Raw genomic sequence first — 144,179 nt, 5'->3', positions numbered from 1 at the left:
CCGGACGCGCTAACCATTAGGACACCGAAGAGGTCTGGCTTAAGTGAAACAACTCTAGTAAAAGAAATGTCGATAAACAAAACAAAATAAATTAGTAATTGAACAATCACCATGAGATTAAGTTGGCGAATAAAGATTTATGGTCGGTGGGGTTTCAGGTCATAATAAGTTGAGGGGAGATAAACACCCTGATCTGTGTTCAGCCTGGTTTTTCATCTCCATGTCTGGAGGGCTTACTGCTTTCATGCGTTGATTGGTTAAAATTCAGAGCTAGAGGAAGGGAGAGGATTTCTCGTTTTATGATCGGTTATGGCAAATCTAGAATCTAATCTTTCCACGAAAATACTGGCTCAGGTATTTTCAGCGCTTGCCTCGCTACGACTGTCCGGTCATTGACCAGTTCAGAAGCTTTCGCTGTGTCTGTTGTTTCTTTGAAACAAGAGGTTTGCCAGCTGTACTTGACGAAGCCATGTTTACTCTGTGCATCCCTGTCTTCTTCATGTGTTAACAAGATCACAGTCACATAAGTAAAAAATCAATCATAAGCACCAATTAATCATGTAATCAATCATCTTTTTATTTATTACCAAAGTTTTGGATACTTACCGCTGTCAGTGTTTGAATCATCTGTGGTGCGAGGTCAAACATGTACCAACCGGATTAAGAACAGCAAAAAAACTATTATGAACCGACTAGTTCATGTGACATAGTCACCATATCGAAATGTGATCATATCTGAAAGTTCATTCACGTAAGCATGCCTTCGTTCCTCATTTTGTTTTTTTTTTTTCAAAATCGAACACAGTCGAATGCATGGGTTATTGCATCGTGTTAACTGTCCTCTGCCAACGTGCCTATTAACAGAAGAGCAATTCAATGGGCAATTTACCCAAACACTATTACACTCATTATAGTATTTTAATGAACAATTTTCATAAATGACTATACCGTTTATACACTCTATACCGGAAATTTCCGGGAAAAAAATCGAACAGTGCAATTCCGACGGAATTTTTGCTATTTTATTGAAATCGAATTACCCTGTCTATAATCGGCTGTATGTTTCACAAAATTCAAACTTTAGAATCCTTTTAGCTTTATAAATTACACAGGTACAAGTCTTATATTTAGAGAAAGACAATAATTTGAGCTGTTCTTGGTAAACACGGACAATTTCATTTGATTGTAGTGAAAAAAGAAATTTTGCCAAAAAATCTTCTGCATAACCTTTTTAACAAGTCCTTTTTACACATCGAGTGAATGTGTTTGCAGCTTGTAATCAGTTTGCACTTGGAGAGTTTCGAGTTCGAAACAGTCCTCCTGTATCACGTGACTTTTGGAAAATGTTAGGCAACCTTTGGGGACATTAATTTACCTATTACCTATCTCACTGTGTCCCAGAAGCACAGATGACACCTCTTTCCTTTAGTAACTTCTCATGTTTACAGCGTTCATCTCCTCAATTTTCTCTATCGATTTGTCTACTCTCAATAACTGTTCGCGCAACTTTTTGCAACCGCACATGTTATAGAATATCCCGATCCTGCCATAGTTGCCTAACATTTTTGACAGGCCACATGATACAGTAGGACATTGTTTTACCTATAGCGATAACAGTTCAAATTCGAAACTCACCTAGTTCCGCATTGTTTTACCCCGGTTTGGCTGTTATATATTCACCTACCATATAGGAAATCAACATGACAATGACTAATACGAAATGATAAATGCGACCCTTATAATTTATCGTTTATACTATAATAGCATTTAATTTTATGCCCACTATCATTTTAATTTGCAGCAGTTTAAATGCACCGCTATACAGATCTGATCCATTCCCATTGCGGCACCTCTAGCTGGTTCCGCTATCCATAATTATCCTCTAACAACACTATATGCAGAACTATTAAAGGAGGTAATCTTCTGTCTCGTGTATTAAACGGTATATTGATGATCAGCTAGCTTTAAACAATCCATATAGAGCATTGGCTGTGAAAGATATATATTCACTTCGCTGGATTTAAAGGAAACCGTAGACTTCCCAGAGGGGACATATTATATAGGCCCTATATTTGTGCAAAGACGAAAACGGATCCCTGTGTTGCAGATTTTACAACAAGAGAAATAGTTTCAATTTAGACATTTTAAATCATCTTTACTTGGACAACAATATACGGAAGGGTCCTGCGTATGACGTGTACACATAGGCCTACCTCACCTAGGGCATTTATCAGATATTGTGTGATATATGAAGATTTCAGTCAATGTCACCCAGTTCTCACATGCAATATCTGACTTGATAAGGTCATTCTATCAACTGCCTTCACTCTAAGATTCATAAGTTTTATAATTCCAGATTCTCTGGCACTCTGCATCATAATTGTTTTCTCATTCCCCTTATCCCGGGGCCTAGCATGGCTAGGGGTTCGGTATTCATCGTGTTGAATTAGAATGCCACGTTGGATACACGCCCCCTTGCAACTGAGATACATATATTGTTTACCGATGGCTTGTATACTCAAAAAAATGGAATCTGTTAGTTTTAACAGAAAACCTGTTGTCTGAGTGATGCTGGAACGTATTGTGTTTTTATAACACAATATTCTGTCATATTCAACCTAAGTTTTGTTAATTGAACCTTTATGCGTTGAATTAATAGAATATGTGTGTTATACTTAACAGAATAATCTGCTACAATAACAGAATACATTCTAGCATCACTTAGATAACAGACTTTCTGTTAAATTTGGGGCCTCTGTGGCCGTGGGGGTTAGCACGCCTGCACAACGCAATGACTGTGAGTTGGAATCCGTGGATCAAACCCGGGCTGGGCCATACCAAAGACTTTAAAACTAATATATTTATTTGTTTTCACGTGTGTCAATTAGATAACTCTTCTGTTCTTTTTTCATTCGTCTTCAAATAATATTCCTAATTATTTATCTGTTTCTGAAAAATCTTCTGTCTTTTTATTTCCCTTCCAATTCCTAATTGCCTGTTCTGAAATTTCTACAGTTTCACGTGTGTCAGTTACATAAATCTATCTTTTTTATTTGCCTTCAAATGATATTCCTCATTATTTGTTTGTGAGGCGTCGGAGGTTTGAGGAGGGTTGGTGGTGTCGAGCGTGTTTGGGTAGGGTTGGAAGGTCTATAAAAAAGCATATGACGTATGCATATAAGGGAGAATAAAGTTTGAAGCAATATAAGAAAAGCATAAGTAAAAAAAAATTTAAAAAAAGAGAAAAGCTGATAATGCAAATAAGGAAGAATAAAGATAAAGCATGGAAGAAAAGCATAAATAAAAATAATAAAATAAATAATAAAGAAAAACATATAAGGGATAGTTTTACGGAGATGTAGTATTAGCATTTGATAGCATAGTGTGTGTAGTATTAGTATCCGTATTGTATATTGACGAGGGAGAAAGGAGGAAAACGTCGGCTTGCAAAGTTTGCGTGTTGAGCTGTGTTGCGCCAAAACGGACCATTGAGGTGACTGGATTGGGTGTGTGGTGTTTTCCCGCTCGGTAATTTCGTTGGGGTCCGCGCTGGCGTCGTCCAATGAACGAGTAGCGTGACGGACAAATGAGCGAGAAGGGAGCAAAACGTCGCCTTTTAAAGTGAGTTGAGCAGCTCGATCAGCTCCATTTGCGCCAAAAATTGACCAATAGGTGAAATGGGTGAGACAGGGGTGTTGCGCCTGAATTTCGTTGAGGTCCGCGTGATTTCCTTGAAGTCCGCGTGACTGGGATAAAAAGTGGAGGTGAAGGGTATCTCTCGTCAAACCTCATCATGTTCACGACAGAGGAAGAAGGAACGGAGCATTCGTGTTCATCTCGCCTCTTTTTAATGCCCTGCATTATATAATAATACAATATAACCATAATTATAACTATACATTGAGAGAAAAGATTGGGTCAACTGACTCAAAAATTTGAGTAATTTCAGTGGAGTTAATTCGACTCAGAAAACTGAGTCAAATCACGTGGTCAGCTGAGTGTAGAGACTCATCTGGTTATATTCTGACTCATTTCAGAAAAACTCACAGGAGTTGTCCATGGCTGAGCTAGCATGATCATATGACTCTGTTTTCTGAGTCGAATTAGCTCCCTTGAATTTCTCAGATGTTTGAGTTGGTTGACCCAAAGTTCTCTCTCAGTGTATATTTTTCGCCAGTTAGTTACCAGACAAACGAGTGGAAAACTGACAATTATTTAAACTCGTCCTCATTATCACCGAGACCTGACATTGTCTCGATCGTAAGATACTTTACAAAACAAATTCGATTTGGAATCTTTGTCGGTGAGTTTAATATTTATTACGTGTCATTAACATAATGAAATGTAAAAATGTCTTAAGACTCATTTGTAAACAGCTGAAACTATACTTAGAAGACTTTTATTTATTTGATGAGAATAGAGGATATTCCAGACGCCAGGACTTTCTTTCGTTATTAGTTCTTCGTTATGCTTATGTGTATATAGATATTATATCACGCCATCCATGTTAACATTTGTTTTATTTGTTATGACGCAGACTAACTATTGGATTCCAAAAATGGCCAATGCTCTAGAAGTTTTCACCGATGAACGTCTAAGGGTTTCTTCTCAGGAGCCAGCTGTCATGATTTCACAGTTCCGGAATCTTTATTTTTATACAGCAATTCATTTTACCGGGATTGGTTGACTTTATTGATTGATTGATTGACTGGTTAATTGTGCCGTACTTAAGACTATTTCTTTCACACGATGGTGCTCAGCCTTATGGTGGAGGAAACCGGACAGGAAACTTCATTTATAGATGACCAATTATAAATATTTCACTTACATGTCGGTGAATGTCCAATTGGCCACGATCCACAACTCACCTTTACATTATCCACGAGGACCGGGTTACAGGGTACGTTCTAGATGAACTATTTTGGGAACATTATTGTAACAATCTTGTGTATCTCAGTATATATACAATGTTCCAATATTACACTTCTACCGAAACATTAATCATTTTCAGCACTTCCTTTTTTTTGGATTTGTCATGATGAACAATATTTTCAGCACGATGATGGACTGTTTCTGTATGGACTGAAGATAATATTCATGTAGAGTTAGATCTAAAATGGAACGCTATAACTAAACCTGGAATGCCTTCAAGTAATCAAACTGACTTTTTTTGATATCTCTTAATAAAGTTGATATTTCATTATGATATAGACATTCTTTTTTATACTGTGACATACTTATATATAATTCTTTGCATGTAATACACAAAAATAAACTTCTTTGTTATGCCGACCCTCGAAATATCCCAGACGCTTGTCTGAAGTGTTTAAATTTACCTCAGTATTTAAACATGCACATGAGACATTTCCCAAGTAGATGCCTTTCTGAGGACGTAATTAAATTAATTCTATCGTATCTTCCTGGTCACACCAATCACAAGTTGGGAACTCATTAAAATGTTACTCTGAACAGATACTTATTACATGAATAAATAGAGTGGAAAGTTTTGTATTGCATTGATCTGACTTTGCTGTTTAAACCGATTTCATGAAATAAAAGCCAAATTTTGTTATCTAGAGAACGAAAGTTGTCTGGGGAACATTTAATAACTGTTTCTAAGAAATATGATCCAAAAGAAATTTATACATTAATTTAGCTGTTATTTTATCACTATCACGTCTCGGATGTACGTCATATCAGAATTTAACTTTGGCCTTTTAGTGGCAACAAAACGGTGATCTGAGACATTTTCAAAATAGCTCTTTCCAGAGTTTTCCAAATTTAATAAGTGTCGTATGTTACCGGGATACCATATTGCTGACCATATAATTGAAAAATTCTTGAATACTGCGTTAATTAATTGCACCAATTATCCAAAGGCTGCCGCAAACATGATGTTATTAAGTAAAAACATTCGGAACGTTAGAAAACACTAAAGAGTGAGGGTATTCAGCGCTTGCAACCTTTGTGTGTCTAGATACAGTCAAAAAATTGATCTGTCAATTTTAACAGAAAGTCGGTTGTCTGACTGATGTTAGAATATCTGCTTTTATAACACAATATTTTGTCATATCCAACATAATATCCTGTTAGTTTAATGGAATCCTCATGTCGAATTATTAGAGTATGTGTGTTGTATTGAACAGAATAATCTGTTGCAATAGCCGAATACATTCTAACATCACTGAGACAACATATTTTCTTTTAAAATTAACAGATTTTTTTTTTAGAGTAGAGGCATTGCCCGGCTTATGCTGTTCTGGTAACCAGTTTGGTAAAATTTTTACACACGCTTTTGGTGATAGTAACTTTCAAGCCAGTATCCTGTGCAGACAGATATCTATCGATTTGCACGTCACAAACAGTAAAGACTCGGGGGGCCTCCATGTATTGGCCGAGTGGCCAGCATGCTAATGTAGAACAATGACTCCATAGCCTCTTAATGAGGTCGCTTTAGGTTCCAGTCCAGCTTATATTGGACTCCTCTTCCGCCGTACATGGGAAGATTTGGCAGCAACCTGCGGATGGTTATGGGTTTCCCTGGTTTATTCTCTGCATAATTCTGGCCGCCGTAGAATAAGCGAAATATCCTTGAGTGCGGCGTAATACACCAGTCAAATAATTGAATATTCCATTATATAAACCACGTCGGCGTCAGTTTTATTGGATAAGTTGTCTGTACTATTGGTGCTTACTAATCACATGATTGATGGTAAGATTTAAATTTGTGGATTATTAAACACATGACTCGTGACAGGAACTCGTTTTCTGCGAAAACATGATGGACGTGTATAGTGTTACACGGAACTGACTCAAAAAATTCCATTCTATTTTATTAAATCAGACACTTGCCATACAGCTAGGCCTACATGTACGTTCACTGTGTTGATCCAACAGGCATGAAATAAACTAAGTAATAATAACTAATAAAGTGTTCTGTCATGTTTCCGTAATGATGGACAAAAATGTATTTATTTTGTTGGTGTTTTGCGCCGTACTCAAGAATATTTTCACTCTTGCCAGTATTATGGTGGGAGGAAATTGGGCAGAGCCTGAAACTCACCAACATCCGCAGGGTGCTGACAGACCTTCCCACCTACGACAAGAGATTTATTTATTTTATTTATTTGATTGGTGTTTTACGCCGTACTCAAGAATATTTCACTTATACGACGGCGGCCAGCATTATGGTGGGAGGAAACCGAGCAGAGCCGGAGGAAACCCACGACCATCCGTAGGTTGCTGTCAGACTTTCCCACGTTCGGCCGGAGAGTAAGCCAGCATGAGCTGGACTTGAACTCACAGCGACCGCATTGGTGAGAGACTCCTGGGTCATTACGCTGCGCTACGCACGACCGGAGAGGAAGCCAGCATGAGCAGGATATGAACACAGAGCGATCGCAATACTAAAAGGCCGATGGGTCATTGCGCCGCGCTGCGGTGCTCTCCACCTTATCCACGGAGACCCCGAGAACAAAGACAAAACAATTACACCATGCATAGGTTGTCGGCATTCAAGACTGATGCCAGGTAGAAATGCAACAACTTCTGACAAAATAGTTACGGCGCCCACTGAGCAGTTTTGCATTAATGGCCAGTGTGAATTATAATGGGATAAATAAAGTGTATTTATTTATTTTATTGGAGTTTTACATTGTACTCAAGAATATTTCACTTACACGACGGCAGCCAGCAAATTCACATGGCAAAAGAAAGCAGAATATAAGACTTAATACAATGTTTTTGTTGAAAATCACGATGGCTCTTGGAAGAATTGATGGATTTTTGTGGAGCATCTCACACCCTGTACATTTCACATATACGATGGCGGCCAGCATTATGGTGGGTGGAAACCAGGCAGAGCGCAGAGGAAACCCACGAGCACCTGCAGGTTGCTGGCAGACCTTCCCATGTACGGCCGGAGAGAAAAGGAGAACAAAGTGTAGCGGAAAAATTGTTAGTTTAATAAGTGTTTAGTATTTTCCTGTTCATAATGTCAACATCGTTTCTCTACACGTTCCCTTTGTCAGGTAAGCAGTTTCCTACCCAGTGTCTTAGCTCTGTAGGTCAGTGATTACGTAAACTATTCACAGCCCTGAATTTGTCCATAAACATGGCGGTTGGAGATGGAATTTATCCAATTTCCACTACAGTTTCATTGCCAGTGTGGGTTTTCGAGTGATGACACATGGGAACACCTACCTGGAATTGATAGATGTGACGACTGTGACTACGATCAAGCAAATTATTTGGTGCCCAGGAATAGTATACTGAAGCCAGCATAAATTATCGGCATGTTTGTCAAAACATCTGTCTACACATATGGAAACAAATGTAAGGGTAAACGCTACATGCGTAGAACCCACTCATCATGGGCTCTTGCACGGAAAGGGGCATAACTCTGTGGCTGTAACCTTACCACTCAAAGTATTAATTGTCATGCTAGATACGTTACATATACGTTAGGTTATAGATTATCACTAATATCGCCAAGTTTGATTACTTTATCAGAAAGACCATACTGTATGACTAATATAATACGTAATGTAGGTCTTTTTTTTTTTAAATCCCGGCTTCAGACACTCCGTCAGTGATGTATTGCACGCAGAGAATACCACCGGAACATTGCTATGGTAAAAGTGAATTAGCATCCACCACATAGCATCCACCAACTGTCAGACGTATTGGACACGTTTCAAGAATATATTTTGAGTCAATACGACTTTTTTTGCTAATTTTGTGATATTTGTTTATTAATTTGATCGCCTATTAACGTCATACTGAGGAATTTGTAACTTGTAAAATGGCGGAATGTAGAATAGTTTTATAGGAGGAAAATAGTGTCCTGGACTAGCGTGCTACACTGCCTATAGTTTAGCTAGAAAAGGCGGGAAATCCTACGAAATATAACTGCTTTCCACCAGACACACATCGTTTACATTTTATCTACATTCATGTGATTTTCTTTTATGTGAAATATAATTTTCATTGAAGGCTGTATCCTCCCACCATACAACTGGCAGCTGTCTTATAGGTGAATTATTCTTGAGTGTGGCGTAAAACACCAATCAAATGAATAAATAAACTATGAGCCAGTAAGTTTTAAGAAAATGGCATCAGACTAAATGTATGTGTGGATCGATAAAGTATTCCACATAAAGTTTAAAAAGCATAATATGTTGTCTTTGTGATGTTGCATACCCCAGATATCACAGTTATCAAAAGTTAAGCCAAATCATACGCAAAGAGAAAATCTAAGGCGCCTTAATGTTATTAATTTTGCTCAGTCGGGCGTGAGTTATCTCTATAACCCGAGCACGCAGCTGTTTCCGCTACATGTACGTCACCAGAACACTGGTTTGTCTTTTAGCTACATGTACGAGAGGTACAAGTGACGTGACGCCGTGTTTCAGCTTGCTTTAACATGGTGCATCCCTTAGCCTCCAAGAATTTCCAGATTAAAAATGGATTTATTGACTTACCAAGCATATGAGATAAAAACGCCTTTGTCACAGACGTGGGACTTGATCCTGGTTTCCTATTTATACTCGTAAAAAGGCCGAAGTTCTAGACACGGTATTTATTGAATGAATTTATTTATTTGATTGGTGTTTTACGCCGTACTCAAGAATATTTCACTTATACGACGGCGGCCAGCATTATGGTGGGTGGAAACCGGGCACAGCCCGAGGGAAACCCACGACCATCCGCAGGTTGCTGCAGACCTTCCCACTTACGGCTGGAGAGTAAGCCAGCATGAGCTGTACTTGAACTCACAGCGACCGCGTTGGTGAGAGGCTTCTGGGTCATTACGCTGCGCAAGCGCGCTAACCGACTGAGCCACGGAGGCCCCACTATTGAATGAATGAATGAATGAATGAATGAATGCTTGGGATTTAACGTCGTAGTTGACAATTTTTATTTTTACCCAACACTTTATTAGAAGTCTGCCAAAGTGCTGCCGAAGTAGTATCATGCCGAAGACACCAACCAGTCGCATTTGTCGAAAACGTGCCAACCATCTTTGCATCCTCAAGGCGGACGCTCTAACCATTAGGCCACCGAAGCGGTTCGGTATTTATTGATGTTATACTGTTATATAAGCATTCCGGCGTACCCAGCATGCATATTTTATGTTTACGTCAACTAAGTGTGTAACATGTTGGAAGAGGCCATTACCTTTTACCGTTTATATCTGACAAAGCCCCAGACATAAAGCCCAGACGAAGGATGTAGCAGACGATGCGTATGCATGGATTTAACCCATTTAACTCTTAACCTGTTTGGCTGAGGCTGTAATGTGAGTGTCACTTTAAGTGTTCTATCACCAGAGTAGACTGTGTGTGGTATATTATTGGGATACAAATGTTCCGGGCAATGTCGACTTCGGAAGCCGATAGCGACCATGCCTGTTTTCATCCTGTGTACTGATTATTTACTCCAGAAAAAAAGTGCGAAAGGACGAAACAACGAAAGTGCGGAGCCAAACAACGAAAGGACGAAACTAAAACACGAAACAAAAGTTCAAAGCAAAACAGCCACCTCGAAATTTTGTACTTTCGCCCCTTCGTGCTTTTGTACGAAAGTGCGAGGTTTGGTAGAAACTCGCCCTTTCGTTGTTTCCCTCTTCCGTATGTTTTATATGAATGGGGACTTGAAAGAAACAAAAGGGCGAAAGAAAAGCACGAAAGGGCGAGACGAAAGTACAAAATTGCGAGGGGGCGGAACCTCGTTGTTTTGCTTCGTACTTTTGTTTCGTCCTTTTGATATTTCATACTTTCGCATTAATTTCTGGTCCAAATAATCAGTAGAATGGACGAAAGCATACATGGTCGCTATCAGCTTCCATAGTCGACTCGGGTTTAAGCTGTATCAACCAGGTTTCTATTACCATTAAGGAGTTATACGTTAACATTTTTAATTGTAAAGCGTCGCGGCAAAGGCAAGGATGAACAGAAGGCTATAGTTTTAAGCCCGAATTACTTGAAGCGGAAAATGTTTCCCGTTCCTAGCATTCAAACGTCGCTATGAGAATTATTTCTGTCACATCACAACCGATTCGTCTATAAACGTGTTCTTGAGGCAGATATTTTTACAGTTCTGCTTTACTGATAAAATCCGTCGCCATTTTGCACACACTGGATGACGTCCCATCAATATAAGACTTCCAGCATACATGTAGACGTTGTAATAGCTGATAAATGGTTACAAGTATTACTGGTGAAACCCGGTCACCTGACAGTTTACCTCAGATAGGGTTTCACTTCAACCGTTCATGTATATGCCTGAAAAGTAGCAACTTACATGCCCCCTAGCATCATAACTCCAGAATCGACGCTGATTGGCTCACAGTGGAGATAGGGTTTCCTGGGTTAATTCCCACAGCCTTGGTCATGCTAAAATAAATCTGCCATATCTAAAATTCACGTTACGCTAGGCTTAGTCTGGACCTACCTATCTCACACCAGCTAATCAGAATCCACTTAAGCAGAATCAGGTAAAAAGAAATCCAGAGGTGATGAGTCCAGCCTAAAAATGCTTTGTTTTCATCACATTTAACATACAATCAAATTGAAAAATGCAAAGGGACTCAAGCGTCACTCTATAATCAGGGATGTATTATCAGGAGTGCCAACTCAGATTGAGGTGGGCATTCTCGTTCCTCAATCACAGTAGTTGATAAAAAAAAAAGAAAAAAAAAAAAAAAAACAACAAACAAACAAGAACAAGAGGATAATGTTTAACCAAATATATTTCTCGGTACAAAATTGAATTATTCAACATATACGTAAAAACTAGAACAAGCATGCATGCGTGTAGCTGTAAAACCGACAACATCAACACAGTGTTTTGGTCAGCATTGCATGGATACAATTCTCCAAAAGCACAAAAATAAGAAAAAAAAGTATAGGGTAATACACCAGAACTCTTCACCCATAAATACATGTGTGTGACACGGGTAATATAACAAAGTATCTTGTCCCAAGGCTTCTAGAGAGTAAATACCTGTACAACGAAAACAGCTCTAGGAAAATTCTGGAAGAACCTAAAACTGAAAACAAAATAACAACAAAAACAAAAAACATATTCACTCTATGCACACATGTATGTGAACGCCATGGTCATACAAGAGAAAGAGAATGGTATGGTCTATTAACACCCACCATAAATTTAACACATGCTAACAGATTATTAATAAATATATTTAAAACATACTTGACACAATTTAAAAAGGCAAGAAAGAACAGTTCAAATACTGATTTTCGTTGTTCAATAAAGTCTTGTTTTTTTTTTTTTTTTTTGAGTTTTGAGAAGTATTTTCTTTTCCATTACAACACAAGTTGCTGTATACATTGGACCCATAAGGACGGTTATAGCTTTACACAGATTCGGCAATATTGCCGATGTATCCGGGTGACTCACCCAAAGGAAAGCACCACATACAGTGAAGACTAAATATTGCAAAAGCAAGTATCTAAATTATACTCCATTGTTACAAAAATTCACATCATTCCCAATAAAATAATAACAATAAGTCCAGCCAATAACATGAGGTTGCTGAGAAAACGAAAGAAAAACATGTAATTAAATTATTTTAGCAGAAAAAATATGGTTCAAATAATTCTTTTCATGGTTCGGCAATGTTTTGTGTTTCAAGTTTGAGATGCATTATCTTGTCTTCCAAAGAATCCTGCTAACCTACGTTAAGTTGCTCATAACTTGGGAGCATATCAGAGAATGAACAAGCTTTAAGCAAACCCACGTTAAAAACTATAAATTGCAAATGAAAATTGCATTCCAAACATAATAATATAATAATTGTAATAAGTCATGTGCAGACCATAATACTATTAACATATTGTTCCAAAGAAAAAAAATCAAACAAAAAAAAAAAAACACCAATCAAGCATCAAACTAATAATGGTTGGTAAACATTATACAGAAAACAGTTGTCTGGAATAAAATAATAATAGTGAGTAAAAATGACAAAACAAAGGTACAAAACCATGCTTTAAAGTAGCATTGAAATAAGGTGGAGAAATGTAACAGGTGATATTAAATCTGCACTTAATTGGTTTTCTATGCAAATCTGTCGCTCACCTGCTGCGTAGGTGGTATGTAGATGTATACACACATGGACTAGCAACTCAGAATTTGAAAATATATGAAGCTGAATACTGTTCAGGGAATAAAGATGAATACTGTTCAGGGAATAATACAAAGAAATGGTTTACAAGAAATGTGATTCACGATTAATAATTTGTACTGAGATTTGCTGTTGTATCCAGCAGTGCATTTCCCCTTGTTTATATGTGGTAGTACATATATATGTATATCTACAGTACATAGGCATACATGTGCATATAAGCAACTATTCATTAAAAACGCAGCGTAATGACCCAGGAGCCTCTCACCAATGCGGTCGCTGTGAGTTCAAGTCCAGCTCATGCTGGCTTCCTCTCCGGCCGTAAGTGGGAAGGTCTGGCAGCAACCTGCGGATGGTCGTGGGTTTCCCCCGGGCTGTGCCCGGTTTCCACCCACCATAATGCTGGCTGCCCTCGTATAAGTGAAATATTCTTGAGTACGGCGTAAAAACACCAATCAAATAAATAAATAAATCAGTCATTAAAAACGTTCTAAATTTTATATATCCATATAAAAAAAGAATTTCTTCCTGACCTGTTCTATTTTAAGCTGATAGAATTGGGTTAAGCACAGCCATGAGCTTTTAAAGATGGCCTTACACAAAGGATGCATGGACACCAGTTGACCAATGCTCACTGTATTGAGCTTATATTTGCGTGATTAAGATAATCTGAATATTTTAATACAAAAGATGAGATTTGAAATAAATCGCTGACTGGCTATAGTGAGAGATATGCAATTCCAGGTATGTTCAGGTTAATTTGAATTTTAGGTTTGGTATAGATTAATTCAAGGATGACTAAGGCTGCTGGGTTTAACTCCCAAAAAAATCCCATTTCCATTGTAAACCATTCGGCGGCAATTCTCTACTCTTTAACTAAAAATACTGCATTTCAAGGCCAGGAAAAGAAAAACTAATCCTGTAATATCAACTGGTAGCACACTGAGAATATCACGTCATAATTCTGTGAGTGATTTGTACCAAAATACATATGGGTCCACTGACCCAAACATTACAAATTTTAATTTCAATACAAAAGGCAAGCAAATACAATTCCAATACTGCTTTTTAAGGTTCAATTAAATGGCATTGTTTTCAGTGATGTGATTCAATGTTCCTTTTCCTTCGCTAAGGTCCTTAGATACAGCTTGCAGTTTACAGTTGACCCATCAATAGGTACATAACATTGAGAAACAAGTATCTACATTTGGCGAGCTTGTATTTGCAAGGCCGTATAACCAGAATATGTGCAATATCTACATTTAAAAAATCTTACAATATACAGCATTTTTAATAAAACCAAAAGAATTTCAAACTGAGCCAATTTTATCATGTTAGCACACTTAAAGCACCATTTGACAATATAAATTTTGAATATGCTTCAATTTCTCGTCCTTATAGGGCCATCTGTGACTAGTTTGTGAACTTTAGCATTAAAAAAATTAGCATAAAAACCACTGTTTTCTGCCCTAAGTGTGCTGCCGAGTTCTGAAAGACTGTTTTCACAGGCTAAACTGCAAAATACTATTCCAACACAGAAACACCTGCTTTTGATTTGCTCTCAACAAAAAAGGAAATTATGTCATTTCTGTTTTCAAAGAGGCCATCTTCAAATTAAAACGTTAAAAAAAAAGTGGCATCTGCTTCAGATTTGAAATACATTTTCCTTTTCGTCCAAACATAAATAGCTGTATTTCATTGATCTATAAGAACGGTAATAGCTTTAGGCAACTTCGGCAATGTAGCAGCAATATCTAGGCAAAGGACCCATAGGAGTGAGTGAGTGCTTCGGGTTCAACGTAGCACTTAACAATTTTTCGGTCATAAGATGATGAAAGAATCCTTAGAGTGCATGTAATGTGCCTCCATGTTGCAGGACAGATTTTCACCGCTCTTTTATCTAGTGCAGATTCACTGAGACACCTTAAGCAAGTAAGCCGCCCCGCCCGAACCATTATATTGGTACGGGTCAACCAGTCGGTGCAGTATCCCCTTCATGCTGAACACCAAGCGAGGAAGTTAGAACTTCCTCTTTTAAAGCCTGAGGTGTGACTTGACCCGGGATTGACCCTGGACCTACCGCTCCCGAAGCAAACGCTCTACAAACTGTGCTATCGGGTTGGACCCATAGGAAGATCATAGCACTGAGAAACAAGCACAAATGTACAGACTCCAAGCACCAAACATATTAACGGATTAAAAACTAAATATTGCAAATATTTAAATTATTTAGTCAACTGCTATAAAAATTTTACACCACTGATAACATAGAGTAGCATAATGATATTCAGTGTATGTAGTAATAATAATAATTATGATAATAATAAACCATGACCAGACGAAAATATTATTTCATTGTAGCTAAATTTAAAAATATTTTTAAAACGGTTTCGGTTTTTGATTTTTTTTTTTGATTGGTGTTTTACGCCATACTCAAGAATATTTCACTTATACGCTGGCGGCCAGCATTATGGTGGGCAGAAACCGGGCACAGCCCAGGGGAATTGTTTTTTGAAAAAAAGTTTCAAATTTACACCAAATTCTGGTGGATAATGTGGGGAAAAGTAACACAAGACGTATGTCATTAATACTACATAGAGATCTATCACATTTTGGAAGAAAAATTCTGTAAAAAAAAAAAAAAAAAAAGATCAAGGGCTATATTGTACCTTGATACTTAAGTATTTATCAGTGATCTGATCATTTAACAATTTTATATCAATTCAAGTTTTGATTTTATTAGAGGAAATCCCCAGCCCCAGCCAGATGACAATGTATGATGGGCCGTTCTCTTCAAGCCATAAGCCTCAGACCTGGGAAAGCCCCAAAATATAACAAGGGAGGCAATTCTTGTCATTTGAATGCAGGGAAGTACCACCAGCATCAATCAGTAAGACAGCACAGTGCATTAAAATATATTAGGCCTCAGAAAAAAAAACGTCAATGTAAAAAAATTAGTCAAACTTTGTGGCAACAAACTGAACATATATGTAAGCGATACTAATGATTTCACGACTAAAGACAAAATCTTTAAAAACTTAACAGCATTTTAATTGGTACAGATACGAATAATATACCATGACTGAAAATGACAGTGCATGAGATCATGTAGAAGGAAAGGGATGCCAAAATTGTGACCAAAAAAAAAAAAAAACCTCCCAAAAAACAAAAACAAAAAATAGAAGGCAATACATGAAAGTAGAACAACTCCATCTCATCTACAAATTTTCAATGGAAGCTTCGCATTGAGTTTTGCCCGATTGATGGACTCAAGCCACAGGCGTTTTTTCACAGCTGCTCAAATAAAATAAAAATACTGTATATAGCAACAGTGACAATGCAGGCAAGCAAGCATATATGTACAAACTCCTAAAGATAAAATCCACGAAAAGCTTAATAAGTAAGCCACCCCAATGAAACATTTTGCTTCATGGGCAGAATGAATATTTTTTCAATGTCTGCGGAGGGTAGAAAATAACAATAAAATCTGAAAATTCATTTAATTGTTGGAGATGTGGACTGCCCCAGCAATTGTTCCCGTTAAATACACACTTACATGATCGGAAAACCTTGACAGGCAGGAAAATCATAAAAAAAAAAAAAATAAAGATTGAGAAAATGATGGATTTTCAGTTTGGTTTTTTATTTTTTGGGATTTTTAGTGTTGACTTGTCGATAAAGCACCAAGCTAAATCAGTGCTGCCTTGGATATTGAAAATTTACCGTACATCTTCTACCGTTTCAACCAGTATTTGCGCTTTTTTTCTGTGGAATTTATGCATAGAATTACTATGAAAATGACACCAAAATAGATTTGCTTGCAAGCTTCATAAAACCGTGCACATTATTTCTCTACACCCTCATAATGTTTCAAAATATTGGCAGCTGGGGTGGTTGAAGAGGTTGAAAAGTAAGGGTAGTACCAGGAGTTGATAGCTGTCACAAAACGTCACCGGACCTACCTTCCAAATAAACAGGCCTACTATAAAGTTATTATTGGTCATTTGATAGAATCTCTTTTTTTTTTTAATTTGCTCTCAGTAAATTAAAAATATTTCCCTACAAACGAAGCCTGTTTTTTTTTTCCTCAGTAGAATGTTTTGATACTTTGATACTATTTTTTTGGAAGGGTGCCCTTGTCCTGAAAGAAATACATATACCTGCAGATTGCACATCCAAAATGTCACAAATAAAAACACGGGACAAAAGCTTACAGCAGAAGCCCGCCATCTAAACACAACGAAACAAGCACTTTCTACTGCCAGACCTTTCGACTGTAACTTCATGTTGATTTTTGCCCCACCTTTTGAGTGTAACTTCACGTTGCTGTTTGCCCATCTTTCGACTCCAACTTCATAGCTTTCAGCATAAAAATCAAGTTAGACAGAGGTACTGAAATCATACCAGTTCAAAGCTTCGACTGTAGCTTCAGGTTGATCTTTGCCCCATCTTTCCCTTGTAACTTCACACTGATTTTTGTCCCATCTTTCCCCTCTAGCATCATAGCTTTCTGGACAGCTGCACAAATACGATCAAGTTCGCAGAAAGGCACGGTTTTGTTAATGGGCAGGTAAACGACATGGTCAATGAGGTACTTTGCCTCGTGAGGATAGTGGTGCATGACATTGGGCGAGGTCAGGTATTTCATGTACAAGTCATCATTGCCGTTGTCAGGCTCGATGATGTTGAGCTGCGTTGCGCCTCGGTAAGCGTCCACTCCAAGCGAGTTAAGGGTCCGCACAAAGCTGTCAGGGTTATTCTGCCAGATACAAGAACAGACATACATGTAGTGTATGATGGAAAAGCCTGTTGGAAGAATAAGCGACTGGTTTATTGATTGAAATACTATCATTATTTTTTATATTTCTATTGAATTAACAACACATTAATACAATGATTGATACATTTACCTGCTTCTTGCCTATTACACTATACTCAAAAATGTCCTTTTTTTCAATTATATGTACATGTCTGCACATATGCTGTGTGTATGCTTGGGGTTTAATGTCGTTCATAACAATTTTTCAGTCATATGATGACGAGGAGTCATCAGGTGCGAGTAAATATACTGTGTCTTCTTATGGTAGGGCGAATACATGCCGCCAAAGTGCTGTTGCCACTGTAATTTCATGCGAAAGACACCAGACATGACACCCTACCCAGTTACAATATACTGACACCAGGCCAACCAGGCCTGTTTCCTGAGCGCCAAGCAAGGCAGCAACAAGTACCATTTTTAAAGTCTTGGGTATGACCCCACCCGGGTTTGAACCCAGGTCTCCCGACTTCAAGTCGGAAACTCTAACCACTTGGCCAACGAAGCAGTCTCTTTTCAATTATATGATGGGGGCTGGTTTATGGGAGAAGAAAACCAGAATGCCTGGAGTAAACCACTGACCTATGCTAAGTTGTGAGACATGGGCTAGAATTGATGGGAATGATATGAACATTGCTTTCAATATCATGTAGGTCATATCATGATGATGCCCCAGTGGAATGCCAAGTCAGTGCATGTGTACTCATCACTGTGAACATACACGGCCATCCTTAAAAATATGAGCATCTTGTGTATTCCAACCAGAAACAACCCAACAAATCCATACCTGCTCAAAAGTTTTTACTGGCCTCAAGAAGAATGGTAGTTTTGTCTTTTTTTTTCTTCAATTTCTTGCTAAATTTTTAGAAGTTATGAAAGCCATACTGATTTATTCCTCTATTTGTCTTCTTCCTAAAATTTTTTCAGCATTAATCTTCAAGGTTATGAACATGGCAGTCACTAAAAACAAATAAAAAACTAATTTCCAAACTAGCCCAACCCATTTTTGAAAAGCAGAATCACTCAAGTTACATATATCTCAGACACACACTTCATTACGGATGTCTTGTAATGGTAATTCATTGAGGCGGCACCATGAATACTTCAACACCATCACCAACTGACTTTGAGGGTGTTTCACAAAATAAAACCCTAACAACAAGTAAACATATGTGCACATTGCACTCACCACAATAATGGGGTACAGCCAATAGTTGTTCACCTCTGCTTTGACCCCGACGATGGTGATGTTTTCTGGCAGTCTCTGACTCACGTATTCTCCTTTCATTCTGCTCAGGTTAAAATCTGCTTCAGAAAACCCTTGCACACGTTTGCACATCATGTGTAAAAGAGGAGTAGACGGACGGTACTGAATTCGGCTGATTAGATCTTCTGGAAATCCTCGCAACATTTTCACAACTAATTGCTGGTGATCCAAGCCCACTGCCCTAGTCAGATACATTCCTGGTTTAATAAAACGTGGACAGTTTAAGAGAACATAAATGAAGGAATACTTTATGACCTTTTGTAGAAAAGCTCTGTTTGATTGCACACTTTGTCGGTTTTGCTGCTGGTGCATTTTTGAGAATATATCTTCGCTGCGAATTTTCAATATGGCTCCTCCAAACGCTGTGTAAAATTTTATAACGCCAAAACTGAATAGTGATATGTCGCTCTTCGGGTGTCCCAAGTACTGCAAACCCGCAAAGCCTTCAGCACAATCTTCAATAATGCAGAGACCATGTCTCTTAGCGACACACACAAAAGGCTCCATGTCAAACAGTTTCCCATAAATGTGCGCCAAAAGAATGGCAACTGTTTTCTTTGATATTAAACTTTCCAAGAGCTCAATTTTAGGCGACGTTGTTTCCAGGTCAATATCCAGGGACAAAATGCGCAGTCCATGGTGTCGTACGATCTGAACCATGTCGGGAATGTTTATGGCTGACATAATGACCTCTGACCCAGCAGGAAACTGCTTGACCTTCAAGTAAAGGTCAAGGCCACTTCGTACTGACAGACAAGGGAGGACAAAGTTTGGGTTTTGGTCATTGGTCCACATTTTCTCTATCTCCTTTATCAAAGACTTCCTGTCACCTGACTGCACCACACATTCTCTTGCTGCATGGGCGAAATCTTTCCAGTCTGCGTCTGTGAAGTGAAAGCACGAAAATAATTATAAAAATATGGTTCAGCAGCAATACTGACTTACAGAAATGCACATAAAGACCTGAAAGCGATACTTTTGTGTGCTTACACGTAAATTTTCTAATCATTAAACTTACTCAGCTTTCACAATAAACTCTTAAGTGGCCCTTACAGGATGGAATGAATCAATCAAAATGTGTCACTTGCAGTAACTATAATGTTCCTCTCTGCACAATGTATGTATATTAACAGATTGCACATCTCTTGCAAGTTTCACAGTATACATGTATATTATGAATTATGCACGCCAGGTGATTTGGGCAATGCCCGGGGGCAAGTGAAGAAGGCATAAAGTGATCGGAAACAGGTTTGTATTGGCCACAAGCACGACAAGTAAAACACACATTAAATAATTAACTAATCGTAAATTCATGTAATCTTGGAGCCTGTAAAGGATATTTTTAACTACATTAACTCATGGCTTGCGCATGAGTCATAAAACAATTTCCAGCAAACTTCTTCTTAACATAAATAGAGTTCGCCAGCCCTCTACAAAAGGAAACAACTGTTATGACTCATAAATGAAAAACAGCAGTGCCCTCTTCCTACATGGACATGACTTCAACCTTCAACCATGTTTGCAAGGTGCTCATTCAAGTATTTTCTGAAGGCATTATTCTCTACAGACTGATATAATTATGATTCCTTTTTTGAAGCCCTGAAATTAGCCAACCCAAACCAAGGTAGCTTTGTTTCCAAAATCAAAATAAATGTGCATAAACTGCACTGAAAGTTGCTCTTTCGTATGAGGAATTTGTATGATGATTTCTTATGATGAAACGTTGAAGATGTTAGGGTATCAATGGTTTTGATAGTTAACATAACAACTTGTCATGAAAAGTTATAAATTATATTGTTATTCAAGTACATATATAGGTAGGCACTGCTGCTTTATGAGTAAAAAGGTTTGCTAACTTTGTAGATAGCCAGAGAACCCTTTTGCTTAGCAGTTCAATAACCTAGTTTAATAAATTATTGAGAACTCTTTTTTAACTGAAACAAAAACAGCTGAGTTAGTATTTTGCTAGGGTTAATCCTCTTATAAATTCTATCTGAACCTGTTTGAAATATGGCATGGGATAAGGGAAAGGGCAGGATACAGTGTGTTAATAATAGCTTCACTTGTGCGTTCAATACAGACAGGCCTACATGACCTGTCTATGATGTCTTTCGGCTGTTGTCTGACAAAGCTCCAAACAAGTAAGGTAACTCTGACTCATGTCAAGCAGACACAAGAGTTACAATGCGAAATGACGTAATGTGACATAATCCCAAAGAGGGTTATTTTGCACGATTTCTTCAAATAAAAGGGATACGTCTTCTTTCGCTACAGTCAGCAGTAGTTGTACAATGTATTTGAATGCTAACAGTTAGGAAAAATCCCACTAATAAGGTGACATTTCCAGGACACAACCTTATAATGCTATATTTGGCCTTGTTTGAAGAAATCGCATGCAAAATATCCTTCATTAGGAACAGGTCTTATTGCAATCAATACATTTTTGACACTTGGTTGTTGTAGTTGCACATTTCATGCCTTGTGATGGTCTTGAATCAGGTATGCCCTAATGATCAGATACAAAACGTGGATTATAGAAAAACCAGTTCAAGGAGAAGATACCAAGGCAGATATCAATGCTGATTGCAGGGGATCTATCTCGTAAATCAAACCAAACTCAACGGATTTGGAAAGAAGCATGTATTGACAGCAAAGAATCCACTGAGTTTGACTTAATTTAGGAGATAGCTTTCCTGCGATCAGCATTTATAACTGCCTTTGAAGCCTCTCATTCAATTTTATCTTCACTTCGCAGGGTTTTTCATCCAGTCATTAGGCCCTACCCTTGAATCAAAGAGGGTCTGCCATGAACCTGCAGATTTTCATGTGTTTCCTCCGGGCTATGACCGGTTTCCTCAATCCCACCATAATGCTGGCCACTCTCATACAAGAGAAATATTCTTGAGTATGGTGTAAAACACCAATCAAATAAATCAAGAAATTGAATTAAACATTTGCCAGTGACTTCCTACATTAATGACTGTTTTTATTGGTTGTGAACACCTAGTACATGTATATACACATACACACGAAAAATTCTCTAACTGTATGCTTCATCTGGAGGGAGGACGGTACAAATTCGCTAACTACTCAATAATTACAACCTCAAAAATATCTTGTTTCTTTTTTTTTCCTGGCTGTAGTAAGAACTGGTTTGTTGCCGTGATAGAGTGAGGTCAATTCATTCAAGAATCTCGTTTCCATAATAAACTTCTGAGAAGCGGATCAAGGACAAACAAACATGACAAATCATAAACCCTGCCCTGACGTAACAATTGTCTTTGCCTATCTCAGCTAGCTGGAGACTACCTACGATTACGTAGGTCGTTTGGAGTGTTCAGCTAGCTGAGCTACCCTTTTGCCTCCAGACAAAAAGTAATAATAAACAGCTGTTCAAAGAAGTATAAATACTGAACAATCTAAAATGTGAAAATGAAAATAGGAAATGAAAACAAGACCGACCTATGAACACACTTGTGTAAGGCACAATACTTTGGTATGTCATCTCGGCTCAGTACTGGAACAATTCTCCCTTCCGATGTCAAAAACCTCGAGTCTGACATTTTAAAGGTGATTCATTTTACGCTGTTTTCTGTGAAACTTAGGCGATTCCCGGCATAGTTTTTGTTTACATGTAACCCTATTTTCTTTTGAAAACATCTCGCAGTATTACAAAATCGTAAGGTTGACTACTAATCGCTCCTCTTTTCACAGAAGAGCTCCAAGGCTGCTAAACATGCAGGTAGACTGGATTACCTCACCCTACTTCACCCAACCTGCATCCCATCGCTCCTTCTCATTTCTATAGTAAAATTGACGACATCAACAAAACGACATAATTCCCAGCAAAAACTCATATAATACTATATAACAAAATCAAAATATAGCTTGAGCTCAAAGCTGACTGACGTTACGCAGGGCACACAGTAAAGGACATATGCAAGCTCCTATTTTATTTCCGTCGTAACGTGCATTTCAGGGTTGTGCAGTCAACCTGGAGAAAATAGCGAATGTTCTTTAAAAACTAAACAAAACTCTAGTACATTGATTTTAACTGAGTGTATAACATAACAGTTGGAAATATAACAGTTGGATATATAACATAACAGTTGGGAATATAACATAACAGTTTGTCATACAACATGACGGTTGGGTATATAACATAACAGTTGGGTATATAACATAACAGTTTGTCATACAACATGACAGTTGGGTACATAACATAACAACTGGGTATATAACATAACAATTGGGTATATACATAACAGCTGGTCATATAACATGGCATTTGGGTGTATAACATAACAGTTGGGTATATAATATAACAGTTGGTCATATAACATAACAATTGGGTATATAACATAAGGGGCCTTCGTGGCTCAGTTGGTTAGCACGATAGCGTAGTGTGATTACCCAGCAGTCTCTCACCAACGCGGTCGCTGTGAGTCCAGCTCATGCTGGCTTCCTCTCCGGCCGTGGGAAGGTCGGCCAGCAACCTGCGGATGGGTGTGGGTTTCCCCCGGGCTCTGCCAGGTTTCCATCCATCATAATGCTGGCCGCCGTCGAGGAAGTGAAATAGTCTTGAGTACAGCGTAAACACCAATCAAATCAATAAATAAAATGAATAAATATATAACATAACGGTTGGTCATATAATAAAACAGTTGGGTATATAACATGACAGTTGGGTATGTACATAACAGTTGGTCATATAACATATATATTATATAACATAATCGTTTGGGTATATAACATAACAGTTGGGTATATAACATAACAGTTGGGTATATAACATGACAGTTGGGTATATAACATGACAGTTGGTCTCATGACATAACAGTTAACAATCTGCAATAATATTTAGATTCAGTACTAGGCCTACGAAATTATAAGTACCTATCATCTTGATATGCTGCTTTATTTATTTATTTGTTTATTTATTTATTTACGTGTGATTAGAAGATGGGGGTGATCTCTCCGAAGACGGGTATGCCTAGCCTAAAGTTTTACTTCTCTAACACTTCACTAAGTGGTAAAATCTAAAATTATGCACTTTCCCACCTTTGCCATAAACTGTTACAAGTTAATATAATATTTCAGCTTAAATAGAGCGCCGATTTTTATGTTACGAGAAATACACTAGAATCACGGCCATCGTGTGTATCTATTGCGTTTATACACTGATCTATGTTAAATGTGACCGAGTGACCGTGTATCGTATACCAGAAGTCCATACTTCCGCGTAAAGTACCATTTTTGTAACACTGGAAACCCTGCATGGGTCTAATTATCGCTGCATTGTTTTTCAACTCTTGATATTGTAAGACATGTGTAATTATATCATAGTTTATATCCACAATTTGGCTGCATTAACAACCGGATCCAGGGAGTAAAACAATGGGTAAATGGTCACATGTATTGTATTCGGAAATAATTCATGTACACTGAAAAAATACTTTCGTTTATATCCGTTCTAGCCACGGTCTGCAATATATATACAGTCCGTATAGTTGTACAAAGCCACGCCTTACCAATACATAGAGTCGTACAGTCGTACAAGCCACGGCCTACCAATATATATAGTCGTATATTTGTACAAAGCCACGGCCTATCAATATATTTAGTCGTATAGTCGAACAAAGCCACGGCCTACCAATTTATATACTCGTATAGTCGTACAAATTAAAAGTCTATATATTTTTTTCTGTTTTAAGGAGCAGGGCCTTGTTTCACAAAGCGAACGTAACGTTACGTCGCCATGGCAGTTACGTGAGCGCAGCGCTACGTGCTCTTTGTGAAACGGGACCCTGATCATCATGCTTTACGTGAAGTAATTGTTTGAGCCGTGGGTTCTAGTTTTACTACCCTGCACATGATAAGGTATATGTACGGACAGCATGAACCTGTGAAACCAGGTTATAAATGTCGTAACCTTTAATCACCCGAGGGCCTGAAAAATAACGAAAAAGAAATATGGTTAGGAATGTGGTCGATTTTATATTCACCTGAAACCAATTTTCATGTAACTTAATAGTGTAACCGGAATTTTTTTTTGCAGTGTAAGTATAAAGCTTATATGTACTAGGCTATAAATATACTGCGCATAAATGCCTAGAACGTCACTGCAACAGGTTGTGGATACAAGGGCAGTTTACTGCATAAAAGTATTTGCTCTGATAGTAGTATAAGTTGTAGAATTGACTAGTATGGCGTGGATCACAGGGCTCCTGGCTTTAGTACTCTTCGCTTCGGTAGTCTCCACACAAGACCTGCGTTATGCACAGCTCGCGAACCTGTTTGAGGCAAACCTGAAAGGTAATTTTGTGGTATACTTTGACTTCAGGCGCACTTTATTTGTTGTTTTTTTGTCTGTTTTTTTTTTTGTTTAGTTTTGTTTAATTCAGCATAGTTAATTGCAAATGAAATACTTATCAGAGTGTTACCATTCGTATAAAGCATGCGCCATGCACAGATCACATTTGTCGTGAATTCAATCCCATTCCCGGGCACAAAATTTTCTAAATTTTCCTTCTTCGCTTGTTCACGGGTTTACTCTGGGTACATCTGTTCCTTCATCTACGAAGATTGCCTCGACCTGTATATATATCAGTGAAGAAGTCTTCAGAATGGCTTAAAGGAACAAAATGAAATAAATAAAATAAAATGAAAGAAAAATAGACGGGCCCTCCTGTCTGGCTCTTCAATGCGAATTGAGTATTATGTTGATAAATGAACTTTATTACAAAATAGACTACTCCGTTCTTAACTGTGCTGGATTTTAAACTTAACTATGCTGACGATATTTGCGAATACTTTCTCATACGACCTGTCATACGCATCACTTCTATGTTCCCCTCCTTTAAAAGATTTTCATATGTTGAAGACTATATAGACTTACACATGAATATGTAACTTTAAACAGTTATTATAGGAGCCGAAGGTACGCGCTTTACTTCATTCAACAACGTTATTCTCGCCTCAGCCGAGACTGTCCCCTGACCTATAAGCTCGCAGCCTGGACTGCAACTCTGGGTCATTCAGCTGCGGCCTCAAACAAATAAGTCTCACAAAAGCCTCGCGAAGAGCGACGGGAAAGCACTGCATGTGATTTCCTCATGTATGCTAACATAAGGGAACGATAAGTGAAATATCCGTGAGCACGACGTCAAAAATAAATAAATAAATAAATAAAGAAAGAAAAAATAAATAATGAGCGAATTGAAATTATAATTTTGAGCACTGCGATACTACCATATAATGCTGGTAGTCATATAAGTGAAATATTCTTGAGTTTGGCGTACAACAACTAAATAAATAAAATAAATAAATAAATAAATAAATAAATAAACAAATTAAAACTAAACATATATCAGAGGAGAAAAAAATAAAAATGATGCCAAATCAAATGAAAGAGCATCAAATTATTTACAAAATTCTGGGAAAAAGGGTATCTGGAAATATTTTTGTACGGTGGGTATTTGGGAGCATCTTTTAGTGTTTATTGTCGTTGCACATATAATGTTCTAAATATGTATGCGATGCATGTCTGATAAAAAATACATTTGAATGTTAATTTGTTGTTGTGTATATCCAAACATATATATTTAATCTGAATTGTGATAATATTTATGAATATATTTAAAATATAAATATTGTCAAAATCCAGGTTGAACACATTTATTAGCCGAAAAGACCAAATACATTTATGAGACGTGTTACATTATCATTTATGACATTATTACATTATTACCATTATTAACACGATATATACCATTAAAAAGTGATCCAAAATACCCATATGCTGGGGCTAATGTGATATATATTATATTAGTCCCAGCCACCGTACAAAAATTATTTTCAAGTGTATTTTCTCCTCAAAGAAAAATTGAAAAAAATACTGTAGACCACATTTACAGCTAACTTTTCGCAATTCTGAAATTCATGTAATTTTTACATTTTCTCCACCTTTAAAATACACGTATAGCAATGATCCTTTTTTACAGTTTGTCCAGAGATGTTTTAACCTTAAATTTCATTTGTTCTTAATTGAATGTTTTATTCAATCTACAGTTTCGTGGCACATTTGGTAACAGGGCGGGCACACGTACATATAATGGAATAGGTACAGTTATCAAAGCGTTTTCTCTTTAATTTGCAGGTATAGACGAGATTGGGGATGGGTCGTGTATGGTTCCAGCTTTGACTTCCGCGTCATGTTGTGTGACCATGTACGGACACTCAGGTACGATTGCCAAAAAAAAAACAAAAAAAAAACCCAAAACGACGGTGATCTAATGGTTAGAGCTTTCTCCTCGTATACAGGATAACTGTTATCAAATCCAGGTCGTGTCATATCAAAGACTTTAAAAGTATCACTTGTTGTTGCATCGCTGACACCAGAGGATAGAGCAAGGAAACAAGACTGGTTGACACGGTGTCAGTATAATGTGAATGGGTAGGGTGTCATGTCTGGTGTCTTCATGATACTTATGTGACGGCAGCACTTTGGCGGCCTGGACTCGTGCCATACAAAATATGTACACACAGCTAATGACTCGTAGTCATGTGACTGAAAAATTGTTAAGTACTACGTAAAACCTCGAGCATACAAAAAAAATTAACTATACAAAAAAAGTATTATCATCGTTATTATTTGTAATGTAATTTCGGTTATTTAATTGATTCTTTAAACCCGTGTTCAGGAAAATGTTACCACTCATAATAATTATTAGTATTATTACCACAAAGGCACTTCATAATGGAGCAAGTAATTGATCGAAACCCCGGTTTCGATTCGGTCATTTCCCCCTGCATGACTGTCCTCCTATACTCTACCAGTAACGGCAAAGCTAACTTCCTTGTTTGATGTTACTAGATATGAAGCTGACCCTTAATCGTTGATTGACAGGATTTATTATACCACGCGTGACTTGTATACCAGATCGGTGTGTAAACCTAGTACCTTAACTGAGCACCGATCCAACTTCCCTGATCCGTGGAATTCTCCCGGTCTTTAAGTGCTTTGTTGTCGTAGCCACTTCATTACCTCCCTTGGCGCTGACCACAGGCCACAAACCCCCATTAGTTTTCCATAAGCGACAATGTTGACATGTAGCGCTGTAGCTCAGTCCCAAACATTCCGTGGCCAATAAGCTTTGGTGCATACCTGGCCCAGCCTGTGAGAAAGAAGCCATAAAAATCTTCTATTTTTCTCTTTTTTTTTAAGTTTCAACTATGTTTTCTTTACAAACGATTAGTGATCTATGTCATGTTACATGTAGATCAACACGCGTTGTCAAATCTCTGGCGTTGAATAATTACTCATATAGATTAAACTGTGTGTTATATACGCCAACAGTGTGTGACTTTAAAACGTCACCTACACGTCCGTACATAGGCCTATGTGCATGTTGTAACATTTTTTTTTTCTCATTATATATTAATAACCTTGTTTTGAAAGATGTTATTTAGGAATGATGACCTAGATGTGCACACAGATTACATAAAAAATCACATAATCAGGAAATGTGTTCTTTTCACTGCAAAGTCCTCTCCTGAAACGGTTCCAACCAATAAACCTCCACGAACCGTACCTTTGCATATCGTTTAGCTGTGAAACAATCCGTTAATTTGTGGTATGTCTTTGCATTTGTTGTACTGTGAAGAGATGGGACAGAAGTGTAAAGTGTTGTTCCTTGTGAAAACAAAATCCTTAAAAATTTTATAACTCTGTTCTGAAATGAACATTCAATTATATTATATATATAGAGCCTATAAGTATGTTTTCTCCAAAGCTCTGTTTTCTCCAAAGCTCTGTTTTCACTAAAGCTCTGTTTTCACTAAAGCTCTATTTTCACTAAAGATCTGTTTTCAATATTATATTTATATAATATTTTAACCTGAACCATTAATGTAGGTCACGGAATGTAGTGGTTTATTTTTTGTCCTCTGACGGATTTTCAAATAACCTTTTAACATAGTGGTAATAAAAGAAGAAGAAAAAAAAGGAAAACATGAATTCATTTGCGCAGAGGGCTTTAGAGTCCAAAAATCCCGTTTTGCCCGTCCATTTCCACTAACAGACAATATGCCCTCTGAAGTAACAACGTGCATCTTTGATTGATGAGGTTTTCAGAGGATTCTGGCCGAGTGGTAAAGGTGCTTGACCTTTAAAGGATATCTAGGTCACACGAAACATGGATCCAGTAATATACTCGGACAGTGAGTTTGCAAGATTCTCCTGTCTCCAATATTTTTGGGGCCTTAAAGACATAAAGTGTTTGATTGTGCTCTCTTTGTGAGGTCTTACATTAAACACGCTGGCGACGTTTAGTCTTCCATTAGTTTCAAACGTGGGAAAATTCGCCATAAATTTGTCAAAGGTCGGTGGTTTATTCGCTGCACTCTGATTTCCTCCACCCATAAAACTGACAACCGTGGTATAGATGGAAAATCGCTATAAGCATCAAATTAAAAATAAATGTTTTTTGAGACCATTGTATAATTGCAGTCATTAGGCCCACTTATATGTATCACAAACAAAAACTAACTGAAATAAATTATGAAATGCCGGAAACTGAATCATACATGAGTCCTGCTTACTGGCCTTTCCCACTAATTTTATCGTTTAGACTTACTTCTTTATGGGGAGACGGTAGATCCAGGTTCTACCCAGCAGACAGTTTTGGAGATTTCTCTGCACAGTTCTCGGGGCCCTGGTTTTAATAATTGGTCAACGGTGCTCGTACATCAAGAGGGTTATGATTGGTCTTGCATGAAGATCTTGGGGATATACTCCACTAAATGAATATGACAAGTCTAGTGCAGACCACATGTGCATGTGGAAATCTGTGCAACGCCTTTCTGGTGGTGAATTGTCACACTCTTGCCAAAGGAGGTATTTTACTCCGAATACACCAGTGTCCAACGGTCATCCGCGGGTTGTTGGCAGACCTTCCCAAGTACAGTGGGTGAGGAAGCTAGCATGAGCTGGACATGAACTCACAGTATTGGTGAGAGGCTCCTGGGTCATTGGCGTGCTAATGACGCTCCAACAACTTTGACCCACCGACTCTAATATAATTGATTTCATGTGGTATGACAGACTTAATCTGTGTTTAACGACGCACTAAATGACATCTCAGAGTGTCGTTAAATACCGATGGAATCAATCCTCCCCACCCACTTTATTCTCACCCCCGTCGAATTATTTGGCCATCACGTGCTGGTAATCTTTAGTCCCATTCGTATTTATTTATATATTGTACTGGCGTTTTATTTATTTATTTTTTTGATTGGTGTTTTACGCCGTACTCAAGAATATTTCACTTATACGACCAGCATTATGGTGGGTGGAAACCGGGCAGAGCACTCGGGAAACCCACGAGGTTGCTGATGGACCTTCCCACGTACCAGCGGAATGGAAGCCAGCATGAGCTGGACTTGAACTCACACCCACTGCTGGGTAATCACGCTACGCTAGCGTGCTAACCAACTGAGCCATGGAGGCCCCGTCTTATTTGTACGACACGACACGACTAATCAGATGCCATTGTGATATGGAGGAAGACTATGGATACAGAGTTAGATCGACATAATAGAGATGTATCTGTTTCCAAAAACTTCATTAGATTTACATTCTATTATTGATTTTATTTATTTATTTATTTATTTATTTATTTATTTATTTAGTTAGTTAGTTAGTTAGTTAGTTAGTTAGTTAGTTAGTTAGTTAGTTGCTCATTTACTTATTTGTTATTGCTCATTACCTGCAAAAATGTCCCCTTTTGGCGGCAAATTCTATGTGTATATGTGTATATGGAAAACCGGATTGCGCGGCGTAAACCACTGACCTTTAGCAAGTTACTAATGTATTTCCTACGTAAAGATATGCACACCGTATATGTGGAAAGCAAATCGTCATCAATGAAAGTTAGACAACGCAAACGGTTATGCGGGCTTTGTCGACTTGTGATAGTCACCACTGCCATCACGAAAGTGTATGTATGCCGTACGAAACAGAATAACCTAACTGTACGAAGTAATAATAGTCGAGGTTTCAATGCCAGCATTGTGCAGGGGATTTGTAGTTTTCTGCATGAAGTCTTGCTGACCATAAGCTGTCGATTTTGGGGATCATATGTGAACAACTATACAACGGGGAAGCATAAATTACTCTCACAGGAAGAAAGTTTTCAGAGGATAGATGTTTACATACCTAATACCTTTACAAAGAAACAAATCGCATCTGGCTGTTTACGCTCAGATATACATGAATGTGTGAGTAGAACTTCTTCGATCGTTTAGTGCTCAGTATCACACTCTAAAAGCTAGCCAGTTTGGTTTAACAGAATATTTAAAGTAAGTGTATAAACCGAGAAAGATCCCTGAGACATCCTGTATGACATAGGATTGTACATATACTTTGTGTATTTGTGGCAGGGCGAGTCCATGTCGCCAAAGTGCTGGCGCCACTGAAGTATTATGCCGAAGACACCAGACATGCTCACCCCACCCAGTCACATCATTTACTGACACTGGGCTAACCAGTTATTTCCCTTGCTCTAACCTATAAAGAACTGTGCACCAAGCGATACAAAAAGAAGTACTATTTTTAAAAAAATCTTTGGTATTACCCTACCCGGATTTGACCCGAGGTCTCCTGACTTCGAGGTGGACACTGTGACCTTGCATTAGGTCACCAAAGCGGTATTTTTGGACCCATTGTTCCATTGTTTAGCAATAATCAGTTACATGTAAATAAATCAGTCAACATAACGCTACCACTACTCAATAACACCAAAGCTGTCACGAGCTTGCTGTGCGTTGTGCTTGTCAGTTTCATGGCGTGGTGCGAGAAACATTGCAGCTTACAGCTCTTTTTTGACTACATTTTTCGAACGGCTTTGTCTCCGTCCACTTTTTAGTTAATTATCACGCGTTATTAAATTTTAGTTTCAGTTGGAATGTATTGTGAGTTCATAGAGTTCGTTGTTTTAGGGTTACTGAATAAGTTCTTATGTGTTTACACAGTGTGTTGTTTTAGGGTTACTGAATAAGTTCTTATGTGTTTACACAGTGTGTTGTTATATGTGTTTAAGAGATTGCGCTGTTATGTGTTTACAGAGAGTGCTGTTATATTTGTTTAGCGGATGCCCTGTTATGTGTTTACAAATTAGATTCTTGTGTGGTCACAGTGGGCGTTGTTATGTGTTTGACGGTTGCATTAATTATTATGTATTTCACTGGTGTTACACGTATTTATTTACAGGTTACGATGCCATATATTTGTTTCACGCGTGTGTTTACAAAGTGTGTTGTAATTTGTTTACATGGTGTATTGCTATTGTACATTTGTTATGTGTTTGTTGGATGCGTTATGTATACGAGGTGTGTTATTCTGTGTTTACAGGATGCATTGTTATGTTTACAGTGTGTGTTATTATATAACATTACAATCATCAGCAGAGAATACAACGTAGAAATATGATTTCTTACACCAATACATCGAGGAAGGCGATACTACTGTCTCACTCGAGTCGGTATTTTCGTTGGTCTCGACTTATAATGCAGTGTACGAAATCATATCTACTGGACGTGTTGGTTCATGTAAACGTTTATTCATGAATATGATCATATGTAATTTTTAAAGGGTGAGTTGCTATGTGTTTGCAGGCTGTATCGTTGTGAAGTACTTGATGGCTCCGTCGAATACACTGAGTATATCCTTCACTTTGGACAGCATCACACTGAAAACGATCGACGTTCCAAGTGAGTTGTTTTTGGTAAATGCGTACATAACCGACCATATTCTAATCATGTGCACCTTATGAGGGTCTGCTGAAACCACCGTGCTCTAATTGTTCAATTTATTTATTTCTTTATTTCATTGATGTTTTACGCCGTACTCAAGAATATTTCGCTTACACGACGATGGCCAGCACTATTGTGAGAGGAAGCAGGGCAGTACCCGAGAAAAATCCACAACCCTCTGTATGCTGTTGACAGACTTTAAATTCCCACGTACGACCACGTTTCGAAGGGGTCACAATGGGATAGCAAGATTTCGTTTTAGTAAATAAATAAATTAAAATTTTAGTTATATTTCAAGTAAATTAAATTTCAAAAGTGTAAATACATGATAAAGTGTAAATACATGATATAATGTAAATACATGATATAATGTATACAAGATAAAGCGAGAAGTGATTTAGTAAATTGTTATGACCCAAACTGTCTGTATTATAAAGATATGGCTTGTTCGAAATACACGACACTTTAGCCGCACCAAAAAGTAACCAAAACCAGCAGATTTTGTTTTTCAACAATTTATTAGGTTTAACAAGAACAGATAACAAGACTTATACAAATACTAAAGTACTTAAGTTTAACAAGAAAGGATAGCAGTATCTATACAAATACTAAAGTACTTACATGTACAACGGTGTCAAGTTCAAACGGACGCATATGCTCCACAATGCTTAAAAATGCACAGAGGCAATATTCACAAGAGGGAAAACCCACAGTATAACTGAGAGTATGACGAAATGTACACAAAATTCCACAGACAGGGTCCGTGTACTAATAAGCACTGTGTACACAAGAGCACAAATTAAATATACAAGTTCAGACTGAACAAGTGCTCGGTGGAGATATGATATAACAAAGCCAGAGGCTATAAAGACACCAAAATTCAGCACAAAAGGCCTACTAAAGTAATACACAGCGAAAGCATCCAAAACTCTCAATAATTCTCCTTTCTCCTCCTTTGAGCTGCTTTCATAGATCTTATATAGACTGGTAGAATTTTCTAGAGTAAGAAAATTCTTGAACACTTGTTGTAAACAAACAAGCCCCGAACCGAGCGTATTCTGGACCATTCTAAGGCAGAGGCAGACAGCAGGCCCTGAACTCAGCATATGTAAACAGTGGCAAGCTAATTTTAGAAGCTGACGGCAGTTGTTCATAAAACAAAATAAATTAATTCAGATTTTAGTTATATTTCAAGTAAATTAAATTTCAAAAGTGTAAATACATGATAAAGTATAAATACATGATAAAGTATAAATACATGATATAATGTAAATACATGATAAAGTGTAAATACATGATAAAGTGTAAATACATGATATAATGTAAATACATGATAAAGCGAAAAGTGATTAGGCTTATATGGTAATGGTAATAATTCCTTTTCACAAGTTAGCTGAAGCCAATTGTCTTCAATGAACATTAAATATTATATTAGGCTACGAAGGCATTAATTTAAGAAAATTAAAAGAGTGAGAAAATACTGGACAATAGTTAATGAAGCACGTTTTACAGGACAAACTTAGGGCTCGTGTCTCACTGAAGTTTCCCCACTGGATAGTAAGTAAGTAAGGGGATATTTGAATTAGTGGAGAACGGAAAACAAAAACACCCGAAAACAATGAAGAAAACACATTCATGTATACACATACACACAAGATGACATGACGTTCCTTAAATAACAGACAGAATAACAGTACACTGCAAAACTTGTGCAATTTTCTTTTTTTCTTTTTACAGTCAAGAATCCCGACCCACCCTGCTTCACTTTCAAAGGAAAGCGTGTCTGCTTGGAAATGTACGATGTGCAGATCACCACTACTTCATTTAGCGCCTGTCTCAAAATCACAGTGCACGCCGGCTTCATGACAAAGTCAGTCAAGATGGGCTGCTTCAGCCTGACGTTAAACCGCTGGGAATCCGTTCTTCCTCTGCTGTTCAAATCCCTCGATGAAAACCGCGACTTTCAGCTTTTTTAAAGTCCATGCAATGTTTTGATGGTAAATGAACAGTAATTGCATGTCGTAGTCTCGCAAAATCTCGCACGGCCTCGCGTGGCCTGGTGTTCAGCGGGCAGCGAATTTTAAAAATTAAAATAGCATACACGTCTTCTTGCATAAAAAATGATGAGGGAAAAACCAGTAAGTCAGTCAGAATTGTTTGTGAAGATGGTTCTGAACCGCTAAGTGTTGTATTTGTCTATACATACTGGAATCTTTTCAACCCGTTTACTACCAGAGCGTACGCTGAACATTCAGGAGACTGAAGATTGTCAAGGTTTTACGAGACTAATTCTGTTTGGTGCAATAGCTTTACCAGGTGTTTATTCCATGATTTGGATATTTTCAATTACATATTTTACTGTTTTATCTTTGGTCAAAATGGTATATAATATAGGCTATGTGCGCAACATTACATATGATTTATCAAGACACACAAACCTCTTAATGCCCATAGAAGTCGATAGACCAAAATGTTGATGAAATGCTTGATTTGTTTATAACGTTAAATCTTCTAACTTACATGTATTATTTCTACAGCTCATAACGAGATAATCTACAAAGACCCATGTACCCTACACGAGCTTTTTATTTACAAGTATCGCAGTGTTGTCTGCTTGTTATTTTAAAATCCGTAAAGGTGTATTCGTTGTTTTTTTATAACCTGAAGAATTAATACTTAGGTATAATTAATTTGTATTTAGCTGGTCTCAATGCGAATAAGTTTTTAACAGAGTCGTTCATCTTCTCTAACTTTTCTGTGAAATTAGCCTATCAAATGTTGGTTTACAAAAACACCTCTCTCTCTCTCGAAAATGTTGGTACAAAGACAGAACTTAGTGTTTGTCCGTTGCGAATATTGATTTAACATACGAACTTTTGATTTGTTAGAAAACCATTGTTTGGTGTCATTTTCTCTGACTGATTTTATGTCCTGGCCACATTTCATGTAGAATAAAATTTGTTTTACTCACCGCCTTTGTTAATTGACGCGGTTAAAACCGTCAATATTTTCAATTCATTACCGAAATAAAGGTAACTCTGCTTTACATATCCTTGTAAAACTTAATTTTTCCCATGGACTCTAACATCGCCAAGCCAGCTTAAAGTTGCTCAGTATAGTATGAGTGAGTGAGTGAGTGAGTGGGTGTTTGGGGTTTAAGGTCGTACTTAGCAATTTTTCATTGTACATGTAATGTGCCTCCTTGTTGCAGGGCGGATTTCCAGCGCTCTTTTATCTCGTGCTGCTTCAATGAGACTCCTTAACGAAGGCAAGTCAGCGGCCCCGCCCAAGCCATTATACTGATACGGGTTTACCAGTCATTGCACTATCCCCTTCATGCTGAACGCCAAGCCAGTAAAGTATGCGGCTGTCACATACTCCGGTTCACTTGTATAGTGACAACCTTGCATCCCCCTACCATTGACGTAATTTTCAACCGCCGTGCTTTATGGATCATGTCCCTTGTTTGTTTGCTAGCTTGACTGGGGTTAAACCGCCGGGTTTTCTTATTTCCTTTCAAAACTTTTCAGTCAGGTCACTGGACTGTATCGCGATCCTTGTGGCAGATCGGACATGCCCCATGCTGACTGTCACAGTATTGAAAAAGTAGGCATACATGCAAAACGTCACCTCAAAGACATGAGATTGTTATCTTTATGATGAATCCACGGTGTAAAACTCGCTCTTACCGGCTCCAATAGCAGGACACAGACCCCCATTACAACTTCCGTTTTTCGGTAGGGACGATTGTAGTTCTGTGTATTTTAGGGTGTAAAGTCTTTTTTTGCTGCCAGCCTGCCGTTTTTGGTGTACAGGTGCATGCTTGGTATCAAAATGATGGAAATTGTCTAAGCTTTGGGCAGGTATGAGTTTTAATGGTGAAAGTTTGAAATTCTGGGCGAGAGGACACAAGGAGACAGGTGGTGATGAGGCTGCGAGTGACGTCCCCTTGGCGTTGCTAGGCACCCCTCCCAGCTACCGGCATGGAAAGGTCCAGATTTTGACGGTCAACCTATGCCAAGATTTTTACAGCTTCTTTCTCACAGGCTGGGCCAGGTATGCACCAAAGCTTATTGGCCTCGGAATGTTTGGGACTGAGCTACAGCGCTAAACGTTAACATTGTCGCTTATGGAAAACTAATGGGGGTCTGTGGCCAGCACAGTTGGCAGAGCGTCTGGTTAGGAAGCGGTAGATCTAGGGTCAGTCCTGCGTCGAGTCACATCTAATACCTTAAAAGAGGAAGTTGTAACTTCCTCGTTTGGCGTTCAGCATGAAGGGGATAATACTGGTTAGCACCTTACTTGCCCTCGGTAAGGCGTCTCATTGAAGCAGCATTAGATAGCACTAGATAAGAGCGGTGGAAATCCGTCCTGCTGCAACAAGTAGGCACATAACATGCACTCTGAGGATTCCTGATAAATTGACATGTACGAAGTTAAACCCCAAGCATTCACTCACTCAGTCAAACTCGGTCGTGGACAGAAAATTTGTAGATTCTGTCCCTGTCACAGTTCGGAAGGCTATGGTATAAGTTGTAGATCAAGTTCGTGCTGACCTTAGCGCTGTCTAACTTTGGTTGACAATCAGTTGTTTACCACCAATAAAGTGTGCATATTTGTAAGTCACAGAAAAGTGAGTAGCCTGCAAAAGGTTGGTGGTTTACTCCAGGCACTCCGGGTTCTTCTATACTCCTCGAATGTCTTTAGCCCTCCAAAAACGTTTACGAACTGTGCAGCATATTCAAAAATTATACCCTCTCGTTTTAAAAAAAATATGTTTAACGGCCATATATATGTCGTAAATCATATTTATTGTTGAGATAATTCTCAAAAGCTAAATTATATCGGCAAATGCGCATTAGTCGAACATCTGGCCGTGTGGTGTTAGCCCACATGCCTGATTACATCCAAGCTTAGAGCAGGGGACGTAACTCGTATACCGTCGCACGTGAATAGGGTATAAGAAGTTATCCGTGTGTATGGTAAAATGTTGCCGAGTTATTCTTGTTGCGTATAGGCATATCGTTTGTTAATTCTTGTTTACACTGTTAGTCATACAGAATTTCTATAAAAAAATTTATAACAGTCATCCGTAAAAAGATAATGACAAGGATTTATCTACCTGGGTCGGGACGTACCTAAGACTTTAAATGTGGTACTCTCCCGAGCTCTGCCCTGTTTGCTCCCACCATAATGCTGGCCACTGTCGTATAAATGAAATATTCTTGAGTACGGCGACAAACACAAATCAAATAAATACATACAAATGGTACTTGTTGCTGCCCCGCTTAGCTCTCAGAACTGAGAGATTAGAGCAAGGACACAGGACTGTATATATATATATATATATATATATATATATATATATATATATATATATATATATATATATATATATATATATATATATATATATATATTTTAAATAAAATTTTGTTAAAATTTAACAAGCTAGTTTTGTGAGTGTAGTAGCGAGCACCAAGCGACCGAGGAAGTTACAGGCACACAGTATATCAGAGAGGAAACAGTCCGATAAGTCCTTGTCCACGTATAAACGTATGCGTATATCTATCCCCTGTTCAATCACTTGCTTCATGTGAGAGTAATTTATGATTCGGGTACATGTACATATCCTAAGCATGCCGGTTGTATAGTTTCACACAATACCTAACGGGGCCCCTGTGGCTCAGCTGGTTAGCGCGTAATGACCCAGGAGCCTCTCGCCAATGCGGTCGCTGTGAGTTCAAGTCCAGCTCATGCTGGCTTCCTCTCCGGCCGTAAGTGGGAAGGTCTGCCAGCAATCTGCAGATGGTCGTGGGTTTCCCCCGGGCCGTGCTCGGTTTCCACCCGCCATAATGATGGCCGCCGTCGTATAAGTGAAATATTCTTGAGTACGGCGTTAAACACCAATCAAGAGAGAGAGACACAATACCTAACACCTGGCACTCATTTACAATGCTGTCATTTTATAATGCAGTGTTTCCATTGATAGGAGAGCGCGCATATAAATACACTGTTTCACGTTTCAGGCGCATAGTACTTCACGTATGTTCAGAATTCATACGTCCTGTGTTGAGGAGAGTATGCTTGCCTTCCGCCTATGTAACTATTAAAAATAAGTGTACCTGGAGTTGTTTCCAATGCAATGCTCTATACAGTTCCGTTTCTACCTCTCTGCTACCTCCCCCTTCCCCAACCCCCACCTGTCCCAAGCTTCTAGTCATATATAGCCAATGATTTATGGCCATGCACTATTATATCGTCTAACAACGCTTTATAGGCCAAGAAAAAACTTCGGCTAGCTAACGTGAAGTATATGTCAGATACAAGTTTAACCAATAAAAGCTATCCCTAAAAATAGTTCGATTTATTTTTTCACATTTTTTTTTTTGCATATGAAATGCACATGAAACACTAAAGATTACTATGGTCTTTTCTGACCATATTGGGACCAGTGACGTTATATTTGGTTTTTGTCACTTAACACACAGAGACTTCATCATTGTGCATATACATATAAAACTGTGAATGCGTTTGCTGAATGGACCTTGAAACGAACTACTCTGAGCAAAAAACATACACTTTTGGTCATAAAAAACCACAGTAGAATCTGATTTTGCTTGGATGGAAACGTTCTAAATGATATATCAAACTATTTTTTCAAGACAGTGTTTAATGGTCTTTCCTCTCAACTATACATCATTTTAGTGTTTTCATTGCCTTTATGTTGATATATTCGGACAAGTGTTGAGTGTAAGTGCTGAAATTTTTTTTAAAAATTAGGCAAAACTATATTTCATTGCTGTAGTAGAATGGTTAGGTCACCGCGCCCCATCCCCCTCTTGAGCCTCTCGTGTAGAAAAAAATTGGTGGTTTAACGCGGGATACAGTCGTTTCCTCCTGATCAATATCATAGATTTATTTATTTATTTGATTGATGTTTTACGCCGTACTCAGGAATATTTCACTTCCGAGGGAAACCCACGACTATCCGCAGGTTGCTAACAGATCTTCCCACGTACGGCCGGAGAGGAAGCCAGCATAAGCTGGACTTAAACTCAGAGCGAACCCCCACCATAGAAGTGAAATATTTCTGAGTATGCATGGGATTAAACGAGCCATAAGAGAAATACTGATAAATAAACTGACTGTCCAATATATTTAAATTAATGGTCCATGATTTAGATGAGGATTGGATGCGAACATGTATTGGTTGAAAAACGTTTGAAAGTTGTAAGAGTAATATTTGCCGTCGTAATATTGAATTGTTGCAGACTGGACCTCTCCACACAAGTAAACATTTGCCCTTTCATTACAGGCTTTCACTTGGGATTTTCCATAAAAAAAACACACCATGAACCATCTATTGATATTCAATGTCTTTAGCTAGATAAACATCAGATGAAGTTTTTAATAGTTATTTATGTAAACCGCATAAAAAGTGACGGACAAATGAGAATGAAAATTTCAAAAGTGCACCGGCCCCAAGTTGTATCATGTTTATGCACAGCATATAATATGCTTGATGGTCAGTGGTGTCTTCACACCCGTGTGTTTTGGAAAAACAACATAAACTGGAATATCACATTACAATGAGCAAGTTATATGTAGAGTGATAAAACTTAAGCAGCGTAAAAACGTTGGTCGTCGTATTCTTACTTTTGAGTTTTGTTTCATTTTTCATTTCATTTATTCACCATAAACCTTAAAATGAATACATAGGTATACATGAGGGATACGTTTGGCGGGAATAAAGCTCACAAGAGCTTGTTCTATCCCATGAAAAGTAGAATGTTATATAATAGAGCATTTTCTGTTTAATCGTTAAAGTTAAAAAGAGTCCGACTGTATCATGTAAATTAATGTCAACAAAGGTTGTCTAACCTTTTGACAAGTCGCATGATAAATGGGGACTGTTTTTACCTTTAGCTATAAAAGAGTTCGAATTCATATTCACACCCATATTCTTCTTCCGTTCAAGGCAGAACCAGAAGTACCAGTTTGTAAGCTACACGTAGCATTGACGTTTGTTCTGAACAAACGGGTACATGTGTACTTATTTTCTGCTGCATATTATTAATGCTCGTGTTTCCCACGCCTATGTATCAAGTATAAAGATCAATGGCTAATCGCTCGCGTTAACCGATTCTAAAACAGCCGTAGTGATTTTTGCTTAGCAAGACCCCCCACTCGCGAGCCTCTCGCTGGTTCTTGGCATACCGGAATACACCGCATTGACGTCGAAGCAAGAAGCAAACGGCTTTTTCTGTCCGAGTCCAGCCTTGAGGTTGAACGTGCTTTTCTCGATACCGGCTTAGAGAGTGGTTTTCTACCATACGGATAGCATTGATACTCTTACCGAAGAATTTTACCTAAGGTAAGTAGGCCCCATTGTTTATGACTCACATCTTCAGTTATTTCCCCTCGGCTTTCGCAAAATGAACATGTATTCCCGAACCGGCAGTAGGAACTGCCAACCCTTCATCAATCCTGCCTAGCGTTTCGTGCTGTTCTGTACGGTGTAGTACATGTAGCGATGTTCTTCCCTTCATTCAAGCCAGCCGCGAATGTGTGGCTCAATACGGCTATCTCCCCATTCGAACATGCCGGTATTCCCTTAACAAGCCTCACTTCACTATATCCTATATGGTCAGCATGATTCACGGTGTGCTCGCCGATACAACACCGTTAGAGTTCGTATAAAGGTGTAGTAATTTGCAACCACTTAGGCGTGTTATTGCTACTAAAGAAGAATGAATCAGGTGGTAAACTGTAGGCAGTAACTAACACTGCCAAGCTGGCGTATCATAGACTTAGATACGCTGTATATAAGTTATAGGCATATACAGATGGATAATCTTGACATTTCCAACGGGACTGTTGAGGGCTATGGTATAATTATTTCCTCCTTAACACACGTTACTACCAGTCTTTCGATGTAACCCAACAAATGAATGTATATTTGTAACGAGATTGATTGTCTATATCCTGAAGTGTTGACTAACTTACTGTGCCGTTGACGCCACACCACGGCAAACTTTATTCACGACCGGCGCGCTATATATGTATGCCTTTGCCGCTTCGCTGGCAAGTAATGCTTCTTAAGGTGTTGAAGTTATGATAATAATAATAATAACAACAACAACAACAACAATAATAATAATAATATGACTTTGTGTGATGTACGTGATGAGCCCTAGTCGACATTTGTCCATTTGACACTCGGTTTGCCAGTCTTCAATACGGCTGGATTGTGAAACCTTAAACCACCATATAATGACAGACTGTCCAAATTATATATACATATACATGCGACTGCTTCTATAGGAGTAGCGAAATCATACATTATACATGTATAATTCGGTAGCTATGTAAAGTTATGCGGTTATTAAGAGATACGCTATGTGAGATATGTGTTTAGTGTAACTGTCGGGTGGTCGTGGGTTCCCCCAGGGCTCTGCCCGGTTTTCTCCCACCATAATGCTGGCCGCCGTCGTATAAGTGAAACATTCTTGAGTACGGCGTAAAACACCATTGAAATAAATAATAAAATAAATGAATAAATTCATACATACACAGTGCCTGATATGTTAATCATTGGAAATGGTATATATCATATTGATTTAGCCCTTGTATATAACACCATAACCTGTTAATGGGCCGTCTAAAATCAAACGGTATATACAAATAGACAATGCAGGCAATAACCCCGCTCTTTGGTGTCAATAACCGGCCTCTAAATGCAGGATGAAATCGCTTATGAACAATAATTAGATTCGACGGTGCCACTGAAATCGAGGACATGAAAACAAACCAGTTAGTTTAGGTCTAATTAATAATGGGTAATTAGTGGAGGAGTATAGTTGTTGGTGAAGATATGTACTGGTCTATATATCACAAAAATTAATTCATTAACAATCAAGGGTCACACAAGATGATTAATTGATTTACGAGGGAGAAATCAATTGTTGCGACGTAAAGACAGAAATACGAAGACGCTAGTCGGTGGTATACTAGTATCTCCAAGTTGCCCAAGTTCTTCTGGATCACGTGTCCCGTTATTCCACCGTGTAGTCCTGTCAATCATGATCAATGTTGTTCATTTCGTGCATTGATCCGCTAGGCAAGGCGTCTGAGATATTAGAGGGCAAAGTGCTATAGCCTTCTTGAGGCGACCATGCAGGTTAACCTATACAACCTTGCCCGACAGGCGCACGTCTTTTTAAGGCCTCAGCCAAACACGCCATGCACATATAGTGTTACAGCCTTGCCGCGGTTGTATGCAGGGCTGGCTGGCTCATTTTGTCTGAGCGCTCTGTTTAACCTGCCTTACACTCACCTGAAGGAAGTGATGAAGTTAGCCTTGTGATATACATGCAGACCCAAACATGCTCGTAGAAATCCATATATTTGTGTTTGATGTGGTTAAAAATCATAAGGTTACTCAAATATTCTTGAGGACGGCTTAAAGCGCCCATCGAATAAATAAATCAGTAACGAGCACACATCGATATTCGTTGGCTCAGTTGTGTACAACGTTGGTCTCGTTACAGCCGATGAGCCGATATTATCGCTTACTTGCCGATTACAGCGTTAAACATCAAATAGATAAATAAATGACTACATGGACAAAGTTCTCACTCACTTTGTTATGCGATGACTATGGATAAAGGTATAAGACGTGTCATTTGCATGCGTTTGCATTTGTACTTCCACTTATTCTGCTACAATATGGCTTTAAACACCAATGGATCTAACCAGTAAGAAAATAAATAAATAAATTATAAAATAAATAAAAAATATATACAATATATATATATATATATACATATTGTTATATTACCATATATATATATATATATATATATATATATATATTGAACATAGCCAACATTGCAGGTTTTTTGCATTTATAGACTTTCAGTTAAATAGAGCTTAGTACTGGCATAGCTGTGAGTGTCATTGTAATTTACTTACATGAACTTATATCTGGAATTTCCATACATGAGCTTACATCTGGAATTTCCATACACGAGCTTACATCTGGAATTTCCATACATGAGCTTACATCTGGAATAAAGTATTATTATTATAACTACTACTGTACACGGCAAATGCTGCGACATCAATACCTACGAACCCGCTAATGTTATGTGGTGACCCAAGGGCTTTCGAACAGCTTATACGTATATAACACTGCCACGGTAAATAATTAAATGTTACTGCGTCCTTTCATAGTGATCACCAGCGGTACCCACGTGGTCGTTAACAACACACGCTGGCGTGGTGCCCCGTTAAGTGATGTGCCGTTATGTGGCGTTAATGACAATCCCCATGGTATTTAGATCAGAAGCGGCGTTTCGGTAAGAAAGATTTTTCATAGAGATATCTTTTCTAATTACTACACTTTATACGACATTTTTGATTACGTATTTAATGATGGATTTGTTTATTGTTTGTATTTGTTTATTGATTGAAGGAAGTATTGTTTGATATTGTCTATTTATATGTTTTAATATTATTTATTTTATTATTTTGCATTTAACAAGATTTCCTTATATGAAGCCGGCCAGGGTTATTGGTTTAAGAAATCGGACAGGCCCCGGAGGATGTGGGGTGGGATGGGGTCATAACCGCATTTCACTAAGTGTACAAAAATAAAACTCCGGCCTTAAACTGTGAACAAAGTAGCGCAAGCTGGATACGAACACGCGATGCCGTAGACTAAGAGATAATCATAATCAATAATTTATACGCATAATCTATAGCTTATATCGTGGTGAGAAGTTTCCTGTGTAATGTCAGTGTTGATTCGTTAGCGGAAGCAGCCGAAATGAAAAGAAAACTAAATGAAAGAAAAGATACAATGACGTCATTTTCGTGCCAACATTTGGCCATGCAGACACGAACAACCTCGCTCAGTCTGTGCTGTTCTTTGTATCATGTCAAGTAGTGGGCCTATCCAATGTTCTCATATTATCGCACAACAAATCCTCTGTCTTGACTTATTAACCATGGGACCGACATCATCACTAATTCAATCTGCGAATAGGCTAATACCGTGACTAATTCGTCTGACGAATAGGTTAAGACAATCACTAATTATAAGTGATGAATAGGTTAATAGCATTCCTAAATCTGTCTGGCGAATAGGCTGATAACACCACTAATTCCTTCTGAAAAATAGGCTGATGCCATCTCTAACCATATTTGAAAAATAGGCCAATAGCATCATTACTTATGTTTTCCGAATAGGCTATCACCATCACTAATTCCGTCTGACGAAAATGCTAAAACCATCAATAATTAAGTTTGACGAATATGTTAATAGCACCAGTTAAGTCTGACCAACAGAGCCATAACATCACGAATTATTTTGCACGAATAGGCTAATACCATTAATAATTACAAGTAAGTCCGACAAGTAGGGTAATACCATCACTAATTATGCCTAACAATTAGACTAATACTATTACTAATTATGCCTAACAATTAGACTAATACTATTACTAATTATGTCTAACAATTTGACTACTGGATGTACTATCACTAATTCCGTCCTAGGAATAGTCTAATACAATGCCAGCCGGACAAATATTGTCCTTGATTCCGTCTGGTTTTTGAAGAATTAAGATCGTCGATTTCATGTAGCCAATGGAACAATGCTATCACTGATTGCGTGTGTCCAAGGAACCAATAATATACTTCATGGCCCTGGCTAATGCAAACACCGAAATCTTCAAATAGAACAGAGCCTTGGTCATGTGTAATGCTTTAAGGATAGGCGTTATGCTTCACAACAGGATTTGAACTGAGTTTTCTTGATTAGAAATCGAGCACTCTACCAACTGATCTAAACACCTACAAACACTGGAGTGCTGTTCTCTTTTCTGCATGTGGTTTCCTGGTTTGTGCCCTAAAACGAAAACTAGGCGCAGAGAAAGAAACATCACGCCAGTGGGTTCATTCCTTGTTTTATGCTTGTACTGAATGGGTTTTAATAGGGTTTTTGCTTTGCTTTGTGTTTGACGTCGAATTAAACATCGTGTTGGTTTGATCAGAATGGTCTCTCCTTGTAGCAGGCTGTTCGTGAAACCAATTGACCGTGTGGTTAGAGTTCTCGTTCAGAACATTGACCTTAGAACCTCTAACCAATACGATCGCCGTAAGCTTGTTCTGTTCATGCTAGGTTCCTCTCCGATAGTACGTGGGGAGGTCTTTCCGCAACCTGCGGGTGGTCGTGAGTTTATCGTTGGTTCTATACCATAAAGCTCACCGCGGTTGTGTTATTGAAATATTCTTGAGTACGGCGTAAAACATCAACAATATAAATAAATACAGGTAAATAAATAAATAAGTAAATAAATAATAAACTGAACTGAAAAATTGTTAAGTACGACGTTAAAATCTAAGCACTCACTCACTCACTTACTCTAATTTCACCCTCGCGTTTTCCAGACTACCAGACATACTCTGGTTGCTGATTGCTTGAAGTGTTCATATTTTGTGAATCTCATTTCCTGTGGGACAGTTTAAATAAACATGGATGGGCTATATCGTTGGACATTGAATGTATTATTAAGATCTGGTTTGCCAGGCGTGAGCATTTGATTCATGTCGATCAAAGGTGTATAGGCCAAAGACCTGTTCGACGCCTCGAATCTATTAACGCCCATCTCTCTACGTCAGACGAACCAGTGTTGTGAATTGGGTCATTCGAATCGATACAGTCGGATTCAGTTGGAGATTTCTTCTTATGACTGGCGGCCATCGGCGCTGCACATTCACTCGGCTCGACTCGCACAATTTAGCCAGGTTCTCCCCTAAATGTCTCGCCCAAACTAATTCGTTTCAAACTGGACGGTGCGATTTCTCCAACTGATCACGGCTTACCGATGGAATCTGGCAGATACCCTGAGTTGGGCAATTGCCTTGGAGCCCTTTTCAGCACTTTGGTTGTCGGTCCGTTGCCTTGAGCCGTGAATATATTCATAAATGTATAGGTAGTACAGAGACAAGATACAGAAATATCTCCATTTGTCTATGAAATTTTTTAAAACACATCTATCGTCGAAGTAATCAATACACCACCACTCGATCAACTGATCACTGAAATTTATCGATCAGTCTGTTATTTTCATTCAACCAACTCGCAGAAATCAAACAGTCAATCAAACAATTCATTTGGTTACTTCCAACCAACTGGATGAAGCAAATCTGTCAATAAACAAATCATTCAATCTATTCAGACTACCTGTCGACCAGTCATGAAGTCAATGAATCAGACTTTCAATCAGCTAATTAATAAATTACCGCAAAATAATAAACGATTCCCAGCCACCACGAATCTTTCAACGCCGGAAGCAGCCGTTGCCATCGTTTTATATCGAAGAGCGGAGCTATTAATTAACTGAATGTGTTGACGTAGGCCATGTTTGTCGAGTCAATCAACGCCAACTTCATTTGATGTATTTGGAGAGTGGGTGTAATGTAATCGGCTTGTGTATTGATTCAGTACATTCAGAAGGCCCTTTTTTTATCGCCATGTTTACGGGAATTTCTCCGAATGGACACTCTAGGAATATGTTTGGTGTGGAGTTCAGTGCCCGTTGATTGAAGTTATGAATCGGAAATGAGAAAATGATTTGATTTCTTTGTTTCTTTGTTTCTTTGTTTGTAACATGGACTCACAGTTAGTTCCTATTTATTTAGGTGACATCAAAAGAATCTCTTCTTGGGGCCGGCTGATTTCAGTCATGACCAGCGCTGCCTCACTTAAACGCCATGCCGAAACGTAAGGCATGGCATGACAGCGTGCATACAGACAAAACGGTACTTGTCTTGCCCTTCCTTTCTGCTGGGTGCCGAATCAGAAAATACCAAATTGTGCAGATTCCTAACATATATAACCCACTATTGGTTACACGTCTTACATGTCCACGACTTACGCGTCATATTAGAGGAAGGAAAGTAAGTCTGCTCAAACAGACTTTGGATAATCTGATTGGATGGGCTGATTGTCATCAACAGTAAGATCAGGGGTGGGAGGGGAAGGGGATTCTACAAATTGCATGTACGAGGCTAATTTGACCGAGGTGGGTGGGTGGGAGAGGGAAAAGAGGGATCCATAATTTTGTATCCCAAACTTAAGTTTGACCCACACCTCGATTAAAAAACAAAAGTCTTAACTACTCATTCATGCGCGACTCCCTTCTGTTTATGATGAAATGTTCGAGACAATTTTTCGACATCGCGTTTATACCATTGTCATTGATCACAAATCACATGAAGTAGGTTCTGCGGCCTGTTGGATAGTGCGTCCGACTATAAATCGGGAGACCCGGGATCAAAACAGGCTCACGCTGCCACGAGAAGATACAATACATGTACACCTAATAACATCTCCGTGTCTTACGACAAAATAGTTACTTTTTTAGTGTTAGCGCGACGTAATACCTAAGCACATGTACAAACCCTACTAACACAAAGAGCGTTTTCTTTATTGTTCAGTATAAAAACAATCGATGCCATGTAAGGACTCTCCCCTGATTTTCTTTTTCGGTATTGGCTTACTTCATGCGTTAGACGATGGATACGCGCGACATACTGCATGTACCGCATCACAGGACTGACACGCTGTGTTCTGTGCTAGCTGAATCAATCTCCCTATCGATGCGTAATAGTCAATGACGACGTCACCAAAGCGTGAGTCACTCTAATAACACAGTCAGTAAGATGGAAATTATGAAGATCAATGGCGCAGGTAAAACGCAATGTTCGTAGGCCTATCCATGAATAAAATAAATGGAATGCTCCACTGATCATTTCTTAAATGAAAAAATATTTATTTATTTATTTATTTTTTTATTTGATGGGTGTGGTAAAGAATATTTTACTTATATTCATCGGCGACCAACACTATGGTTGGAGGAAACCGGATAGAACGCGTTTGAACCCACGACCATCCACACTTTGCTGGCATACCTTGCCTTGGTGATTGGTGGAGGGCTCGACAAACACATCACGATTACCAGTCGGGAGGGACTATCGGGGATCCCTACCTGATTTGTGATAACTCCTGTATTTTTATCGTGTGCGAAATGTATATAGTTTAGAGATGATTTGCTGGCCCATACAACAGGCCTCCGCTGGTTTAGTCGACCGAAGTGTTGGCGTCGCAGCATGTCATCGGCCAATGACCAATTAGAGCGCAGAATGCAATCCAGCCTCTTTCTGGATCGGGTGTGGCTTTAAGTCAGGAAATTTTGTGGTGAAAGTCGTTTTCTTTCACGCACAAATTTGAACGCCGTCAAATAAGTGAGACAGTCTCGAGCATGCCGTTCAGCGCCAATCAGGCATATGTAGGTAAATACAGTAGAGGTCGTTGACGGGAACGTCACCATGGTATGTTATTATGTAAAACGACAATGAGATGCATCATTGTATCAGTTAAGTTATTCCATTCCCTGGCGAATGTTTGCTGCGCATGAAAACAGAACAACAATAACACCTAATATAAAAAATGCTGTTTGTTTGTCTAGGAAACGGTGTCAGTTTTTTTCTTGTAATGCCATAAAACGTGCCGCTATTTCTTTTTCATAAGGATGCATTACAGGTAATGATCTTTTAAACATATTACGCCATTACATTTGCAGTATTAAATATTTATAAATGCACAGATATTAAACTATTTAAGCACCTGCTATAAAATAATAATAAAAATGATAAAATTGCTACTTTCATAACAAGATGTTTTCCTTCACATGTGTAATGGTTGGATAAAGGACTGTGGATACTCTTTTTTACACTCTGAATGTGCACTTATGATCGTACCCTTAATGTGTTCACCCAGGAGTCTGTCACCAGTGCGGTCGCTGTGAGTTCAAGTCTACCTCATACTGGATCATGTCGCAGTAGGGTTGTTGTCCAGGCTGCAATTTACGGTCATATTTCTGTACCCTTTACAGTGAAGGTGACATTTTCACTTTTTGTGAATTGATATCGAGGACACAGCAGAACAAAACAAACATTATTTTTAGCAAGTGGAGGTGTTATTTCAGTTGTACTGGTGCCACATATTGCTGTTCATATTTCCTAAATGATTCATGAATGAAAAAAACACCGGTAACAAATGTTCGGGAATGATTGGGAAGGTTCGTGTTTATTCCGTCCGCTAAAATGACACGTGACGTCATAGTGTACGTTGCATCAAAGAGTATAGTCCTACTTTCTGGCCGTAGCCCACTTTAAGTGTTTTGCTTTAACAATACAGACAGCGGTTTTATAGTTGGATTCATAGAGGGCAATATATTTGGAGTTTACTAATTTTTTTCGACTTGGTTTCTCTTCTTTTTACCTGGATACTTTATAATTATTTTCTTTTCGTTCTTGTGTCATATTTTGGCCTAAATATGATTGTTTTTTGATTTAATAAATAATATGTCCCGTTCTTTGAGGCTGCACTCTTTAATGCCCCAATTCCACCTACAACAAGCCGACCCGACCTACCGCGTAAGAATTTCACAGAGTTCTCTCATGCAAGAGTGAGGTTTAAACACAGGTAACTGAGGGGCTATCAGAACTGGGCATGGAACTGCATTGTCCCAATTGCGGGAAAATTTGGAGATGATTCTTATAGCTTTATATATCGTCTATATTCTTTTAGTATAGCTGGTATAAGCTCCTAAGAATCTCCTTCAACTACTAAAGCGGAAATTCATATCCCACACATACATGTTTTTTCTGCTTACTTTTAAATGTGTGGCTGTTCGTTCACTATATTAGATACTATTGAACTTAGCAGTAGAAATCAAATTGAATTCCGTTTTAACCAGTATTTAAAGACAACAAAAAAATCACACGGCAAAAAAAATAAAAATAAATAAAAATAATAATAATAATTTCCATTATCCACAATTTTAAATGTCCATTCTGTTAAACACTTCATTGACGTCACTTGTATAGGCTATACGACATAACGCGAGTGTATGATTTCAGATGACGTCACTGGAAGGGATTTTGGTGAGGTCATGCACATTGGCCGCTGCATAACGTATACGTAAATACAGGTGTAGTGGGATTTTTTGCTCGTAAGTTGAATGTACCAAATCTGAAATGGCAACGGATAACGTTACATTTTCTTCCCTTATATTAAACAATCTGTAAGACAAGATCCGCATCTGAGGGTGTTAATAGATTAGACAAGAAAAAAGAAAGCCGGATTTGTGCTGTATGACTGAGCTGAAGAACCTTCGCAAAGATGATTTAATTATTCAGTCAGCTAGATTAGATCACCTCTTACTATATAACCCTGATTTATCTGAAGTGTTTGTATCTATAAAATGCAGGTAAATTGAAACTTCTCGAAAACGTACAACTTGTGCTCATTTCTTTACTGTTGTTGATGTCATCGATGATAGATTCGTTGAATGAAAGAATAATTATCAATGGCTTAACACAAGGTCTGCCATGTTCGTTTAGCTATATTGTGGTGTCTGTTTTTGTCATATTATTTGGCTATTAACCAATAAATCTCTCACCATCTCTATGTATATGCCATTCGTTTATCTGAAATATTAGTATCTATAAAAAATACAGGTAAATTGAAGATTCTCGAAAACGTACAATTTGTTTACCGTTGTTGATTGCATCGATGGTACATCCGTTGAATGAATGAAATTTTATCATTGGCTTAACGCCAGGCCGGCTGTGTTTCTTTACTATACATATCGTGGTGATTTTGGAGGTTTTCAGTTGTTAGGCCAAAATGTCTCACCATCAAAGCTCGAATCAATCAATCAATGGATCCATAGCTTTGATTTGCAAATCGCTAATCATCACTTGTATAACCGCCATATACAGTATTATATACTGTTCCCCTTCTGCTTTTATGTGGGCAACGGTCAGCCTGACAGTCCCGGTTTTTGGCCCGAGTGTCAGTCTGTGAAATGCTTGTTTGTTTGGTGCGCCGGTTCTGTTTATTTGCGAAAGCCATATGGTGTCCACACAAAGAGGCTCTATTGTTGTCGTTGTTGTTGTTTCTACGCCATTCGTTCTCCACACCTTTATCAATTCTGTTATATATGCTGTAGTTGACGCTTGGTGAGGTATCTTTGCCGGCCGACTTGGCATCGCCAAGTTCGGAGGTTACTGCTGTTGTTCTTCACGTCAAATTATATGTTGGTCAGATTTATGGTGAGTACTAATTATATTTAATTGATATTTATTGATAATCTATTTATGTATGCTTGATTAATAATATGAATGCTGAGGGGCATTTGTGTGTAGCGGTTCGAGGTCGTAACGAAGTCATTTTCGTTCACTCGATGCCGTTCCATGATTCTCCTTCTCATAAACAAGACCCGGAAAATGGTTCGTTTATGTAATTCCGGCTAGGGGGCTTGTCAGCTTTGTTCCAGATTCAAATAATCGTGCACAGGATCGATTCTGAACAAATTAGGAAAGAATTATTAGAAGTCTGCTTGCACAAAATGTTCGTAATTAATGGAACAGTACACCACAAGCCCTGTTGGTCTCTTGGCATCTTCGATGGGAGATCAGATTTTAGAATTAGGACGAATTCCTACTGCTTTCAATGGGATAGTTGCATTTTAAAAGGCAATTACCGCAAAAAAGTATTTTCATGAACAGTCATGTACTATGCTGGATAATTTCAAATTTGAACAGCACCATCGTGCATTATGGTTGGTTATATCCTGAAAGCAATGACGACTCATCCAATGAAATGTACGCTCAATTTACTTCATTCAGCATTGATTTTTTACCCTTTGAAGTTGACGTTAAAACAAAGATCAATTTGTGATTTAACAAAAAAAAAATACCTTTATGTGTTTATTGGCTTGAAAATTTTTACCACTAGAAATGTTTGGAAAATCAATGATGACGTCAAAAAGTGCACATTTCCAGTGATCTAAAATCAAAAGCTGCGTAATGTCAAGATAGCAAACAGGTCAAATTTCACAATTTTAGTTCAGCTTGGCGCTATAAGAACTAGTACGGTAGACCAAATTTCTCCTGCACACGTTATCAGTACACTTTGGCAGGTTGGGACGCCAACCAGAGCGATTCAACTAATCCATTCCTTTTTTTTCAATATAAACTAAAACTTAAATTTTACTTTAACCCATAAATTTTGGACAATTGACGTTAAAATTTATCTAAACATAAATGTGTTGTAATTTGACCTTACGTGTCATGTTGAAGTTTTAAACTCTGTCAGAACTCGCTTATGTATAATTGGCCCCCTGATGCCTATCGCTTGGCGTTGCAGAGTGCCACCATTATAAATATGGGCGTATTGGGACCCGCTTGATGAAACGAGGCGCTCTCACGAATTGAGCGAAATAATATGGAAAGCTAAAACGTCTGAAGAGGCGATTAATAGCTGCTCGTGTGGGTTTCATATTGTATATCCGTGGTTATGTCCCTTGCTGAACAGGGGCATTTTAAATACATATGCTATGATTTGGAACCAGACGCAGTCGACACAATTTGCTCCCCCCACCCCGCCAGTCTACAGCAGGTCTGTCTGTTTGCTGTGTGTCTGTCTTTATACCCTTCACACATTCCTCAGTGCATAGCCCCATCGACACGTGGGTAACGGTTAACTGTTTTCCTTTTTAAAATGTAAGTGTGTGCCTGACAGACGTCACGTAACCGAGTTTTTGTTTACCTTTTATGGTCCTTTGTCAATACGCTGTAATCCATATTTCTCAACGTGACGAGCCTTTTAGACTCCAGTCACCAATGTTGTTCGCCAAGCCAATAACTCTGCCAGTATATCCCACCATGATTAAAAGCATTGCACAGCTAGGTGTGGATAATATCCTCCAAACTGTGTCGGTGTCTCGATATTATTGCATACTGTTTCACAGGGAATATGTTTTAGACGTTACTGGTACCATAACAGCGAGATTATTGGCATGTCCGTCATTATGCTCATAGTCTTTAATAGATTATTTCTCCATACTTCGAAATGTATACATCCATATGAAGTTGTCTTGCGCGTATCAGGTAGCCTAATTGTGTGACTGTGTACTAGAAGAAGTTCGTGTAGTTTTATAGCATTTGTCAAATTTATTAATCATGCCTAATGCATCAGATAAGCTTAAACTGACGATCATTACCTGGTCAACGGAGTGGTTTTATTGCAAATGACATAACAGATGGGCTATTTGGGTTTTACGATTTATATCACACAGCCCTAGCTACAATTTGATAATAGTGTTGTTCTCTGTATAGCCAAACGATTTTTTGCCCTTGAGACATGAAATTCGAATCCAGCTGTCACAGCTTCGGCTGCAATTTTGAAATTCAAAAGTGTGTATGGAACCTGGCAAAAGGCTGTGATATATTTTGAGGCCTCTTATTTCGTCCACCCATAGAGATGATAACTGTTATGTAAGTGAGATTTTACAAAGAAGTATGATTAAGAAACAACAATCAAATAAATATGTAAATAAATCAAGAGCTCTGTTAAATACATGTGCAATAATCTTCTAAATACATTTTGAGTTTCGACTCATAACTAATAAGTCATATGAGTCTACAAAGCATATGCAAGGAGGGTAGGAGATGAGTGTTTGGTGGGTGCGTTTTTGTGGGTTGAATTGGAGAAAACCTGAGGAAATCCGTCTTAGCTAGCCATGTGCAAGACAAACTTTTGGGTCTACATTTGTAGCCAATCCAGCGGGAAATGATTGGAGCACACGACGTCATTGACCGAGGATATGTCGTGTTTATTTAATTCTGTATTTATCTGATTGCCGTTTAATGCCATTTCTCATACGAGAGCGGACAGTTGAAAGGTTGGAATAAATCAGTACTCAGCGTAAACCTCCTACCTCTGGCAAGTTTCTGACAAACTTTCCCACGTGTGGCTGTATTTATGAAAGACAAGTGGTCTTCAACGAACATTATACACTGTACACGTGGCCACATCATCGTCCTGTCCAAAGCACCACAAACAGTGAGATTGCGTATCAACTTTTAAATGAGAACACCGAAATTGAAATCTGCTGAAAACTTGCTATAAGTAACTACAAAAACTAATTCCTTAGAGGCCAAAACTTTATATGGGAATTCTCCTTACATCACAGTGAAATATTGAAATACTCCACCCCCATTGCCGGCTTCTATTCTCTAACGCCTGCAGGCCGACATTATAGCGAAAGGATGACGCAATGCCATCACTACATGAATCTTTTCACGGGTGTCCGAATGTTGCGTAGCCACTGTTTACAAGAGAGTGTTTTTTTTTTCCAGTCTAGGTTACTAAAAAAATCTTTCCTTCTCTTCACTTCGCGATTTTGATCACTGCATGCTTAGCACTTAAGGCTATCAATCATGGTTATCAGTTGTGACGACATCACTACTCTCATTGTTTCAAGCAATTTTATTTTGTTCTGAGTTTCTTCTTTGTGTTTCGTTACCAGAGAATAGCGCTTTCCATTAACACCTTTCCTTCTAGTCGCAAGTCTTCTTTGATTTATTTATTTATATGATTGGTGTTTTACTCAAGAATATGTCGCTTATACGATGGCAGTAGCATTTTTGGTGAGTGGACATAGCCGGGGAAAAACCCACGAAAATCCCATGTAATGTGCCTCCTTGTTGCTGGACGGATTTCACTGAGGCGCCTTACCCAAGGCAAGAAAGGCACGGGTCAAACAGTGGTTGCACTGTCCCCTTCCAAGCGAGGAAGTTAAGGCCTTAGGTGTGGCTCGACCCTGGATTCGACCCCAGAAGCTAACGCTCCCGAACCGGACGCTCTACCAAGTGTGCTATCGGGGCCGGTAATCTGCTTTGAACATTTTTGCATATCAGTGAAGTCTTAAATTCAGATGCACATCGTGGTCAGGTCAAAACATTATTAACATTTACTAGTTCTATAAGTAGTCTGACCTGGAGCCATTGTTTTCTTATAGTGTACCATTCTTTCAAAAATAATTGCCGCTGAATGGTCTAATCGTTCCAAAATAGGGATGAACCCCTGCTAAACAATAAAAAAAAACAATAAAAACGATAGTAGCTGTAAGCATTTTATCGGAGATTTACACTTCTGGGTAAAGCACAGATTCCAATACTGAAAGTGTAACGCTCACATAACGATAAAGGTGATAATTAAGCCAGTTTCTAAATGGCAACCACCAATCTGGTGCTAGCAATAGTAACAAAATCTCAGAATGTACGAGCCTTGTGCGCTTTCACTCTTTGGATAGATTTGCCAGCGATTAAGCTTCATTGTAATAGATCGATAAAGCCTCGAACTCCGGAAAGAGCTCATCTAAAAGCTCTTCCATGAATGATAAAGCGTCTGATTTCCATTGACCTTTAAGCTTTTTCTGCAAGAAAGAAAACAGAGATGTAGTACGGCAGGCAATTCTGCTTCCAGAGAACGTGTATTCTGAGTGTGATGGTTGATGAAAAGCCCTTATATCGTATCCAGTGCACCCTATTTGGGAATCATGAAGGGCTTCCGGCTGTCTTCGAATTTCTCGGACACTCAAGGTTTTGGATCAGTCACAGCTGCGGACGGGGAACATTGCGTCCACTTTCTCAGGTTCTTTGTATCAATATACGATTGGAAGCCCTCTTGCGGCCGTTTAATTGGTCTTCCATGACATCTTTAAAGATCACCAATATTCAGGCCGTTTTAATGGTGATAATCTGTAGACCACAATTCCCCAGTTACTTGAGAAAGATCGGTGATTCACTTGTAACTTCTAGCTGGTGTCGTATGGTTGAAATATTCTCTAAAACGGTGTTAAACACCACTCAATCTAATCAATTCAGGTTAACCGTTTAGAGAAAAAAATGTTGTTGCTTTGACTTTTGTCTATTTTGTCTATTCCCTTACGCGTAGCGTTAAGACAGGAATTACACAAATAGACTGTTTCAAAGTCAAAGCATGTCCAAAGGAGGAATTGTACCAGGGACCACCCCCTCCCCCCCCCACCCCAACATCTCCACTTCCACTAATGGTCACTGTGGTTCCGGCCTAAAATCTATCTACTGTTTATGTGTTAGCTTAGATTATGGCAACTTTCTAGCAAAGTGCCGCTAGCAGAGTTTGGTAAAACATGTGCAACGATGTTAACAACAATTTATTAGACGTTATTAGTGTAACTTAAGACTGAACCCACTGTGCTCAGATATCTTCATTTGAGCTTCAACCTATGCTTTACTTGCGGTGCAAGTAGGCGCGCTTGACTCGGGGAACAAACTCCTTCTTGACAATAGTCTGTCTTGCCTTCTAGCCAGTGAGCCGTTTATAATCTCTGTGTATAGACGCATCATTTATATCGTCAAAGGGAAACAGGTTTATTATCTCTCGTACCTTATTTTCTCGCATAGATTCGCCTAACACCTTTATCCGATAATCAAGCAGACGCATCCAATTTGTCTACCATGCACGTATTTGTCCGTAACGATTGACGCCATGCGACGTGCAGCGCCCTCTTGCGGCCTCAACCACACCGAACAGATACCACTTTTAGCACACACACACACCCTCCCATCCCCCCACTCTCCTCACTCTACCACCCACTTACAATCGATCCAGGCTGGCCTGATCAATCATAACTCTATAATAACCTATCGACAAGCTGAGCTGAATGAACGGCGCATGGGGTGACCAATGAGAAAATGTTCTGGCACCATTCCATGAACTGTCTTAAGAGTTTGTTCCGGAGGGTCTCGCCAAATCCCAAGGTTGAATCCCTGCCAGGTTTTATCATTACCGTCAGTCTTAATTATTCCTCGATCGTCAAGGTTCCACTTGGAGATATTCCCAATGGAACCCTATCAGGTCAAATGAACTCTCGTACAATCCCATTTAGTGTCCGAGAGGACATTTAATCCAATGCTCTTTAACGCATGGGTGACTATCTTTGTTCTCTCAATAGTGTCAACACAAATCCCAAGGTATTGGGGAGTGCAATTTATGGCTTTAGGGTGGTCTATATTATAGAATAATTATATGCATGTGCACATGTACTAACCAAACCAAGGCTTATTGTGTTCATGTGTAGTCGGCAGGGAGCTTGGGGGTAGAAGAGGGATGTAAGCGAGGGTTATACAATTTCTCAAAGCGGTGATTAACATAGCGAGCAGGGTTAACCTGTGTATGGTCAACCTCTATTGTTCAAGCTGAGGCTTGTTTTCATTGAGCAAAGTAAAGTTTATTATTGGTTAAACCTTAGAATGACTGCAAGTAAAGGTCACATTGAGGTGAAGACGTTATGTGCATTATTTGTGGTGAAATCTGATTAAATAAGGTAAATCTGCCAGTGTGCATTTAATACAGTTTCTGGTTTGAAACACTATTTTGTTACACGTAACATTCTAAGTTCCAGTATATATGCAACTTATAGAAAACAATGTTTTCTAGTGATAAAACATGTCGGTCTATATGTAACTTATAGAAGACAATGTTTTCTAGTGATAAAACATGTAGGTTTAAACAGAAAATACACAAACGGAAAATACACAAACGGAAAATACACAAACGAAAAATACACAAACGAAAAATACGCATTTATGTTAACCCTGAAATCTTACCAGTAACGTAACATTAAAGGCCCCACACCTTATCCACATAGCTGTATTATTACAGGTAGCATGGGCTGAGGTTGAGCTCAACAAATTAAACCGTTCCACCACCTCTTATTTTATTTGATTATCTTTTTCTCATTTGTCCGCTCTCTTTGACCTTCAGATGGCCCGGCTGTCTAAATGCCATCCAAACCTTATTTACCGTCTTATAGCCTATCAGCCCTTCTCGGCGTGATCTCAGTATTCTTGAACCTATTATCGCCAGTAGTACTTGGCTCTACGCGGGTAATGTTAACGATACTAAATAGTTGCATGCTATTTAATCCTCTCTTTACTTGGAAAACCTCAGCACGAAGGAAGTACCGTTAGGAATTGCTGGCTGATACCGAAGCATTTTGGACAGAGATGGTTAAAGTATCGCTAGACAGATACATAAATTGTTTGGTGTGCTTAAACCCTCAACATTAAGGACGTGGGTTGTTCAACGAAGCGTGTAAGTAACGTGCTGTGCTGAACAAAACCGCAAATGTGCAAAATATTTGATATCGCCAGAACTGATATTTGTGAAACTGTTGTAAATTAATGGCATGTTGTTATTATTTTTATTCGTTGCAGTAATTGGTAACCCTAGGGTAGACTAATATAGAGCTTATCATCTTAGACATTAACGTTTGTTGGCAATTTTGATCTATTCACCTTAACCATATTACGTCAGCATATATAACAGTCGCCTATACCTCGTAAGATTGCTCGAAATTATCATTGTTCTGAAATACAAACATACTGTATGTACGGTTGTAGAAAACCCTCGATTTATTATAATCCAGAATATTTTATACTATATAGTCACAAGGAAAAAAAAGGTCCATATTATTTATCGAATTGTCCGATAACATGGAACATGTGAAGCACGCAAACCCGATGCCAAAAGACCATTTGCATGCATAACCCATGATTCTGCTGGTTGACAAAGCATCCGCGAAACCTGGTCGCATAGCATTGTTTTTATGTTATTGTTTGCTAAATTTGATGACAAAGCACTTTTAGTAATTTTCTAGACCAGTGAGGTCTAATAAATATCCATTAACATCACTACATTTAAAAATAAATTCTGCCTTAGCGGAATTGTTAGGTTAGGTATAGGCTGCTACTATTTTTGTATTTACATGAAGAAATATAGGATAAAACCCAAATTGAGGTAAAGTGGCAAGAAACCGGATGTCTCTGGGTGCGTGCGACCATCGGCAAATATCACGCTGTCTTCGCTACTCTGGATTTGATGTCCACGTTTTCATTGTACACACCGTTTATGTCGAGGACACGAGACTCATAGTTTCCCCAGCACCCTTTGTTTTAGTGAGTCTATAAATTTTATAGACCACTCCGCCCATGCCTAAAGCACGGATCGCCTAATTCTGATATTACGGGCACCCCTGGTGAATTATGAATGGGCTGTGAGTGTGGCTTTATACACCGTATTGAAATTATTGAGGCATTTCAATTTGCCATCTGTATTAGTGACAATAGCGGTTAGCGTGACACAGGCGAGCTCTTTGAGTTTGCTAAATGGTCGTGTTGATTTTATGAAAGGATCATTTACCTTCGTGTGGGTCAAATTGCTGGTGTGCAGGTGATTTGTATGAATAATATGGGCGACGTCTTCCTTAAATGTAGGTAGGATATTAACGCTCGCAACGCGATATTGTGCGTGGGGATTCCCTATTTCTATGTGAAAATAAAATTTACTGTTCTTAGGTTTTTATGTTCTTAGGAAACCGTTTTGATAGCTCAACATTTCTTTATAACACAGAATGTTTTCAACATTTTTAAAACAATTCTACCAGAATAATGAAATTTGCCAAAACGGCTTTTGTTATACTTTGTGATGTTTATAGCACCCGTGGCAATGATGACTTCTTTGTTGTGAACCTGTTTTGTTTAAAACCATTACGTAAAAAGTATACCAAATAATAAAGTTGCTAGCTACGGGATTTCATGTTCACCTTGGGAATTCCCCGGGCATCTTTCTAGATAATGACTAGCAAGTGCATGAAGAGAGAAATGCTTTACTGACAAAATATTCCGATAAAAAGTTTTAGAAATGGGCGCTTATAATGACCCATTTGCATGTTTCGATAACAGTAGCCGAATAATGGAAAATATTTTCTTTATCATGAAACATCTTGACTTTTTCTTCATTTTTTAAACTGGGAAAACACATTTTCTCTTCTTGTGGATCAATGGAGGAGGAATTGCAGTGAAGCAGTAGAGTCAGTAAGAAAAACAAACATGTTAGCTTAGTTATGTTTGGAGCCACATAGTAAACTTAGGTCAAATTTTGTATCAATTGCAAAGATTCAAAACTTAAATAAGAAAATTTTTAATTTGTTCCCCAGAGTTATTTTTAACACATTTTATTTGTGGGAGGATAAATTTCAGGTAATAAAACAGAGGAATATATCATAAATAAGAAATGTGTGGTATATATCTTCAACTGACGAGGCATGCATGCGTGATTCGTGGTATTATGGAGGCCTAGTTAAATTAATGTATATTGTAAAAATATATTTCATGTAAATGAATTTATATATAATAATCTAGATTGGTAGAAAAATCATTTCTACCTCAGATTCGAAATGATTGTGTAACTCAAGGATCTTTATTGAAGCAACGGTCATTAAACACACCTGGCCAAATAGAATCTACGAATGTAACACTAACACTGTCTCGTACCGCATCGCCCTCAGTCGGTCAGAGGTGGCAATCCGAGTTCAGATCAAACCCTGATGGAAAAAGAGTTTTGGCTTACCCTTGTCATGCTTGTCTATAATGACCTAGTGTTTAGGGCAGGTCGGTCTGACCTAAAAAATAAACAACACACTAAAAGCATACACCCCATGTCGTGCTGAGACGGCAAATTACACAATCTGGCAACGTGCCTCAATTATTCGGCCCGTGTTCTCTTCAAAAAGACGACCTGAGCTCAGAGTTAATATCACTTTTCCGAAAGTTCTCGTGGTAATTCACGCGGCTTCGTGGTCGTATTTAGTTTTGTTGGAAGTAATGTTTGACCTGCGTGATAACGCCTATTCCTGCTAAAAAGTATAGACTATGCCTAAATGGCTTTATATAACAACGTGAGTGAAAACAAAAGTCTGACTTTTGTGTATTAATTGAATGATAATTATCTTCCGAGTGCAGAACTTTTGCTTTTCAAAAGCTCTTTTCTACACGTATCTGTTTGAGCGTGTGCCCAGGCAACACTGTTGTCTTTCCTTTCAATCATTTCTAAATTGCTCTATTATGTATCAGTAAACTGTTTAACAAACAACTACATTATCGTCTCTCAAAAATTCGAATTCATTATTTTATATATATATATATATATATATATATATATATATATATATATATATATATATATATATATATATATATACAATTGTAATGTTAAATAATGCGGAGAAAAGCTTGCGCAACTCCACCCGTGTAATTCCAAGTTTATTGTTAAATTATGTTTCTTTTCTTTTCCTTACAGGATCCATTGCCGTCGTAACGTATTGACGTACATTTGTGTTGATTATCAGCTCGAATGTCTACCAAAGATCAGAAATATTGTGACAAATTTTAACCCGATGTTCCCAATGGTTTTCTGGAAGTCTATTGAGCAAAGCAGCGGGTATATTTAATTAGTCTTTTCCCCTCATACAGGACGGGAAAAGATTCGGAGGATTGGTGAAGTAGAGTTTTCATCTGTTAAAGGCACTTTAAAGAGTCGACGGTGGCGGAATTACATGAATCTACGACCCAAACCACCGTTCACAATTTGAGAAAACTTTTTCAAGAGTTTCATTTGAGCCTAATAAACTTCATGTTGAAATACTTCGTCACCAACCAAAAATCAGCATCGAACGATTATATTTATTTGACATATTTATTCTCAACATAAAACAAACACTGCCTGGCTTTAGATAAAGGATAACGATTTTGGAGCAGTCTCTGGCATCTCATCGGTGAACCGATTCGTCACCGATTCGTAAAGCGAGCAGGACGAGGATTTTCACGATCACGTGTTGGATCCAATAAGAACAACAGCAGAGAAAACGAAACTGAAAGTTGAGGACAGGAAAAGAGGTGGCAAAACTGGACAGCCTAAAGAACCAATCGCTGATGGCGGAGTCGTCAGTTCCGCTAACCAGCAATGAGGTAAGTTTTTTTTTATTTTATTGGCTTCTTAAAATATCATAAAATTTCATATAATCTAGCGTCATCGAGAGATCCCTATGCAGTGCTTGCATACTCTGTGAAATTCACTTTAAAATTTGCTGAGGGACCATTTCTGTTATTCCTGAGTTGTTCCACTATATACTCTGCAAGTTAGAGCCACGACGTCTTAGTTTACTTTTTGTGGACCACTCGACCTTGGCCAGTAAAGAATAGACAGTAAAACTGCGACATTACGGCAGGTAATTAAGTGTGATAGTTGTCCACAGATTCTAACTGTTTTTTTTTCGAATGTCTTCCTGAAAGCTGCGTCACTACAACATTTGGTAGGCAGAAAACACCAATTAATAACTGAATTAATAAATTCTGTGCTCATTCTGCACTTTAAGAAATACACGGGGGGATAAAATATATATGGAAAGACAGATTTTTCTATACTAATAAATCAACGTATGTTTTAGCAGAACTCTTTTTAAACTGAAAATCGATTATATCACGACAATTCTGAGAACTTTCCGGAGACTTCACAGGTAATACAAGATTTCGTCTTTCACTATTAATGTACTAACCGTCAGAAATCGTACTCTGAAATATTTCTTCTTTCAGTTTCTTATGTTATATACATTTTAAAGCCATTCTTGAAAGGTCGATCAATTAGATATTCCCAAGTAATCTTTAGTAGACATTGTTTTAAAAACCATTCCGGGAAAAGCACTTTCCAAAACTAACCAGTTTAACATTCAAACAGTGTTCAGTAAAAGAGTACATCTAAAATGCTCAACCGTTTTGGGAGGGAATATCTTTTGATGCCTCTCCTCTAGAGCCTCTCCTCTAGAGCGTCATTGTGCATGTGTATCTATTACGACAATCTTGTTTAGCCAATCGATAACGGGCTCTCATGGCGTACGTGATAGCTGCACGTATACCACTCCGCCCATGCCTAAAGCACGGGTCGCCTAATTCTGATATTACGGGCACCCCTGGTGAATTATGAATGGGATGTGAGTGTGGGTTTATCGGACCACTATTACACCGCATTGAAATTATTGAGGCATTTCTGTATTAGTGACAATAGCGGTTAGCGTGACACAGGCGAGCTCTTAGAGTTTGCTAAATGGTCGTGTTGATTTTATGAAAGGATCATTTACCTTCGTGTGGGTCAAATTGCTGGTGTGCAGGTGATTTGTATGAATAATATGGGCGACGTCTTCCTTAAATGTAGGTAAAACGTCGTGTTAATTTATGGAAGGATTATTTCCCCGTATCTGGGCAAATTGCTAATGAGCAGCTGATGGTGTAAATATAGATGGCGACTTCCTTTGTTGTAGGTAAAATGTCAGGTTCATTCATAAAAGGATTAATTCCTAATTGCTTCTTAATTAGCTAATTATTTGGATAAAGCTTCGGGATTCTGATTTTTCAATCTTACTTCGTATCTGTTTTAACAATGATATCTTGAGTTCGAAGAATAGTCGACAGCCTGACGCCTATGTATATGTAATATCACCGTATATGGGGGATATTAAAGATACATCAACCTCATTCAAGCCTCATTCGCTGCAAAAACTGTACTGAGAAATGTCATATATCTGTGTCAGTGACGCCTCATACCTTTCTATTAAAATGAAATAATTTGTTAGCTAATTCTGCTGAAGCCCTGGTGCTAGGGACCAGCAGGTTGCTGTTATTTAAGCATTTGCCCCAGTTAAGTAGATGTTGGCAAAGACCGCTCACGTGCTATAATTTGCTCAGGATCGCACTGACGCGTAGTGTGTATTCTAGCAGAATTAAATTCTTAGTAAGCTGTTAAGAATAAAGCTTATCAGAAAACCTTTCTTTAAACCTTTACAGATGATGTGTGGAATGTACAATCTACATTATGTTCACAGGAACATCTCACGGGACATAATGGCATAACCTTTACTAAATTAATCAATAATTCTACGCATTCTCGTAAGTTAATTTGTAACTCAACGAATGTAAGGGTCAGTAAGCAATCTATGTAAACTCCACTGAAGCAACAAAATGCCTATATTTTTTCCACCATTCATACATGCATGATTTACTGATGCTTGATGTAACATGTGGAGCTTGACTTTTATAAAAAAAAATATAATCTGCTTGACCAACCATAAAATAGTAGAGCACAGATTCAATCTAACGTGGATATCATAAGCAACGCGAGATTTCCAAGGAGAATACAAATTTCAACCTAATATTTTGTTAAGCACTCGATACACTTCGCGAACTGCTTAGATACATTGATCTATAGCTTATGGGTACTGGCGCCCTTCTTGAGAAACTAATTCCATATTTTAAAGACTTCTGGCCGCCAAGTTAACCTTCAGCAAAGGGTCACAAGACTGGAGCATTATCAAGATCAAATCAAGGTCGTATTGGACGGAATTAGACGGTTATACCATATCCCTGGGGACTGCGGTCGTTCGTGGTCAGCTCTCGTTATGAACTCCCGTATAATCTTGGCTCGTGTCCAAAAGAACTAAATCAATTCCTGACAGTCATTCTTTCCTTTTGAGATCACAAGAATTGGTTACATAGTAGTTTGCACATAAATCCGAAGAGGAGTTCGCTAACTTGCACTACGCGGTGTGGATGCAAGCGGAGCTTTGAACATATTAATCATTTAGAAGTGGATAAATGTCATGCTTTTTAGAGGCCTCTGTTTGTCTTCTCTGTTTGCAGATGTTGTAATCATACAAGTCTTTGTGCATATTGTAAAATGACATTCGACGTTGTGGGTCGTAATTTCAGTGGTGATCAGTCATCCGAGATTTTTTGTCATTCTCGAGTAGATTAAGCCAAACTTCTAAGTGATATGCGCTGTTTCGAAAGGAATTTTTGGACAATCGCCTTTTAGTATGCAGTTGTCTTGCCTTGCTATCATCGTACAGTCTGTGGGCCTACAACCAGATACGTATTTTGCCGTTAATCAGCCCTAAACAAAGAAGGACGAATTGCTGTCAAAAAGCCAGCAAGTTTTTTGTAATATGTCAGGCATATGCTTAAATTAATATAAAAGACTATAGCGTAGAGATTAAAACCAGAGTAATGACGACAGTGTGATAGTTGGCAAATGGGCACGTGCATGGTGAAGTGTGATAGTTGGCAAGTGGTCACATGTGTTACTGGTGAAATCCGACCACTTGTCAAGTTACCTGAGTAAGGATTTTATTCCAACTCTTAACATTTTCACTCAGTGAGTCACAAAACAGAGTCCCTCCGATTCCCTTTTACCCACTGTCCAACGTTGTACATTCATTTATAGCTCAACCAAAACACACGCGAATTTAGGCGTCTCGTCCTGGTGCAATGGAGTAAAGCTTTAAAACAATCAGTCACTATATTTTCTTGCGCCCAGTCGTTTTATCTACACTATACCAGAACACAAAACCAAAAAATAAATCTGCACATTGCTTTGAAAGTCCACTGGCAAATGTGGCATTATCAAGACAAAAGCATTTACCTCGAATAGTTTCTCTGTAACAGTTACCAAGTTGTTACGCGATAGGCGGATATGCTGCCTTGGTTAAAGAAGATCGATCGTAGTTTTCTGGGACAGGTCACAGCTGGGTTTGATTGATGGGATCAAAGAGCAGACGGTCCTTAAAAGTCAGTGGTATAAGTGGGCATGACTGGAAGTGAGGAGAGTGAGGGCGGGGTACGACTACGGAATGGTTGAGAGAAAGAAGTGAGATTCGGTTTGTAATTGTTCCGATGATGATTATGCCTTTTCATCACCACAAAAATTGAATTACCTGTCTAATGATGGTAAACAGAAGGGATGATTATGGTTTTATGCAGAATTGGCAGTATTTTAACAATATGGAGTGGCGAGAACGGTTTAGAATCAGAAGAGTTCTGACATTAGAATAATAATAGCATTCAAAGCCAGAAGAAACAGGAAATATGCTTTATAAAAAGAATAAAAAAAATATATATCAAAATCAGGTATATTTGGAAATCACATTATTCTTATACAATAATGTTTTAAATATTTAAATTTCTATATGTCAAATAATAGAAGTACAAAGAGAGGAAAACTTCAGAGAATCGCCTTTTTTCTAACCAACTGCGTCATTGGATTCTTTTCATGCTAACAAAGGATTGCCCGTATATTTTTTGTGGAAATATGTCCTCCGATACATTTCACGCACAATCCCTCGTCTCCCTGTATAATGGATTTCCTTCTGGCCAACGATTCGAAAGAAACATAGCTTAAATTACAGAGCATCCAACCATCAAAACCGCAAGGAGCATGTCATCAAGATATCTTAAGACTTTGATTTTAAACTGGATGACATGAACCTGTTATCAGGGGGGTAATGTTGTAGGTGTATGCATTATAATCTAGTCAGTAAAATTAACACCCTTTTTGTTTCTAACACTGTGGCTTTCTTCTCACGTACGAATGAAAGTAGTTTTAGCCATTGTCCTTTTCGGGCGCTCTACCACTCAAATCTTCTCAGATGTGTCTTTGAGATCACTAAAATAGTCCCAGGCCAAACAACTAACTGATTTGAAGCTGGAGTTAGGGCTGTGCTCATAAAAGAGAGACACATTGTATGAGGACACGTTGTATGGGGACACGTATAAAATATTTTCATGAGTAACATAAGAGTGAACCCTATTTGAATGTTTTGCCTCGCTTAAAATGGATAGGGACTATAGTATCATGGGGTTACATTTTCATTTTCTTCTGCCATTGAGGGCGTGCACGTTTAGCGTTTTGATTTGTTTTTCCCTATTCACTTATCTTTTGACGAGAAATGACTTGCTACATGTAAGAACTAAAAGCAATATTTCTTCAGTTCGTATTAGTGTTTTTGAGGTATGTCATATCGTTTCAGTAGAACAGTTTTTTGTTGTATCATCTCTAATCGTGGGCCCACTTTGTTTCATTTCATCTTGATATATTTCAAATTTCACAATTTTTTTTCATCTTCTTCCTATGTATTATTCATCTGTTTCTTGCATGTTGACATCTTTTGGAATTCGTTTTGGGGTCTTTTGCCTTCGGAAATGAGCACGATTTTTAAAAAAAAATCTGTTTGATTTGAAGATCTGTCGCCCTGAATAATGAGATTACATTTGCCAAATAAAATGGATTTTGGATGTTCAGAATCCGTCAAATGTGATTCTGAAAACTTCAGTTGACGTGTGGCCATCACCATGAATGCCCGCTCACTCTATGTCCTTGGGAACACCCACGTAAAGTCTATCTTTATATTGGATGTACACACAATAGGATGACAGCAAACTTCTTACATCAAAAATCGCCATCGGCGAATTCGCTTGTTGAAAATGTAGATCAACAGTATGTCGATTCTCACAGGACTTTCTTGTCAGTAATTGACCGACATTCTCATATTTGCCAGGAGGCATTTCGTCGAAGCCAGACATGTTATTCATACAACCACAGCGGTGTCTAAATGGTGGGTTTATAAAATCAGTTCGTGACCACGTGATAACCACTGAAAGGTTGTTGTTCCACGTGTTGTGGATAACCGCTTCATCCACGCAAGGTTACTACTTGCGAGGAAGCTATTATACCGGTTTGATCCAGCGTGTCCATTCACCAAATACGTCATAGTGACGTCAAGGTGACATCACTGATTATGCATAGGGTTCTCGGGCTAGATTTTTATAAGCAAAAGTCTCTATTTTATGTGGACAAATTATGCAATATATAAAAAAGGCGTTTCTGGTGGAATGCTCTAAAATTTAGATACAGCGTGGGGCATGTCATGTGTAATACGTGACTTCGATAATATCCTTTAAACGTTCAATGGAAATAAAAAGATAACGTGAAGCATATGTTGCATGAAAGTTTATTAAATACCGTTCAGAGAAATTATTCCTTTTATTATTTGCTCTTCAGATTTTTTTTCAACCCAGTGAGATGCCTTTAAAACTTTGAAATAACATGACACCATCTGGGTCATACAGAACCCTGTATCGATTCTACTTCATTTTAATCGGTTACGACATTTCTGAAAATATAAACTAAACTATTTTCCTGGACAGTTTTTAATGGTGTTTCATCTAATGTATTCTTCATTTTGGTGTTTTGTTTGCCGTTTAATGGCAAGTCGCTCCTAACGATAGTAAATAGACGAGTGAGTCCAATAAACAGTAACTAACTTACACATTTCTTCTTTAACCATTTTTCTGTAGGGGCTTGCCAGGTAGTTATTATTTGAGAATTTAAATGACCAGTTAGATTGAATCTTTAGGTAAAGTAAATTGACGTTTAGCCATTTTCACTCTCGTCGATGTTCTTTATCTTTTTATATTATTAGCTGGTACGTTTATCTTAAGGCTAAGTGGGCATTGTAAACCATTCAAGCAATATCGGCATTGTTGTTAAAGTAAGGGAAGGGACAAGACCGTTACTGTGACTTCTTTGCACCTTGACGATAAGGTCAAACACTGGTTTCCGAGAAGATGTTTCAGGAAGGAAGAAACAATTTATACTTATGAAGCTAATGTGAAGTTCCTGGGAAACACCGCCTGAAAATTGTCGACGTAATGTTAAAAACGACATAAAATTTTCAGCTGAGAAAAGTTTCCGGAAAAACAACAACTTTTCTTGAAGTTTTAAGGCCATTCGACCCTAATAACGAAATACCCAAATGTCCAAAGAATTTCACATAAAGGTCTAAGTCCGGTGTTAATAATGGCTGTTTTAGCACCACAGTGCTACATACAGTCTTAACTAATTTTACCCTATTTTACTGACGCTTCCTCTCTTTTGATTCACCTGGTGTGGTCATGTGTTTCTCATTAGAGTGCTGTCTGGTCTCGCCAGTAACTAGTCGACACAGGTCACTGTAGCCCCCACCTCGCACCCTCAGAGCCCTTGTAACTTCACGGCTTCGTCTTCTACTACTTTGTTCTTTAACACTTGCTAACCTTACACCAAGTGATCTCGACACTTGTATCGGCGCGATTGAGACCCGACTGCCCGAAACCCATTTCCCTTGGGTGCCTATAAAATGCTATAACTTTCTCTTCCTGTACGTGGATACGGACAGTATCGGCCAAGTATAAACACGCATTTGCCAAAAGGACACAGGAGGATTCTAAATGAGCTCCAGGTGTGTGGGGTATGTGTTATTTAATGGGTCACATACGTCAGTCGGCTGTTTGCCGTCCACGTGAGTGAATTTGTTATACCCAGGCGGATTCAGCGATTACTTAGGCGCAAGCGATGAATCCCGGGTGTCCATGCATATCCTGGGACCACTGATGAGAATGCGAGTAAAATCCCGGGTTTCCTCTTTTTTTTTCTTGTTTGTTTTTAGTGTTCTGTAATTCAGCAGATTCGCATAAAACTAGACACAATCTTTCTTTGCATTCTCTCCACACCACAGGCTTTATAATTCAGTTCAAAACCGGAATAAAGGGCGTTGACTTTGCAAGTAGAAACGGGAACTAAGGTGTTGTCTGATGGACAACTTAGATGTAACATCAGCAAAACGATTCCTGTCTGTCATTTACCTTTTTTGTGTAATGTAGCAATGTGATACACGAAAGTGTTTCTTACGTTCCACAGAAGCTATGTACTCAATATTAAATTAGGGGGCCTCCGTGGCTCAGTTTGTTAGCGCGCTAGCGCAGCGGAATGACCCAGGAGCCTCTCATCAATGCGGTCGCTGTGAGTTCAAGTCCAGCTCATGCTGGCTTCCTCTCCGGTCGTAAGTGGGAAGGTCTATATTGTAACTATAACCCAGTGTGCAGTTGTTTCCGAGCTTTGTTGATAAATAACTTTTATTGTCGCGATTTCCCATGCTCTGTAAATGAGCAGGTATTCTACTTGATCATTTTTCAGTCATAAGACGATGAGGGGTCATTCATTGTGTGTACACATACTGTGTCTTCTTGTGGCAGGGCAAGTCCATGCCGCCAAAAATGCCGCCACCACTGTGTCAGTTGTCATGCCGAAGATGTGGTCACATTGCATTGATACTGGATCAACCTGTTCTGCTTTCTTGTTCTTGCATGTACCTTTCAGTCTCAAAGCAGCAGTAAATTTTGGTCTAATCATTAGACCCCAATGTCCTTTTTCACCCTATCTACCCCGCAAGCGGGTGACTTGTATACGTACATACCACATGTCGGATAAAGCTTATCTTCCCAAATCTCAAATCCCATAAGGCAATTTATATTATACCATCCAGAGAGGCTATCTCACCCCCGATACAGCCAATCAATCTGTTCAAGCTGACAATAGCTATTTGGAAATGAGACTTATCATTTCTGGATATTACCAAAGTGATTTCTATTGACAGTATCTAGAGAGTGAACAAGTGATGTATCTTGGATGGGTATAAATTGAGCTTGTGAGTTTGATAAAAGGGACCTGGCTGGCCACAACACAGCATTTTGTGTACATGTAATTTGTCCACAACACAACATTTTGTGTACATGTAATGGGACCACAACACAGCATTTTGTGTACGCGTAACGTGAACACAACACAGCATTTTGTGTACATGTGATGTGAACACAACACAGCATTTTGTGTACATGTAATGCGACCACAACACAGCGGTTTGTGTGTTTGTAACGTGACCACAACACGGCATTTTGTGTACATGTAATGGGACCACAACACAGCATTTTGTGTGCTTGTAACTTGACCACAACACAGCTTTTTGTGTACATGTAATGTAACCACAACACAGCATTTTGTGTACATGTAATGTAACCACAACACAGCATTTTGTGTTCATGTAATGTGACCACAGCACAGCATATTGTGTGCTTGTAATGTGACCACAGCACAGCATTTTGTGTACATGTAATGTAACCACAACACAGCATTTTGTGTACATGTAATGTAACCACAACACAGCATTTTGTGTTCATGTAATGTAGCCACAACACAGAATTTTGTGTGCTTGTAATAAGACCACAACACAGCACTTTGTGTACATGTAATGTAACCACAGCACAGCATTTTGTGCGCTTGTAATGTGACCACAGCACAGCATTTTGTGTACATGAAATGTGACCACAACACAGCATTTTGTGTTCATGTAATGTGACCACAACACAACATTTTGTGTACATACAATGTGACCACAACACAACATTTTGTGTACATTTAACGTGACCACAACACAACATTTTGTGAATATGTAATGTGACCACAACACAGCATTTTGTGAATATGTAATGTGACCACAACACAGCATTTTGTGTACATGTAATGTGACTACAACACAGCATTTTGTGTGCTTGTAACTTGACCACAACACAGCATTTTGTGTACATGTAATGCGACGTAAACACAACATTTTGTGCTTGTAACGTGACCACATCACAACATTTTGTGTACATGTAATGTGACCACAACACACAACATTTTGTGTGCTTGTAACTTGACCACAACACAGCATTTTGTGTACATGTAATGCGACGTAAACACAACATTTTGTGCTTGTAACGTGACCACATCACAACATTTTGTGTACATGTAATGTGACCACAACACACAACATTTTGTGTGCTTGTAACTTGACCAGAACACAACATTTTGTGTACATGTAATGTGACCACAACACAACATTTTGTGTACATGTAATGTGACCACAACACACAACATTTTGTGTGCTTGTAACTTGACCACAACACAACATTTTGTGTACATGTAACGTGACCACAACACAACATTTTGTGTACATGTGATGTGACCACAACACAACACTTTGTGTACATGTAACGTGACCACAACACAACATTTTGTGTGCATGCAATTCTAGACCAGTAACGTCTAATGGATTGCAACTTGTATTTTTCTTTAACCTCCCCTTATCCTGTTTACGTCCGGTGCTAGGGGGCGTACAATTTGCTATTGTTTAGACATTTACATGAGCAAACAGAGTAAACCTTAACTGAAGTAAACGGACGAGAGGATATATTTCACCGATCAGGTGAGACCATTTGCCAACTGTCACACTGCCTTTGCTGCTGTGGTTTTACTCTCTATGCCTTAAGACTTTTATGTCCCACAGCTTTTGGGTTGCGTGGTCAAATCCAGTCACCAGTAGATACCTCGGGGTACCCATGTTTCCTAGAATCTTCCCCTTTAGCATTCATACCATCAACATGTTCACACCAATATGTTCAGACATTTCGTACACTGTTATGCTTAACTCCCAAAGGCTGGCACACGAGGTGCAGCTTTGATTTTGGGCGTGAAGAAAAAATCCTTAGATTTCAAAGTTTGTCAGTTCTAAGCGACCAAAGTTGGAAACGAGGCCCATTTACGGTGTTGTACATACTTTGAAGCCCACTTGTCTCCCACCAATATAATGTTCGTCCCTACTCCAATAGGGGCCTCACTGGCTCAGTCGGTTAGCGCGCTAGCGCTGCGTAATGCCCCAGGAGTCTCTCACCAATGCGGTCGCTGTGAGTTCAAGTCCAGCTCGTGCTGGCTTCCTCTCTGGCCGTACGTGGGAATGTCTGCCAGCAACGTGCGGATGGTCGTGGGTTTCCCCCGGGCTGTGCCTGGTTTCCTCCCACCATAATGCTGGCCGCCGTCGTATAAGTGAAATATTCTTGAGTACTGCTTAAAACACCAATCAAATAAATAATATAAATACCAATAACTACTCAAATAGTCATAGGTACTTAGGTTATTCCCCGTAATCTATGCGTCAAAACTCACGTTGGTATACTAGTCGTCATCCAAAATGGACATCCCGGGTCAATAACCGCTAGGCCAAATCTTAAAACAACGCTATTCTTGAGTAAGGCGTAAAGCACTAATCAAACAAATAAATACATAAAGCAACGTTTAACACAGCCGCTAAAGGGCAAAGAACGTATATAAAGTACGAAATTTGGAGGGAATCATGCAAAGAGAAGCGAACAGCAATTGTCAATGGTGCTGCAAAGACGCAAGGAATGTTCAAGACAAGTGGTTGAATCAGTATCCAAGTCGCGTATCATGCTAGTGTATATGTTGTCAACGGCGTAAAACACCAATCAAATAAATACATAAATGTAAGTTGTCAGTAATGAAAATATGTATCTCAGTCACGATTTAATTTCAACTGTTAGGGTGTCAGTTAATTAGATTTTAAATTAGATTGACATAATGTGTTACTTCCTAGATAAGTAGATATTTTTGTAGTTATTCGTGTTATATTAAAACCCCGTCGAGATGCTGTACGCAATGTTCAACCTTAGAAAAGAAATAGGAAAACATTTTCTTTTTTTTCCTAGAGCGATTTATTTCAGTACACGTGTTGTCTATTAACATAATAACGCCTACCACAAATACACACCAATGCCGTCATTGTTGTCACGTGGCCACGTGACTGCTGTACGTGAAATGAAAACCGGACATTGCCAGCGCAATTCTGGCATTTTATTTTTGTGAGTTTATTAAAACTCACGTGCACATTTCTCTAGCATCCTTCTGTGGTGGCTGTCAAAGAAAGCTTCTGTTTTTAAAGTTAACTTAAATTTCAGTAACACTGGAATGCATAATCTTTAACATCAGAGTGAAAGTATCACTGGAAGATATTCGGAATTCCTACAATCTTGTCGCAACTACCAATGGATATTGCTAAACTCCTATGTTCCAAATTACGAGGGTAATATTGTTAAGTTATCCCTTTGTTCCATTTATGTTTTGTAGCACCTATATGTTCCAAGGAACATGGAATATTACGCCTATCTTCCATAAATCAAAAAGAATATTGTTCACTTACACCTGAATTCGAATTATCGCAGAATATTGCTTAATTACACCAGTGTTCCAAATTATTGACAATATTGCTTATCATTTCTTTCCGGGGGAGGGGGGTATTTTTTAATGTTCCCACGTTTTATCCACTTTCCACTCAGTAGACTGTTCTGTTTCCACGCAGAGATACTTCTTTAGAAGATGTCTCACTTGTCATCCGGTATCAACGGTCTCCACTGATCACTCTCGATTGGCTATGGCCAAGACGGCGCCAAATGCATCAGGTGTCTTAAGAAAGCTCTGATTGAGCCAATTGGCCTTGTATTTCTTTCGACACGCGAGCTGCACGATCAATCACGGCTTAAGACAAGTAATTTTCATGATTGCCCTGCTTCCACTGTCCCTTGAGTTGTGAGCGGCTCGTTGTCTCGTTTTTGGTTGTTTATGCACAAAGTTCGTTGGAGAACGTTCGTTACAACATCTTTCGCTAATATCTCTTCCAAATATCAGCGTCAAAATCTGTGTGGCGAATTTATTAAGAAAATCCCCCGGTTACTTCTCAAGGCCGATTGTTTATTCATTCTATAGACGCCATTGTCTTTTCAAAGGTTGTGTGGATGTAGTACACATGTCGTCTTATTGCCTAACCGCGCAGTAAGTATTTCAAAAGGTCTGTAAAGTGTACAGTGTTCAAAGATGGGGCCGATTTATGCAAGACTAATCTGTTCCCATATTTATTACCCGGGGGATGTTGTCGCACCTGTGCGTTTTGTTAAAGAACTACACATCCAAGCGATATAGTCGAAGACGGCAACACCTCGAACTTCACAGAAAACGTCGACCTAATTGTTTGTCGGCTGTATTCTAAACTGTACTTTTGCAGAGCTATTTCTGAACCAGTTTCTTGCCAAACACCGATACGTGCTTATATGTACAACGTGTTTCAGGGGAATGCCTGAACTGACCTGCCGACGATCCATTTGTTGTGAAGAAAGTGTTTTCCAAAATAGCAGGTGGTAAATTGAACACTAGAATTTGTGTTTCCAAAGTGTAGTTTTCTCACCTACACAGAGGTAATCCTTGTTAAAGCTGAAATGTTCTTCGTACACTACAGTGCTTTGAATTACATGCTGAACAGAATCTCTTGATCAGCATAATCAGCGTAGGAAGCGTGATATATGAGCAAACGGAATTTCCACCTCATGAAAGAGGCGTAGATTGCGTGATAATTGAGCATCAAGGCATTCATAACGCGTAGATTGGGTGATATCTGAGCAGAGACGATCGTGTGGTAACCATCAACGAGAAGTTCTCACGATACTTGAGCACACACAATCTCGGTGGCACCAAAATGTGTAGATTGCTCTATAACTGAGCACCGCTGGATCCCTTAATCATCATGAACACGTAGACCAAACCCCCACACACCATCCACCCACCTCAAAAAAGCCTAAGGTCATATTTTAAATTTTGATTTAAGTCAGAAATTCCTTGCTCGCAATGGCCTCTAGTCCGTTATATATCAATGCAATGACTGCATTGTGTAAAAACGGCTTCCTTCCTGTGGTCAGGGAGCTGCATATTGCTTCTCAACCTGCCTAAAATATGCTATGGCTGTGCTTGGGAGTGTACTACACTGTGTAATTCTGACATTTTGAATTCCGGTTCCAAAGCCGTTGATAAGAGTCTGGAGATGTAATAGATCACCGAGAGATAATGTATACGCTGTGATGTCGACAAGCTGACAGAGTAAGCACTGACGTCATCTCACAACGCTGTATCAGCGTTAATTTGCCTGTTCAGCTCCAGGTAATAGACGATGAGTCCAAGGAATGTTAAGGCCCGTGAAGTTAATCTTGCCCAAGGTTGTCTGCGGATAATTTGCTTTACAGCTTTTTCTTTCTTAAAATAAACTGTTTTATGTATCTAGGTCTGCCTGTCCTCGTAGGCTTTTTTACAAGCCTACTGTCCTTATGAGAGCCTGACGTTATTACAGTATTTATTGGCCATATTGTAGAAGGCATATTTTAATGGAATGACGATCCAGTAGTGTCCAAGGTAAGAATGAGTCCCTGACGCAAAATTTTTTTTTGTGTTCAGAAGTGTAACTTTTATACATGTAGCCGGGCTGCTGAGTGTCTCGGCAAGAAATATCCATCGTAATTTTTAGGTCATTTTATGAATAAAATAACTTTGAACCAATTTTGTAAAGTAAAAACCATATAAAACAACTGAAAGTCGATGCCTGAAATTAATTACAAGAGATTAAACGCATCTAGTGATCTGTATTTAGCTAAAAGTTTAATTTATTTTTAATTCCTTTTTCTTCATGTTACCATAAAAGTAGATAAGCTTATAAAGCATGAATTCGAGAGGCCGCCAATGCGTACAAATTTCGGCTGTAACAAAACTTTAATAACGGCATTCGTAAAAGTATTTCTATGTTAAGCTATATTGAAATGACAGTAATAAATAAAAGATCATTGGAGATTCCGACGTTACTGGTTCGTGTAACCCTATCTTTTGGGGACAATGCAGTCTGTTCAAGTTTTTGTGTCTTGCTGCACTTAGGTTATCTGGCTGAATCCAGTGCGATTTATGTCCGTCATGACCTGGCTTAATAAGGCAACAAATACTGTACCAAGCCAGGTCAGCGTAGAAAAGTTCTGACCAGTGCGCGTGCGCAGTCAATTTGAAGCATTCATCCGACACTTCTATACCCCCCCCCCCCCCCTGCTCACCCTGCCCTCGCTCTCACCAACTAGCCATTTGTACGTATCGCTGGCGAAGCTTTGTAGCCGAGAGGAACTACATCAATCACTGAAGATATTTATAAACTGGTATTATCTTTTGTGAGCTACAGGAAGCTATGAGCTCCCCATATTATGGCCATTTGACATCCAAACTCTCAGACACATATGCTGGCAACCTCTCCGTTCTTAAGGTCTCCCAGGCGTGGGTTTCCTCCAGATTCTGCCAAATTTCTTCCACCATATATAATGCTGGGCCCCATCGCACAAGTGAAATATTGTTGATTTCAGCGTAAAAAGACAAGTCAAATAGATAAACAGACACATGTTATAGCCGCTTCGTGCTGTAAGTGTTTAGCCGCCGTCTCAGCCATCATTACTTACCATTTATCGTTTTACCTACGGGCGCAAAACGTCCGTCATAAATAAAGCTTAAATACTGGAGATTATACTTCGGTCCGTGCTTGTAGTAACACATATACACTTAGGCGTTATTATGGACTTATATATAGACAGGAGTCTATAAATCCCGCATGAGATCATGCAGTTGTCCGTGATCAGGTTAATTAAACCAATTATCTTGCGGAGTATCGCATTTCTTGGAATCTGACTTACATGTTTGCTCAATTTCCTTGATTCTTGATGTTTTCAAGTTACATACCACTGTATACATTTCTTTCAGTCCATTCTTTGCTAAACAGATAAGTCATGGTTGATTAAAAATTCTTCATCAACCAAATCAGTCAGTTCATCGATATACCAGTTATCCATTCAACTCATTCAGTTTACATACTAATGAACAAAGCAACAAATCAAGTCTGTTTTTTCCAACCAATGGGGAACCAAAGTTCTTGTAGACAGTTATTCATTTCTGCCTTTCCATTGACGGGTTACTGCCAAATGTATAAAGTACTACTGCAATGGTATTTGCGCGGTACCCCAAAAAGGCACCCCATGTGTCAGTCAAGTTATAGCAGTGAGTTTCTTAACCAATTATTATTCCAGTTCATTGGTCAGTCCAACACGTAGCTCATCTGAAGCCACCGATTAACTAGATTTATTTACTAGTATTTGATTTGATTGTTGTTTTGCGCCGTACTCAAGAATATTTCACTTATACGAAAGCGGCCAGAATTATGGTGGCTGGAAACTGGGCGGAGCCCGGGGGAAACCCACGACCATCTGCAGGTTGCTGACCGATTAACTTGGTAACCAACGGGTTAGATTGTTTATCGTGGCTTTTCCAGGTTAGCTCTTACCTCTCACCAGTATGCTTTTATTATTGATAGAGCGTTTGTCGAAATCTGCCCATTATTTATTGGACTGATTAATTTGCCGAGAGCTCATATATCATTTCCAATTACCGTACTGAAATGAAGACTAAAATGTTTAGCTGTGCTCAAAGACGTAAAGGCGTGTCATCAGGGGAATGTACAACTGAGCTCTTGAAGCAATTTTCCAAGTGCGAATGCCATCATTTTTTAAATCGTACAGGGAGGTTAAGTCTCACTGAAAACTGCTGACGGCTTCTCTTTGCAGGAATCGGTCCTAATTTCTTATTTTACATACTTTCTTTACTGTTTGGTGGTAAATGTCGAATGTAGAAATTGGTCTTGAAATTAATAACTCGAAACGTCCATTTTGAATCGCGTTTAATGTGTACAAATGTTTGTTTCAACCCCAAAATTCATGTGACATTTCAAATCGTAATAATATTTATCTTACCAAAACCAGTAAGCATGCTATCGTTTTGATTTTTTGACAGGGTGCATCAAGTGCCAGCGTTTCTGACGATTCTACGTCTAACTCATCGTGTAGGGACGTGACTATTGGGATCGGGGGCCATGTTAAACCCAAGGGTGCCCCAGCGGAGCGTGCCCAGTGGGGGCGGCAGATCGAGTTCGTCCTCTCCTGCGTGGGGTTTGCCGTGGGGTTGGGTAACGTCTGGAGATTTCCGTACCTGTGCTACAAAAATGGTGGAGGTGAGTGTTTGTTGTCACAGACGTAATGCTGATTCCATAAAAATCATAATGTTGTTACAGACGTAATGCTGATTCCATAAAAATCATAATGTTGTTACCGAGGTAATGCTGAATCCGTAAATAATCATAATGTTGTTACAGACGTAATGCTGAGTCCATGAATAATCATAATGTTGTTACAGAGGTAATGCTGATTCCATAAATAATCATAATGTTGTTACAGACGTAATGCTGATTCCATGAATAATCATAATGTTGTTACAGACGTAATGCTGATTCCATGAATAATCATAATGTTGCTACAGAGGTAATGCTGATTCCATGAATAATCATAATGTTGTTACAGAGGTAATGCTGATTCCATGAATAATCATAATGTTGTTACAGAGGTAATGCTGATTCCATGAATAATCATAATGTTGTTACAGAGGTAATGCTGATTCCATGAATAATCATAATGTTGTTACAGAGATGTTGCGGATTCCATAAATAATCAGAATGTTGTTAATTTAGATATATTCCTGTTTCCATACTTTACCATAATGTTGTTATTCGAAATATTCTCTACATTATCGCGATGCTGTTGTTCAAAATGCATTACTGATACCACAGCTTCGTTTACTCTATGTTATGGTGCTTTGTTTATTGCTTAATTTACATGTTCCTGTTCCCTAACTGTATAACGGTATTTGTTGTTTTAGGTGCATTCCTGGTCCCATACTTCATCATGTTGTTGTTGGTGGGAGTTCCGATCTTCTTCTTGGAACTGGCTTTTGGTCAGTTTGCTAGTCTAGGACCCATCAGTAACTGGTCGTTCAGTCCGCTGTTCAAAGGTAGAGTTAAAAATACTGTTTTAATATTTGACGTTGAAATCGATTATCCGGGGTTTTGCTTAAAAGGATTTTGTTAAAATTTCCTAACATAAGCTATTTTGGTTCCGTAACTGATTTTGTTTTACTGAGGAAATTTTGCTGAAGGTCTGTGAGATCAAAATCTCAAGCTGTTATCATGCTGTATTTGTTTTGCTGAAAAATCTTTGAAGATATTAACAACTTAAACTATGTTAGTTCACAAGTTACATATGTCTTTTGTGGACATTAAAATCAAAGGCTATGCAGTTCTAAAGACTGTATTTCTTTGAACAAAAGGGTTTTATCAGCGCGTGAAACGTATGCTCCGTCTCAGGCTAAGGTGAATCTCAGTGTTCAGCCTACCTTTTTACCAGGGAATAACAAGAGAAAATAGCACCAACTAACCGTAAATATGACAAAAATCCAGTCTACCAAAAAATCTTACAACCAATCACAATCAAGCCTTACCCTTAAATTGTGAAAATAAAAATTCCAGAAAAAAGTCTTAGATCATACCTCAAACCACATCCTAGTTTCTTGGTTGCAAAATTCTAGAAATATGAGAAACAGGGACCCCATTTTCACCCCATTTTGACGTGAACCATATTCTTTTCTCTCAAGGGTTCAAAAAGTCTTAAAAGTAACTCAAAAAGAACACCATAAACAATCAGGCCAAATGCTACGCCAAGGTACACCGTACTGATTTTTATTCTAGTTGCAATTCTTTTTTCTCCAGGGGTTGGGGTCTGTGCCGTCATGATCTGTGGGGTCATCAACATCTATTACAACATCGTCCTAGATTATTGTATATATTTCTTCTTCGCCTCCATGACCCAATACCTACCGTGGGAGACCTGCGACAACTGGTGGAACACGTGCAAGTGCAAAGGCCCGGATGTCATGGACAACGCCACCTGGATTAATCTGACACGACCGGAATGCATTGACAGTTATTACAACGGTAAGGGGAGGTAATCCGAAATGATTTGCCTGTGCCGATTTTGTTGATTTTCCGGAAAAGTTAAACCAAATATATACAGCCTCAATCGCAACTCAGCTGATGTGAGGTTCTTGTAAATTTGATTTATTTCTTTATTTCATTGGTGTTTTACGCCTTTTGCCGTACTTAAGAATATTTCGCTTATACTTACACCAGTATTATGGTGGGAGGAAACCGGGTAGAGCGAGGGGGAAAACTCACGGCAATCCGCAGGCTGCTGGAACACTTTCCCACGCACAACCAGAGAGAAATCCATCATACGCTGGTCCTGAACTCACAGCGACCGCATTTGTGAGAGGCTGTTGAGTTGTAGTTACTCGGCCACGGAAGTCCATTTGTGAATTTGAAGCCATATTGAAAACTTGCCTGGAGCTGGTGAAAGAATAAACCTAAGGTATTATCCACAGGAATAACATCTTCATGTGGCATTAATTGATTGGCTGACATTTCAGTTAGGGTTTCCTGGATTAGATCCAGACTTCTTGAAATCCGGCTCAGCTCAGACTTGCTTAGCTCTCACAACAGCCAATCAGAAACGATTTTGTATCTTCTGTATCCCTTAGAAAAACATGCTGGATATGTATGATGCGTAACCCTAATAATAATTATTATTATCATGAGGTGTAACGTTTTTTTCGATTGGTGTTTTACGCCGTACTCAAGAATATTTCACTTACACGACGGGGGCTAGCATTATGGTGGGAGGAAACCGGGCAGTGCCCACGAGGGAAACCAACAACCATCCGCAGGTTGCTGTGGGACCTTCCTCGATATAACCGTACAGGGAGCCAGCATGAGCTGGACTTGTACTCATAGTGACCCCATTGGTGAGAGGGCCCTGGGTCTTTACGCTACGCTAGCGCGCCAACCAACTGGGCCACAGAGACCCCTGATGTGTAACGTTTATAATAATAATTATTATTATTACGATGATGTGTAACGTTTATAACAATAATAATAATTTTGATGATGTGCAACGTTAATAATGATAATTATTATACAAAAAGACACAAACACTGAGGTAACAGTTGTTGCTGTCATGTAGACATATCTTGCTGTCATAATGTCACGTTGTGCTTCGTGTGCAGGAAATCTGACGCTAGCGGATATCAACAACACGCAATCGCCGAGTGCGGAATTTTACAAGTGAGTAAAGAAGATCAGCACATATGCACTGCTACAAGCATTAACAATGTCCCAGAAGTAAGGATCTTTTCCTTTACATCCATCAGTGTGCAATGCATTCCCTATTTTGCCTGAGTATTTTAATTTGAGGAAGAGGGGTGACTAAATAAAGACCATTTGAAAAAATCGCAAGGTGAAAAGGTAGTTTTATAATTAAAAGGTTTATGTTTACATCAACAGATTTTTATTCGCTTCTTTGATTCACATTTAAAACCCAGTTACCGTGTCAAGAATGTTTCACCGGTACCTCAGCCCTCCACCAGACAATTGACATACCTTCTGACTTAAAGCCGCAGTAGACCAAGCCAGAGAGGTCAAGCCAGTGTTTGACCACATGACGTCATAGGTCCGAGGCAAGTTGGCAACCGGAATTACAACACATGAACAAGACCGCGAACGCTACTGCAACGAATTTTACGTAGCGTGAAAAAAATCTGTGATGTATATGATTTATGTTGAGGTTATGTTCCTGAGATCAATTATCATTTGATGTTAATATTTTAATGGTGTTTTCGGTGATGTTCCCAGAGATCTGTCGCAATGTTACCCCGACAGTGTTCTTTTAGTACGGAGCCACTGACCTCACATTTGATTTATTATTATTATGCTTTCAGTAATAACGTACTTGGCCTCTCCAGTGGCATCGAGGACATGGGTTCACTATCCTGGAAGCTGGTCCTTGTACATCTTTTGGCCTGGCTGGTTGTTTTCTGTGTTCTGATTAAGGGCGTTCAGTCCTTCGGCAAGGTAAGATTAACATTTGCTAATAGATGAAGATATTGAATTTCTAAGTCAATTACCCTTTTGTCTGGACCCTCTAACGCTATTTGTCTACGTCCATTAGCGGCCTATTCTGCACGAGCCATTGTACCCCAGGCAGTTTCCATTTGCCAAGGTTCCATGTTGATCAAAAAGCACGCGTGAAAAGATAAATATCAAAATACGCTTGAAAAATATGTAAATTTAGCTTATGAAGTTGGAAAAAATATCTCCACCTAAACTTATTATTTTTATGGATTTTTCTTCACTATTCGTCTTTCAGCAAACATGACAAAAGAGGTTTCAAAATTGAAAGTCCTCCACTTCACATGTAGCCCTAGTTTTCTTTCAAACACACCATAATAAAGACGCAGTACGTATACCGAACACACATTCAGAGGGGATTCGAAATCGAAAACTGACGTAATAAAGGCCTGTGGGCAAAGGTGATACGAACAAAAGTCCCCAATATTTAAGAAAACAACAACCTAGCTATGTCACGAGTGGCATTAATATTTCAAAGCATAAGCCAAATGTTTATCGAGGAATGATTCATACCAGACCTTGTATTTACCTGGCCTCAGTCTTAGCTTATATAAGGCACCAATCAGTAAACAAGGATGATATACTCAACTCCAGACTGGCATTGCAAGAGAGTTGCAGACGTATACATATTTGCCGTTTGCCCTTTATCTGTGCAACTCGACGAACTGGATTATGTTGGTTTTGCCCTTTACGGACTAGACGCTTTACATCGATGACATCTGATGAGAAGAGCTTGCACAAAACGTCTGTAACTAGATTTGCCCTGATCCTGCCTGTAAATAAAGTTTTGCGATGATAATGTAATGTAGTGTAAACAAATTCGCTGAATAGCAACAAATGTACAATATACATTGTATTAGAGTTTAAATAGTAAGAACTGCTATAGTTTTTTTTCTTTTAGAGTTTGTTTTCTTAAAAATATGCAGGTTCACTAAGAACCCGCTGGAGTCGTAATAACGCATCGACAGATTACGTTTGTATTGTGACACTGTTACAGATATACAGCACTCAAGCTCCACAAACTAACACTTTTTTTTCAGTTCAATTCAAATGTATATCCATACTTTTTGGGGTCTGATAAATTCTAAGACTTGAAACCTGGAGATATATGATGCCTCATTTCATGTCGATTAGCATGGGAATAGATTAAGTATCGATGGCTCGGGTGCGAGAGCAATTTGTTTGGGTGGGGACCATGTCTGACTACGGCATTGTGTTTCAGTTAAGCAGCACTTATGGCATTGTCGTCCAGTTAGGCAATACTTACGGGATTATGTTTCAGTTAAGCAACACTTTTGTCTATGGCCGTTAAATACTTGCATGCGGTAAGATTACACTACCAGGATGTGATTGGAATAGTTTTGGTACTAACAGTAAACTCCAGCTCCACAAACTAACAATTCTTTGTATCAATACTCTAATGAACACGGTGTTAGATATGTAAGCTTCTTCACAACAATGTATAGAAAATACCCATGTTCATCTCACGTAAAGCTTTTGGTACTGCTTTTATAACGCAAACCGGCCCGGGAGATCCAGGAACAATCTTGGGTCGAGTCACACCCAAGACTTTAAAACAGGAAGCTGTAACTTCCTCGCTTGGCGCTTAGCATGAAGGGGATAGTGCAACGACTTTTCGACCCGCATCGGTATAATGGCTCGGGTTGGGTGGCTTACTTGCCTTTGGTAGGTCGTTTCAGTGAAGCAGCACTAAATGAAAGAGCTGTGGAAATCAGTCCTACAACAAGGAGGTTCATTATATACAACCTAACGATTCCTTCGTCGTCATATGACTGAAAAATTGTTGAGCACGACGTTTAACCCCAAGCACTCGCTCACTCTATAAGGCAAAGGCACCATGCATCAAGGAAAATGAACGTTCAAGTCAAGTGTTTAGATTTTGTCTGTGCAATACATTTTCTACCATATATTCAGTTGTTTTCCGATTTTAAAAGCTTTACCGTTTCAACTGCATGCTTTTCCTATTTTTTTTTTTCAGGTCGTGTATTTTTCTGCCATATTCCCGTACATACTGCTGACGGCTTTGCTGATTCGGGGTGTGACGTTACCAGGCGCCATTGATGGAATCACGTATTACATCAAACCTAAGTGGTCGAAATTATTGGAAGCGTCGGTATGTAGTCGGTATTTTAGCCACTGACTAAGCACGTAATAAATGTGCGCGATATCAGAATTTAAATTTTAAGTTTATTTATTTGATTTTTGTTTTACGCCGTACTCCTGAATATTTCACTCTTACGACAGCAGCCAGCATTATGGCGGGAGGAATCCAGGCTAAGCCGGCAACCATCCGCAGGTTGTTGGCAGGCCTTCACACGCACGACGTGAAAGGAATCCAGGATGAATTGGACTTGAACTATCAGCGACCGTACCGGTGAGATGCCCGTTGGTCACTGTGCTGCGCTTGAATGGTAACCTCTTGGCTATGGAGGCCACAGCAACGTATCCGCATGATTATGGATAAAATTTACAGCCGATAACGATCTTGAAATTATATTTCTTTATTTATATGATGTTTTTATGTTGCTTTTGTCTTATCTTTAAAGACCATTCATTTCTTGGAGTGGTGTGTAACCCGGTACACTTATATGACGAGGTACAAGTTAAATCAGTGGAGAAGGAAACCGTGTGGTTTGATAAAACCACAACATTCTAATCCAGACAATATATTCTGAACGCACATTTTAGGCTGATGTTACAGTATGTGAAGAGATCATGTGTACTCCAGCCTGTTTAATTCAACGGTCTGCCGCGACCTGCGGATGGTCGTGGGCTTCCCTTGTTGGCCGCCGTCGTATAAGCGAAATATTCTTGAGTACGGCGTAAAACACCAATGAAATAAATACATAAATTTAATTCAACAAACAATAACCTAACCATGTACCGGGTGAACCAATCTGTTCATCTGAATGCTGACACTATATCCACGTGAACACGGACTGTTTGGTCCGTGTGACCTTGAAACCGCTTATATTGATCTTGTATTTGACCTTGTCCTTCAAGATGCGTAACGTCTTTTGTACCTCCTAATCCAGTTAGTTTAATGAACGCCTCTGGCGACTCTACCTCCCGCACAGATATCGAGTTCCCAAAACCAATTACCCTTTTACGCTCCTTGGGTAAGCTGTATTATGGGATTGGACTACCCAATCCCGGGTTATTTAGCTCTTTTTTTTTACTACAGTACATATTACGACCAAGGAACACACATGAAGCTAACGATGAAATGACAACGGTCCGGACTAAATGTTTCCCCCCCAGATCTATACGGTTTTTATTTTAGAAGGGACAAACGCGTGGGCGGCTTTTTGGCCTCTTTAGCATTGATCATTGCGCCATGTATACAGCTATGAGTCTGTTCTCAAAGCAATCAGAGCACTTTGTCTTGCTGTCAAAAATGGACCGACAGAAATTCTCCTCCTAACACACAAGACTTCAGGGCTAGTTCTTAGGCAAAATGGAGACGCCCACAGTGGATTTTGGCGCTGAATGTATTTATAATTTATCAACTGGATGTACATATTAAAATTTTTATGGCATGCACATGTGAGGAAATGCATGCTCTTTTCAATGGTATTTGTTTGATATGGTATTTGTTTGATTACTGTTTCTGACCATATTTCGGGACGCACCCCTACATCATGGCGCAGTACAGTAGTACCGACAAGCAATTCCTGGCATTGTGAGAGGTTAATATTAAATTATTTGCTTGAGGGCCTGTTTTCACTGCAGTTGAGTTTCTATAAGCAAGAGTGCCAACTGGGATATTTTCTCCCACGCAATGGCAACTCGGGTCAAGCTAGATTCGTCATCGTTACCTTGTAATATATAACCGTATCTACCCCAGTTTGCTCAACAATCGTCATCGTACGAGTTTATATACAAAACTTTGGTTGTGTTACTTCATTCGGGAAAGCTTCCCTGTTGCCATTCTGCAGATGAAATCAGTCCTCAATCATCCAGGTCCAGATTTTCCTCGAATCTTCCAAAACTTCAGAATTTTGCTTCATGCGGTATTTTTTTTTATCTCTATGTCCAGTGTAAATTGTTCTGTAATAGGCGTATATCTATCGCGACATAAATTCCTTATGCATGGTGGAAACATTCATGTTCTGTTGCTTCGCAACGATGTTTAAATGTACATTTACATCTTTCAAACTGAAAACCCATAACAGCTGTGAGCAACATAAAATTCGAAGGATGTTACTCTGTCTTCTTCTAACTATTCCTTTCAGAGTTCATGGTGCAGATGCTTCTTAAGCAAAACAGTTTTGCTGAATTATAACTAAGAAAGAAATAAATAAGAAAGAAAAAAAACTAGGAAGTTTCGTGAAGTCGAGTCTAGGCGCAGAGGCACTGCACGCGGTGATATAATGAAGATCAAAATGCTTGAGTAAAGCTCGTAACCGTTGCCATCTCTGTACGTCTGTCTGGAAGCCCGGGGGTCGGTTTATGAGCCGTTGTAAAGTCGGCTGCGCACGTGCAAGCCCGCATGCTCTTCAAAGAGCTAAGGGCACCACTAATAGCTGCTTTTCACGCAGCCGTAGAGGATTTGGCTTAATATAGGTTTCCGAATGGTATAACAACAGCGAAATGTCGAGCCAACATATACATGCTGACGCTGCTGTGGTTCTGTAGCCCGTACTCTATGTTGTAAGCAATATATGGCATGACCAAGTTTAGCCTTAGTGGATCTATGTTGTTAGTGTATATAATGCTGAAGGGCAATATTTCCTTCAATCTCAATGAGTGAGCGAATGCTTAGGGTTTAATGTCGTACGTAACAGGGAGGAAACTCTTTAAAGGTCTTAGGTGTGACCCGAGGATTGACCCTGGATCTACCGCTTCCGAAGCGGACGTTCTACCAATTGAGCCATCGGGGCCAGTACCAATCTCAATGAATCACCGTCACCCTCACACCATCCTGCATAATAAATAGTATAGTTTAATATCAGTCACCTGTTAAAAAATATCATTATATAACCCCTTATTATCGGGTTTAGTTACAGTCGAAAATAGAACATTGCGGCATTGCGCTGTTGTCACTTGAGTAGTTCCAAAACGTCATACCGTTGTTTACATATAAGATTAAAGGGGTATTTCGAGTCACAAATTGATGATGTGTGTTATAATTTTGTTCAAGACTGGCAGTAATACATAGCTCACAAACTGATGATCTGCATTATAGGTTTGTTCAAGACTGGTAGTAATACATAGCTCACAAATTGATGATCTGCATTATAGTTTTGTTCAAGACTGGCAGTAATTCATAGCTCACAAAATAATGATCTGTATTATAGTTTTGTTCAAGACTGGTAGTAATACATAGCTCACAAACTGATGATCTGCATTATAGTTTTGTTCAAGACTGGTGGTAATACATAGCTTAAAAGCGGATGATCTGTGTTATAGTTTTGTTCAAGACTGGTAGTAATACATAGCTCACAAAATGATGATCTGTATTATAGTTTTGTTCAAGACTGGTAGTAATACATAGCTCACAAACTGATGATCTGCATTATAATTTTGATCAAGACTGGTAGTAATACATAGCTCACAAAATGATGATCTGCATTATAGTTTTGTTCAAGACTGGTAGCAATATATAGCTCACAAACTGATGATCTGCATTATAGTTTTGTTCAAGACTGGTAGTAATACATAGCTCACAAAATGATGATCTGCATTATAGTTTTGTTCAAGACTGGTAGTAATATATAGCTCACAAAATAATGATCTGTATTATAGCTTAGCTCAATGCTCGTGATTATAATACATGGCTGTACTGTGAAATCAATACACTGATTTCACTAAAAATGAAAACAAAAACTTCTCTACGTCCTCTGTACAGATTTGTCCATGTCTAACAACACTGAGTGCTGATGTACGTATAGACAGTCCAAAAGCCTCTTAGAATAGTTGTCCTTTCTCCTTCTGTCTGTGTTGGAAAGTGAGTGCCAATAAGAATACATGTATGTCAATCATTCCCAGACGCTCCGCCCACATTCTTTTCAGAGTAAGCAGAATAAGGTGTAACAGATCCTGTTTCATAATTATCACACGCAAACACCCGTTCTAGATGATACTGAAACCATGCGATTCTCTTAGGCTTGTTAAGTCCCAATATCACTTTATCTTCTAAACTGTCATAACTCATAGTACCTCGTTAAGCGGCAATCTCAAAAGTTATAAATAGCTCCGCTAATAATTCGGTTAGTACATAGCCAAGCAAACAACCGGCAAACAAGAAGACATTTTTCACATGTTGCGAAGCAAAGCAATGGTTTATATAAAAAAAGAATATCTGCCTAGGCTTTTTAGGAATTTTACCTCAATCCAGTAGAGCTCTGGTGTAAATGTGTCGATCAATAAGGCCCTGAGGACATGGATAAAACAGTCAATCGGTTAAGTCTCAACAAATATGTTGCTTTAGGTGAAACATGGCGTTTTCGTCACCACGATTACAGCGGCATTGGTAAAATATGTGCATGTACAGCTTTGGGTATGGTATATGATTACCGCTAATCTAAGGATAACGTGTACAAATGCAGATTAATCCCATGGTCACAGAAACCACTAAGAACAAAGGCAGTTTAGAAATTCATAGTTAACTCAGTTTGCCCTGAAATCTGACTTACCCTGGGGAATGCCAAAGTTATCTCCCTAACATTTGAACGTGGGGGCGGGAGGGGTGTGTGTGTTAGATATATACAGCATTTGTGCTTGTGCTTATCTTCGCATATTTTATGGATCGTCAAGCAGTCAGGAAGATTAAACGAAACGTTATCAAATATTAGAGAGTTAATGCGTTCCTCGGATTGCTATTTTATTGCTGTTTTCTGTTAGAATAACCATTTCTGTTGTAGGACGATAAAAATCGAAGGATATATTTGCTCATGTCAATATTTAATCCGCTATTTTAATCACAAGTGGACCCATATCAATTTCATAACGACTCACTAATTGATTGATTGATGTTTTGAAGTTCAACATTTTAAAACGTTCACTGATATGAAAGCGAACTTTTTGGGATGGGGAAACCCAAATGCTTTTCATATGCCACCGACCTTGGGCAAGTAAATGATGAACTTGCCAACATGTAACGCAAATCATCCGCAGACAACACTCACTATGTATACCACAATGGTAGAAGGCAAGTGATCGCCAAGTAATAATGTGTAAGATTATATAAAGGACCTAAGTGAGAAAATGAAGACAAGAAAGTCAGAGAAAAGTGGAGGTAGTGAGGTCCCGAAAATTTCCCTGGAATTGAACCATCACCTCGGAATACCTATTTGTTTCTTCGGCAGGTGTGGAGCGAAGCGGCGGCACAAATCTTCTATTCCCTCAGTGCGTGTCAGGGCGGTCTCGTTGCAATGGCTAGTTATAACCGGTTCAACAACAACTGCATGAGGTATGCGGTTTTCTTTTGTAACCCAATGACAACAAATAACCCTATATACGATGTTTTGGCAGTCATTAATGCATAAGGCTATGTTCCTTAACAACTGCATGAGGTATGTGATTTTATCTTAAAATGTGGGCAGGTCTGCCAACATCCTGTGGATTGTTGTGGGTTTCTGCCCGGTTTCCTCCCACCATAATGGTGGCCGCCGTCGTAAGTGAAATAAACTTGAAGTACGGTGTAAAATACCAATGAAATAAATAAAGAAATTTTATCTTAAAAAGTTAATGATAACGCAGGACAATTGACGCTGATTAACTGACTGTTTTTGCAGTAATTAGGTTTCTGCATGTCCAAAAAATCGGTACATTATAATTACCTTTGTAGAGACGCGTTCATCATTCCAGTCATCAACTGTATGACGAGCTTTTACGCTGGGTTTGTTATATTCTCTGTACTGGGCTTCATGGCGTATGAAAAAGGTGTGAACATCAGCGCAGTAGCGGACGAAGGTAAGACCTGCATCGGAAAATATAACGCAAATAAAAAACGAAAGAGACAAAAATAATTTGTTGTTTGCCACAAAACATGACTAAATCAAAACTAAACAATAACAGTTTTCCTAAAGGGCGTTTTACAAATACAAAAATCTCTTAAATTATTCTTAAGTTTGGCCTTAAACAACGGACAATCAATCAATCAATCAATCTTATGTACTAAATACTTTCTGCAGCCGTTGCCACAATCATTGCATACAAAAATCATATTGTACTTCTACGTACTGAATATGTTCTATAACTATCAGTGGTCGTTCTTGTAATGGCTCGTGTATGCTTCCGTTTCTTGCTCAGGTCCCGGTCTTGCATTCATTGTGTACCCAGAAGCGATCTCAAAGATGCCAATAGCCCCCCTCTGGGCCCTCCTCTTTTTCTTCATGATGATGACATTGGGATTCAGCACTCAGGTACAGATACGCTCTTCCTTTATGGGTAACTTTTCCGTAATCAGTCGTTCCTCTAATTCCTGCACGTTCAAGAAGCAAGGCTTAAAATCCTCGGTTTGTTGAAAGTTGTTTTGGGTTACAAAGTTTCAAAATGTGAAATTATTCCTGTATTCATGTCACAGGTAGGATTTATTTATTTATTTAACTGGTGTCTCACGCCGAATTCAAGATTGTTTCACGGTGGCAACAAATTTTGAAAAAAATCTAAAAGTAAATGTGGTGGCTATAACATTGTAGTTATGATATATTTATGCAAAACACGCACGCACGCACGCACGCACGCACGCACGCAAGCTCGCACCCACTTACCCACCCACACACACACACACACACACGCACACGCACACGCACACACACACACACACACACACACACATTTTTCTGTGTGTATAATTCCAAATGCTCATCAATATGAATTTAAAATTTGATCGGTAGACGTTGGAAATCTTTTGAAGAAAATTACAACACAGTATTAATGATTGGTATTTTGCGCGTGATCTTTCCGGGGGGGGGGGGTGGGGGGCTATAAAGGTAAGTTACCACATTTTTTCAAATGTAATGTAATAATCAAATATAACTGATTATGATTTTATTTCTTGCAGTTTTCTGGAATGGAGACTGTGATCACAAGCGTCATAGACGAGTATCCCAAACTTCTGCGGCAGAAAGTCCCATCTATTCTCTGTCGCCTCGGACTAGTTATACTCACTTGCATTCTGGGAATTCCAATGGCGACACAGGTAATAGGATTCTTTTTATCAAACTAAGTACATTTTTAACTTCCAAAAACTTATATATAAATAAAACAAAAAAAAAACCGTCTCCAGGAAAACCAATGAAAGATATATGAAAGATATACGTGAACCCAGTGATATGGACGTTGTTCTAGATTTCTGTACAAAATTTACTATTGGTTACAGTGATGTAAAGCGGACGTAGAGAGTGACCCATGCGCTCTAAGGAGTATGCAACCAGTTGTGTGCAAGGAAGCCATCTTGATTAAATGAAAAAAACTTTTTCTACAAAATTGGGTACCTATTCCCGTGCCGTGTCAACTGGGGCACAAACTGTAATGAGCATTGTTCTCTTAAAATGCACGAGTACTGCGTAACGAGTTTGCTCACAAAACGTCAAGGTAAAGGACGGCATGATCAACTCGGCTTAGGCCCGAATTACATCAGGCGGGAAATCTCCCCATTAAAATGACTATCTGAACAACGTGTTGTCAGTTTCTTACGGTCTGACGCAGAGTTTAAGCATCCCGGGCGCAAATCACCAGGTGGTAGACGATTTGCGTGATAGATCGATCTCAGTCTGAATGCCATTTCGTCTGCCAGTTTCGTCTTCCAGCACCAGGTGCCTATAGCTGGACATTAAACATCGACTTTGGATATTTTTTGACGGGTGTAAGTCTGTAACCAAGCAACGATTGATGTAAATTTCTTGTTTAAAAGAACAGGAGATACTAGTAAATGATATCTTGGTATTTGAGCTTACCAAATAGTAAAGTACTTACACCGATACCACTTCAAAGCTCTCTTGGGGACGATTTGTCGCATTCACACAACCGTTCAATTACTCAAGCGAACAATCAAATGTGACACCACATAACCGTCTTTATTTGTATTTCCTACAACAACCTCGATTCTAAAAACCATTTCAGAAGAGCAAGATACAACAAAGGCAAACCAATTTGCTAAAAAGCAACACAGATAAAAAAAACCACTTTTTTAAAGCACGTGACGAAGTTTTAAGCATGGAATACTTTAACCACCTTCATATCACAGTAGTTGTGCTACATCGGCTTTAATACTTGTTTATCCTCAATGTCTACAAAATTGAAAGAAAATGATGAACAAACAAAAGAATAATGTACAGTTTATTGTTCTCATTGATTATGTTACGAAAAACAATGTCTACATACAGAAAATGCAATGATCCACGTATAGTTCCATCATTTATACTCTAGGAGTGGTATATGTATGTACATACATGTAAAACAGCCCTATCCAGTATTTTCTTAAAGCACGTCGACCTTGTTAGGATAATCTTGTGTCACCGCTGTCTGTCAATACTTGCCCGGGCAGCCGGAAGACAACCATCCCTTAAATCACCTCAGCCATATACCGGGGACAAACAAAGACCTGGTGTTTGTATATACACCCTGTGTCAACCACCCAAATGGCGACTTCAGATTTATGTACTTCCAGTGGTTTCTGTCAGGCATTTCTTACTGCATTTTTTTTTGATATGAAGAAACAATTTGACATGAAAAAAATACTTACGTCACATCTGCAAAAGTTTCCCTGACAACGCATCCAGGAAAGTGGGGAATGTATCGACAACCTGATTCGATGTCCCGAAAATGTACCGACGAAGGCGTGACAAAAACGAGGCTGGTTTCATACAAAGAGTGCAATTAGACGGAATTGCGGAAATCCGTTTTGGGGGACGGGGAGGGGTGGCATCTTCCATAACATTCAGGACTCTTTTGCGAACTTCTGTAATCAATAAGACAATCAACATATTGCACATCGAACTATTTTAAATTCCATACCATTAGTCTTCTGCAATCTTTGACAGGTGAACACAAAAACACGTGGACACTTTAATTACACTTCCTAGTAAATTTGGAATTTTCGAATAAGACGGGTGTATCTTGACAACTTTTGTGTCAAAGCATTTTCGCCATTATCGTAATGCATTTGATCACTGACATTTGATGTGATCCTTTCTTCATAGGCAACTCTTTGTCCCGTAAACCCTATGGACGGTTGACATAAATACGAACGAAACAGTAATCCCATAAATGAAAAACGAAAATAACTGAAAGTCCAGAGTGAGACAGGCTCCATATAAATAGAGCACTTGGCCTGAAATGTGGAGAACCGATTTTGTATCTTTTAATAAACTCGAGATATTTTTAACGCATATGTGTAATCAATAAGACCATCAACAGACAGCAAATCGAGTTTTTCGAAACATCAGATCATCAGTTCTATAGCCAACAACGTTTGACAGGTGGCGAATAAACAAGAGGGGGGTGGGCATGCATTTATTTACGCCTCTCTTTCCGTTTGGATTTTCACAACAAAAAGAGAGAATCTTAAGAAAACTTTTTGCGACATCGTGTGGGATAATTCTCTCCATGATTGAAAAACACTTTTGAATGAAATCAGATGTGATCCTTTGTTCATAGGAAGTTTTTTCATCCTGAAGTTTCTATACAAACCCACATAATTAACAAAAAAAACTGAAAACACACGGCGAGGCAGGTTTCACATAAACAGAGCACGTGGACGGAAAGGTGGAAATCTGTCTTTAGCAAATTTGTATTTTTTTTTTAACTCAAGACATTTTAGCACTGATGTGTAATCAACAAGGGCCTCAGTATAACACGTATTAAGTTGTTTGAAATTCTACGCCATTAGTCTTCTTCGGCTCTATGGCAGCTTACGTGAAAAAATGCGAGAATAATTTAATTACGCTTCCTTTTAAATTTGGATTTATACAACAAAACGACAGTATCTACAGAAGTTTTTGCGACGTTTTTTGTCAAGCAAATCTCTTCGTTATCGAAGAGCCTTTCGAGAATGGAAAATGATATCCTACAAAATCTATATAAGTTTAAAGCATGTCCAACTTATAGTGTGACAGGTAACGAAAAAATAAAGGGCATCTGGTGATAGAGGCTGTATGTGTATAAGTTTGTGTGACTACATCGACTGAGTACATATGTAATCAACAAGACAGTTAACAGCTTGCACTTCTTTTTTTTCAAAGCTGATCAATCCCTGATAAGTTTTGACAGGTGACGTGCAAAGTGCGAGGATAGTTTTTCCCATTCAATTTAGATTAAAAACGACAATATGCACAGAACTTTTTGCGTTCTCACGTCAACCACACGCCTTAATTAACAAAATGTAGTCAATTATTGGAATCTGATATCACCGTTACTTCCTGGGTGGCCTCATGCCCTTCGAAATCTGTACACAAGTCCAAAGCAGAGGGTAATTGACCTGATTATTGAAGCAACTGGTTTCAATACCGTTTTGTGCAACGTTTCTATACTGTCCCAATAGCTGAGTATAATTATTTGCACATGTGCAATGTAGTACCGGTATACTCGTGTGCTTTGACCAACACTTTATATACATGTGCGTTGTATTTCCAAGGTAAGAAAAAAAATGACTGATCTGACGCACCTGTCCTAGTGTAGTTCTGTAAGAATATTTATATTATTAATCCAAACCCTTTTTGATTAATGTTTTCTATTATGCTCTAGAACAACATACGTGTGCCGGGGCTACAAAGGCTCGCATCGTGCTCAAAGTTTGCATACACTGGTTTGACTCAACCCCACATATAATGGTAATCCTGACCCACCTGTTTGTTTTGCTCTCCAGGGTGGACAATACCTATTGACTCTGATTGATGCGAATATTGGTGGATATCCGTTCCTTGTCGTCGGTCTCATGGAACTCATTACACTCAACTGGATTTACGGTGCGTGTTGGCGTTTTGTTTGATATTACATTCAACGTTATCTCCCCCTGGCCTTGATTAAATGTCTGCAGAAAGACGTTCGTTTCCCTTGGGCGCTTTCCCGTTTTTTCCCGTCACAACTGCGCTGGCCGTGGTATAAGTGAAATATTCTTGAAGGACGGCGTAAAACAGAAATCAGACCAGATAATAAATTGATTAGATATAGTTATGACAAATGGAGGTAAAAATGTAAAAAAATTACAAATCGTATTTTTTTAGTTTCACATCAAATCATATGTTTAAATTGATGCGAAAATTTTATCCTAGCGCCGTCCTTAACCCATTCCACCAATCAGTCCTTGAACATTGTGGTCGCAAGCTCGAACCCAGTGAAAAATGTTCTAGTACAATGTAAAACACAAAACATTATCAAATGATATATAGTTACATTGATAAAACAATTGACTGAGCACATTTATTACCATGTATATGTTTTCTGAGTGAGACATGAGAGGTCTACATTTAATGGTTTATCGGAACAAGCAAACTAAGCAGTGTTCTATTTATTACTTAACATACATTACATAATATGAAACGTCAAGATCAAAAATAAAATTACACAGCATCCAAATGAAAATGTTAGAAATATCACATTATGGCAACATTAATTATCACCTTTATCTGGAAAGGAAATAAGAAGAAAATATGACTTTGACCTGGGCATTTCTTTCGGCTTAGCGGGAACGCATAGCTGTAATAAGAACTCCCTATTCATCCATTTGTCTTCATTTTCTGGGGATATTCATTTTTCTTCCTTTTCCAGGATACAATCGATTTGCGGAGGACATCGAGATGATGATTGGTCGAAAGCCCTTCATCTACTTCCGGATCATGTGGTGCTTTGTTTCTCCCGGCATTCTTGTCGTAAGTGAAATCTATTCATCGGCAAAATTGTTGGGGTGAACGCACAACATCACCGTTATGGTCATAGAGTCTAAATGGTTAACAATAACTTAAAGAAAAAAAAGCAAATTAAACTGAAAAAAAGGGATACAGAATCGACGCTGATTGGCTGACAGTGGAAATTGGGTTTCATTGGTTAAATCCTCCAGCTTTGGTCACGCTTGAATAAATTTGCCATGCCTAAAAAACAGCTTAGTTAGAGTATAGCCTGAACTGGCCTATCTCTCGCACAGACATCCCTGTAAGGAAACATTCTATCAGCGATTAATTTAAATTATGCCAAATAAAATTACATCATTGATTGCATTGCAGGCTTTGATCGTGTTCTCAGCCATTCAGACGCAGCCTCTCACCATGGGTGACTACGTGTATCCTGGTTGGGCAAACGCCCTTGGCTGGATCATAACGGCTATCCCCATTGGCTGTATCCCCGGCTGGATGGTGTACTACATTTGGCGAGAGGCCGGCTCTATGAAGGTATGATATTACCTGGATTTACTGATTTTTCATGTTGTCTTTTTGACTACGCAAATTTGCATGCATCTGCAGCCTCCTGATTTTGCACTTGCGAAAAGCCAAAAGAAAGAGTTCTCTGAGGTTATATTTCGTTTACTTCAATTTAAAATTGCCCGTAAAAATAGCTTTTAGTTTTTTACTGTGTTTTGGTATTTTTAGTTGAATTTCTGCTGGCGACATTACTTTGCAAAAAAACAATCAAACTTCCATTTCCAGAAAGCTCTTTCTTGACCATTGACCAAAGTAGCTCTATTTGTATGTTGGGGTGAAACAATAACGCAGATATTCAAAAATGTATTCCTATAGTACAATGTACGCAGATGAACGCCATTTGTGCCCGACTAGCACGCCAGTACTTGGGTCCACGTGCACGAAAACCTCTCAACGTTAAGAGCACGTAACTAGATACACCATGGCTACAAGTTCTGTAGGTATTACGTCGCCATGGTAGTTACGTGCTCTTAACGTTAGGAGGGCTTCGTGCAAGTGACTCCAGGTTATTAGCGCTCTAGTAGCCTGCGTATTTGGAGCTTTACTCTCTCCATAAATAATCTGCTTGGGTACAACTAACACAGTGTGTTAACCAAGTGAAGAAAACACATGAGTCTTCAAGGGAAGATCGGGATGAAGATATTTAGTGTAAATTAGTGATAATTTAGTCTATACATGTAAATTTTCTCAAACGGGGAGTAATTGACATACATAAATATTCGAGACTGAATACACATTGTGCTTTTGTGAGGCTTTTATCGGTAAAGCCGATAAAATTGAAATTTTGAATGTTGGATATCTGCATTATGTTTATTGGACGCCCATGTGTACTGAATATTTCATAACCATTAGTTTTGCATTTGGTTAAACCTCATTCGTTTTTTCTGCGGTACCTATCAAAATTTCTTATTTATATAGTATAATTAATAACATTATTATTATTATTATTAACAGGTTGAGTATGGTAGTTTAGATTTCTTCCTCAAGTTACAACACTCCTTCCGTTATATCTGTTAAAGTAAAAGAAAACCAGAAAAAAAAGTTAGCATGGGCTTATAAATTACGGGAAACTATACCAGATACTATATTCCAAAAAGTACTATCTTACTTTTAGGTGTGTTTTGAGTGAGTAAAATGTAGCCAATGTCTTAAATTCTTTGCTGGGATTTAGCTAATCCCGTTAAGATGTCATGAACCACATTGTTAATGTTGGATGCAAATGATGTGAAATGTTCAATTTCTGATTTTATTTTCCTCTTTGAAAAAAGTTTGTGTGCAGTTTAGTTTTGTAATCTGCGCTGGTGCAAACGAGCGTGCTATCCCAACCTCATGACAAAAAAAAAGTTCGTGCGTCATTAACACTTATTGTGGTGGCCTAGAGTTCAATTTAGACTCGACTGAACTTCGCCAGGTTTCAACCAGAGACAACGCCGTCGAAGGGCGGTGGTTTTATCTGGGTACTCCGGTTTGTTCCTCCGGTAAACCTGCCCGCTGTTATATAAATAAAAATAACATTAAACCACTATTTAAGTAATCAGACAAAATACAAAAATAAGTAACTTTTGGTATAGTTTTCAGAATTTGTTTCACTAGCGCTTACTTTATTTCTTGTTTCTTTTTCTTTGTGGCAGATATACATTTTTCGTCCATGCTTAGTGGTGCATAGACATATTTTAATGGTCTGGACTTGCTAACTTTCATTTTCAGAAATTAGGAAAATTCCATTGGAAAAAGGTAGAGTTTGGTTGTGGGACAAAATAAATCACGTAAAGTATATGTGGTAGAAATGAATCAAAAATCATGATTGTTTTGTTTTTATCTGGTGTCTTAACTGCTGTACTTGTACATTTCTGTGGTAATAACTTACAAAATGTGGCGAAGAACTGCTTGACGCGAAATTTAGCAGTTTGTTTTGGGAAATCACCTCTACTCACAGTGTTGGAAACTGGACTAGAGTTTGATTATAGTTTGCGCATGCGTGGCCTCTGGGTGTGTGTGTGTGTTTTAACTGTGGAAACGAAATGAGTTAATATATTGAACGAATATGATGGGAAAAGGTTTGTTTCAAGGGATGCAACTGCCAAGGGGGCGTCATAAGTCGAAAATTCAGAACTATGATGGTGTGATTGAAAATCAAACTAACGAAAGTGCATTTAATTTCACAAGATGCATCCCACAAAACATACATCGTTTCATAATGCACCAAGTAGCTCGCTAAATTTTATGTAACGATCTAGATATATCCTCATTTATATTCAAACTTTTTCTGCATAATTTCTTCTGGTTGATCTTTTTCTGAGAGAAGCTGACATACATAACGTGCGTGCACACTTTCGATCCGCCAACTGGCCGTTCTGAATCGTATAACTTATGTCGTCACCTGGCAGACATTTTTTTCAACAGGTTCCATGTTTGTTACGGCACTCATTTCTTTAAAATCCGTCCTACTTATACAAGTGTGTATACCCCATACCGATTTAATGTGCTATATTACTTATTTGACTGGTGCTTTACCCTGTACTCAAAACTTTTAACATGTAACAAATTGTATGTACAATACTGAAATAAGTGACAACATGCTAGCCACCTACGCTAGATTGACTTACGTCCTAACACACGTTGCCACTAAGACAAATACTCCCTGTAAGTGTTTGTGTATGAATTCTACACTCTTGCAAAAAAAAGCTGAATAATGCCGTGTGGGGGACGCTGGTTAAGTTTGGCAGAACGTAGTTTGGGTACCGTTGTACGCCTCATTCTGTGAAATGCATGACTGTGACGGACCATATTGACAATGGCCGTATACAGAAGATCCTTGCTAAACCAACTGAGGTGTTCAAGACGTTTTCGTCTATTTAGTCGACCTGGAAATTCGCGCAGGATTAGAATATTAACGAGTACAGTTTAGCGAGTAAAACCAGAGCGGCAACAGTGCCATAGGTGGTAAATTGTAGGACGCAACCAGTGAAATACCGTCTCTTTTAAATTTACCTCATGTATGGTTTTATTCTAATTGCTCATGTAAATGTTTAAATATACACAAAGAACTTAATTAAGTGGCGATTTTCTACACATGTGTTTAATGATCTTATCTATCAAATGATCAAGGCAGCTTTCACTTGTAAGCTGTACAGCTGGATTCCCTGCTTGCACACGACAACCACCTGGCCCAATTGGAAGCTGCCTTACACGAAGAATAGCAGCGACTTCCCCATCAGAGTATCAGGAGGCTGACAAGTGGTATAAGGAGACGGGTTCAGGCTGTCATCCAGACTCACGGCGGATACACCCGATGTTGACGTAAAACGCTTTCAAATGAGGTTTTTACTGAGTAATTCAAAGCCCTGCTTTAACGCCGCTCTCTCTAGAACCATACTTCTAAAGCCATTGATTCACACCAAAACCAGCGATGACAGAAATGCATGTGTTATCATTAAACACAATCATTTCGTCGTGTTTCATCAGCCAAAGGGTCACACAGTTCACAACCACCCACATTTTACACTCCTTGATACAGAAGAGTATTACTCGCATGTGTACAAAATCGCCTCGGTGAAAACCAGGATGGTGACTCGTTAATTTCTTTGTGTATATAGGCAACTCATACACCCTCATAAAACCATAACTTATGCAGAAGTTGTGTGCTACGTCACAATAAGGGGGCTCTAGACACAATATTGCCATTGACATACAAAGGAAATGAAGGAAGCTGGTAGGATTATGCGACTCCTGCATAAGCTATATGAGGGTGAAACTGGCCACAGCATATGTACATCTGGCCAGCTGACCCATCTCCATAACCCCTACCCGCCTAAAATTAAATGTATGAATACGGTATGTATTTATTTTAAAGTTTGATAAAAAAAAACAAGGTGCTAATTAAAGGTCCATTAAAAATCGAAGTAGGCACTACTAAAATTAACCACTTAAAACCATACATAAATATACTTTCATCTATTTTTTTTTAGATTTTTGTGAAGAGATTTAAAGGCGTTTAAACATTTTAATCCTAGAATGGGATTTATGGACCATACTATCATAGGTCAGGAACCCTGATGCCACAGGAAGTTTTTTGAACTCAATCCAACTGAATGTTGGAATAACTGTTTTACCCATGACAGTAAGATGACTGAAATAATGTTGTTGAGAATTCCTTCCTTCTGGTGAACATCAGGATAAAAAGGTGATGTGACTTCATAGGTCCTAGATACCGTCAGTATGGCTCATAAAGCCCACCAAAAGTTTCAAATATTTTAATGCCTTTCAACACCCTTAAAAACTCTAAAACAAGTGTTTTTACGTAGTTTCCAGATGTCTGTATGATAAACCTTATTTCGTAGTTTACCTTTCTTTTACTTTAAATCAGTCAGAATGAAGGAAAAATTATCACCTGAAAATTGCACAAAATTTAGGTGAAATAGGGTAGGCCTAATGTTACACTGAACATGCACAGGTTCCTGTAGGCATACGATCCCACGAACGTCCAATGTGCTGATGGGGCCAGAAATAGAAGAAATACCAGCCGAAGCTAAGATTGCTTGAATACAGATCTGTTATACTATGACAATGTGCAAGTCCTCTGTAATATGATCCAAAACTTGGTAGGCCCACGATGATATAACCGCAGATCTCTTGATGCTGCTGATTCCCTTTTTCTCCCTGTTTGTTCTCGGTGTCGGTGGTGTACTCATGGCAATCCGGTTTTTCCGATGTTGCAGTCATAATATACTGGCCGTTAGTGAAAATTTTTTGAATGTGGCTTTAAACGATCCAGTTAAAAGAAAAATTATTATATTGTTATTGTTGTTGTTGTTGTTGTTGTTTTGCTAGCTCCTGAAGAAAGTGATATCGCCGAAGCCGGAATGGGGGCCGTATCTTCAGGTCAACAGGAAAGGCCGCTACACGTGCAGTGACCTCATGCTACAAAGAAGCGATTGTCCTCTCAATGGACCCAACATCGGTACCACGGCCTAAACCTGAGACAGCTGTCAGCCAACGAGAACGCACGTAAATTCCCAACGGCCGATAACCATACAAAGGGAGACAACTCTGGATAACCGAATTGAAAATACGCATATATGGGTAGAGCTTAGTGTCAGCTTATTATATACCCCATAGTAGACAGGGACACGTACGCGAGAACGAGGGGGTGGGGTGGGGGTGTCGAAAGAGAGAATGGGAGTTGTGTGTGTCGTGATATTTTAAGACGTGGTTAAATAAAAGGAAGATAAATATCTAACAGTATTATGGAACAATCCCTTTCCAAAGATATGTTTGTGCATCGTATTTTCCGTGTAATATATACATTTATATATATCTGATTAAATTTAAGGCAAAGTATTTTTCATAGGCAAAAATAACAAGAAAAAGCATTGGCTTTTCATGCAATATCAAAGATTCAATATTAGGCAGATATACATGAATATTCAATTATTCCATTGGCATTAGCCTATGAAGAAAAACGAAACATGATCTAAATATCACAAGGTTCTCGTATGAAGTTTTTACAGTGTGGAGGAAGCCTCTTATGCAGTACACCCTTCTTCCATTTGACCCATTGAAATGGAATCCAAAAGTTTACCAAATGCGCACTCAGTCTATCCATGTACACTGGGATATCTATTTCCGCGCAGTGGCAACTCGGATCCACGGTAGATGGATCATTGCTTTCTTGTAATACATCGGTATGCAACGTTACCATTTTCTTCACAACACGTCATCGAAAGACATGTCTGAACAATGAACAACAGCGCAGTTCCGAAATAATATTGGCGGGAATGGCTCGTCCTTTAAAGTGCTAAGCTATGTTTTGTATCCAGCATTAGGTTTATAACTAAAATTATGGAAGAGAAAGTGCGGGAAATAGGTTAAGCACAATTAATTTTGTGTTTTTCAAAATGCTTTTAAGCTATCAAAATTTATCGTTTAAGTGCTGAATGGTACTACTAGTCTCTGGGATTTTTATAAATAATGGCGCTGGTGTTTAACAAATATACAAACGTTCGACGCAGGGAGATTGGCACAGTGCTCTTTGGATTTCTCCCTTGATAAGTTATTGAGAAGAATTTTTTAAAAGCTTTCAATTTATATAGTTCATTTATTATAGAACTACTGTGTACACCGAGCAAACGCTTGGTAGACATATAATGAATGGTACTGGCAACAACGTGTAGAGCTGTGATCCTGCCATTCAAGTAGCACTGTATACATGTACATTTACGTATATACATTTACAAGATGTGGTAATTAAAGGTACAGAAAACATAAAAATGACATAAAGTTCATATGAAAGAGTGCGAAAAGTTATCCCTAAAAGTGGTCTTTTCCGATTTTTCCTTAAGTAGAAAAAGGCACTTGAAAATAATTTTTGTATGGTGGGTATTTGGGACCACCTTTTGGTATTTATAGTCTTTAACACAGGATGTAACACAGGTTTAATAAATATTTTTGCACTAGAATTTGTTCTTTTCAGCTAATAAATGTATTAAACCTCAATTTATATTTTTAATATGTTAAAAAATATTATCATAATTTAGGTTAGATTCATATGTTCCGCTATAAACAACAAATTCACATTCAAATAAATTTGTTAGACAAGCATCACATCCTTATCAATACCAAAAGTTGGTCCCAAATACCCACCATACAAAAATATTTTCAAATACCCTTTTATCTTGAAAAAAAAAAAATAATTAAAGATCATATTTGCAAATAAGTTTTGACGCTCTTTCATCTGATTTTCGCATAATTTTTCTGTTTTCTTTTCCTTTAAGCTGGTAGCGTACACATAGATTGTGGGGAAGAACGTGTTCTCACACCAATAACCTTGAAATTAAAGTATTTTGAGTTATGCTAAAGTTAAATTCTGTCATTGTACCAGATTTTGCTGTTGAATATAACAGGCATATTTCATTCATTCAACATAATGGTTGTATTAGATCAACAGGATTTTTATGTTGAATATGGAATCGTATTATCACTCAAACAACAGAAGTTTTGTTAAAATTAACAGATTATTTTTGAGTATGTGCAAAGTAAGAGGTTTAATGATACAAGACCCTGACCGTGATTCCGTACTTTGTAAGACCTATGCATGGGAAGTCAGTGATGATTACAGGCTGTATATTTAGGTCTCGGTGAAGAAAAATGGAATAACGATTTGATCTTTGTCGAATCTAGATAACATGGCGAGCAGGGAAACGGCGAATCTGTCTGCTTCCCATTTGTGATTGGCTGATCGTAAACATCGCGTCTACCGATAGTTCACGAGATTCTAAATACGGCGATCTTCAGATCTGAGTTTAAACGCGTGTTAGACATTGTGTAGGGAACTAACACAAGAGTGCTGGTCTTTTTGCCGCAGCATTTGTTTTATATATAGGTTTATCCACGGCCTCGGTGGGTACGATTAGGGTATACGTCATTATGACATGGAACCGACCGCAATTCCGATAAAAAGCTTGGAGGATTCAGTTTGAATACCAAGTAGGGATTTCAACTCCGATATTCAGAATCGAAATCAGAAGGTAAATCCACCAATTATAAGTGTTGAAAAGCTCGTTCACATGGTTACGCGTAACATATATCATTTTTATGGAAATTGGGCAGTGAAAAGATGATCACCACAGTGCTAGCATGTTTCTACATAAGAATTGCCAAAGAATTCATGTCGTTACCTTGCCGAAAGTAAATATCGACAACGGAAGACTTGTTGACCTGTTGCTGCTGTCGTTGCTCTTTTGTATGTAAATATCACGTATATCTCTATGGCGAACCACATTTGACAAGCCTTTTATCTTTTTAATTTAAGTCGAACTGTGAATGTTCATTATTTAACTCTTCTGTGTTCCGCTTTGCAAAAACAGTCCCTCTATATTGCTTTGTACGCCTAACTGAAAGGCTTTTTTAACGCTGTTGTTACCTTTATTCCTTCCTTTTCCAAAGCCGGTGTTTTGACCAGCAAAGGCCATTTCATAAAGAGTGCTGTGTTTACGACAGCAACATATGTCGTCTAGAAAACCATATGCTAATATGCTCTTGACTAGCAGTCTGAGGTGTGGAACGTTAATATCTCTCTGGGTGAAATGGGTCACAGATGGTCTGTTAAATAGATGGTGCTCAATATTAGCGAATATTTCATATTTCATTTTCTCCAGAAATAATGTTTCGACGCTCAGAAAACTGTTGGCAATTGTCCAGGTGATATTTAAGAATAAAGTTTTAAATGAGGGCCAGATTGGAACTGAACATTTTATTAAAATCATGCGTTTCTAGTTCTAAACATGTGGAAAAGTTTGCACTCACGTACTTCAAAATATAACATCAAAATATCTGAGATATAATCACGTTTACACCAATCTTTCCACACATCCGGTTGAAGTACAGCTTACAAGCAGTAGTTGACATCCAGCTCATCAAGATTTCCTTTGTGACGTCACACATCGTGATCATGCGTCATAGGTATCGTCAGAGTAATGGATGATTAATGCACACTTAAAACGACAAAGTACAGACTTTGAAATGGATGAATGAATGGTTGTGGCTTAACACCACATCGGCAATTTTGCAGCCATATCGTGGCGAGTCTTTGAAATGGAGAACGCGTACAAATTTCCCTTCTCCAGACAACTTCTCACCCGTTTGAAACTGGTGTAGATAATACAAATAAGTAGGCTGTCAATGTTATCTTTAACAATACTGCATAATTACGTTCATTAATTTGCTTCGCCACTATCTAACGTAGAATAAAGAAATCCACATAAGTTATGAAGCTCGTTATGAGTATATTACAATTATACCACGTTATTCAAAATTTTCTCAACATTGGAGCGGAAAACACACTATTGTTCAAAAACATAAGATGCAGTGTACGGTTAGCTATTAAAAGAACACACACTCCCTGCATTCGATACCGGGGGTGTTACAAATGTGAAAGTGGGCGTATCGTTACTAAGCGCCAATCAAATTGACGGGCATAAAATTTGTTGCCTTTTAAAATGTTATCCCCATGCTTCCCAAGTGCTATGTGAATATTTCCTTTATCCCTGGCTAACAGTGTCAGACGTATTGCGTAATTTATTGCAAAATCCAAGTACTGATTCTACGTCATTCTGTTATGACAATTGTTATTAATATATGTTAATATATATACGTTTAACTTGTTGGTGATAAATACGTGCAGTTGACATACATGAAGTTATTATTTATGTATTTGTTTATTTACTAGGTTATCGGTTGTAACATTTTTATTAAAGAGTTAATTATTTAGCTTCTTTTAGGAATGTGGGTTAAGTTATTACTAGTGTTTAGTTTAATTAGTTTGTATCATAACTACTATGTTAATTAATATCTGACTTGATGTTAATTGCACTTAGTATTATCTATTTACACTCTGGATCTTGGAAGGGTTTTTTTCTCTAAAAAGGCTATGTATTAGTTTGGCTTCTGCTAGTGTCCGATCAAATGAATAAAATCTAATTTTATAACGACTTTTTGCCCTTTTTTCTTGTAATAAGGTTTAATTTTTGTTTTAAATCCTTGAAAAAATAGTCATTTGCGCTCTTAGAAATCCAACTTCTGTCAATTACATTTACCAATTATAACGGGTTTATTGGGTGAGTGAGTGAGTGCTTGGGGTTTAACGTCGTACTCAACAATTTTTCAGTCATATGACGACGAAAGAATCATTAGGGTGCATGTACGTGTAATGTGCCTCCTTGTTGCAGGACGGATTTCCACCGCTCTTTTATTTAGTGCTGCCTCACTGAGACGACTTACCGAAGGCAAGCAAGCCGCCCCGCCCGAGCCATTATACTGATACGGGTCAACCAGTCGTTGCACTATCCTCTTCATGCTGAACGCCAAGCGAGGAAGTTACAACTTCCTCTTTTAATGTCTTAGGTGTGACTCGATCAAGGATTGATCCTGGATCTACCGGTCCCGAAGCGGACGCTCTACCGACTGTGCTATCCGGGCCGGCCTCGGGTTTATTGGATTCTGAATGAAGAATACACGCCATGTATTGTTCTACAATCAAAGAAAACTTGCAAAGTATATGATAGATTTCAGCAATTAATAGCATTATACATGGATACCATCAAAATCTTGCTATTTCTTAGAGTAGCGTAGCATAAAACAATCTTATCTTTCTTGCCCAATATGTCCTCTCGTGTTTTTACAGAACGGTGTGCGCCGAAAACAGTCTGGTAATAGAAACTTTATGAATTACGAATGTTTATGAACACAATTCAGCGGTTCAAGAAAAGGACGTGCTGATCCTTTGATTGGTTTCCACAGTAGATCGTACTGTGTCAGAAAGTAGGAAACTGACCGTATGCAAATATATAATAGCTCTAAAACCAGTCATCAGTTGTTTATAACAAGGCATTGGTGGCAAAAGTCGTTGCTGTGGTATCCATCATCAGCTCTCTGCGTGTCCTCTGGAGAAAACTGTTACAGTTACACATTACTGACGTTTGCATAGACTAATATTATCAATGACGGCACACAGAAAGTTAACAAATGGCATGTTAACACCCAAATTAAAGCAGCTCCTGAAAACGGGTCCGGTTACACAAAACTAGATCTGAAACCAAAATGGCGCCTTCACATCCAGCTTTTACCCGGAATGCACCGGTGTTATCAACCATTGACGTATTTATGGGTGATGGCTATTCACTAAGGTTACCTCCTTCCAACCCGCTAGTGAAACGTATGTGAAAACAATACGACCAAACAAAGAACACTCTAGTACCATGTGATTGTTTTTTCATCAGTTTCATCAGTGACTCCTTCACCTCCTGGTGTGTGGAAACTGTAGAGTGGCACATGCTACGAAGGACGATATACACAGTATTAAAGGTTTTTTACATATGAATGTGTACATAAAGGACCCCTTGCAACTAAATGGGAAATCGTAGCTCAGCTCCCTTGCCACCCTGCTCACAGTGACAGATCGTCTGCGAAATGACGCAAGGCTTACCGCGGTATGCGATTGAAGTTGTCATATAATAGGTAGCCGATGGAATAGGCTAAGCTAAAATATTCGTCCGCTAACCATCGGCCTACGGTATGAATTTAAAAGCATAGGATATTATATTTTTTCGTCTAATGTTGTTATTTGAAACAAGTTTTATCTTACGAATTATACCGTGAATATATGGCAGTGTCTTTAATAGACATTTATTACAAAGCTATAAACTGATAAACACGTGCCCGCTTTCTCAACGTATTTCTATGATATGCTGTTAGCTGAAGCAAATAGCACTGAATTTTCACTGGAACTGCATACAACATAATGAAACTTATTTAACATATAGCTTGACAATATATGAAGAAATATAAAGAATGAATTTCTTCAGTGTGGTTCAAATTCATCTCCACGCTCCATTACCTCACTTTGTTAAGCACTACAAAAAAGCATGCAATTTTAGGAATCGAACTCGAGATGCTGTTCGGCATAAAGGGTTTCAATGCGTGCATGTTAACACTACACCAATGCGGACAATGCAATAGAAAGCATGACATATTATGATGAATGTAGAGTTCCTCTAATCTTTCAAATTATTTCATTTTTTTTTCAATTTATAAAAATATGACTTTGTGAACCAACACGATTCTTCGTTATGTCTTACTCCTCCCTAACTAGACACCAAATATGTGGAAATGATTCACCTAATCACATTTTTTTATTGTGAAGGGAATACACTCAAGAAAAAGCCTTAAAACAGCAAAACCTGCTTTTGACCCTACTTTTGCCTTTTTAATAAAACAAAAATTATAAATCGTATCACTCCAGTTTTTCACACACATTTGTTTCAGTGATTGTAATTTATATTCAAGTAAGTTTTACTTCTTTTTCTGCATGGAAAAAATTACACCTTACCGCTGTACCAATTTTCTGTCTACTTGCAAGGGATCCTTTACGTATGTATATTCCCATACTATGTAGTCCTGCATACCATGTACTACACTTATGGTACACATACGACTTACCTGAAGATGAATAGGGTTACTTCCGAAAGCTTGTAAACTTGCTAAAAAAACTATCATGTGAAGAGCGTTTTGTGTCACATTGTTTAATGACAAATATTGTGAAACCAATATCTACATACGTATCAACACTATAGTGAAACCTCTGCTGGTCTATTATGCTGATATGTAGGCGGGATCTAGTAGTTACTGAAGGCGGAATTATTGTAGACGTATGTTCCCCCTGCTCCAATATCCGTTTTCTCCGGGGTTTCCTCTTCAAGAAGAAAGTTCTTATTAGAATCACGTGGTAACGCGTTCACGTAGACACTTCCGATGTTTTTCTTCATAAAGTCGCTCAAAGGCGTTTTGTAAAGCCCTTTCTGATTAGTTTTCAGAAGTGGTCCCCATCCAGGGATTGGCCTCGTTACTCTCCATAAGAACTGAAAGTGAAACCAAAACAAAGGTTAATATTGTTTGTTTTACATAATGAAGAAAGAGAATAATTCTTAAATATAAATTTGCAGTTTGTCTGCCTTCGCTCCCTCATGAATGAAAGGGAAATTAAAATTACCCTGGTCCTATCATTGAGAGCATGAGGCCTATACAACCACGGTACTCCCTTAAATATAAGACAGGCGCCGCCGTGGCCGAGTGGTCAACATAAAAGCGCAGCACTAACACTGAAGAGTCTCTCATCAATACGATGCGGGCGCTGTGAGTTCAAGTCCAGCTCATGCTGGCTTCCGTCGTACGTAGGTGGGCTGCCGTCGTACATGGGAAGGTCTGCCCGCAAACTGCGGATGGACTGAGTATTCCCCGGGCTCTGTTCGCAGCCCCCTCCTCCCTCCATAACACTACCCGCCGTCGCACGTGTATAAGTGAAATATTCTTGAACACGGAGCAAAACACCAAAGAAAAAGACATATAAAAAAATAAAACGTAACTGTCATAAATAATATGAATAGCAATAAGGCAATGGTGGGGGTAGGAAAGTACTTAAGGTTCTAGGTTAACACTAACCAATGTGTGGGATATTGAATGGCAATGTATACCAAACGGTTTTGCGTGTACACGTCTCGCCTTGTACATTTGTTTGATTCTCTGTGTTGTGTGACGAATTCAATCAACGTCCTAAATTCGTATACGGCACTAAATGATGTGTCAGTGTTATTCCATCAAACGCCTTCATTCCTAAGTGTTACAATGAATATTACTCTCTTGTAAGAAAACTTGGATAGAGTGTCCAGAATCTCGTGTCACTCTCGTGTCATATTTGTGTCTTATTCCGCTTAACCGAGGGCTAGGGGACGTATATTCATCTCTGGCACGCTCGTGTCATACTTGTGTCTTATTCCGCTTAACCCAGGGCTGGGGAACGTATATTCATCTCTGACACACCCGTTTCATATCTGTATATGAAACAGATGAGCATATTCATCGCGTTGAATTAAATCGCCACGGTGAATATATGAACAGTTAAACTCAAAGCGCAACTGGGACACATATTTATGTTTATCAACTTCTTATATACTTTTTTGTTTTTTCTTTCAGGAGAAAAATGTATGCTTAACAATGCTTAACAATGTTCGAAATAAGGATGTGATCCATGGCTAATAAATTTATGATTATATTTAAACATAAATATGATCACATTTCAAGCTGAACACATCTGTCTGCGGAAAAGGTCATATTCTAGGGCAAAAATGTATTTATTAAAAATATACAACATCTTTATTTAAACATTATTAAACAAAGACAATGTGTTTCAAGATGTGGTTCCCAATAGCCACTATAACAAAAAAATATGTTTCTTTGTAAAGAAAAATCGAACTTTATCTATGTTTTATGATCTTTCCACCTTTAAGCGCATTTGACAGGTTGTGTAATTTAAACACTTTGAAAATTTACAATTTAACATTTGCGATTTAAAACAGAATATATACTAAGGCACTTCGGAGCGCAAAACTAGCAAGATTAAGTTTTAACCGCAAAGAAACATTGTACTGTTTCACTTTGACGGACATAAAGTGCTCACTGTCCGACAGCACGTTGAGTAATTCTAGACCAGTGACGTGTAATACATTGCAACTGACATCATGGCATTCTCTTTTTTAAATAATTCTGTTTAAGTCAGTAGAAAACTATTAATGTGCTTATTCCTTTGATACTTACTGTCGAATTTTAAAAATCTGGTTTGTGCGGTGGGGTGTGAAACTAACAACTGTTTAAGGATTTTAACCCCAACAGGCCCGATTTCACGGGATACGTGTGACTGTTTGCCCAGTTTCGCTATCGTCGCTGATCTGGTTTTACTCCCTTTGCTCTAAGTCTTTTATATTGATGCTAATTATTTATCATTGTTTCGTTTTAATCAACACATAAGATCAGAATTACTGCGTTCAGTCCATTTTTGTTCTCGATTAAGTTCAATGTGGTAAAAAAGCTGTAACAAGTACAGCGGTGTTACATAGCATCAGAATAAATATATTCTAGTAAACACAAATAATAGATTGACAAAAAACAAGGCGCACCTCATGAAAACCAGTGACCTTTGACACGTAGTAGATTGCCCATCCAGGGATGAAAGCCAATGGGAAGGCCATTATCAACCAGCCGACGGAAATTCCCCAATCAGGATACACGTAATCGTTCATGGTCAAAGGCTTTGTCTGTACGCCGTAGAAAACAATGGTGGCCTGAAAGTGAGAACAAAAAAAGAAAAGAAAATGAAGATTGCAAATGACACTGCGAGCTAATATTACGATATGACACAGAAAAATAATCCAAAATCTTTTCCTTAAAATGGTAGGATGAAAATTAACAACGGAGTTTATAAATAAAATGAGGAAATCGCGCCACTCTGCCCCGTTTCCTTCCACAATCATTCAGACTGCCGCCGTATAAGTCAAATATTTTTGAGTACTGTGTAAAATTAAAACAACATGTGCTAAGAAAGGTATCGTGAACTGATAGATGTAAATCTCCTTTGATTAGTACAAGACAAATTTAATTTTTTGAAAGCAAAAAATATATTTCCCCATCCCAAGAAACGGTAGAAATTCATTTGTATGTAGAAAACTACTGTGCTCATTTCCTTCCATATACGCTGTATTTTACGTCTGAATAAATTAATCAAATGTGATTTGAAACTAGATCCATTTGTAACGTAAGAATCTCCGTACTAATATTTACCAGAAGTAACAGCGGAGAGATCACACACCACGTGATCCGGAAGTAGATGTACGGTTTTCGGCCCAACATCAATTCTATGTCTTTGGCAAAGCGATTATATCCTAAAATGAAAACGAAAATAAAAACAGATAACAAGGACTCGTGAACTTCAATCTCATGGCTAAGTGAATGAGCGAAGAAAAGAAAAGATTTAACTTTAGCTTACCATATATCCAGTTGAGAGCTGCCAGTTCAAACAGACCGACGAAGAGAAGTGGGAAACCACCGATGTAGTTATCAACCAGGTTCTGAAGATATGTTCCGCACTGAAATAAGGGCAAAATATTTCTTGTACAGTCTCAAATTTTACTCCCAAAATCAAACTTGAAATGTATATTCTGTAGAAGGCTCTCCGAGAGCACATGCCTTCCCTCTAGCTAAAAGTACAGGACTATATTGACAAAGCGACAGCACTCTGGATTTGTGTCCTTTTTTCAGTGTTGAAGAATCGATTTTAAAAAGCCCTATTTTCGGATCCAGATTTAATGCATTTACTGGATTTCGGTTTGGACCAAGGCTAAGTCGTTAACAACATTCCATCTAAATCCGTCCATCATTTCATCAGTAAAGTTGCTATCGGACAGACAGATAAACCCAATGAACAAAACCTCATTTGTGAAGGTAACTCCTCCTTGGCACCATAAAAACGACTGGGGCACAAACCGATGGTAGACTTTTGGATGTAACTACCATGGCGACAACATTTTAAATCTACCATGTAACTAACACTTTAAATCTAGGAGGCAAACAGACATTCGTATAGCAGCCATCAACCAGAGTGCACGTCCCGTGCCAATAATCGCAAATTCAACGTTTATCACAAACCACTTAAGGGTTTACAAAATTTAGAAAAGTACGAAAACAACAAGAATTCATTCAAAGAGAGGCAGTTAGCGGTTTTCAGTGATGTTGGAAAGACGCAGGGAATGTTCTAGGCGAATGTATGAAAACAGAAGATTTCGCTAATTAAAATATGAATCATATGAACGCATAAATAGTTGCCGCTAGCATCATGGCTAAAGCAGAATTGGGGGAAAAGGTGCAGTGATGCTAATTGCAATTTATTAGATGTCACTGGTCTAGAATTCCTCAAAACCCTGTGTTCTCATGACATTTAACATACAATCACATTAAAACAATGCACGAAAACCTGGCCTCAGGGATGAAGTTTCTCCATACCCGCATCTGATTGTGGAACACTAAGGTAAATGTGAGTGACGTTTGTGATTATTTTACGGTAATTTAATGATTTCAACACACAAATTTCCTCGTGACAACTGCTGACACTGCCTACACTGTACGTTCCACGCACCTGCAATGTCATTGGTATTCCTAGGATAAAAAACACAAAGCACATGACCACCCGGAAGCTCAGAGACCGCCATTTCGTCCTCAGGATAGGGTATTCATCCACGACACCAGTTATGACAGTCTCCATGAGAGAAAACTGAAAAGTCGATATGAACGTAATTTACAACATATTCACAAGTATCACATAATGGCACATTTGGGGCCTTTGTAGTATACGGTTACCCTAGGTACAGCCGATCTGCCCGGAAGAGAAGGCCGGAATCTGGATGGATCGCCTGCGGCTTTACGTCAGGAATTTTCCCATGTACCAACAGAAGGGCGGTGGGTTATGCTGGATACTTCCCGATTTCTTCCTGCTATTTTCACCTGACCGTCATTATATAAATTAAATATTCTTTGAGTAGGATATAAGTCATCACCACAATATGGATGAATGAATGAATAAATGGGGTTTAACTTTGTACTTAACAATTTTTAAGTCATATGACGACGAGCAGCTAGTCATTAGGTGTGTGTACATGTATTGTTTCTTAGTGTGGCAGGGCGAGTCCATGCCGCCAAAGTGCCGCCGCCACTGAAGTATCATGCTGTCACCAAACTATATCGCTATACAACATTGATGAACTGGAGCTAAGGCATAGTCATTTACTCATTCAAATAAAAGAATGAAATGAAATGTTGTCTCTCGGATATCTGGGGCTGGGATACATGCACAGTGCTAAACAGGGAATATGAAACTGTTAATGTAAATACACAGAGACATTAATCAAGCACCCCCCACCCCCAACCCCCACCCCCAACCCCACCATGCCCTGGTTTTCACTGTGTCGATCTTGAACACATGCAAGTAATGTTCTTCAGTATCAAAGGAGTGTCACATGTGATTGGTTGCGAACTGCGTTACCCTTTGGCTAATGAAATAATGATTGGAATCTCTGTCTTTTAATGTCTTTTAATGTCTTTTAACACACATGCATTTTTATCATTGGTTTTGATGCGAAACAATGGTTTTACGAATATGGTTTTGGAGTGAGCAGTGTTTAAGCAGTGGTTGAAATTACTTGATAAAAACCTCATTTGGTATCTCTTAAAGCGCTTTACATCAATATTGGGTGTATCCGCCGAGTGTCTGGATAACAGCCTGAACCCCTCTCCTCATATCACCTGTCAGCCACCTGATACTCCGAAGGGGAAGTCGCTGCCATTCTTCGTGTAAGCAGCTCCCAAATGGGCTAGATCCTGGCCACGTGGTTCCCTTGCTTGCACACAATAGGGAGATCCCTTGCACCAGGAAAGATCACAAACAATCCTATTTTACACTCATTTGATACAGAAGAAACATTGACGGCATGTGTAAAAAAATCGCCACAGTGAAAACCGGGTGGGTGGGGGTGGGGGGGGGGGGGGATTGGAAGTGCCATCATACCTGGAGCTGAACCCCAGCGTGATCATCATTAGGAAGAAGAGGATTGCCCACAGAGGAGAGACTGACATCTGAGAGATCCCTTCTGGGTAAACCACGAAAACTAAACCAGGACCTGAAGCAAAACAAAATGTCCATACTTCTGCTCTTCAGAGAGAAGCCAAGTACAGTATCCAATCAAACAGACACGCTGATTGTCCGGATTCATCGTCGACCCCGGGTGAAATATGATACCACGCCCACCGTAGAGGCTCCGCACGAGTGGAGGCAGAAACAACCTTCTTATCTAAAACGGCAGGAACAGCTATATCTTTTGGTTTTCGTGATGTCAAAATGCTTCTTGCACCATTCCATTGCCTACTCAAGATGGTTCCTCTTTGTGTGTACGTGTTTTCAATATACATGTACACTACAATTGATTGGCACGCTTCAAAGCCTCTATTTGCATAAATCCTTTGCCAACCTTGGCACACAGGCATCTGATTGGATAGCTATGAAAGTCTGCTAAGTTCAGGTAAAGAAGTTAGCGTAGCAGATAGTGTATACTGCACCTAGTGTCTGGTTTGATCTTCTTTATTTATTTCCTTATTTTATTTATTTATTTATTTATTCAGTTGATGGTTTACGTCGTATCTTACTCAGAGCTCGAGGTCGAAACCCACGATCAACAACAGGTTTGCGGTTTGATTTAATAAAGTTGTGTCAATACGGATCGTCCGTAATGACCAGGTACCGCGCAAAGGCCGACGGCCCTTACCAACGCATGCCTAGTTTCTTCTAAACACACACCTTACTACGAGGTGATTTCAGTAATAAAAACTGTAGCGTACGCCTTCATATCCCCACCAATACGTAAATTAATTTGCCAGCTAGAAAGGCGTCAGTGTGAATGAAACTATGTGATGTTAGAACAGGCTGACCTTGTAGGATATCCTCTCACCAGGATTTGGATTAGACAAGCGAATGACACATTAGACAAGACACAGCGAATTAGAAGATTTGAAACATTAAATGTGTTTCATGGCAATAGTAACTTACCTCCATCGGCAACTTTGTCGACTGTCACGCCTTTGTTTTTGGCCATAAAGCCCAAGACAGAAAATATCACGAACCCAGCGTAGAAACTCGTGAGGCAGTTGATTACTGGTACAATGAAGGCGTCCCTAAACAACAACAACAGTAAGAAACTGTGTCCAGTCGTTGAAAAGTGTATTAGCCAATGCCGGCATTAGGTCATACTATATATTTACGATTTTAACAAAACCCAGCCACCAATATACTAAAAAATGAAGCCGCTAAGACCCTTGGATCTTTTATAGCCGTAAGCGTGTTGGAGCTTGTTTTAAGAGCAAAAAATATCCATCCAAGTACATAGCGCTTTATGGCGTAAACTGAATTTTCGGATCGTTTCCTTACTTTACATGTATGTACTTACTTTCCTTTAAAAAAAGGCGCCATGCCAGTTGAAAAATATTTACTCCAATACAGCACATGTGGATAAACTGATCGGAGTGAACAGGCTGCTCAAGCCCTGAAAGCTCTGAGATTCCCGACGTCCATAAAAAAGGGCTAATACCTTTTCGATCAGTGAAAGGGAACACAAAACATGAAAAAGATGGTTCCAGACCCATAAAACGTCAATAAAAATATAAAAAGGTGTTGATACAGGTAATATCAATATTTAAAAAAAATCATTTCGTTTAAGTGTTTCAGAACAGAATAAATGACGAAGATTTTACACATCATTCAGAAGAGCCAATATGTAGGATGGTGTACCGAAAGGATTCCATAACCAAACAAGTATGGCTTTGGACCATCAATACTCTACTGGAACACTTTTTCTAAAGCAAAATACCTTTAACAAGTTTCTTGAAACCGGGCTCAGAAGTATATACAATGTGTCAGACATGAGAAATCTTGGTGTGCTTAGAATCTCACGTCAGCAAGTGCAAAGCAACCATTAAGGGAAGTCTGGGGATACTGATGATCATCTGTCATCGTGATTGGCAAAGAGCTTGCTGAGTTTGATTCATCACAAACGAAGGTTTCGACGGACACTGGATCAAATTCAGATGTCAGATTTTATTGATGACTTACCGCATACAGTTGTTGCTGAACTTGTTGTAGCTGGCCATGGCAATCAGTCCGCCACCACAGGCGCTTAGTGAGAAAAATATCTGAGTGGCTGCGTCGCTCCATACCTGGTAAAACAAGCCTATTGTCAACTTTTCACTCCAATGCGTAAATTTGTCACAAGAGCAAACCCTGTCTTCTGGAGACATTTCCAGTTCGTAGATTTCAGACAAAATGGGCCATTAAGCGTCAGATGTCTTTACGTGCAACGCCATTGTCTAAACATAAGAGGCAACAAGTAACTTGTTAAAGAGCTACGAATTGTCATAACCCAATGTTTAAATAAACAGACATCTTCGTTGGTTCCTCCCAGGCTCAGCCAGGTTTCCTCCCACCATAATGCTTGCCGCCGTCTCATAAGTAAAACATAGGCTTAGTCCGTTCCAGTTGTAATGTGGTCACAAAATAGGTACCAAATCCACTTACGGTGGCATCCTTTAATCTTTCCCAATCTGGTCTGAGGTAAAACATAATGCCTTCATAAGAGCCATCTAGCGTCACACCTCGAATCAACATGGCCGTCAACAGCACATATGGGAAAATGGCTGCAAAATATACCACCTAAAACGAAACGAAAAAAAAGTAAGAATTTTAAAATTCAGGCAGATGTTGATTATTTCCATATTAGGTTTTCACCAAAATATACATTGCGGATATATAGCGCTACTGGGATATATCCATGTTTCATATGTTCACCATACACTCAATCGTCTTTGAGTTTCCTGTAGATTGGATTTAAATACACTCAAAAATTAATCTGTTAATCTTAACAGAATGTCTGAGTGATGCTAGAATATATTTTGTCATTGTAACTACTGTTGCACATGCGACATAATACCTTGTTGATCTGACACAATTTTTATACTTAACCAACACAATATGAGTGCTACATTTAACACAATTATCTGCTGTATAACGATAGAATACATTATAGAATCACTCGGGCTACAGACTATTTGTTAAATTTAACGTTTTTATGTTATTAGAGAATCGTTAAAGAATTGTGAACTGATATCTTTATGATGTTAATGAAAACTGGACACCATTTCTAGGCAGTCATCTTTGTATACTATGAAATACCAACCCTCACACTTTCCCAATACATATATCCGCATTGTATATTCGCCATAGATCACTTTACTAGTTTTAGTGCTGAAAATTGAAATGTAGACTTTAGAAGTAGCATTGCTGAGGAGTTATGGAGATGACAGAAGTATATTGCTATGAAATACTATTTGGAACTGATCGCAACAAAATGCTTGTAGCTCTGTGGTATAAGCCAACAGATGCATGCCATTGGCAGATGCTGTCACGGAAACCAATTAAATCAAAAGTGCTTCAGTTTTCCACTTACCTTTCCAAGAGATTTAATTCCCTTAAAAAGAACAGCGAACACAATGATCCAAGCAAGCAACAAACACAATGTCAACGTCCAAACCAGGTCCCCGGGTTCTTCTAATCCGCTACTCTTTTGTAATACGTTAAGACTACAAATGATCAAAAACAGTAAATCAAATTATTACATCACGCCAATGCCTGACTAGAACAGACAAGATTTTCTACACTGATAATACCAGGCCAGCGGAAAGACTGACTGGTCTCCATTTATGACTGGGGGCAATTGGTGTCTGTTCGATTCATTTTTTGAGTACAATTACAATATATTAATACAATATATACGGGATGTATATTTATGACTTGCATGTGTCTTGAAAATTTGTCATGACCTATAATTTAACATGGTGATGGACGGCGGGTCTATCATGAACTGCTTCAACAAACCGACGAATGGGTATTTGTCACGTGACCCACGTGGCATTCCCAAAATGGCGAACCTACAAAATATTGCCACCATGAACTATGAAGGTAATATTAGTGATGACAAGTAATTTTTCACGCGTTGTACGTTTTACTGGCCACATGATAGTGATTGGATAATATCAGAATGGATATTAACGTCTGTTCATAGACGTGGGATGTGGAAAATGAACAAATTAAGATGTAAGATAAGAAAAAAAATGTTCTTACTTCCAGTATTCTCGACTTGGCGACTCCGTTTGGTTGGTTATCGTCAACGTTCCTAAAACATGTACATGTATGTATAAAGGTCTTATTTGTTCTTAAGAGACTACGCCATAATTTCTTTATTTATCTTACGATACGCAGAGTTTTGCATACGTTCTTACGTGAAGTAAAAGTCCTGATCCATGTACTCCCTTTATTCTTAACAATAGAAAGATTATTTTATTTAACATTTATTTTTTAAGATTTTTTTTTTGCTCTTAAGTATAAATGGTGTCAAATACACGAATAGTTCGGTTAACCAAGTTGATAACGTATACCCCATGCTGGCTTCCTCTCCGACCGTACGTGGGAGGGTCTGCAGCAACCTGCGGATGGTCGTGGGTTTCCCCCGGGCTCTGCCCGGTTTCCACCCACCATAATGCTGGCCGCCGTCGTATAAGTGAAATATTCTTGAGTACGGCGTAAGACACCAATCAAATAAATAAATAAATAGATAACGTATATCCTCAATGACAATACACCCACTTCTGTTTATCCATAGATCAGGAATTTTATGATTTATTTTTTTATTTCGCTTGTATTTTACGCCATCCTTAAGAATATTTCACTAATACGAAGGCGGAGAGCATTGTGGTGGGAGGAAAACGGCCAAAGGCCGGATCTAGAACCTTCCTGTTTGTTGCTAGCGGATCTGGCCATGTGCGTCTGAGGAGAAAGACAGTATGAACTAGACTTAAACTCAGAGACCGTATTTGATGAGAGGCTCCTGGGCCACCGTTATTTAATGACAGATTCGCTTATTCGTGCACAGACACACATTATATGAGTAAAGGATTTTAGCAGGAGTCTTATTTAAACATGAAAATTAAAAAAGGAAAAAAAAGTTGGGACGTCATTAGCCACATACATTATGAATTTGACCCATCTCCCATGTACATATGAAGTCTTATTGATTTGACCGATACAGCTCATCTTCCATGTACATTCCAAACATTTGATAGCATTTACCAGGAAAATATCTAAACAAAATAAGTCACGGTATTTTCAGACACAGTTTTGAATGGTCCGTCTATTGATGCATACTTCATTTTTAATGTTTCTTTCCCTTTAATAGTTAACAGGACGCAGTCGATAAGGGAGATAACCCGTCCTCACCATTTGCGTACAGTTCGCGACACTCCATACGGGTGAAATTTACCCAGGACACGTTGGGACCAATACCCGGGGTTTCGCAGAGGCAGGAATTCCAGTCATTGTCACAGGAATTCCAGGGCACTTCACTGGCCATCGAAGCGAAGAAGTAGAATATACAGTAAGCAATCACGACATTGTAGTACATAGTAATGACAGCCGAAATTGCCACCGAGCAATATCCAACACCTGCCAACAAAAGAGCACACGGTTAAAGTAATTAAAACATGAAAGTCATTACTTAGATTTTTAGGGGAGTGGTCATTTAGATCGAACTCTTTTGCAGCAAACGGCAAAACAAATCCTAGTTCATCATTAGAAATGTTACGCAACTTTTAATGACATTAATTTATCGATCATATTTCTCGCCGTGTTCCTGAGACACAAGAGAAACATCTTCACAGCAAGAAGTTTTTAAGTTAATTTCACAAACGTCCAAGCCTTATGTGTTCCATCGCTCATCTGCTCTAAATAATTTATGAGAAACTTTTTCAGATATCCATGTTTTAGAAGAAGTTGCCCGATTTTTCTGACCGATCACGTCGTACAGCGGGGCTTTTTTTTATCTTGAGCGATAAATGAGTTCGATCTACACCCCACCCCCCCACCCCCTTACTCAGAAATTCGCTTCCACTTCCTGTGTTCTTTGACGCCAAACATTTAGTATAGAAAGCGTTCAGTTCATCCATTTACACTCAAAAAATGAATCTGTTAATTTTAACAGAAAGTCTGTTGTCTGAATGATGCTCGAATATATTCTGTCGTTACAATATAGCAAAGTGTCATATTCAACATAATTTGCTGTTAGTCTAATGGAACCTTTATGTTGAATTAATAGAATATATGTGTCATATTTAGCACAATAATTTGCTGCAACAGCATCACTCATAGAACAGCTTTTCTGTTAAGCGGGGCCTCCGTTGCTCAGTTGGTTGGTGCGCTAGCGCAGCTTAATGACCCAAGAGTCTCTCACCAATGCTGTCGCTGTGAGTTAAAGTCCAGCTTCCTCTCCGGCCGTGCGTGGGAAGGTCTGACAGCAACCTGTGGATGGTCATGGGTTTCCTCCGGGCTCTGCCCGGTTTCAACCCACCATAATGCTGGTTACCGTCGTATAAGTGAAATATTCTTGAGTACGGCGTAAAATACCAATCAAATAAATAAATAAATAAACTTTCTGTTAAAATTAACAGATTAGTATTTTGAGTGTACCTCGTAATATCCAAGGTTCGGGCTGGTGTTGCAAAGTGTTGTCAATCGTTTCTTAGCTGTCCAAGACTGTAATTAGGACACCTCGTGCATTGGAAAGTTTAGCATCTAAATTAAGCGCCCAGTTTCCAAGAGTTCATGTTTTTACCAAAAATTACATTTTTTCTTAGTTCGAATGGATTGTATCTAATAATCAATCGCTTTATTCAATTCCGAAATTAAAGTCACATTCATCAGAAGCACTGCATGACAACGATACACGACACATATACGGCTAATGAAAGGAACAGCTCATGCATACTCTTCTAACCTTTAAGTAGAGGGTTCATCTTCCATACTGTGATTGGCCCAGAGCTGGCAAACTGCCCAAATGCCAACTCCAGGAAAAATATCGGGATACCAACGAAAATCAGCATAATGATGTAAGGGATCAAAAATGCTCCTTTAAAAGACAAAATTAAACACAAGAAAATAAATATATACACATATATAAGTGTGAATTTTGAGGGTGACTTATCCATGTATTACAAATAACTGTACTTTTGCTTTAAAATCGAATCTGGATACATTCATAAAGCTAATACTTACGCACTAAACAAGAAAAAGAAATGCTTTCTGTGCAGTCACAAGTTTTGATGCATGTACATTTCAAAAACACATCACAGGATAAAGAACAAACGCAGGTAGCATGACGCAATCAACAAATAACGCTGTCCCCCGTAATGCTGGTCATTGCGGCTAAAAGACTTTTGGGCTGGCTGAAGAAGGTAAAAGTTTTACCATGAGACGCAGCTCGTGTCATTTTGGCTTCCCCTGTATAGGGTTTCTCAGGTCATCAATATGACGCGGTGCGATGGATTTCCGGGCTGTCATCAATTCATGAACCTGAGCAACCTCATACAAGTGAAATATTGTTGAGTACAGCAAAACGTCAATGACACAAGTAAATACATATACTGTGTGCTTCTGTGTGACTAAATATCTTACCTCCGCCATTCTTGTAACATTTGAAAGGAAATCGCCAAACATTTCCTAGACCAACAGCGAATCCAACACAGGAAAGTATGAACTCGAGTTGTCTCCCCCACTGAGCTCTGTCAAGATTTTCCGCGTCCTCTGCCACATCCGGTAGTTTGTCGTAAACATCTGACATCGACTCATCTGCTTTTTCATTGGATGGGGAGGGAAAGGTATACTGCGGTAACAAATGAGGTTTTGCAGACATTTGCGTCGTCGATATAGTATTTGATTTACACTAAAATACATGTTTGCCAGCATGGCAACACACAATACAGCCAGAAAACACAATTAAAATAGGAAAATCCGAACGTTTCATCGTTTTACATTGTCAGATACAACATGAAAACACAACTAAAATAGGAAAATCTGAATGTTTCTGGGTTCTGCAATCAGAGATACAACCAGAAAACACGGCTAAAACAGGAAAATCTGAACGTTACTGGGTATTGCATTCAGAGATACCAGAAAAAAAAAAAACACAAGTAAAATAAGAAAATCTTAACTTTTTTTGATTTTGCCTTGAGAAATGCAGAATGGAATATTGGCTTACGACAAGAAAGCAAACCTAAACTAGGAAAATGCAATACAATCAGAAAACACCATTAAAATAGTAAAATCCGATCGTTTCTTAGTATTACAATGGAACATATAACTTTCATATCAATCGTTTTAGGGGAGGCGCGGGGTAGGGGGGGGGGGGGGGAGCTCCGTGGCTCAGTCGGTTAGCCCTCTGGCGCAGCGTAATGAACAAGGAGTCTCTCACCAATGCGGTCGCTGTGAGTTCAAGTCTAGCTTATGTTGGCTTCCTTTTCGGCGGTACGTGAGAAGGTCCGACAGCAACCTGCGGATGGTCGTAGGTTTTTCCCTGGCTCTACCCGGTTTCCTCCCACCATAAAAATGGCCACCTTAGTATCAGTGAAATATTCTTGAGTACGGCGTAAAACACCAATCAAATAAATAAAGAAATGGTTTTAGGCGACATAATTTTCCTACTGACACTTTGCAATGGTTAATTCTCATTTTGCTGGTATACGAATATTCCAAGTACAGATGTATACCATTGAAAAGTTTCTCTTTAACTATTTTCTATTTTTTTTCTACCAATCATTCCAGTAAGCCAATGTTCACCAATGAATGTGTTATACTGACATAAACTATCGTACGACTCAATGTTTTTGGAGAATTTTTACTCGTTAGCTTTCCAACGATGCATCCTATACGTTGTATTCAAATAACTCTCTTCCCACAACTCTTGATTAAAAAGTTTCATTTCTAACAAAGAACTCCTTTACACGGACTGTTGTCACAACTGTTACCAGCAAATGCTGTCTTGGATATAAGCGCCATTCATATACCATTGAATGACCGACCTCAGTCCTCATAACCGTTACGTGTCACTCGTGGGTCGGTTATTCCGCTTTTAAAAAAAATCTCTTAAAATTAACACAATTTCTTATATTTGAATGATGCTAGAATGTGTTCTGTTATTGTTGCAGATTATTCTGTTAAATGTAGCATTTCATTCCCTTAATTCAACATAAAAGCTTCTTAGACTAACAAGACATTATGTTGAACATTACACAGAATTATGTTACAGTAACAGAATACATTCCTTAGAGTGCGTTCTATTATTGCAGTGGATTTTTCCGTTAAGTATATAACACGTATTCTATTAATTCAACATATACATTGTGTTACACCGACAGGATATTTAAATGTTGAATATGATACAGAATTATGTTATAATAACAGGATACATTCCATATAGCATCACTCAGAAAACAGATTTTATGTTAAAATGTTTTTGAGCGTTGTATTTGCAAGAAACGTTTTAAATACACACCTGTTTGCTTAAATACACTTGTTCGTGTATATGTAGTTAGTGTAGCTTTTTCTGCTTTTTAATGGCCACTTTTCAACAAAATAAATATTCCCATACATGGTGTATATAAATGCACTTGTAAATGTGGGCATTACCTGAACCACATATCGAGACTTTATTTGTCTTCATTTGTCCTGCTTGAACACCAAGACGACATCCGAGTAAATCATGTACATTGGCCATTTGTGCTTTGGTGATATAACCCAGTTTAGTGTTTACCAGCTTCGCTGAACTTTGTAACAGCGGTAAGACTAAGACCCCCCTACTTGTCGTTACACAGAGGTTATGATAGGACGTTGTGTTACAGTTTAGTTCAACACATTTATCAATAAAGACATTTATGATAATCCCAAATCTGAGACCATAAATTGACAAGTATCTGTGTAAGCAAACATTTCTCCCAAAGAGGAAGTGGGATTTGATAATGTAATATTTGATATTTGTTTTATTGATTTATACCGCACTTTATATGATCAAAATTTTATGTGATAATTTTAACAGAAGGTCTTTTGATTGATTTATTTATTTATTTGATTGGTGTTTTACGCCGTACTCAAGAATATTTCACTTATACGACGGCGGCCTGCATTATGGTGGGAAGAAACCGGGGAAACCCACGACCATCCGCAGGTTGCTGACGGACCTTCCCACGTACACCACAGAAGTAAATTCTGAAAAATTCTTTAGCACGCAGCTATGCTCCTATCAATTAAATGGACATATAACAAATGTAACGCTCGGCCTTATACTTCCGCTACGCATAACATGTTAATGTTAATGGTTCGAAGATTCGAGCTCCTCCTCGAGGTGTAACCTGTTCTCAACAGGCACTTCGTTACTCCACTGTGCTCTGGAGGATGCCTGAGAAACTATCGCCGAAATATGGATTTTAGACTTTCCAAAATATGATAGAACTCATCACATTATAAAGTTTATCTTTCACACATACGTTAACCGGAACGAAACTTTGCAACCACCTAGAAATACACACATGAAAGTTTCAGTAAAGATGTTTTTCTGGTTAACGTTGATCTTCATACTGAAAAATTAAAAAAAAAAACTGGTTTGTACGAAAAATTGCCGTTTTTGATCAAGAGTGCGTTTTTGAAGGGTTATTACTAAGTAACTATTACTAAGTTACTAATGGCCATATAACTTTTATGAGTGCTTCGACCGAGATTTATACTTCTGATTTAGAAATGTACAGAACTGTACTGCGATTTTGAAATTTGCACTTTCTTATCGTATCTCTCTGGAGTCGATTCTCCGCCTTACCTTACCAGATCCTTTAACAGAATAGGTTTTTGAGTGTATGTCAACAAGTTTTGTTCAGCTTAGATGTGTACAATGGCCCGTCTGACCTTGTGAATAGCATTCTAGTGCAGCACAATGACCCATGAACTTCTCGCAAATACGCTATCTTATGTTGGCGTCCTATCCGACCGTACGTGGCAACGTTTAACAGCAGCCTCCGGATGGTCCTGGGTTTCCCCCGGACCATGCCCGGTTTCCTCCCACCATAATGGCCGCCGTCATATAAGTGAAATATTCTTGGGTACGGGGCAAAACACCAATCAAATCAAATAAAGAATAAACAAATAGATGTGTGTATGTGTAACAGAGAACAAAGTACCTTTTATAAGCGTCATTATTTATGCACATTTGTGAATGTTTCATGAACCCAAAAGGCAATAACAGACAGAACGTTCTCAAAATGGAAACTACACAGCCGCAACTGAATACTACACCCCTATAACAACTACACCCTTATAATAACTACACCCTAATAATAACTATACCCTAGTAATAACGAAAAGGATATATTTTTAAATAATGCACGCACAAAGAACACGTGTTCTATTAACACAAACACTTGTTCTTTCCAACAAGAAAGGCTTGCGTCATATATGAACAATTCTTTCTTATGTTGAATTAACACGAAGTCTTGTGTTGAATGAAGTGTCGCATATCATACACAATTCTTGTAGTTTTAGTTGTATGGCATACATTATCTCATATTGATTCAACAGTTTGTGTTTTATTATTTTGTAGCACAAACATGTGTAGTTCACATTTATTTAACATGTTTCTGTTGGGGTAACACATTTCTGTGTTGAATGAAGACAACACAAATTGTTGTGTTAAATTTCAACACAAGTGAATTTTATCTTTAGCTGCATATTAACTGTGGTAGCAGAGCAATGGCCTTGTAGTATGTATTTACTTTTGTGGTGCTTAATATAACACTCAAAGATTTCAATGCCGTGCTGTACGCACATTTCGCCATTTTACTCTGCAAATCTTGTAACTGATGGGTCAGCGCTACCCTCCGCCTAGTTGCATAGCTTTACTGTTCCATCCGTTACAAGATCTGCATCCCTTTTCGGAGGACTGATGAGCTCCATTTTACAAATGCTACGAAGTCAAAATGTACCGATTGATTACAGGTAAAGTACATGAATATACGTACATGTACATGTCATATCACAGTAACCGGGTAAAAATTATCATTGTGTGCGACACAGGGGGTAACACAAAGGGAACAGGTAGGAGCTGTATGAGGGTGGCCTCGGGCCGGATCACTTAACTCGCGAGGGGATAGATGACGTTTATTCTGAAACTCAATGATTTATTTAATTATTTTTTGATTGGTGTTTTACGCCGTACTCAAGAATATTTCACTTATACGACGGCGGCCAGCATTATGGTGATTGGAAACTGGGTAGAGCCCGGGGGAAACCCACGACCATCCGCAGGTTGCTGGCAGACCTTTCCACTTACGACATACAATGGAGTAACGTGTGTAATATTATTGCGATGACTGCGTGAAGGGTACTTGCGTTAATATCAGCGTTGTTAGGAATCTGTATACAATGAATTTCTAGCCCAAACCAGTTCACATCAGGATATAGGCTACCAGTATATTTCTCCGGCAAGTGAATAAATTGGCGTAATCCTTTTAGCGCATCCGCCACTCTCTACGTTCGCTTTACACAAAATTAATGGATTATGCACTTCCATTCCGTAAGTCGGGTTGAAAGTTCGAGGTCACGTGTCTAAAAACAAAATGGCCGCCCTAGGTTAAAGCATTGACTTTTTGCCACTTCACTAGCGTCCAGTTAGGCCTAGTTATACAAAATAACATCACGAAGGCTCTGCAGAAATACTCGTACTATCTGGAAAACTGAACATTATACAAATCCAACGAATACAATATCGCTGACAGCGATTCAAAAATAGGCATTTTCCAATGCTATAGCGTTGGGAGGACCGTTTTCTTCACCGTCGCTGTTTCTTACTAAGGAGATCGCATGGTCTCTAGCTTTCGGTCCGTCTTACAGAATTTGCTGGCACGCGAGATTTGTCTTCAATGCCTACATTGGACAGTGAATTTCAAAATTACTCAGCGACATGTACATCAATAACTGTTGCGCCTGAAGGGGCAATATACATGTACGTCTTTAACGGCGGTCTAGGGAACATATGCCTCCGATCAATAAGGTGTGCAATTCTGTACGTCACACGTGTGAAAGCTCGTCAGTAACCTGCCGAGGCCAGTGGTTTACCCCGGGCACTCGGGTATCCCCTACCTACACAATTGACCTATACAGCATAGCATAAATTTTTCAACTAACGCTGAGTTGCACAAACGGTAGCAAGTGCACTCAAAAAATTAATCCGTTACATTTAACAGAAATCTGTTGTCTGAGTGATGCTAGAATGCATTCTCTTATTATAACACAATATTCTCTCAGACTCAATGCAATATCGGGTTAATCTTATATAATCTTCATGTTGAATTAATAGAATATGTGTGTTATATTTAACAGAACAATCTGCTGCAATAACAGAATACATTCTAGCATATCTAGAAAAACAGATTAATTTTCTGAGTGTTCGCCATTCAACTCTTGTTCTCCCTTGCACTTTTTTTATATTGTATGAGCGGAAATAGATAACCCTCTGAAAGTACTTGGTATGATAAGGCGGGGAATTGGCCCCAGTGAAAGAGACTATGCGAAACTGGCTGGAGCTGTGAATGACAGCTACTGACACACTCGTAAGGCAACTTCTCTTTTCAGTTCTGTTTTACACTTCTTTTCCTGTTATTTGACAAGCATGTGACTTATAAAACTCCCCGCTCTGAGTTCAAGTCCAGCTCACGCTGGCTTCCTCTCCGACCGTAAGTGGGAAGATCTTCCAGCAACCTGCGGATGTTCCTGGGTTTCCCCTGGGCTCTTCCCGGTTTCCACCCACCATAATGCTTGCGGCCGTTGTATAACTGAAATATTCTTGAGTACGGCGTAAAATACCAGTCAAATAAATAAATAAATAAATAAATCAATGTAAAACTCCAAACATGCACTGAAACATTGTATAAGTCATATAACCGAAAAATGGTGGTCTGCTCGAGTCACACTGAAATATCTTCCTTTTTTTACATTAGACGCTGTCGAGTGTGGACAATCACTGCACAACAAATGTAACTTTCAGAAAACTTCTTGAGCACCAGTTGTGCATGTTAATGATAGCTAGAGGACCACATGTAATCTCAACCAGGTTTTATGTTTGATTTCGTTTACGTAATACCATAGTTTAACGATTATCCATTCTAATTCATGATAACACTAATTTAATCCAAGGCAGACTATATGTTTACTCACACAAGAAGTATGTTGTCAAAGAAAAAAGAACCACAAAGATTTGAACTCCTCCGAAAGGTGCAACATGTCCTCCATAGTGACTGCGTTAGTTTACTGTACTATAAATGATAGCTGTACGGATTTCAAACTTGCCAAAATATAACCAAAATGATCACACTGTATATTTCGTTTTTTTTTTGACACATAAAGACAAACGTTAACCAAAACGAAACTTTCACAGAACGTAGAAATACACACACGAAAGTTTCAGTAAAGATATTTTTCTGTTTAACGTAGATCAACATACTGTAAGGTAAAGACAGGGCCTGGTTTGAAAAAAAATGGCGTTTTTGATCGTGAGTGCATTTTCCGTGGGTTATTACTAAGCAGCCATCTGTTTTGTGCCCACGTTACATTTATGGATGATTCGACCAAGTTTTTATATTCTGATTTAAAAATTTACAGAATTGTTTTGGGATTCTGAAATTTTGCACTTTCTTATCGTACTTCCCTGGGGACGATTCTCCGCCTTATTGATTCAGGACCCTGCAGTTATAAATATATCATAAGGCAATTTTGAACTAGATATTTTGCCATTACTGGTGTTTTCGAAATGGGTCTTGCGATTATCGACTTGGGACGTCCTGTTATGGTCAACGAATGGCATAACCATATGTCCCAGTTGACGTTTAGATTTGATATTTCATGCACGTCATTTAATGGATATTTAGAAATTTTCACAAAACCTTCATGACTTAAATGTTTTAATATTATTTCACCTATAATGTTGACATTTCTATGGAAGGTTTCTAACATCCATTAAATAATGTGTTTGAAATATCAAAGTGTTCATACATTTACATATTTTAAATACCTGAATAGTTAAGACGGATATGTCTTTTTTTTATCCAGCTGAAATACATATAGGCCGACATATACCAGAGAACAAGGCCTCGTCATAGTTAACAATTACCTGTACGTGATAATCCGTGTAAAATTCCTCACCCAGTGTTATGTTAATACAGATAATGCTTTCTAATTCTTACCTCATTGTTTAATGACATTTCCTTGCTGTTTGGACGAATACGGTCAGAAAATTTGGAGTTGGCACGAGAGCAGGTCCTGTTATGCTAGGTCTTAAACTTGTAGGCCAACACCTAACGAACACTTGTTGGATATCAAAAATGTCTCTGCTTGCTCTAAAACATCCGCACGTAGCTATATTTTTTGTAAGCGTAAATACGGTTGCTCATAAATGACAAGTTGTCCTCGGATATTCCCGTTGACTCCATTAGAGGATGCCAGCCTGTTATGTACGCATTGGAATGACCTAATATTGATATCAGTTAAGTATCTTCACACTCCAAATCGCTTGTATACCTATGTGTTACAAATGGCCCACAGGCATACCTACATGTATATCACGGTTAGATATAAGTTTAAACAAGCGCTCAGGGCATTTGTTGACATTTAAAAGTACGAAGGCCTCACGCGATCATTTGTTTCTGCAAAAATGAAAAGGAAACACTCGATAAATGAGACATCTATATAGCCTATATATGTATTTGAAGTATACAAAACGTAGGTCAAAAACTAAAGTAAGGGGAAAAACAGACTGAGACTAAAATAATAATAATAATAACCGAAATAATAACCAAAATAATAACATAAAATAATAATAATAATAATAATAATAATAATAATAATAATAATAATAATAATAATAATAATAATAATAATAATACAGTAAAGACGAAGCAACATCTTCACGAATTTACAGCTTTAGATATGTTTGGTATATTTAGTTTGTGTGTACGCCTACTATAATTTGAATATCTTATAATGACCACTGTCATTGCGAGGATTGTGGTCACACCTGGTTTTTCATACATTGCCCTTGTGTTTGCAAGGGCTTAACATTCAAATATTTCGTCCTCTAAGGGTATTGGATTTTTGTTTGTCTTACGAAAACGTTTACCTGTCAACCGTTATATATATAACACTGCAGGTAAAAAAGTGTACTTTTCAGAAGACACAGTTAAATAACATCAGCTGGACACAGGTTAAAAACACGGTTTTGTCTTACATCTGGTTTAATAGAAGATATATACTAAGGGTAGGGATATTGATTTGATTGAATGATACGGCTGAAAACCACGTGGCTATATTGAATGAATAAATGGGCATGGCTTAACACTTGTGGGTATATTGAGTGAATAAATGGGTATGGCTTAACACTTGTGGGTATATTGAATGAATAAATGGGCATGGCTTAACACTTGTGGGTATATTGAGTGAATGAACGCTTATGGCTTAACACCATGTAGGTATATTGAATGAATGGATGAACGGGTATGGCTTAACACCATGTAGGTATATTGAATGAATGAATGAACGAATGAATGTATGTAATTTATTAATTTATTAATTAATGATTATGGCTTATGGTATACTGAATGAATGAATGAGCACGACTTAACAGCATGAGGGTATATTGAATGAATGAATGAATATGGCTTAACACCATGAGGGTATATTCGATGAATGAATGAGTATGGGTTAACACCATGAAGGTATATTGAATGAATAAAGAGGCTCAACACTATGTAAATATAGTGAATGAATAAATGATTTTGGCATAACACCTCGAGGGTATACTGAATGAATGAAAGATTATGGCTTAACACCAAGTAGGTATATTGAGTGAATAAACGTTTATAGTTTAACACCTTAAGGATATATTGAATGAATGAATGACTACAGCTTAACACCATGTAGGTATTTTGAATGAATGAATGAGTACGGTTTAACTCCATTTAGGTATATTGAGTGAATGAAGATCATGGCTTATAACGGTGTGGGTATACGGAATGAATGAATTATTATGCCTTAATACCACGAGGGTATATGGAAAGAATGAATGAATGAACGACTATTGCTTAACACCATGTATGTACATTGAATGAATTAATGATCATGGCTTGAATGAATGAATGAATGATTACTGCTTAACTCCATGTAGTTATATTGAGTGAATGAACGATCATTGCTTATCACGGTGTAGGTATATCGAATGAATGAATGATTGTGTCTTAACAAAATATGGGTATATTGAATGCAGGAATGATTATGGCTTAACACCACTAGGGTATATTGAAAGAATGATTGAATGAACGAGTATGGCTTAACACCATGTAGATACGTTGAATGAATTAAAGATTATGACTTAACACCGTGCAAGTATATTGAATGAATATATGAGTACGGCTTAACACCATGAAGGCACATTGACTGGATAGATGAACGAGTATGGCTTAACACCGTGTAGGTACATCGAATAAATTAATGATTATGGCTTAACATTATGTAGGTATATTGAATGAATGAATGATTACGGCTTAACGCAATGAGGGTATGTTCAATAAATGAATGATTATGGCTTAACATCATGTAAGTATAATGAATGAATGATTGATCGTGGCCTAACATTTTTTGAATATATGGAATGAATGAATGATTATGGTTTTTTGCTTTGATAAAGTTGATAAAGTTCTCATTTTCTTTTTTTAACATCTTGCTCACGAGCTTTTCCCTTTCATAATGGGGGTCAGGTTTTTGAGTGTGGGAAACCGGAGAACCCAGGTAAACCACAAACCTTTGGCAAGCTATCGGTAGGTCTACTGGCGACCTTTACCATGTGCATGCGTCTTACAGACATCCACTCTCCGGTAGTTCGTGGAAAGGACAGCAACCTGCGAATGGCCGTGGGTTTCCCCCGGGCCCTGCCCGATTTCCTCCAACCATAATGGTGGTCGCCGTCTTATAGGTGATATATTCTTATAGGTGATACCAATCAAGTAAATGAACAAATACAGATACCCACTCCATGCTGGTGGAGGACGAGCGGTCTTCCCGAGCGTTGTATGAGTTTTTGAAAATACAGCCTGAAGCGGGAGAACCTACAGTTTCCCTGCGCAAGACCGAGATCTAATTAACCCACACCTCGTGCACCTTATACCGATTGAAATACAAGCGTTCACTCTGCTACGGCTAGCACCACATTTTTTCAAAAATCCATTGGGTATACTAGCTTGATGGGAGTCACCGCCTCTCGTTTTGTCCAGTCAGACTTATTTCAAAAATGCTTTCAAATATGGGAAACGTCTTTTGTACACTAGCCAATATCGCACAGAACGTGCAGGAAGCCTATTGGATTTCTGAACTCGCTGATATGTTTCATAAGAATAATTTGACGTTGAAAATTTATTTTTGTTTTTCTTTACCTGTGCCACCAAACACGTTATCTTCAAAACGTTTTTATTAGGGCATTAACAAGCAAAAGCCGTTGAATTTCAAGCTGCCGGCTACCTTTTATATGGAGAGCTATATGTTACCAGAGATTTTGAATATATAGTCTGTTTTGGCGAATGTCGAATGAATTCCACACTTGGATGTTATGCAGAGGGGGAAAAGGAGCGTGGCCGAATGGTGAACATGCTTGTCATTCATTCGCTAGGATACACAAGTTGTGGGTACATTCCGGACACTGCATGTGTACAGCTGCTCTGAGCCAGTCATCATGATACTCTGTGATCACGTGGCTGGTGTACTGGGGGTGAAAACAAAGCGACGTGAGCCTAGGTGAAATAGGTACTCAAGAAGATTTTGACATAAAAAGTGAAAAAAATATAGCTTTTAGGTAAGAAATTCTATCTGGACAAGTAATCAGGGTGTATCTAGCCGCCAGAAATAATAGTCCCAATGTCCTGTAGCACTTTAATCTGTAGTAATCGGCTAAAATCAGCATTTCGTACATTTGACTTCATGTCATTTATCACCTCCTAGTCCTCGCGAGGAACCCGGATGCTCGAATCCATGCATTATTAACACTCTCTGGCTCTCATTAATTATGGAGCCTAGGTAACGTTATGCCGATGTCGTCTGTCTACACGTGCGAAGTCTGAAGTTCACTGGCAACCACTTGTCTTCCACCAAGAATATGGTGTGTATGTTTTTACAACACTCGTGAACTATAAGTAGGCTAGGCCATCTAGTTATATTTAAAGGTATACCTGAGTCACTCTGGTTTGCTCAACTCGTAAAACCGATCGCCATAGTATGAGCCAAAATTTATTGGGTGTGGCGTTAAAGAATTGCACGCACGAGATCTGACTCTAGTTTGTCTGTCTAATATAAAGCAACTGTTTACCCCGGTACTAAAGTATCTCACCGGAATCACGTGACCGCGAGAACAGGCTACTCAATCCCGCCTGATTTCTGCCAGGTTTGAGTGTGACTCTGTAGGCCTACTGCTTGATACACGTATGATCAGATCACACCTGTGGTTATGGGGATTTATGAGAAATGTGAATCTTTTCTCAGGCGTTTGAGAAACAGAAAATGAGTGCGTGAGTGTTTGGGGTTTAGCGTCGTACCTAACCGGTCCACAAAATGATCTTCGTGGCAGTGGGCCTTGCGTGTAGACGGGTAATTTTATGGTAGTGCAATGCACATCGTTCAGCACGGGATATTCATAATTTCAAGCACCCGAGTTCCTCACAAAGAGCTGAAAGTGATAAATAACATAGAGCTAAATGGGGAAAAATCCGAAAGTTTGAAATACTACAGAGCATTGAAGCTATCATATTTGAAGGCTAGGGACGTTCTGATTGCTTTTCCTGAAAGAATTGCTGACCTAAATCCTATATCCTAAAATGTCATTCATAGCCTATCTCCCCTGAGGTAAGTTTGCTTTGTTTTCACCTCGAGTACTCTAGTCATGTAACCAAACAGTGTCCTGATGATTGGGTCAGAGCAGCTATGACATCACTGCAAACCTAGGATAACATGCGTGCTTAATACATAGGTTACTTCCCTTTTCAAGGAATTACTTCCCTTGACTTAGCAATTGGAAGTAGCACTTAGATGGAATTTAAGCTAATCCGAGGATAGAATTTCTTGTAAGGTTAACTATCATTGCAGTTTGCTTCTGGCAATCGGCAATGTTGTACTTTTGTACTTCAAAAAAAAAAAAAAAAAAGAGAGAAAGATACATGTACCCTCTGTCATGAGAGGCAATTCCTTGAAACGCGAAGTAACGTATGTATCACAAACAGTACGGAATAAGCCGCAACGTGATTGAATTTCTGACCCGCATGTCTCATTTAGGACCACTTGTCCCGGCCGATCGGCCAGTGTCCTTAGAAACATACCAAGTTACTAGTAAATTCCACGGCAAAACATCTTTGACGAGTGTGTCAACATTGTACTTACTTTCAACTTAAGTCTACAAATTCTTTTCGAAAACGGCCGTCGCTTTAATTCTAAAAATTTGCAAGCTATCTGGTATAGTCGGTGGTTTACTGCAGTTTACTCCGGTTTTAGTGAGGAACGCCGTGTAAGTGGAATAGTACATAATACTGCATTGAACGCCAACCTGATGAGTCAATCAAATATATCAAGCACAGATAAATACAAACTTCTGATGTAAAAGAAAAATGATCCAATTTTATTTCGCCATCACAAAAAAAACAAGCGTACATATAAATATATATATATCTACACAGTGGTTAACATATAAGTACAGGCCATACTGAGAATATACATACATCTGTGTATACCGTCTTAAAAAGTGGATATTCAAATATTGCGAAAAATATTCTTCGAAGCCTGTGTAAAATACAAAGACGACTTAACGAATTACATATACACGTACGTCCTGTATGTGCAACGCAAGCTAACACGCTAACAATTAAACGATTGTCTCCCTTGATTCCCCAAACGCAGGTCAACATGATAAATCATAATGATAATAAAACAATCGTCGGATATCAGAGCACTTGATTTTATCAAACGCACATCTTGCGTCTTCCTCGGAGTTAACTTCAATACTTCTGTGTTCAAACAGTTTTGAGTGAAAACGATGTAATACTGTGAAGAGTGAATACAATCAAGGGGAGGCAACTGCATGCACCATTTAATGAACAGCGGCCGACTTTAACAGCTCTGGTTTTTGGCGGTCGTCCACTCGTGGGGGAACATTCTTGAATCTGTGGAGAAAGAAATACGAACAAAATAAATAAAAAATAATAATAAAACTGACACAAAGTCCAAAAAAAAAAATCTGATTTGTTTAGACGTCTACAAATACTATATTTTCACTCTCCACAACGCACACGCTTGATGCTTCGTGTTGAGCTGGCTGCTCTATCAAACAATAAGAAATTCGATATTGTACAGTCATTCAGTTAAAAGTTACTGATATATAGTCCCAGTTTTTTTTATATGACCCAAAGAATAAATCCAGCTAACAAATTAGATAGAAATAAGAGGGGAGGCTACAATGTGTCTGTAACAGATGATTGGTTAGCATTAATTACCATGGTAACGTAAAACATATGTGTTTAAAATCGTGAATAAACTGTGGTTATAAAATATATATTTTTAATATATATAAAATAAAGGAAATAATACAAGAGTTCACAGCTTTGGACCGTTTTGAGAGAGTTTTACGAGTTCACCACTGTAACATTTTTGCCCTCAAATATATCACTGGAATCTTGCAGTCACAAAGGTAATCAAACCGTTACATACCTGCTAAGCTTAAACAACTCTTCTTCATCTCTGGAAAAAAAAAATGCAAACACAATAAATAATTAAATATCCTGGAAAGAAACTACATGTAAAGGCTGCGCTAATGTAGTGAAGTTTCATAACAGTCAGTCAGAAAATCGTGATGTTTTTGGTCCTAGTGCCATAAAATGACGTCATTTACAATAGTTACGAAAAACTGATTGACGAAGTTTTGTGAAAGTGGCTCCAGCAGTGTTTTCTTCTGGCACGTCCAGCTGCTGACATATTGAGAGTGCTGCCTCACCAAAACATCATGCCAAATATGATGTCTTTCACACAAGACAATTCTAGTACATGAATTCTCTATCCTTAATGCTATAAGACAGGAAGTACCCAAAAAAAACCTTATTTTCACCTTTTGGACTTGACTGGTATTGACCCATGACCTCTCTCATCAAGAATGATGATTTCTGTTTCTTAACGACAATCTCAATAATGCTATCTAGATGTGAAGTGCTCTCTTATGTATCAAAAGATTAACACATAATCAAAAAGAACTGGACAGAAAGAAGGTTTTGGACATGAGTATGAGTTAAACCGAAGGTCCAAATGACAGTAGAGGGCATTGTTTTCTTCCTTGATGTTGCAGTGCGTGTGTATTTCATATATGTTTTATGAGCACACACACACTGATAATGGGGAGGAGGTATATTTTTTAATCCCGTGAGGTGGTGTTGGTGTGAAGCAAGATCTTGGTCCACTGTTTCGTCAAATATGGATTTTGGCACAGCATTCACAAAGTTACAATCTATCAGTTTCTGTTGTAACCTTGTACTGTCTTTTGTGTGACATCATCATGATGAGCTGGGACAGGAACCTTTAACATCAACAAAATGATGTCAAGATCCTGCTGCCAGACGTTTGACAGGTTCCCATTGTGATGTAATAAAGGATAGAACAAATTAGTTCACAGCTTTGGACCCTCTTGATACAGGCAGGAAGGAGTTCTGTGAGTTTCCTGTTGCTTTACCACAGATTCATTGAACATCGCTTGTAATGTGTACTACATGTTTATCATGTTTACCTGGATTTGCCCGAGTCTATCCTTTTATTCAAGGCCCCTGTGGGAGGGCCATCAGGGCTCCTCATGATCGCCAGTGTCTCTCGTGCCTGCTCCTGCTTGGACTGCCACCTCTTCAGTCTGTCGTGCCACTCTCTCTCGTAGCCGTAAGACAGCAGTGTGCTCATCACAGTACCAGATTGACCCAAATCTTTAGGTTCAGGCCTGTGGAGTTAAAAGACAACAAAATTATTGCTGAGTTACAAGAGCAAAATGACTGAAAAACCACAATACAGCACTGAGTGGTACAAATTTAGCTCTTAAAAATATTTATTTATTTGAATGGTGTTTTGTGCTGTACTCAAGAATATTTCACTTATACGACAGCAGCCAGCATTATGGTGTGAGGAAATCAGGCAGAGCCCAGACGAAACCCATAAGTATCCGCAGGTTGTTGACAGATCTTCCCACATACGTCCAGAGACGAAATCAGCATGAGCTTGACTTCACTGCGACCACGCTGGTGAGAGACTCTTAGGTTAGTGCACCGCGCCAGCGTGCTAAACCCTTCTGCCACAAAGGCCCCATCTTAGAAATAAGACAACCAAAAATCAAGGTATTTGGTTAGAAAGCCCAAATACTTTGCCCTTCCCAGAGATATACATGTAGGTAAACAGATGGCATTGGCTAAGTAGATGACTGGATCTGTGGATAGATGAACAAATGACTGAGTGAACAAATGAATGGATTCATATGTATACCGATGAATAAATCATAGAAGGATGGGTGGATGAAGGAATTAATGGATGGATAAAGAAATGGATGGATGAATTGTTAGATGAACAAGCGTACTAGTGAATAGACAGATGTATTTATGAATGAATGAAAAGACACCTGGGTGACTGAAATCATGGATCGTGTTTGATTGGAGGGATGCATTAATTAGATGAGAAAACAATGAACATAAGAGAGGAATCAAAAAACTGAGAAATCACCACTCACATAGCCTGATATTTAGGTTTTGTATCCATTGAGGATACCTGGGAGGTAGTCACAGGCTTCACTCTCTCCGGAGCTGGCCCTGTTTTCTTCAGCACTACTTTCTTGCCCTGCCGTACACCGTAGCCATATTTCTTGGCCTCTGGGATTTTCATGGACATTTTATCCGCAGCCGATTCCCCTTCTCTTTCATAGGTAGTTAGTTTGTCAAAGGCGTAAGGGGCCCGTTTGTTGTATCGGCTGTTTGGATCTGATCCATCATGAGCCTCAAAGTCGACAGGCTGTTGTCTTGGCCGATGCACCATGTACTCTGGTAGTTTAAACTCGTAAGGCCTGGTTAAAGCAAAGGGAAAAAAAAAATGGGGAAAGTGAGATTGAATTCTGTTGCAAACATCTAAGCTTTCAAAATAATAATAAAATACATTCCTTTGGAACCATCATGGATAATTTTAAATCTTTTCTATTCTAAACTGATTACAGTACTTGTTGCTACATTTATATACAACACAACTGCATAGGTTTTATTTCACTGAATGTATACATGAGAGATAAAATTGACATGTTTATAAATTAATGCAATTTTATTAGGAACTACTATTTCATATAGTTTAATTTTACATGTGAAATTTAATTCAGCTAGTATCAAAAAGCACAGAAAATGACAAACCCCCATCAATTCTCACATCCCAAGCACAGACTGCCAGATCACTTAAGACAGATTGTCCATAAGTTATATTATTTCATTGCAAGAGGCTACATTTACATTAACATACCCTGAATAGAAAAAAAATTACAAAAATGGAAACAAAAAACCAAAAGAACAGATTAATTTAGAGATAACCTGTCAACACTGAACAGCTGTCAAGTGGCAAGTCAAGAAGTCAGCCTACTTTTCTTCTGGCTTTTCAGCAGCATCAGATGCGGCATTATCCTGTAAGTAAAACCACTCGCATCGTGGGTAGCCCTGTGCCTCCTTAGGTGGAGATGGAAACTGTTTCATCTGTAATAGGTCTGTAACAAGAAGGAAACAAAGGTTTCAGATTAGGTTTCTCAGATAGCTGGTCAAGAGTGGTGTTTTTCCCAGACAGCCACAGTCTAGTTTTCTTTCTTCACGTATCTCACGGGCTACCAACATGGACTAAGAAAAACATTCCTCAGTTTAATTTAAACCCTGTTACCAATCAAGCAATAAAATGCTTAAAAATTAAAAAAATTAATTGGCTGATACCAATTAATAGATGACTGGCTGTGTTATGCACAGATCTGTTTCATTTCCTCTGTATATTTTTTTCAAAAATTATTTTAGTGACGTATGGTTTTCTGTATTGTTATGCCTTGCAGACAGCTTCTAAAGTAAATGCAGTTTTAAATTTTAATTGTGAGCATGGCTGCACGAGAGACACATAGAAGAACATTGGTGTTTTACACAATGACACTGAATTACATATTGTAATTAACGAATGAATGCCTATGTTAAGAATTTTTACACATCAACAATATTGTACCAGTACTGTGGCAAGCAGCAATATTTGTTGAGCTTGACATTCTCATCAAAGCACCCTTCACTTGCCCCTCCCCCAGATTTCTAATTTCACACATGTACCTGGTCTTCCACCTTGCTTTGCCAGCCTGATGTACTTGGTATCTGTGTCACGGAGGTTTGTCAGTCGTGGTTGTTCCTCCTCATAAGGGAGATCACTCAGGCCTGGAATTTGTGAGGGTGCCGGAGCAGGGGCAGGCTCGTCAGACTGCGAGGCTGTCCGGGCAGGAGCATGGTAAAACCAGCCTTCAAAGGAAACAAACATTCATTTTGTACAACTATTTCTGATCAGATTTAGGATTTTATAAGTGTAACAGTTTTCTTTGCTCTGTGTCACCAATATTAAAATGTACATGTATACACATAATGTTTGTATGTACATGTACATCAGCCAATTAGTCTTTCTCATCTAATAGCAACTACAAGTGATGTATTGTAATTCTTCAACATTTTCGCATGTTTGCAAGATGTTTATTTAGAACCAATAAGTGTAGTTTTGTTGTCAAAATCCAATGAAAAGGGTGCACAAATTGCACTGAAAGCCACTCTTTCATATGCAAAAAGGCCTGAAGAATTAGGGCACATGTTTGCCTGATAGTGTTTATAGATGTATGACCTTGATCATCACGATCATTGCATGACATACTGATACATCTCGCTAGCTAATTTACCAGGTACAGCATATATTAAAAGACCTTAACTGTTACGAAATAACTTTCGATTAAAGGACAGGGTACGACAAGCTTTGATACAAATTAAGCCAATGGCCTGATCGATATGTACTGTCTAAGGGGTACTAAAAAAGTTAGCCTTGTCGGTGTCAGTAGAAATGGGCAGGTTCTGTTCAACAAAGCCATCACAGTTAGGTCAATGGAACTGCACGTAACAGCAACCCGAGGCTCAGATCTGGCTTAGAATACTCTATGCGTATATTCGTTCATCTGGACAGAATCAGTGTGCTGTTTTAATTTCTCATATTCAATGTGACACTGAAATGATCGATATCAGAATTTTAAAATAGCAACTGTATACATGAACATGTTTATCTAAACATGTATATACAGTACATATGTGTGGAATTGCGGAATGTACATGTATCTCTTTGTATCAATCAACACAAAGTGTTGTGAGAGTTACAGGGAATAACTACTTCTGTGTTTACCACATCTCCACATGCACATGAAATCTTCCCTAGAATACATCAACGTCAGCCGAGTGGTCCCCATAATCAACTAACCTGTTCTGATTCTCGCCAAACCAAAGACAATCCATGACCACTGCACAAATTCACAAAATAAAAACATTTTCAGACACTATACCCACTGTGACCATAAGCTGTCTGTCACCACCTTGATCGCTTGTGAGAATGGTTGAGGCTGAAGCGATTAGCGCCATCATCCAAGAGGGAGTGAACCAGCAAAAATCAGAACTATCAGAACTAGATGGCAGTCAAAGTAGGTGTAGTGTCTGATAATGTAATTATTTTGTGAGTTTGTGCAGTTGTTATGGATCATTTTCGGTTCGGCAAGAATCAGAACAGGTTAACTGACTATGGTGTCCACATGACTGACATCAATTTACGCTAAGGAAGATTTAATGCTCATGTGAAGATGTGGTAAATGTGACTTATTGTAGAGCCAACACTTCATGTTGTTCGATACAGAGTGTTACATTCTGCAACTAGTATGTGTAGTAATTAAGACAATCTCAGACTGAGCTGACTGCATGTTTCACTGAATACAGACACTTGAATTCAGAATACAGAAATGAACGTACATGTATTGGCCTGTATGAAACAGATGCAATTTAGTAGTACCAACTTGTAGTATTTGACAAAAAAAACCATGCGCATCTAACATCGCATTTTTCTCATTCGGCTCCACTGCTAAGGTCTGGCACTGTTAAGGTCATGTTAGTCATGGTGAGGTCTTCGAGCGATGAAGATCTATTTAAATTAAGCATGATGTACATTGCACCCTTTTTACTAAGAAAAACCAAAAAGCTTGGTTTCAGTCAGGGTTAAAACCAGTCTGGTTTGCCGGTAGTACTCATGCATAGTGGAAACATTTGAAGCAATTTGATTGGCCAGTGCATGCAATTTCTGGCATCAAAATAGACCTTTCTCTAGTCATACTTTTGCAGTGATGTCACAGCTGCTCTGAGCCAATCATCAGCACATTCTTTGGTCATGTGACCAAAGTACTGGAGGTGAAAACAAGGCAAATTTAACCTAGGTGAGATAAGCACCAATTTTAGCATGAAAAATATAGCTTTTAGGTAAAATATTCTTTCTGGAAAAGTAGTCAGAATGTATACTTCAAATATGATAGTTTCTTTGTCCTGTAGTATTTTGAACTTGATGAATCCACAGACATTAGCATATAACCCATTTAGCTCTGTTATGTTTCACCTCCTTGCCAGGAACCTGGGTGCTCAAAACTATACTGTATGTCAATTTCTTTTGACTAGCTCACCATTGGTTAAATGTGATAAAAATCGAAACGATTCAGGTGTTCTGAAGATTCGACTTGGTTGTACGCTATAAGTTGGTCCTACAAATTGCACCGTGAGAACGGGTCTCAAGAAATTTTAAAATTAAAACCTGTAGTACAGTCATACCAATGCAAATCATATGCATAGATCAAATTAGCCATATGTTTTAAACCGGCGGTCGATCTGTACAGAAAGGTAGGAAGCCAAATAGAACTGCCTTATAGCCTATATTTGCTCATACATGTATACCTACAGATTCAGTGGCACTGTAACTTTAGTGTCAGTGTCAGTCCTGAACTCTTCAGTTTGAATTCAACTTCCCTCCATTTTCCCCACGAGGATCAACCGTCGAACGTAAATCACAGCACATGATTTTTAAAGATATTAAATACTTACCACATTCACTTGCTTTCTTACTACCGGGCATACTGACTTCCTTGATTCAAAGTTGCGACTGTTACTGTAATTTTAAGTCATTTGCAACCGAAATGCCGCAGTTAAGTCAACTCGTTTTCCTTTGTGCTTGAAAACAAGACCATTCATGTTGTTTACGGTTGGCATAGAAACCTGCATAACCTATGATCGCGCGCTGTCACGCGATAGTAATTGCAAAATCCATACCAAAATAAAAACGGCAGATGAATCTACTAGAAAATCTTCATTGATCAATAAATCTGCGTCAAATATCAAACTATTTTCTGATTTTCATTCAAATGTTGTAAACTGACATCTATTGGGAGGCACTACTTGAGGAAAATAAAAAAGTTTGTTCTGATACTTTATTTCTCTGGTTAAGCTTTTACATCATACCAGCATGGCGGACGGACCAAAACAATGCCACATGTGGTTAGGAAAATGCATTGCTGAAGTCGATTTTGACCAAAAATGGAACTGATGCGCTGTCTTTTTCTGCATAGATCTATTCATTGCAAATTGTGTTTATTTTCTATTCTGGTCT

At 38.6% G+C, this 144,179-nt stretch overlaps 6 protein-coding genes across 10 annotated transcripts in view; 3 read left to right on the top strand and 3 right to left on the bottom strand.

Annotated features, from left to right (window-relative positions):
• Nucleotides 1-17,310: 17,310 nt before the first annotated feature.
• On the bottom strand, nucleotides 17,311-22,875 carry LOC135464922 (GDP-perosamine synthase-like). The gene is made up of 3 exons (XM_064742495.1): nucleotides 22,693-22,875; nucleotides 19,153-20,114; nucleotides 17,311-17,906 (listed from the first exon to the last, which is right to left on the bottom strand). The coding sequence occupies exons 1-3, from the start codon at nucleotides 22,733-22,735 to the stop codon at nucleotides 17,556-17,558; spliced, it is 1,356 nt and encodes a 451-aa protein (XP_064598565.1). The 5' UTR covers nucleotides 22,736-22,875; the 3' UTR covers nucleotides 17,311-17,555.
• A 2,477-nt stretch (nucleotides 22,876-25,352) lies between these two features.
• LOC135464792 (uncharacterized) lies at nucleotides 25,353-36,081 on the top strand. The gene is made up of 4 exons (XM_064742339.1): nucleotides 25,353-25,545; nucleotides 27,389-27,472; nucleotides 32,905-33,000; nucleotides 34,780-36,081. Exons 1-4 carry the CDS (start codon nucleotides 25,437-25,439, stop codon nucleotides 35,016-35,018), a joined length of 528 nt encoding a protein of 175 aa, XP_064598409.1. The 5' UTR covers nucleotides 25,353-25,436; the 3' UTR covers nucleotides 35,019-36,081.
• A 5,073-nt stretch (nucleotides 36,082-41,154) lies between these two features.
• LOC135464615 (sodium- and chloride-dependent glycine transporter 1-like) lies at nucleotides 41,155-106,501 on the top strand. Of its 5 annotated transcripts, none has more exons than XM_064742065.1 (17): nucleotides 41,155-41,419; nucleotides 62,156-62,823; nucleotides 79,079-79,295; nucleotides 79,997-80,128; nucleotides 80,883-81,107; nucleotides 82,235-82,292; nucleotides 82,946-83,078; nucleotides 85,135-85,269; nucleotides 90,467-90,570; nucleotides 90,949-91,073; nucleotides 91,413-91,525; nucleotides 92,167-92,304; nucleotides 95,971-96,070; nucleotides 96,873-96,973; nucleotides 97,325-97,489; nucleotides 99,227-99,253; nucleotides 102,350-106,501. In XM_064742065.1, the coding sequence occupies exons 2-17, from the start codon at nucleotides 62,788-62,790 to the stop codon at nucleotides 102,491-102,493; spliced, it is 1,953 nt and encodes a 650-aa protein (XP_064598135.1). In that variant the 5' UTR covers nucleotides 41,155-41,419; nucleotides 62,156-62,787; the 3' UTR covers nucleotides 102,494-106,501. The 5 variants fall into 5 exon arrangements, with proteins under 5 accessions (XP_064598135.1, XP_064598139.1, XP_064598137.1 ...); XM_064742067.1 differs by lacking the exon at nucleotides 41,155-41,419 and adding an exon at nucleotides 52,181-52,236; XM_064742066.1 differs by lacking the exon at nucleotides 41,155-41,419 and adding an exon at nucleotides 58,390-59,110.
• Nucleotides 106,502-108,308: 1,807 nt separating this feature from the next.
• LOC135464614 (sodium- and chloride-dependent glycine transporter 1-like) lies at nucleotides 108,309-130,946 on the bottom strand. The gene is made up of 15 exons (XM_064742064.1): nucleotides 130,604-130,946; nucleotides 123,000-123,207; nucleotides 122,323-122,454; nucleotides 120,771-120,995; nucleotides 119,619-119,670; nucleotides 118,945-119,077; nucleotides 118,017-118,151; nucleotides 117,555-117,658; nucleotides 116,496-116,620; nucleotides 115,463-115,572; nucleotides 114,036-114,173; nucleotides 112,890-112,989; nucleotides 112,685-112,785; nucleotides 112,024-112,188; nucleotides 108,309-109,932 (listed from the first exon to the last, which is right to left on the bottom strand). Exons 1-15 carry the CDS (start codon nucleotides 130,619-130,621, stop codon nucleotides 109,690-109,692), a joined length of 1,989 nt encoding a protein of 662 aa, XP_064598134.1. The 5' UTR covers nucleotides 130,622-130,946; the 3' UTR covers nucleotides 108,309-109,689.
• A 5,117-nt stretch (nucleotides 130,947-136,063) lies between these two features.
• Nucleotides 136,064-143,769, bottom strand: LOC135464815 (uncharacterized protein C7orf57 homolog). Its single transcript, XM_064742380.1, has 7 exons — nucleotides 143,618-143,769; nucleotides 140,792-140,974; nucleotides 140,079-140,199; nucleotides 139,192-139,521; nucleotides 138,214-138,414; nucleotides 137,151-137,180; nucleotides 136,064-136,606 (listed from the first exon to the last, which is right to left on the bottom strand). Exons 1-7 carry the CDS (start codon nucleotides 143,646-143,648, stop codon nucleotides 136,534-136,536), a joined length of 969 nt encoding a protein of 322 aa, XP_064598450.1. The 5' UTR covers nucleotides 143,649-143,769; the 3' UTR covers nucleotides 136,064-136,533.
• A 275-nt stretch (nucleotides 143,770-144,044) lies between these two features.
• The window catches only part of LOC135464908 (protein N-lysine methyltransferase METTL21A-like), a 4,227-nt gene continuing 4,092 nt past the window's right edge, over nucleotides 144,045-144,179 (top strand). The window contains exon 1 of the mRNA XM_064742478.1: nucleotides 144,045-144,179. This exon is cut by the window's right edge and continues 308 nt beyond it. Within this exon, the coding sequence (XP_064598548.1) occupies nucleotides 144,107-144,179 (73 nt within the window). The 5' untranslated portion in view covers nucleotides 144,045-144,106.

This window comes from Liolophura sinensis, chromosome 4, assembly GCF_032854445.1.
Source record: "Liolophura sinensis isolate JHLJ2023 chromosome 4, CUHK_Ljap_v2, whole genome shotgun sequence".
NCBI classification, from domain to species: domain Eukaryota; kingdom Metazoa; phylum Mollusca; class Polyplacophora; order Chitonida; family Chitonidae; genus Liolophura; species Liolophura sinensis.
Note: the sequence above shows the minus strand (reverse complement) of the source record. Positions and strands in the feature narration are given on the sequence as shown.

Excerpts from the sequence above, each read along its gene's own strand:
- LOC135464615 (XM_064742065.1), top strand. The coding sequence starts at position 62,788 with ATGGCGGAGTCGTCAGTTCCGCTAACCAGCAATGAG. Across the intron at positions 81,108-82,234 it reads CATTGACAGTTATTACAACG|GAAATCTGACGCTAGCGGAT; the intron begins GTAAGGGGAGGT and ends CTTCGTGTGCAG. Across the intron at positions 83,079-85,134 it reads GCGTTCAGTCCTTCGGCAAG|GTCGTGTATTTTTCTGCCAT; the intron begins GTAAGATTAACA and ends TTTTTTTTTCAG.
- LOC135464922 (XM_064742495.1), bottom strand. The coding sequence starts at position 22,735 with ATGACATACCAAAGTATTGTGCCTTACACAAGTGTGTTCATAG. Across the intron at positions 20,115-22,692 it reads TTACACAAGTGTGTTCATAG|ACGCAGACTGGAAAGATTTC; the intron begins GTCGGTCTTGTT and ends TTCACTTCACAG. Across the intron at positions 17,907-19,152 it reads GGCTGTACCCCATTATTGTG|AATAACCCTGACAGCTTTGT; the intron begins GTGAGTGCAATG and ends TGTATCTGGCAG.
- LOC135464815 (XM_064742380.1), bottom strand. The coding sequence starts at position 143,648 with ATGCCCGGTAGTAAGAAAGCAAGTGAATGTG. Across the intron at positions 137,181-138,213 it reads ATAGACTCGGGCAAATCCAG|AGATGAAGAAGAGTTGTTTA; the intron begins GTAAACATGATA and ends TTTTTTTTCCAG. Across the intron at positions 136,607-137,150 it reads GAGTTGTTTAAGCTTAGCAG|ATTCAAGAATGTTCCCCCAC; the intron begins GTATGTAACGGT and ends CTTTCTCCACAG.
- LOC135464792 (XM_064742339.1), top strand. The coding sequence starts at position 25,437 with ATGGCGTGGATCACAGGGCTCCTGGCTTTAGTACTCTTCGCTTCGGTA. Across the intron at positions 25,546-27,388 it reads GTTTGAGGCAAACCTGAAAG|GTATAGACGAGATTGGGGAT; the intron begins GTAATTTTGTGG and ends TTTAATTTGCAG. Across the intron at positions 33,001-34,779 it reads GAAAACGATCGACGTTCCAA|TCAAGAATCCCGACCCACCC; the intron begins GTGAGTTGTTTT and ends TTCTTTTTACAG.
- LOC135464614 (XM_064742064.1), bottom strand. Across the intron at positions 120,996-122,322 it reads GATGAACCCTCTACTTAAAG|GTGTTGGATATTGCTCGGTG; the intron begins GTTAGAAGAGTA and ends TTTTGTTGGCAG. Across the intron at positions 109,933-112,023 it reads AGGTCACTGGTTTTCATGAG|TTCTTATGGAGAGTAACGAG; the intron begins GTGCGCCTTGTT and ends TTTCACTTTCAG.